This window comes from Peromyscus eremicus, chromosome 12 (assembly GCF_949786415.1).
Source record: "Peromyscus eremicus chromosome 12, PerEre_H2_v1, whole genome shotgun sequence".
Taxonomy (NCBI): Eukaryota; Metazoa; Chordata; class Mammalia; order Rodentia; family Cricetidae; genus Peromyscus; species Peromyscus eremicus.
Window position 1 is genome coordinate 19,042,936 of NC_081428.1, and position 144,179 is coordinate 19,187,114.

General features: G+C 41.9%; 3 protein-coding genes and 1 long non-coding RNA gene across 9 annotated transcripts; 2 read left to right on the forward strand and 2 right to left on the reverse strand.

The window, feature by feature from the left end:
- Positions 1–5,244: 5,244 nt before the first annotated feature.
- Btg3 (BTG anti-proliferation factor 3) lies at positions 5,245–24,587 on the forward strand. Of its 2 annotated transcripts, none has more exons than XM_059277825.1 (5): positions 5,245–5,268; positions 9,532–9,710; positions 14,202–14,339; positions 18,719–18,926; positions 23,908–24,587. In XM_059277825.1, the coding sequence occupies exons 2-5, from the start codon at positions 9,538–9,540 to the stop codon at positions 24,145–24,147; spliced, it is 759 nt and encodes a 252-aa protein (XP_059133808.1). In that variant the 5' UTR covers positions 5,245–5,268; positions 9,532–9,537; the 3' UTR covers positions 24,148–24,587. The 2 variants fall into 2 exon arrangements, with proteins under 2 accessions (XP_059133808.1, XP_059133807.1); XM_059277824.1 differs by lacking the exon at positions 5,245–5,268 and adding an exon at positions 6,107–6,131.
- A 100-nt stretch (positions 24,588–24,687) lies between these two features.
- On the reverse strand, positions 24,688–81,438 carry Cxadr (CXADR Ig-like cell adhesion molecule). 2 transcript variants are annotated; one of them, XM_059277823.1, is made up of 8 exons: positions 81,086–81,438; positions 53,382–53,548; positions 49,244–49,448; positions 44,926–45,081; positions 44,107–44,229; positions 43,477–43,615; positions 42,280–42,463; positions 24,688–25,217 (listed from the first exon to the last, which is right to left on the reverse strand). In XM_059277823.1, the coding sequence occupies exons 1-8, from the start codon at positions 81,126–81,128 to the stop codon at positions 25,176–25,178; spliced, it is 1,059 nt and encodes a 352-aa protein (XP_059133806.1). In that variant the 5' UTR covers positions 81,129–81,438; the 3' UTR covers positions 24,688–25,175. The 2 variants fall into 2 exon arrangements, with proteins under 2 accessions (XP_059133806.1, XP_059133805.1); XM_059277822.1 differs by lacking the exon at positions 24,688–25,217 and having other exon boundaries at positions 37,972–42,463; positions 81,086–81,436.
- A 13,730-nt stretch (positions 81,439–95,168) lies between these two features.
- On the reverse strand, positions 95,169–105,752 carry LOC131922727 (uncharacterized). Of its 3 annotated transcripts, none has more exons than XR_009382371.1 (4): positions 105,635–105,752; positions 98,754–98,808; positions 98,028–98,144; positions 95,169–95,307 (listed from the first exon to the last, which is right to left on the reverse strand). It is a non-coding gene; the product is annotated as an uncharacterized LOC131922727 (long non-coding RNA). The 3 variants fall into 3 exon arrangements; XR_009382370.1 differs by lacking the exon at positions 105,635–105,752 and adding an exon at positions 104,605–104,825; XR_009382369.1 differs by lacking the exon at positions 105,635–105,752 and adding an exon at positions 102,423–102,472.
- Positions 105,753–125,565: 19,813 nt separating this feature from the next.
- Positions 125,566–126,048, forward strand: LOC131922712 (transcription factor BTF3-like). Of its 2 annotated transcripts, XM_059277551.1 has the most exons (2): positions 125,572–125,626; positions 125,738–126,048. In XM_059277551.1, the coding sequence occupies exons 1-2, from the start codon at positions 125,572–125,574 to the stop codon at positions 126,046–126,048; spliced, it is 366 nt and encodes a 121-aa protein (XP_059133534.1). The 2 variants fall into 2 exon arrangements, with proteins under 2 accessions (XP_059133535.1, XP_059133534.1); XM_059277552.1 differs by having other exon boundaries at positions 125,566–126,048.
- Positions 126,049–144,179: the final 18,131 nt, after the last annotated feature.

Consider the following 144,179-nt stretch of genomic DNA (forward strand, 5'->3'; position numbering starts at 1 on the left):
CTCATGTGTGGGTCAAGACATGAATCCTCACCTTCCTATAACTGCTGCCATGCTAGACTCTCATCCCTCCGGAACTATAAGCCAAATAAACTCTTCCTTCTACAAGCTGCCTTGGTCATGGTGTTTTATCACAGCGACAGACAATTAACTAATATACCTACCTACCCTCACTTCCACAAAACTGCCTAAAAAGATCAAATTTAAATCATGGAAGGGATTTGTTTTCCTTGTGTATGTGTGTGACCGTGTAGTGGGGAGAGGCACGAATGTGTATGCATGTGCATGAGGAGACCAGGGGACAATTTTGGCTGTCAATCTCAGGTACCACGCACCTTGTTTTTTGAAACAGGGTCTCTCATTGTCCTGGAACTGGCCAAGAGGGGAGGCTGGCTGGCCAGTGAGCCCGGGAACTCGGCCTGCCTGGCTCCATAGCACTGGGATTACAACTGTACTATCACATGGGGCTTTTCTTTTCTTTTCTTTTTTCTCTTTTTTCTTTTCTTTTTTTTTTTAACCTAGCTTCTGGATACAGAACTTGGGTGTACCAACTGAACAGAGCACTTTACAGATGAGGTTTGCTTTTCTAATGAATGTGTGCTATATGTGACTCATTAAAAACTTAACGTTTTTAATCTTACTTATCATGGATCAGCATGTCTTTGAGGAAACATTATTAGTTAGCAATTGTTTTGGTAACTGATTTTATGCATCACTTTGCTGATATAGTACTCCATTTTTGTAACAGGAATCCTAATTGGTCTCTGTCGAATCCTCAGCCTTCAAAGGAGGAGAGAAGTCTTGTCTCTGCGAATTCTCACAATGAATAGCTCTAGTCCTTAGCCAAAAGTGGGCCCGAACTTCTGTCTCCTCCCGCCTTATATCACTTCTTTTCTCAACCTTCCTAGTGCTGGAATTAAAGGCATGTGATTCCCAAGTACTGGGATTGGTGGTGTGAGCCATCACCACCTGACTCTGTTTCTCTTTTAGATTGGATTAATTTCGTGTAGTCCAGAGTGGCCTTGAACTCACAGAGATCTACCTGCCTTTGCCTCCTGAGTGCTAGTATTAAAGGTGTGTGCCACCACTGCCTGGCCTCTATGGCTAACTCTGTGGCTGGCTCTGCCCTCTGATCTTCCGACAAGCCTTATTTGTTAGAGCATACACAAAATATCACCACCCTTTTTCTCAAACACTAGTCTAGATGTGATTTAACATTCTTAATCAGTTGCTTTAAGTAAAGGAAGTTGCCCTCAGTGATAGATCTGAGCCTCAATCAGTTGAAGGCCCAAAAAGCAAAAACTGAAGTTTCTCAAATAAGAAAGTTTGCCTTAAAGACCTTAACATAGAAATCCTAGATATAAGTTTAGGGCTCAAGTGATAATTTCAATTATTGATGCGTTTCTAGACTGATGGCCTTATAGATTTTGAATTCTCCATCTCCCATAACAGTACAAACCAATTCTTAAAACTCCCCCACCCTCGTGTGTGTGTGTGTGTGTGTGTGTGTGTGTGTGTGTGTGTGTGTATACATAGATATATACATTTAGGCGGTACTCACTAATAAAACTGAGCTTCTTTCATGAGTGGGAAAATAGGTGAGTGCTGACAGAGGAGGCTAACAGTAAAACAACCTCCTCTTCTGTCAAAAAGGGGAGACTCACATCAGGCACTTCCCAGACGAAGCTCTGCCTGAGTCCAGTGTATCTGGCCCACCTAGGCAGTACGCTTACCTAGTTCACATACTCTTCAATTTATTCATAAAGTATCTGAGAAATCTGATCCAAATATCTGCTTCTCAGAAAAGCAGTTATGTCTAGGACCTGGCTGAGACAGTCAAATGGGCTTAAACAGTGGATAAAACTCAAAAAAAGAGGTTGGTATGCCAAGTCTATTTCTTCATTCACCCTGTGACTGTGCGACTCATGGAAGTCAGCTTAGCTACATGATAAATGGAGAAAATAAGGATTATAATTTTCCTTTATGCTTGTATTTTTTTAAAAATTACCAGTTTATTAATATTTAGAAAATCCAAGAGCAAAGGAAGCAGATTTAGTTTAATTTAGGGAAATGGCTAAATCCTAGAAAATCTTGATGAGACGATGCTATAGTTTGGATGTTCAGCCTCCCCAGAAGTCCATGAACTAATGTCATGTCCTAGGTGGGACCTAGTGGGAAGACCTTGGGACTTTGCAGGCATGCCCCTAACTGTGATTGTGGGACCCTGGCTTCCTGGACATGAGGTGAGCAGTCTGCTGTACCACATGCTTGGGACGTTGCTATTTAGCACACTTTTCAGGGGGCTAGAGCAGTGGAGGCACCTGGTCTTGGACTAGCAGCTCTGAAACTTCGAGCCAAAATGAAGCTTTTCTCCTTGGAAGTTAATTTTCTTGGGTGTTTCATCACAATGATGGAACACTGGCTGCCACAAACATATTATTTTTAGACTTAAAAATTCTTAGATCCCCTTATTTAATCTCCAGTGATTCCCTAGGGCTATGTTGGTGCTACATAAGACTGCAGAACACTCTATTTTCAATATAAAAGAGATGGATGCATATTCAGATTCAAACTAAACACGCGGATTGAGGAGACTGCACCCGGAACAGATGTAACTCTTTTTGAAATGTAACTGTATTTTATGTCTAGGATGAGTGTGTTGCACTGTGTGTGTGCAATGCACTCACTATGTGTGTGCATTGCTCCTGGGCACCAAAGAGGGCATCTGAACCCTGGAACTGGAGTGACAGTGCTTGTGAGCTGTCACACATGTGTTAGGAATTGAACCCAGGGCCTGTGGAAGAGCAGTTATGTGCTCTTAACCTCTGGACCATCTCTCTCTCTAGCCTCAAGCCTGTTCTGATATCAGTGCAGGACTTCCCTGGGCTCAAAGAAACAACAGGTTGTTTTGTTTAAACAAAACATAACCAGAAGTTAAAGTACTACTGTTACTTAGTGAAAATGAGATTTTCAAAAGTTATTCACAGATGTGCTTAACTATGATTTCTTATTCAGAAATCACATACAATTTTCAAAAATCACACACAAACCAGAGGATGTGTGTATGATTATCTAGCCTCAGCTCTATCAGGGTGGTTCATTTGAAAAGAGAAACCACTTGCACTGAAGCATACGGTAGCAACTAAGAACCATTTTAGTGAACATTTTGTGTTGGCTGTGAAAGAGAAACATTAATATGTAATTGTTCACACCAGCCGTGTTTCCTTCTTAGTTCATGCAGCTATAACATAAAACCAAAGGCTGAGCGGGTTAAAAAACAGAAATTATTTTCTCACCGTTCTGGAGGGTGGGACATCAAGATCCCCGTGTCTGGTGAGGGTTCACTTCCTCGTTTGCTGTCTGTCCTCAGCGAGCGTCCTCTAGCAAAGAAGAAAAAGCAAGCATCTCTCCACTGTCCCTTCTCACAGGGCACACACACCATTCCTAGGAAGGCTATGCTCACAATCCAGTCACATCCTGAAGATCTCGCCTCCAAAATACCATCCTTACATTGCTGAGTTATTCTAAGTAACGGTTGGTGGTGGCAACACAAATATCCACTCCAGAGCATCCCCCTTACACACTTCCTGCGGAGGATGGTCTCATTTGACCGGAACAATTTTATTTAGACTATATATATATATATTGCTATCAGAGACCAGAGGTGTCTGATCCCCTGGAGCTGGAGTTACTGGTCCAAATGTGGGTGCTGGGAATCAAACTTGGATCCTCTGTAAGAGCAGCACGCGCTCTCATTGGCTGAGCCATCTTTCCAGCACTTCTATTTGTCGACTTTAGGAACTGGGAGTGGTTCTGAAGTACACAGACAGAGCTTAAAATTAAAATAAAAATTAAAAAAAAGAGGCAAGATTGTATGTCTCTGAATGCATGTCTATGCACGATGTACGTACCTGCTGCCTGAGGCGGTCAGGACAGGACATCACCTGGAACTGGAGTTACAGGGGGTTGTTAGCAGCCACGTGGGTGATGAGAATTCAACCCCAGTCTTCTGTAAGAACAGCCTGTGCCCTCAACCACGAAGCTATCTTGACACAGGCAAGTTTTGAAAAGCACAAAGGGAGCTACCATGTGGGCGAAAAGTGAGTGAGAGAAAACAGAAGTGTTTCAGACATGTTTAATACCACTGAACGTGCGAGGCTTCAAGTGTTTGCCTTTTGTTTGGGTTTAAACCAATATGGCACTTTTGTCTGAACCACGTGGGCAACAGATGAATAAAGTTTATACAGGGATTCTAGCCAGGCATGGTGGCAAAAGTCTTTAATCCCAGCACTCAGGAGGCAAAAGCAAGCAGATCTGTGAGTTTGAGGCCAGGCTGGTCTACAAAGCCAGATCCAGGGCTGTTATACTGTGGAGAGAGAGAGAGAGAGAGAGAGAGAGAGAGAGAGAGAGAGAGGGAGGTAGGGAGGGAGGGAGGGAGGGAGGGAGGGAGGGAGGGAGGATTACAGAGAACATTAATAACAAGAAAGATTTAGAAATTTCTTGACAATTAAAAATGTTTGTAACTACCCATTTTATGAAACTGTAGAGTTAAAGGCCTATATCAGTAAAATAACCTCAAGGTGATTACTAGTTTTCAATGAAAACACTCTTAGACCATCTCCTGGACTGGCCCAAGGACTACTTATAACAGCCCCCTCTTTCAACTGAGAAGTAGCCTAGGTTATACAACCGTTGTAATGCTTCTCATCAAATAAACACATATTACGCTAGTTTTATAACGGTTTGAGGGTTGTAGATTACTGGTAAAAATGATCATTTTTGAGTTGCACAAGGCTATAATCACCAACATCAATAATAAAAAGTTTAGCCATAGAATGAGGCTAACACATGTTACCAGGCCCTAGTTAAACACTCAGAAATCTGGTCAAGATAAAGCTTTAACAACTAGTTCTTAAATTTGCATTTTTTAGTCTTCTTTTAATGAGTATCTTGTGTTTTTCCGGGCCCCTTAGACTAATCAACTGCTTTCACAACAGAACGAACATCTTGTTGCCTGTTCAGCCTCAGGGATGGAAAGAAATTGTTCCCCTTTCTTATGTGTTTAGTCAAGGCTTAAGCTTTATTCCTGGGAAGTCCTTGAGTTAAAGTGCCTCAGAAATAGAAAGTCTGGCCACTCAAGGATCGCTTCGTCCATTGGGCCATCCCTGGGGCCGCCCCTTAAGTCCCTGCCCAGCAGAGAAAAAAAAACAAGAAAACAAAAAATCTCAACAGGAGGTTACCGTGCTCAGATGGAGCCAGCAAAGTGCTCAGGTAAGAGTTATCTTTCACAAGCTATCTCACGTACGGGGGAATGGGGAGGGAGCAGCCAGTGACTTCAGGGCCCGGAAGGACGGGGAGAGTCGGCGCCAAGCTGCCCTCGGTGCTTGCCCTCGAAGCCAGGTGGAGATCGGGATGGAACTTGCCCTCGGGCACCAGGGAGGCGGGTCGTACTAGGGGAGGGAGGACTCCCGTGAGGAGGAGGAGGAAGAGGAGGAGGAGGAGGAGGAGGGACTGCAGAGCCGAGAGGCTGCATCCCGCCGGCCCCATCGCGGGAGGGCGGGGGTGGCTCCTGCTGGAAGCGCCGCGGCCTCGTGCGAGCCTGGCCGTCGGAACCCAGGCCGGGAGCGCGCGCAGCCTCGGGCGGGCAGCGGGCACGCGCAGGGGGGGGCTGAGCGGCGCGGGAGGGGGCGTGTCCAGGCGAAGCCCCGCCCCCAGAGCGCTCGCGTATTGGTTCCGCGCGGCGCAGGGGCCCCGCCCATTCCCTCGCCCCTCCCTTCTTCCGGGCCCCGAGCCCCTCGGCGCGCCGCGTCGGGACCGCGCTCGCTCATTCGCTCGCTGGCTGCCTGGCTGGCTGGCTGGCTGGCTGGGCCGCGCGCTCTGTGGCCCGCCAGTCTGGTCGGCGCGCGCTCGGCGGCGGCGGCGGCGGCGGCCCGACGACACAGCCACAGCAGCGGCAGCGGCGGCGGCAGCAGCAGCAGCAGCAGCAGCAGCGCTCGCCGGACGACGAGACCCGCTCGTGGCTCGCCCTCGCGCTCGGGCTCCCCCGGGCCAGGGGACGCGGTCGCAGCCGGCGAGGGTGCAGCTCCCCACGCACCCCCCCCACCCACCCACCCACCCCCGGAGCGGCGGCGGCGGTGAGGAGAGCGGGCCCGGCCGAGGGAGACGCGGTGGCGGAGAGGAGAGCGCGGGCCTGGCATGGGAAGCGGAGGGGGCGGGAGGGGGCGTTGGGGGGAGAAGGACGCGGCGGGGCCCAGGGCATCGGGGCGGGGAGGTCGGGACGCGCGCCCGCCGCCACGTCGGAAGCGGAGCGGCCGAGGGGATGCGCGGCGGCGGCGGCGGCGGCGGCGGGTCCTGGAGGGGAGGGCGGGCGACGCCTCCCCTCGGGCGCGTGCCACGTCGCCTGCCGCCGCCTCCGGGGAGGCGACAGCGGGCGTCGGGCGGGCGGGTTGGCGGGCGGGCGATCGGCGGGCAGGGGCGAGCCGGCTTGCACAGGTTGGACGCGGCGCGCAGGCCGTCCCCTCCGGAGTGTGTGTGTGTGTGTGTGTGTGTGTGTGTGTGTGGATGTGTGTGTGGATGTGTGGGTGTGCAGGGGTGGGGTCCCCACCCGTGCCGGGTTGCGGGACCCCGTGCCGGCCGCATCTGGATCCCGCTGGCCACCACCGCCCCGCCGCCGACCACGCTTGCCGCCCCCTCCACCCTGGCAGCGTCCACCTGGAGAAGGGACTTGTTTCTAGAAATTGCGATTGGCTTTTTTTTTTTTTTTCCCGTTCCCGGGGAGGGGCGAGGTGGGGTAGGGTAGGGTAGGGTAGGGGTGGGGGTGGGGGGGAAACTACAAAGTTCTAAACTCCTAGAAGGCCGGGCTCGTGGAACAAAGTAGAACTTGAGGAGCAGCCGCCGCCGCGGTGACGACGTCCCGGGATGACGTCACCAAGCGGTGTTGAAAATGGGAGCTTGGGGTGGGGAGGGGGGGGGAGTGTGGGTGGCACTAGACGCTTCAGGTCTGATGGGTCCCTTCCGTGGTGCCCCCCCACCCCCACCACCCCGGCTTTAGACCTCCCTCTTTTTGCCTTTGGTGCTCCTGGAACACGGATGGGGGGGGGGGTTAATTTTCCAGTCATCATTCCTTCAAACCGAAAAATAAATAAGTCCGTATGACTCATCTTCTGTTACAAACCAAAAGCAACCACTAAGTGGTTCTTTCCTTCCTTTATTTATTTTATTTATTTATTTTTTTTTTTGATACGAAACGGAGCAAACAAAAGCAAATCCCCAAACTCTGTTATGTGGCACATACTGGCCGAATTGATGAATGAGAATGCTCTAGGAATCAGTCCATCTCTTTCCTGTAAGTCTTTCGTTTTGTTGGGGGAGTGGAGCTTCTGTCGTTCCACCAAGCAACTTTCTTGCCCAAAGTGTGTATTCAGTGCCGGTGGGTTTTCTGTTCCGTCATAGGTGCTACACATGAAGTATAAAAATGAAGCTTCGTAAAGTGGGACATGCCTCACGTTTTTCAGGAGAGGGGAGGTTGTACGGCAGTTGTAGTAGACTGAAGTTCTGTGTGCCCACACACTGTTCTGTGAGGATTCCATCCACCAGTCGGTGATAGCAGTAGGTGAATTTGGCGTTCTGAGAGTCCGAGAGGAAGGTTTGGGTATCTTATCTTCCCATGCAGGATCAGAGTGAGCGTGGCTGCCAGGACACAGCTCAGATAACTATATAGAATTTGTTTCACAGTGAGGTCCCTTGTTTGCATTTGCATTAGACAAGAAACTTAAAACAGCAGTTTGAGAAAAGAAAGCTGAAAGAACCAGGTGTTCCTGAGTTTTTGTCATTGTTTCTGATTTGTTCGAACTGACTGTTGTTAAGCTAGTTACCAGTTATAATCAATACAGTAGGGCCTGTCATTGGCGCCCAGAAAGATGACGTTACTTAGGAAATGCTGCATCTGAAGATCTCCAAGTTACTTTCATCTGCCAAATGAATGAGCTCATCTCAAAGCATATATGTATTCAAAACAACCCCAGAACAGCCTTTGTGGATTAATCAATGACAAATCAGATTTTCTATTTTAAGAGTCCTTGATGCAGCTCCAAAACGTGACTGATTATTTAATTTTTTGAGTGATCCTGAATTTATGTTCTGTTGACTATGTTTCAATATTCACTATTTTGTCTAAGCTTTTTAGGAAAATATATATGTTCCTGAAAGAGTATATACAAAAATACTCAGTGCAGGAAAAAAAAAAAAAAACTTTTAATGTGTAACAGCTTTATTGAAGTATAATTCATATATACAACTCATCCATTTGAAATAAACAAGTGCTCCTGGCATAGTCAGAGTTGTAAAGCCAGGACAGTACTCAGTTTTAGAATACTTTTAGCACAGCAGAAAATTAACCTTGGACCTACCAGAAGTTTTCCTCCTGGTCCTCCACGCCTGCTGCCTCTAGGCCACTCAGTCTGTTTACTCTCTGTGTAGACTTACCTGTTCTGGACATTAAAATGAGGGAAATCTCAATATGTAGTATTGTGTGCTGCTGCTTTGCCTTTTCATGGTGTGTGTGTATGGTTCTCCCATCTTGTGCCACATGTTAAGACTTCATCCCTTGTAATTGCCAGTTCCATTGTTCGTGTATACCATACTTTGTTCCTCATTTGGTGGGTATTTGGAATGTTTCTACTTTGTAGCTGGTATGACTAGTGCTGCCATGGACATATCTGTACATGTTTTTTGTGGGGGCATATGTTTTTGTTTTCTTGGGCTTCTAGCTGGTAGAATTACTGGAAATGTCATAGCTCTTTAACCTTTAGAGAGAACTACAAATCTTCTCCAAAATGAAGCTATAGTACTCAATTTTAATGATTTTTTTCTTTACTTTTTGTGTGTATGGGTGTTTTGCCTGCATGTATGTATGGCCACCATATGTGTGCCTGGTACCCTGGAAGGTTAAAAGCCCCCCCCCCCCCCCCCCCGAGTTACAGATCGTTATTAACTACCATGCAAATCCTCTGCAAGAGGAGCAAGTGATCTTAACTGTTGAGCCACATCTCCAGCCCTGAGTACTGGATTTTCAAATGTACTCTTCTGTTTTCTGTTTCAAATCATCTCACCGAATTTGTAATTTGAGTTAGAGTTTGACTTATTTAGTAAAACTGGTGTAGTATCTATTACAGTGATTCTTTTGGGGTGTTATTTGGTTTTATTTTAGTCATCAGAAGCAATATGATGTGTTCTTCACTGAACTACTGCTTAAAACTAAGTAGTAGGAATCCCAGTAGTATTTCCTAATAGGTCTCTGAGGATGATAAAACATTAGTGATTATTACTGGACATGTATACAAGGTAAAATTGAAAGGAGAGGGGAAAGCTGTAAGGGGACATATTGTACAGAACTTTATCTTCCTGTGCGTGCATGCGTGTGTGTGTGTGTGTGTGTGTGTGTGTGTGTGTGTGTGTGTGTGCGTGCGTGTAGTTTTTGTTGTTGCTGCTGTTCGGATTTGTGTTTTGTTTTTAAGAACACTTTGGTCTTTACAGGGAAAAATGAAGAACGAAATTGCTGCTGTCGTCTTCTTTTTCACGAGGCTGGTTCGAAAACATGACAAGTTGAAAAAAGAAGCCGTTGAGAGGTTTGCTGAGAAATTGACTCAAATACTTCAGGAGAAATATAAAAATCACTGGTATCCAGAAAAACCATCAAAAGGACAAGCCTACAGGTAAAGAGTTAGATTGGATGGTTGAAATTGGACTAAGTGAAGATCAATTTGTGTAATGGCTACAAGGCCAGAAGACTAAAGGTTTAGAACATTGTGCCTATTATGATTTTATCTGCAAAATACAAAACTCTGGGGTGTTGTGGTATTTTCTTGTTCATTTTAAAGTACAAAGGTTTGCTGATGGATCCTGTTGCTTAGTCTTGGGAGACCAGAGCTCTAGATTCGTCAGTTTGTTTCTTGTGACTACACTGGCTCCTGTCCAAGTACACTTTGTAGTTATCGTGGGTACTTAAGGTTTTTCACAAATCTAAAGGATTCCTAATCTCTTCTAAATGAGCATGATAATTAAGAGTTGAGGGAAATTAGTCACATTGTATCTAAAGGTAAAGTACATACTGTATGTTCTTTTGAAGAAGGCAGTGGTGGCACACCCCTTTAATCCTGGCACTCAGGAGGCAGAAGCAGGCAGATCTCTGAGTTTGAGGCTGACCTGGTCTACAGAGCAAGTTCAAGGACAGCCAGGGTTACACAGAGAAACCCTGTCTAGAAAAACCAAAAAGAAAAGAAAAAGGGAAAATAAGATAATTAGACAGAGCCAGACATAGTGGCACACGCCTCTAATCTTAGCACTCCAGAGGCAGAAGCTGGTGGGATTTCTGTGATTTCAAGGCTAGTCTGGTTTACATAGTCCCAGGACACCTAAGGCTATATCAAAAGACCCTGTCTCAATAAACAAACAGCAGAAGATAATTGGCATAACATCTTTTTGACCTTTCTGATGATCTCATTTATATTCTCTCCTTTGTGTCATAAGCCAGTTGAAGGTACCTCACCTGTGTACTTCAGGTGATAAATACTGGCTTGGGGATTTTAAATCAAGTCTTGAATGACACCAGGTTTTCGTGAGTTCGTGTCCACCATAGTCTCAGCACTAGGAAGGAAGACACTATCTACTTGGAACTGCCTTGTATTCTGATTGTAAGTTACATGTACAGCTAGAAGAGCAGCCTTTTCTTTAAGCTGTATAAGAAAAACATGCCCCGGCATGCTCACTTTGGTATAGACGTATCTACTGAGAAGCCAAATAAGTCATTTCCTAAAACTAGCTGTCATACCATAATGGAGATTGTGGACATGGCTCAGAATTTAAAGGGCAACACTGGTTAACTGGTGACAGACAGCTGCAGAAATACTCTTTTATTTGTTCACATTTGTCCCTACCGTTGGTCCCACAGACCAGTACTTAGGAGGTCGTCCATAGGAAGGTCTTCTTGGTTAGCACTTAAAGTACAGAGCTACTTGAGAGATAGATCCAAGACTGAAGTGACAGCTACAGTTCTTAGTGTTTGTTGTTTAGTACTGGCTTAAGGCCAGTTGGGGTGTGATAGTCTGATGACAGAATAAGCTGAGTTAGTTTCTGTACTGTTTCTTCATTTTTACCCAAGTTTCTTAGTAAATTGGTCAATATTATGAATACAAGTAGGCATGTAGCTAGTAAGTTAAAAATGTTTTTCTACATTTTATACAAATGAGATATTTGTAGAGGACAGTTTGGCAATATAAGACCTGTAAAAATACTTATATTCTGAACATTAATTCTCAGAATTTAATCTGGAAACATAATCAGAAATGCAGACAAATATAGATGAATACAAAAGTCTCTTACATATTTTAATTGCCAAAAAATTTAAAAGAACCATCAGCATTAAGTAAATAATATACTATTTTCATGTAACTTTTACAATCTTGCATATAAAGAACAGTTAATAGAAAAGTAGTCCCAGTGTATAGGGTAAAAAAAAGCATAAAAATATATAACGTACCTAAATTTGTTAAAACAAACTTTGCATTATATCTGACTTTAAAGCTTAGCTTCTTCATCACTCTCATGATTACGATATGTAAACATGAAGAGCTCCACCGTCTCAACTGCTTTGTACTTTGTGCATGGAACTTGAATAACCTGTGGAACATTAGAATCCGAAGGATGGGTCCATCTAATAAAAAAGATGAAGCAACATCTTATAGACCATAAAATAATTTTTTACTCTGAATTTGTTATTTTTAGTAGTACAATTAAGAAATGTTAAGGGGGAGTTGGGCGGTGATAACACACACCTTTAATCCCAGCATTTGGGAGGCAGAGGCAGGCAAATCTCTGAGTTAGAGGCCAGTCTGGTCTACAGATTGAGTTCTAGGACAGCCAGGGCTGTAACACAGGGAAACGCTTTCAATAAATAAATGAATGGAAAAGTTAGCCAGGTGGTGGTAGTGCACACCTTTAATCCTAGCACTCCAGAGGTGGAGGCAGGCGGATCTCTGAGTTTGAGGTCAGCCTGGTCTACGAGTGAGTTCCAGGACAGTCTTGAAAAACAAAAGAAAACAACAAAAAAAAAGAAATGATAGGGAACTGTGGTTGAGCTTTGAGAGAGGGTTTTTGTAGGCTGTAAATCATACACACTAGGCAAGCACACCATTTCTAAGCTATACATGAACTTTGGAGTTGTTAGCCGGAATTTGAAGTCTAGATTCACTGGTGTGTGATATTGGACAAGTTCCTCAACTACCTCCTTTTTTCCCTTACAAGGTTAAAATAATAGCTAGGTCATGAAATTACAAAACAAAAAACAGTTAATAGGAAGCTGTCTATTGCATAGTATGTGATCAAAAAGAATTACTGTATTCTAGAAATATGTATTATTAGTATGAGAACGTTTTTTAGTGAAGATTAAAATCAGCTAATGAAACAGCTTAACTTTAAAAACTAAATATCACAGCCTTTAATCCCAGTACTCAAGAGGCAGAGGCAGGTGGATCTTTTTGAGTTCAAGGCCAGCCTTGTCTACAAAGCAAGTCCAGGATAGCCAGGGCTACACAGAGAAACCCTGCCTCCAGGAAAAAAAAAAAAACAAAAACTGAGTATCACATTGGTACTATACCAGGAATTGAAACACTGGTTGAGTGGTCTTTTGTTAGTTACAGAATTTATCACTCTTATTATTGGGTGCTTGGAATTGAGCCCAGTAACATAGAAACTCAAGCAATTGCTGTACTACTGAGCTATATCCACTATATCCTAAAAGCAGATTATAATGGATGGTCATTGTCAGTTCACTTCTATGTCCATATTCCATATCTTCAGTTATGGTAGAGAAGTGAAACACTTTATCTAAGCTTTTACCCAGTAGATAAATTCTAAGAGGAGTACTAATGCCAGATTGTCTTGGTTGAGTCTTGATTGAAAGATTGAAAGCAATAAAATAAATTTCATATTTTCTCTCTTTTTTTTTTTTTTTCTTTTTTCTTTTTTTCTGCAGCTGAAAACTGAACCCAGGGCCTTGCACTTGCTAGGCAAGCGCTCTACTACTGAGCTAAATCCCTAAGCCCATATTTCATATTTTCTATTGTAGCTACTGTTTTTCCTCTTAAGCAGAATGCATGTTTTAAGGTACATTTTTGCATTCATGATACTATTTAGTCACTTGGCTAAAAACTTTATTATTTTTTTTTTAGTACAGTACAAGGGGGCAACAGGTTAGGCGATGAGGAGGGTGCTGCCTACACTGCTGGCTATATTTTCTACATTCCATTGGTGAGCGTGGCATTTCCTAGGTTAAAATGTAACAGGCTTTACTAATTTTCAATTTTCACCAACTTATTTTGGCAACTTAGATAAAAGAAAGTCCTGTGTAACACAAGTTCCATCAAATGAAGTAATAATGTTTTAGGATTATTAATAAGTATGTGATATGCATGGTTCTATTGTCCTTGAATAATTACGTTTGAGACAATTATAGATGAAGTAAAAGCTGTCTCCCTTAGGATTTCACGCTTTTTACCTGGGATATAAAATAGTAGCAATAAAACTTGTCACAAAAAAGTTCTAGTAATATTTAAGGCACTGGTTGGAGTGTTTTATTAGTTCCAGATTTTATCAGCTTAGTCTGCAAAACTCTGCAATGTCAGGGCTGGGGAGATAGCTCAGTTGGTTGAGTACTTACCTAACATGAAGCTTAGGGTTTGATCTCCCGCATTGTAATAAAGCGGGTGTGAGGGTTCATACCTCTAATCCCAGCATTTGAGAGGCAGAAGTGAGAGTATATCACAAGTTCCAATAACATTCAGCTCTATAGCAAGTTTGAGGTCAGCCTGGGATACATGAGACTCTTGTTTCTCCCACCCCTCCAAACTGTTAAGAGTTCTAAGTTCTAACCATTTTGGTCTCTGCTTATTTGATGTCTATGCACTGTTTAGTGGTCTCTGATAACTTAGGGGAAATGGTGCTTGCTCTGGGCTCACACAGGTACTTCCTTCTGTTTTCACCAGGCTGGGCAGCCTTCATAATGCCTCTCTTGCCTGAAGTTCACACTTAAGAATCTCCCAGGTTCTCCATCAGGGAATTTTGTTATCATTCACTTTCTCATATATTGATAGAGAAGACTTATGATGGGAATCAATTCTAGCTATTAATCTAATTCTGTTTTGTTGCAGATGCATTCGTGTCAATAAGTTTCAGAGAGTTGATCCAGATGTCCTGAAAGCCTGTGAGAAGAGCTGCATTTTGTACAGTGACCTGGGCTTGCCCAAAGAGCTCACACTCTGGGTGGATCCATGTGAGGTGTGCTGTCGGTGAGTCTCCATGTTTAGCAGCTGAACCAATTTTACCAAACTTCCTCCTGTGTGTCCTGTCTATGTCTCTACAGCCAGGAGCTGGCAGCCTGGCTTTCTCAAAAGAGCTTTATGAAGTTACCCTCTGAAGGTGGTGGTAAGGGGGTGGGATCTATTTTATACCATGAAGAACTCAGAACAAGGTTTTCCTGGAACCTTGCCAAGGATTTTACTAACACCAAGAGGTGCAGACCTTAGGCACCTGTCACTGTTTCACTCATGTGACTGGCACACCCCTTTCTTCAAGTTGGGAGAAGCTGATTCTAAATAAGTAGGACAGTGACCTGTAGTTGGTCTCCATCACTACCTTGTTTCTGTTTTCAGATGCTTTAGTAACATTCTAAAGATTGTATTCTCATAATAGAAATTACTTCTGCCATCTTAAACAACTGTAGAAGGCTGGTAGACGTGAAATCTACTTAAACTTTTAATAAAAAACATTATGTAAAGTAGGCACTTGTGAAGTTTTGAGAAGTTAAAGCAACATTCTTTAGGTAGTTCAAAGGTAATAAGAGAGAAGAAATTGTAAGCAAATTACAGCATAGTATTATTTGTGCCATATTAGAAACTTCACAAAATACAGTGTTAAGTGGCACAAAGACAAAAAGACTGCTGAGTGGGTGTTACTTGAGCTGCTATGTGAAGGGTGGATTGAGGGTAACTAGGTGGCAGGGTAGGGAAGCTGGTTTTCTCCAGGAAGAAGAAGCAGGATCAACTAGTAGCATGAACTCCCACAGTTTTGAAAGTACAATTCTGTTGGCCTCTCCATTGATTATAGTGAAGTTGCTTTTTTGATATGAATCTAGCTATATACTATAGAGATGGTCACAGCCTTTAACCTCATCTGTAATGAAGATAAGTAATACTAAAAAAATACAAGTGTATTCTAAGTTTTATCAGGAAAACCCCAGTGACTACTTGATATAAGGGTATTGCCTTGGAAAACTGGGGAGGTACAGGTTCATGAAAGCAGAGCTTTTTCAACATTGTTTTGTTTGTGGAAAAAGGAAGACTAAGTTTTGTCAAGTTTTGATCAGAGACAGTCAAGACAGCTTTAATTGTGGGACTGAGTAAGAACTCAGTGTTATTTGGGTGTTACTTTGGAGACTTTACCCACTGAAATCCTGCTAAAGACCCGAGTTTACACGAAATAAAGAACCATCACAGTGTCACTGAGATGGACAGCCAATCCCTCCTAATCTTGAGTCAGTACTGACAACTGCTTAAAGTTGTATCAGCAATAACCTTATCAGATTTATTCCAAGCCTGGCGGTGGTGCACACGCCTTTAATCTCAGCACTTGGGAGGCAGAGGCAGGCAGATCTCTGTGAGTTCAAAGTCAGCCTGGTCTTCAGAGCAAGTTCCAGGACAGACCCCAAAGCTACACAGAGAAACCCTGTCTCAAAAAAAAAAAAAAAATTTATTCCTAATATCAGATGTTACAAACTTTACAGTCTTTGATATGTGCAGGATCTTTGTGTGTGTATAACTGGCATAAACCCCATTGTTTGAACTCTCTCAATCGCTTGTGTTATTTTCTTCACTTTCTTTCCACAAAGACCTATACATTCTTAATGCTAGACATAGTTCTTACACAGGATACATTGTGTATGGACTTTGCCTGAATGTATGTCTATGCACTGTGTGCATGCTGGTGCCTAAGAGAACCAGAGTAGGACAATGGAACCTTGGAAATGGAGTCACTGATAGTTGTAAGGCTCTATATTGTTGCTGGGACTTGAACCCAGGTCCTCTGGAAGAGCAACAAGTGATCCTAGCTGCTGAGCCCTCTCTTCAGCCCTTACATTTCACTCTCTACTCTGCCCCCGTACCCCCCATATACTACTGGATATACTCTCCCATCCCCCACCACACACACAAGGTTTCTTTGTGTAGCTCTGGCTATCTTGGCTCTCCCTCTGTAGACCAGGCTGGCCTCAAACTCACAGAGGTCCGATTGCTGGGGTTAAAGGCAAAGGTATGTGCCACCATGCCCAGCTGGGTAGTTCATCCTTAATAATGCTAGATAATAAAAACCTACTCTTGTTTTATCATATTAGTTTATTTTCAGTACCTACTAATAGGTTTATACATGATCATGATTTTTCCCCAAACTGGCTACTGTGTAGAGCTGTTTTGTTCTTTGTCTTTTTCTTTCTGAGATAAGGCCACAGGTCAGTATCTATGCTTTGTAGATCAGGATGGTCTCAAACTCAGATCAACACGCCTCTGCCTCCACCGTGCTGGAATTAAAAGCATGAGCCACCATGCCCGGTATGTTGTTGCTTTTTTTAAACAGCTAATACAAATTAGCTTAACATTGTAGTGTATACACCCTGATAACAGAACCCTTCCAAAGAACATAACAATCTGATCTATGTGAGTTAATAGAGAACACTGAGATAAGGAAATGTGTTTTTGAACCCAAACTGGAAAGATAAACGTTCTGAAAATTAGAACTGTGCTGATGTAGTAGATATATAATTGAAATATATCTGTCTTCAAAAACAGTAACTTGGGGCTGAAGAAATAGTTAATAGCATGTACTACTTTTCTAGAGGACTCATTTGGTTCCTAGCACACATGTAAGGTAGCTCAGAACCAACTTAAGCCTCCAGAGGATGTGATGTTTCCAGCATTCAAGGGGACTAGCACTCGCTTTGAACATACACACAAACGTATACATAATTAAAATTAAAAATAAGAAATAACACATTGGTATACTTGAGGCCAAGGTGCTATAATAAAAATTGAGATGTATTTAGAGAGAGCATTCTTCCTTGTCATAGAGAATAACATAGAACTTAGTAGGTTATCACTTGGTGAAATATTTGAAGATACATAATAAATAATAGATTTTTTTTTCCTATGAAGAGAAGTCTAAGAATAGCTGGCATCTTTATCTGTTCAGTATTATTTTACAACTTTAATGTAATATCTACAATCTTTTTCTGTTAAGGAGCATTAGATAAGTATCGATTTGTTTCATAATAACTAAATTAGCCTTGATGTTTTAGCAATACATCGAGATGGAAAGTTTAAAAGTTGTCCATTACTAATTCTCATAAGGAGTTAACTGTATATTCTTAATGTTACAGTAATGTAGCCAGTAGTTTCATTTACTATGAAGCCCTCATTCCAAAATAACACAAAAACAAAGATGTGCAATTTAATTGGTTATTAAAGAGAGCTGAGTTAGTTAATACAACAGGTCCTTCAGTTATTATATGCATGCCTTTGTAGTAGATTTATGTTTCTACAAAGGCAGTAATTTATTCTCTGCCTTTCTGGTTTCCCTGAATTTTAACTCTACTAGTGGGGAAAAAAAATGAAGACGTGCTTCAATTTCACATTTTAAGTAAATGTGAAATTATATATACTACATGTATTCTGTGTTATGAGTAACTCACCCAAACTGCTAGGCATTTTAAATTCAGAATTGCTGGATTGAGCTGGAGAGATGGCCCAGAAATATCTCTGGCTTCCTCATCCTCATCGGAAACTAAGGCCCAAAGAGATTTGGTGGGTGCATTTGGTCACACTAGCTTCAAGGCTCATGATTTTTCTGTCTCTGCTTACAAAGTGCTAGGATCAGTGGCCTCTTAAAAAGGTTTTTAAAGGTGATCAGTTTTTCTATAAATCTAAATAACATAATATAATTCAAGCAAATCTCCTTTATTATCTTCATTTTCCCTTTAATTTTAGTAATTGTCAGAAATCTTTTGTCTGTATGTAAATTTAAAAAACACAGGCCCTAGCAGGGTGGTGGTGACATACATTTTTATTCCCAGCAATCAAATCTCAGCACTCAGGAGGTAGAGGCAGGCGGATCTCTGTGAGTTCAAGGCCAGTATAGTCTACAAAGTTGAGTTCCAGGACAGCCAGGATTGTTACACAGAGAAACCCTGTCTCGAAAAACAAAAAATAACACCTCCCCACCCACTCTCCAAAAACCCCACAGGCCCTGTCAAAGTAAATATAGGAAATTTCTAGTTGATTTTGGACAGTGGCCATTTAGAAATAGATTAGAAATAAATATTAATATATAGAAATTGTCATTGATACATACAAAACATAATAAAGAGATAGATCCCTTGTGATGTTTCAGACACTTTTTGTTTGATGTCAGTAGAGAATATAGCCACTTTTATTTATACTTGAATAGACGAGCTGTAAGAAAATTACAACCTACTTGTGCTTTGGATATTAAATGTGCACAGTCCAGTTCTGGGATGGTTCCTTTATTGCTGTGGAACAGTGGCATGACCAGACCTGTTTAATTATTTTTAAAAATGTTTCTTGCTTTTTATATGATTTGTAAGTTTTTTATGTATACCTAGGTATGGAGAGAAAAACAATGCATTCATCGTTGCCAGCTTTGAAAATGAGGATGAGAACAAGGATGAGATTTCCAAGAAAGTTAGCAGGGCTCTTGATAAGGTGACCTCTGATTATCATTCAGGATCCTCCTCTTCAGATGAAGAAACAAGCAAGGAAGTGGAAGTGAAACCGAGTTCAGTGACTGCAACACCAAGCCCCGTGTACCAGGTAACCATGGGACACTTCCTGTTACTGGACATTAGCAGGTTACAGCTACTCCAGCTAGCCATGCTATGCTTGCCAGGATTCTGTTGAGTATTCTGAATCTCAGCTCTTCCCTTTTATACACACACACACACACACACACACACACACACACACACACACACACACGAAGCTGCTTCTCTGAGAGGCAAATTGGCATTCTGAGTCAGTTTATCAAAAGTACTCCCCTCCTCAGGGGCTAGAGATATGGCTCAGAGGTTAAGAGCACTGGCAGCTCTTCCAGAGGTCATGAGTTCAATTCCCAGCAGCCACGTGGTGGCTCACAGCCATCTATAATGAGATCTGGTGCCCTCTTCTGGCTTGTAATACAGACAGAACACTGTATACATAATAAATAAATAAATCTTTAAAAAAAAAAAAAAGTGCTCCACTCCTCAGTAACTTAATAAGTATTCTTTTAAAGAAATATGCTGTCCTCCAAAAGAGAATTCATAATAAATATTCCTGATTATATTAAAAAGTCCTTTTATTTAAAAAAAAATCACCAGTAACTTTTTATAATATTTTAATATTTCATTTATATATTTAGGTTAATTGTCTTATTCCCATTTTCCATCATTAAAGATAAATTTTACTGAATTATATTTTGGTTAGTTTTTTATGTAAAAATGAAAAGAAAGTCATCCTTACTGCTCTACCAATGGAAGCATCATATAGCAAATGCATTTACATTACAGATTCATTTACTTTATATATTAAAAAATGTTAATTACTTTCTAGAATTTTGACTAGCAATAGTCTTTAACAAAAGGAAAACAAATATTTTCAGTCAGACATTTATATAGATGTTTTGAGGAACTTTATTCTCTATATGTACTTCTTTATATTTTTAGTATATTTTAAAATGTACCTTCATTTATTAGTCTAAATTAGATGTAACTTAACATGCCAAGTTTATGGTAAGAGCAGTGTTAGCATGATACAAAAACTTGTACCTAATAAGAGTCTTTTGAGTATGAAAAACTAAACTTTCAGCCGGGCGGTGGTGGGGCACGCCTTTAATCCCAGCACTCGGGAGGCAGAGGCAGGCGGATCTCTGTGAGTTCGAGGCCAGCCTGGACTACCAAGTGAGTTCCAGGAAAGGCGCAAAGCTACACAGAGAAACCCTGTCTCGAAAAACCAAAAAAAAAAAAAAAAAGAAAGAAAAACTAAACTTTCAAATTCATATGATATAATGAATATTTCCTGATTGAAATGTAATTTCTCCCTCTCTTGTTTAATTATTTTTTCTTGGATTGACAGGAAGGATAAAAAAGATTATCACATATTGGAAGTATATGTCTATACTTTAACACAGGCTTCCTTTCTACAAAACTTTTCTTTTAGGGGAAGGTTTCACTGTGTTATCTCTAAATGGGCTGGAACCAACTACATAGACCAGATTGGTCTAGACTCACCTGCCTCTCTGCCCGCTGGGTGCTAGGATTAAAGACATGTGCCACCACATTCAGCAAAACTCTTTTTAGAAAATAATTTATTAAAGCTATAAAAAAAAAAAAGAACTTCCAAATACAAACAGTAAAATATTTAACAGTGCCAGGAGGTGATGGCGCAGGCCTTTAATCCCAGCACTTGGGAGGCAGAGGCAGGTGGATCTCTGAGTTCGAGGCCAGCCTCATCTACAGAGCGAGATCCAGGACAGCCAAGGCTGTTACACAGAGAAACCCTGTCTTGAAAACAAACAACAGTATAAAATAACAGTAATTTCTTCCCTCTCCTCTGGTTCCCTCTCCCGTGCCCTTCCATGGGGTGCTCACCACCAGGTTTTGCTGTGGTTACTCTCCTTTGCTTTTGTTTTGTTTGTGGCTGTCTTTCAGATCATTTTTCAAATCATAAATATTTAGGGCATTTTTCTCTCAGGATGTTGCATTATATATTACAAATTACCTTTATTTATTTCCTGGAAATCATCCAAATGTGGTGATTTTATTTTTACTCAATCAAGCAAAAAATATAAGTCCCAAAGTAAACTGACTGCTGTTAATTAAGTCTTTGTGAGTAAATTGACCTTTAAGTTTAAAACCCAGTGACATTTATCTTTCCCTATTACAAAAGCCTATTAGAATAATAGGAAGATGTTAATAGATAATAATAGAAAGAAATTAAGGTATCTTACATGCTTTTTTTGGAAAATGTTTCTCTTTGGCATTCCACTCCTCAACAAAACATGTCACAGGAGAAACAATACTCCTGTCTAAGCCCTTGTGTAGAAGTTGATACAGTTCTACTTTAACCTCCTGACTATTTATCTTGACTCGGAGATGAGCAGGTTGTTTGGTAATTGGAGTAGTATTTTAAGGTATATTCTGGAAACAAGTCCTTAACATGTGGGTGTAATGAGATTTTGATTATTCATTTTCTAGTTGTTTTCTAAAGGGGGATTATCTAATAAAGACACTAACATTCATAGTTCCTGGCAGGGGAAGGTGTCTGTTCTATGGTGTTTCTAGAAATTACTCTTAAAGTCAGCTCTCAATCTTTCTCCAAAATGATCTATGGACTCAATTCAATCAAAATCCCAAAGTTATTAACACATTGATTCTAGATTTTTAAGAAAATAAAATTTGAGGGATGACATGAATATAAAACTATTCTATGTATCAAGATTACTAATAGTTTAAGGATATATCCTTGGAACAAAATAGAAATTCCAGAATAGGCTCACTTTTATACATATACCCCACTCACCACTCTCACACTAGAATGCCAGAGCAATTAGAGGGAGAGTCTTGAATGGGTTCTAAAACAAGGAGGGAAAAGGCCAAAAATAGAACTAAGTGCTGCCTTGTTGTTATTTGTTTTTTTACTCTTTTGGGGGGGCTGCCACCCAGCTCCCAAATAAATCACACATGGAAGCTTATGCTTAATTATGAATGCCCAGTCTTAGCTTAGCTTAGTTTCTAGCCAGCTTTTCTTAACTTATCCCATCTATCTTCTGCCTCTGGGCTTTTCCCATTCTCCTACTTCTGTAAATCTTACTCTTACTCTGTAGCTTGCTGTCTGGCTGGGTGGCTGGCCTCTGGAGTCCTCCTCTGGTTACTTCTTCCTCTCTTCACTCTTTGATCTCTCCTCCTCCTCCTCCTCCTCCTCCTCCTCCTCCCAAAAATTTTCTCCTATACTGTCTGCCAGCCACGCCTATCCTTTCTCCTGCCTTGTTATTGGCCAGTTCTTTACTAGACCATCAGGTGTTTAAGACAGGCACAGTAACACAGCTTCACAGAGTTAAACAAATGCCACGTAAATAAAAGTAACACACCTTAAAATAATATTCCCCAACACTGCCTAATAGTCATGCACCAAAAAATGGAGTTAAGATGATCATAGCTCTCTCAATATAAGAAAAGCTAAATTTTTAATGTGTTATATATGAAGAAATACGGAGAATTACCGTGAAAATGTCTTCCAAGAGTCACAAAAAGCATAAAAAAATTGATTTTTAGCAAAACTAAACATTTTTAGTAAGTAACCAGAAGAAAACAAATGATCAAATCACAGAAAGTATATTTTTTTTTTTTGGTTTTTCGAGACAGGGTTTCTCTGTGTAGCTTTGCGCCTCTCCTGGAACTCACTTAGTAGCCCAGGCTGGCCTCGAACTCACAGAGATCCGCCTGGCTCTGCCTCCCAAGTGCTGGGATTAAAGGCATGCGCCACCACCGCCCGGCTACAGAAAGTATATTCTTGTTACACACATGTGTTAAGGGCTTGTTTTCAGAATACAGTTTGAAAAACCCCTTCAAAAGAATTAATAGGCCTGTTGGAACAGCAGGAGGATCACAAATTCACAGCCAGCTTGGGCAGGTGAGAGCCTGTCTCAGATAAAAACTGGAAAAGAGAACTGGGGATATAGCAGTAGTACAGCAGTCACCTCCTATGCACAAGGCCTGAGGGTCTATCCTCGGCATTGCAACAATAATAGTAGCAGTAATAATAGCAATAAAAGAAAATCACCTAATTAAGAAATAAGTAGAAGTTATAAATACTGAGCAAAAATTGCATAAATGCCAGAAAGCACATGAAAATGTGTTGTATCTCATTTGTTCTCAATGAAACACAAATTAGAACACAATGAAAGCAGCTGGATCTGGATCTGGATCTCATAAGGCGTATAAACTGACATTTCTCCTTCTGCTCTACTAGTCAGCATTGTACTCCTTCCTAAGTACTACTAAGAAAGTGTGAAAACTGCAGGGGGGTTTAGATGTGCACAGAAGTACAAATACAGAATCTTTTCAGATATGCACAAAATTGGTTCATGCCATTTGCACCATCTGAATTAGATGCTCTACAGAATTTTAACTATTAAAGAGAACATCTCACGTTTAGAGGGACAGATTAGAATCAGAATCTGAAATTCATACGGTGTAATGTTCTAAGCAAAGAAGTAGAAAACTGCTGATGAGAATTTAAGCAATGTGAACTTGATGTCCCCTGACTTAGGAGTATGCTCTAAGATTCTTGGGCCCAAGTACTAATAAACAAGCTACAGCAGAATGATCTGAAAAGTGTTGTCAAAATACTTGGCCTCTGTCCCTAAGATTTCATTATTTTGTAGTAGACCTTGGACTGGGGCATGAAAATTTGTGCCTCAAAGTTCCATGAGTGACTCCTTGCTTATCTACTTAAAAAAAAAAAAAAAAAAAACCTATTGTGTTCTTAGAAGTTACCATTCATTCTGTGTTAGCATCTTTGATACTTGAAGATTTTTAATTTAGGTTTTTCTTCATTCAGAAAGTCATGTGACCTATTAATGAGGTGTGGTTTTTCTTTCTTCACATATTTAAACCTAACCAAAGGGATGTCCCTGAGAACTACTCCTAGGATAAGTGGTAGTTTGTGTTTAGTGAGCAGCCTGAAACTTAGTCATTACTGAAAACGTGGATTATTTTTTCCTTTGAATTTACTCGATGCTTTTTCTTTCCTACAGATTTCAGAACTGATATTCCCACCTCTTCCTATGTGGCACCCATTGCCCAGAAAAAAGCCAGGAATGTACCGAGGGAATGGCCATCAGTCTCACTACCCACCTCCTGTGCCATTTGGTTATCCCAACCCAGGAAGGAAGAATAAAGCCTACCGTCCGATTCCAGTGACCTGGGTACCTCCTCCTGGAATGCACTGTGACCGGAATCACTGGATTAATCCTCACATGTTAGCACCTCACTAGTTCCTTTTGATTGTGGTGATGTCATGTTGAAAGAAAGGAAGAATATACCTTAAGATATACTAAAAGTTCATACTGGTAGTGAAGTTAGATGGACCAAACCATCAAACTTATTTTTATAGAAAAGTTACTGAGAATAATCTTTCTTAAAAAAGTATATATATGCACTTTAGATACATTGAAATAGTTTGAGAAACTTTATTAAAGTTAGTCAAGTGCCTGAGTTTTTACTATTGGACTTAAGTATTTATATATTGTGCATTGACTCTGTTGGATACAAAAACACTGTAGGAGTGGGCGATGTGTTCTAGCACCTTTGAGCATTTACTTTATGGAGAGTATGTAAGTTATTTATATACAAGGAAATCTATTTTATGTCATTATTTAGAAGAATTGCGTGAAATCATGTAGTTGCAAATAAAAAGTAGTTTGAGGCATGACAATGTGTGGTTTTGTTCTGTACATAAGAAAAGGAAAAGGCAGAAGAGATATTTAGGAAAGAAATAATCTAAAATGTTTCTTTTAAAAAAACAATTTTTATTGAACATATGTTCCCCAAAGGCTACATATCAAAATATACATGTAAAAAAATTATATTTACTGGCAGTAGCTAGTTGAAAATATAAATATAATAAAATAACTTTCAACTATCAAAGTCAATATACATGGGACCTTTGTCACCAGGATTTGGGCCCATAATAATTTTATAGGACATCTGACTTACATGCCTTATACCATTAGAGAAAGCAGAAATGTTCTGGTAGCCATTCCTAGCCAATGTGTAAACTAGGTATGGTGGCAAGCACCTGTAATCCCATAATTTGAGAGGTTGAGGCAGAAGGAGCAGGATGTCAGGGCTTATTTAGCTACACATCAAATTTGATGCCAGCCTGGGCGAGATAAGACTTTATCTCAAAAACTAAACACAAGGGGGGGAATGTGTTGTGCTTTTTTCCAAAAAGCATTAGTCTTTACTAGAGTTCTAAAGTAAAAAGGTATGGTTCTGCAGATTCTTCAGTAGTCCTTCATATTTATACCACTGTAATCCCATCGGTCTGGTAAGTGTACTTGAACTACAGAGAAAAAAAGAAAGAAAAACCATCTATGAGTTTGGGTATTCTAAAGGTAAACTTAACAAAACTAAGATCAGTAATACTTTCCCCATCACTCTAACCTTTAAATTTTTACTCTGAAATTATTCAACATAACCAAGAGTGACCACAAACAACTTCCTAGTAACTGATTAAAAGGCTTTGACTATTCCAAACATTTCTGTTGTCAGGCCCCTTTATTTCATTTCATTGGCTCTAGCTGTCTTGGAACTCACTGTGTAGACTAGGCTTGCCTTAAATCTACATACCACCTGCCGCTGCTTCCTGCGTGTTGAGATTAAAGGTGTTTGCCACCATGCCCAGCTCTGTTGTCAACTTTTTAAATTACTATTTAAAATACGGAAAATAGAATGAAGTTAAAACCCAGTGGTGTGAAATAGGAAGTCGTTTTTAATACTGCAGTGTACTGTGTTTGCAACTTCATCCGGAACCATATTTTAGTCAGCAGAGATTCCTAGTTTTAATGTCATTGCGTTCTGACTTTTAAGCCATACCAATTTTAGCATGTTTCTGAAGCACAATATCAACTTTTCCCCTGAGTATTTTCCTGCTGGTAATTGGCATCACAAGGAAGATTAATTTTAAAACGAGGAAGCAAAAACAAAGTGTATTTTGAACTTGGGAGCCTTTCCCTGGCTTGTCTCCCAATTGCTGATCTCAAATGATCTACCCTAGTCCTGGGACTTCAGGCATGTATCACCATGCCCCACTGAAAAGTAAGCCTAACTGCTAAGGCCATTGTTGTGCTCTTGTGCGTACTGGAGGATTTATGGAGATAATGACAGATTTATGGGCAGTTACAAGGTTTGGAATAGTTTTGTAAGGAAAGACAGCATTTGTTCTGTTAGTTTGCTTATGTTACAGGTATATAAACTTGTCGGGAAATTTGAAGTATACAGCCACTCAGGAAAAGAAGCATTAATATTATCACTCACCAAGTTGAACCCTTTGCACGGTACTGCAAAATATAAATCTACAGTCAGCAAGATGGCTCAGTGGGTAAAGGCCCTTGCCACCAAGCCAGGTGACATGTCTCTAGGACCCACATGGTGGTAGGAGAGAGCCAACTCCAACAGGTCTTTTGACTTCACATGAATGCTGTGGCACTTGTGTGTGCATGTGCATACACAGAACACATAAATATGATAGAAGTGAATCCTTAACTAGCCCTGACAACTACATGATGACGCTTGGGGAAAGCCAATATTTAGGTTGATTTATTTATATTTTACGTGAATGGGTCTTTTGTCTGCAAGAATGTCTGTGCCTGTGCACCATGCCTGGGAAAACCACAAGAGGGCATCAAATCCTCTGAAACTGGAGTTAACAAATGGTTCTTAACCACCCTGTGTATGTTCTAGAAATCAAACTTGGGTTCTCTGCAAGAGCAGCAAGTGCTGTTAACCACTAAGCCATCTCCCCAGCCCTGGGACAGCTAATTGTTAATTCATCTGCATTTTAGATAGTTTTCTGTATATGAAAGACTATGACCTTTATTCCTACTCTACCTTGCTTTAGAGTTTAAGTTCATGTAATAGTAAAGCTTTCAACAGTAAAGCTTTTCCAGTCTGTAACTATTGAGAACAGATCACCACTCAGCAGTTGGCTCTTAAGTTCTGGTAGGCATGCGGTACTCCTTAGTGGAAACTAAGCCCAAGTCAATGTTTCCCTTCCAGGATTGGACTGAATGAAGACTGGCAGCAACTGCATCATTTCAGCTTCAAAGCCTTAGTAATTTCAAGCATGAGTTGCTTGTGAATGAATAATGATAATTGGTTTTAATTTTCCATTTTGTATTTGTAGGTATAACAGCAAAGCTCTAAATTTTAGAGGTTAAAGTTGGACATGGATGTGTGAAAAATATAAGTTCTTTGGTAAGTTCTATATCATTAATGAAGTGCTTATTTGTGTATACTTTTTACTATCAAAACATTTGACTACAGTACTTTTTGGGGGTGTTTTGTTTTCTTTTGTTTTTGGGACAAGTTTTCTCTGTGTAACCTTGGCTGTCATAAAGTTTGACCTGTAGAGCAGGCAGGCCTCGAACTCAGAGATCTGCCTGACTGCCTCCTGAGTGCTGGGATTAAAGGTGTGTGCCGCCGCCGCCGCCGCCGCCGCCGCCGCCGCCGCCGCCGCCGCCGCCACCACCGCCACCACCACCACCACTTGGCTGTGTACGTTATAATTTTAATCTAAGATGGAGCATTTATGTTGACTTCCAAGCTGTCAGCTTTGTGATCATTTGTTTAATCCTCATAATCATCTCACGATTTGTGCCATTTTTATTTCAGTTAAATAAGGACTCCGAGAAGTGAAAGATGTCCAGGATGACAGCAAGCTAATTAACTTAAGCCTCAACTTAAAAACAAACAGGACTTAAGGCTTGTGCTCCATGGTGCCTCAACACCACATACAGTTTGTTACCTACATAAAGTCTATGGACTCTTGGAACTTGTGAGGTCAGGTATTGGACCAAGATTTGACAGAGAAATCTTAGGCAGAGATTATGTTAAATGAAATTTAATACAAGACATTAGAATTTCTACATTAACCATGAAGTCTTAGTTCCTTGTTACAAACTGTTCAGTTGTATCTGAGGAGGGGAACTAAAAACGTGACAGCAGTTTTGTTTGAACTATAAATCAAACTTAAGTAGCAGTATGGCCAAAAGGACAAGAAAACTACTGGCCAGGGAGAAAGATCACACATAAGAGAAATAATAGCAGCAATGCCCAAGATGAGCAGTCTTTTGCCTTTTTCTTAATTATCATTTTTTTGGTTTTTTGAGACAGGGTTTCTCTGTGTAGCTTTGTGCCTTTCCTGGAATTCGCTTTGGAGACCAGGCTGGCCTCGAACTCACAGAGATCCACCTGCCTCTGCCTCCCGAGTGCTAGGATTAAAGGCGTGCGCCACCACCGCCCGGCAATTATCAATTTTTGGGTAACTTAATCTGGAACACAATGTTAACATTAGTTTTGCCAAATTTTTCCCATATATTCTCTGGAATTAGACTCTGGTTAGTGAAACATTTACATGGATGCTCTTGTGTAAAATGTGTATACTCTAAACACTGCAGAAATTGCTACCTACTTCCCAGTGTATAAGGCCATCTTCAATATAGGACCAAAATAAAAACATTTAATAGTTATCAAAAGCATGAGAACTTATAGCAGATGTCACTCTTCTTAGTGTAGTTTGATGTTTATTGCACGAAAACAATTTACACAAAAATCTTGTTTCTATCCTCAAAATGGAATAGCTACAGAAAGAACTTTCATAAAGTTATGAACTTAAGAATTTCGTAGGACTTGAAAATACTATTCTGATTTACACACATCAGTAGAGATCCTAACATGTAAACTAGTGAGATGTGTGCTGAAAAGCATCTCTGCTACATTAGCTGGCTCATGTAGCACTTCTGTAGTGCTGGGGCCAGTAAGTGTATCAGCTTCACTAGTAACTACGTTTGAAAGATTTACTTAGGCAGTCAGGATTAATAATCCCATTTATTGTGTAAACACTGTACAGTGTATCCATGCATTGGAATATCCCATAGTACCCTGCAAATAAACATGACTGTGATCAATCAGCTAAAAAATAACTATAATTTAAAAGGTAATATCCCTTGTTATTGAGAACATGTGGATAAGTAGAGATGTAAAGGAATATAACCTTTTGTAAGGCAGTTACAGTTTTGAACTGTAGATCTTTTCTCCTAGCAACTGTACTTTGAGAAATGTATCTACAAAAGTACTTAAATAGAGGGACTATCATCTATGTAAAAGTGTTTAGTGTTATGTATTTTTGGGTAACAAAAAAGCCAGCCACAGTCAATGAGCAATTAAGTAAAGTTTAAAACATGTATTCCAGGTAATATGGAAAATGCTTTGTGGCTACGGGAAGAAAGAGTAGATGAGTTTATAATGGCATAAAACATTAGAGGTGAGAACATGAAAATATCCTGTCTACAATGGTGTCTGTATTGTCTGAAAAAAAACAACAAAAAACACTGTTTTGACAGTCTATTCAGAGGAAGAAGAAAGAGGCTAAGTACAGACCATTTTATTTTTCTACTCTGCTTCTTATTTCTTTGGATTTTTCTGGTGAGCATTATTTCTCTAATTTTTTTTAATTAGCTTGCTTTTTTAATTTATTTTTAAGGGATAATGTAATATGATAATATGATAAAACAAAAACTAACACGGAGTTGGACAAGATAAAGAAAAGGAAAGAGACCGAAAGAAAGCACACGAGTCAGAGACCTACTCTTTGGCACACTCAGAAATCCCATAAAACATTGAACTGGAAGCCACAATTCCCTAATTCTTTAACTGGAGGGGTAAAAACAATTTGTTAAAACACTTAAAGTCCACTGGATTCATTTTTAGCTAATACTCGTAGAAATAGAGTATTTCTATTTCATTCAACAAAATTCTCTGTTGAAATGTACAGTAATGAAGGACTATAATCCATCCATGCTGTGCAGCAGCATGGAGCCAGTCAGAGAGTGATCCCAGTCTACTGAAGAGAAGACATGTCCACAGTGTTATGAGAGGGCTGGCTGAGAGTACTTACAAAAAGGTAATGAGAATAGACTGTGCCTTAGAGGGTTTTGTGTCCTTGGTTCTTGATACAGGGTCTGTGTGTACTGAGAATGACCTTGAACTCCCAATTCCCTTGCCTCTACCTACCCAGAGTGCTGGGATTATAAGCATGAGCCACCAGGCCTGGCTTAGAATTTGTTTATTATTAAATGAGATGACAGATATATGACACTGGTACCTGGCAAGTATTAATTAATACTCAGTATGTTTACATGAGGTATCTGGAAGGTGGAAAGTCAGTATAGAAGATAGGACTAAAGGAACCTGCTTATTAGCTGTCCAGAGTAGCACATACATGAAGTCTCAGCACTTGGGTGGCTGAGGCAGGAAAAGTGCAAGTTCAAGGCCAGCCTAGATGACATAGTTTGAAGCCAGCCTACACGATAAGACTAAGCTCTTATCTCAAAAAAAAGGAAAGTGAAAAATATAACTTAGCCTAGTAATCACGATTACTGCTACGGTAGTTCATGCGTATGTACACATATAATAAAGACTTTTACCTAACCTATTGGGAATTAAGTACTATAAGTACTTTCCATTCCATGGTAAACCTGTGTGTCCTAATACTGTCTACTTTACAGAAGAGAAAACTGAGTATTAAGCTGCCCAGGGTACTATAACTATAGAACTTTAAACTCAGACGTTTTAACTCTAGGACACATGCTTTTAAGAGCTGGGTGGTGGAAGTTTACACAGTCTTAAACTGTTAATAATGCTATGTGATTATATTTTTTATAGGAGACGAGGTATGTATTATTCTGAGATTTCAATGAAAAATAAAACACCTATAAAAGTTGTTGGCCACAAGAGGGCATCAGATACTCTTTTAGTGTCAAAGCTAAAAGTCGGATTCCAAGTAATGTCCCCTTGATATGAAAAGTTAGTGGTTATAACCTGAAGTAACACTTCCTATAGGGATGGAAAATTTTAGGTGTTCCATAGTTGTGTACAATATACATGCCTTTATTGTTGTTTTTATGTTTATCGAAGTAGTATCCATTCAATAAAATATATGCACAAAAGGAGGATAAATTGAAACCCCTCCATCCCTTTTGCAGATAGAGCCACTGCTGAAACTTTAGAGGATAGAGGGGGCGTTTTTCCTTCTAAATACATGTGTTTTAGTTTTCATACTCAAACTGCTATTATGTATGTTCAGTTGGTTGAATGAGTCTTTGTCATTAGACGTTAAGCTGCAGATCTCTTGGAAATGTCACATCAAGTATCTCAGTATGTACTTTACAGTGCTGGTGGTGATAGGGAGTATTCCCTTCAAGGTCCAGAATTAATCTCCTGACTGCCAGCTTTCACTATATTGTAAGGAAAGCAGTAAAGTTCAACAAAACAGTCAAATGTGGGTTGTTCGTGAAACCGAAAACATTGCTTTTACATATTATAGATCAACAACTAGACACAGCTTCCACAGAAATAAAATAGAGTGATCTGGGGGATTTGCCTAGCATGTATGAGGCCCTGGGTTTGAGCTCCTGCTTGGGGGGAGAGGGGGGCCTTTAAATTTTTTAACCAGCATGGTGGTCTATACCTGTAAACCCACCACTCAGGAAGCTGAGGCAAGAGGGTTGACCCAAGTTTGAAGCTAGCCTGGGCTATATAGTAGGTTCCAGGCCAACCTGGGTTACAAAATGAAGGCCTTTCTCAAACTTTTTTCTAAATTTTTTAGCTTTATCTAAAATGACTGAAACATGAAAAATAAATTAGTTTTGTCATCTGAAATATTAGTAAATGAAACCTAGTCCAGGTTTGTATGGTTAATTGTAACCTGATTCTGTCTGCTGTATATGCATAAGAAGCAGAGAGGTGCCTGACGAAGTGGTACATAACTAGTCTCAGAGACCAGGAGACAGAATTGGAGGTCAGCATGGGTTACACAGTGAGACCCTGCCTCCAAAACAACAAAAAGTTAATCTAGACAAAAACAAACACAAGTTTCTTACATTATTGTTACATTTTGATAGCTAAAATAATTCTTTGGCAAATAATTTTGATCATAGCACTTTTGATCATAGTGCTTGATATACTGAAAGACATTACTATTAAAATACAGGACATAGCAAGGGATTTGCTACATCCTGTAAATGCATTTAATATGTCAGTCATAGCTTAGCAACACAGTACATCATCCAGTATCAGTTTGTGGCCATGTGGCTGCCTAGTAGCTACAGCTTGCTATACCACTGCCCAGCATTGCCAGGAATACGATGCCCTATTTCACAGTCCAGGAAGACATTGAAATTAAAAGTGTGATTCTGCTGAATATACCAGCATACAGAAGGGGGAAAAATCCAAGTCAGGGACTACATATAACTTTTTTGTTTGGGGGATGTTGCTCAGAGATACAAAGCTTGCCTAACATGGTATTATGCATATTGAACAAGTATTCTGCCCTTGAATTACATGCATCCCTAGCCTCAGAGTCAGATTTTTCTTTTTTTCTATTATCACCATATTTAATGTAGCCTATGTGCACAACTTACCTAAAATATGGAAACAATTCATTCCAAACGTTTAGCTCTTGTCCAGCACACCCTTTACTGGGACCATCAAGACAAGACTGTAGAAGACCTATTGGTAACAGTGTTTGAAACCACCAACAGAAGGGACTGGCGAGGAAGGTGGCCTTCCTGGCTGCTGTTGCCAAGAGAAACTGGGAGAGATGCAAGAGAGCCGCCCATACTGCCCCACACTAACTTCACTTCCTGTCAGTTTCCCTCAATGCCAAGAAGCCAAGATTTCTAGACCAAGACTAGAACAAGAATCAAGAGACATACTTGGTTTCATAAGGCCTTGTGAAATCAAAACCTTTCTGGATCTTGCCTTTTTCATATGTATACAATGATGAATGAAATAACAGGACATTATAGAGTAATATTTCTGATACAGATTTAATTAAAATCCCAAACTTTTATCAGAGATTCTTCCCCAAACATGTTCCCTGCTTTGCCATTATGGGAGCAGTACTTCTAACTTCCAGATTTGCAAATCTTCAATAGTCAAATGTGAAGATATCAGGAGCCATCTGGGCTTGCAAAACAGTGTCCAGATGAATACAGGATGAGGCAGTACACACATCATGCACCCCGCACTACAAGCTTTCCTCCCTTAGAAGACTCTATACTGCTGTACAGCCAAGGTAAGACAGGAGGCTGACGGTGCAGCTTTAGTAAAACTTGTCTCTATTAGCAAGCTCTAGTTTGTGGGCCTAACGGATCCTCTTGTAGCACAGTTAAAATCCATTCTGTGTGAGGTGAGGTAGGTATGAGCAGCCCTGCGTTTCTGCTCCAGAACTCACTGCAGGATACTTCAGCATGGTCTAAAGAAGCCAAAAGGAATTCCATGAGTCAACTGAGATAGTACTATGGGCTCATAAGCCGTCGTCTTCAAGCAAACTGTAAAGGAGCCGTGTTTTTAGTTTGTCAATGTTTCAGCGATTAATCATTGAAACAGGCGGCCCTGGTGTTAGGGGCTGCGGGGTCAAATCGCTGGTGGCTTCGACATACTGATGTACTTCAAGGGTTGCTTTAGTACTGAAGTGCATGATTTACAGAAGTAATAGTGTGTGTTGGAGAAAACGTCAAACTACCGCCTCAAAACGATCTCTTAACATTTGATGTCATTCCTGTAACTGTCGTAGACATTTATAGTTTTTAACATTTTAAAGTCTGTTGGCATTCCTTTTTTTTTTTTTTTGTAAATTTTGAATTGCTATTTAACTTTTTTTCCCCCACTTAAGTATGGCATATTGCTTACCTATATAACATTGTAAGAAATTCCAGTCAAACTCAAACACATTGAAGTCTTATTAGCTACTACACAGTACATGCTAGCATTTTAATTGACAGGAAAAGACTTCATCTCCTCTTGGTTAACTTGAATTTTGATTTGTGTTATGTTGTTTCTCTGAATGGATAAATTGCTCTACTTTTCACATTAAAATCCTGGTGCAAGTTAGAAGATTCTCAACTTTACAGCAGTCTATAAGTTGCAGTTACTGGTTTGATTCCTCCCTTCTCCCAATGCTTCCTGGAAATGTTCTTACTGTTGACAGTTCTGGGACTGTGTGGTAGGGAAACTGTCCTACTTAACATTAAAAGAACACAGTGCCAGTGGCCAAAATGTATCTTGGAATAGTGTGTAACAGCTAACCTAATATGTCACCTAATCATTTTCTTTTCAAGGGCAAAATAATTCATTCTTTCACCTAGTTTGTGCTGATTCCATAAAACTGCTCAAGGTAGAAATTGCAGCAACTTGAGGAACCTAAAGATAAACTGAGAGACACTGTGGTGGAATACATACAGCAGTGGCTTACTACGAAGAAAATTGGGGCAGTTGTAAATTACCTACATCTAGACTACAGAGAATCTGTTCTCTCGCACATTTTGATGTAAAGGTGCATTCAGCTCTGAGAAGTGTGATATCTGTTTTTGTTTTTATTTTCTTTCCTATCGTTTGCATTGGCTGATAGCACTGGATCCTAAATACCGACTCGGTCATACACACACTCACACATACACACACACTCTCTATTTCCCTGCTTCCTATTAGACTGTAGGACCTACAGGGTTTGCTCCCTCATCTTCATTTAAGTGTGATCACCAACACACACATGCTCTTAAATCCCAACCTTTTATCTCCAATCCAGCATTCTCACACTCCAGATAAACTTAGGGGTTTCAACATTTCCAGTTCCCTATTCAAGTAAATTCCTTGCATTCAATGTGTTCAAAACACAATTCTATAACCTCACTTCCAACATTGACAAGTCAAGGCTTTAACTGTTACCTTTTCCCCTCTATATTGTCTGTCTTGGTTATATGCTGCCAACTTTTTGTCTATAATAGTATTGATTTTATGTTTTGGTCCAGGTATATAACTCAGCTACCAAGTTACCATTTTACCTAAATTAAAAAACAAACAAACACTCTTCATGTGCTTTATCCTTATAACAGAGCTGTCTCTCAACACATTCAAATGTTAGTCTTCGGTTTTCTGTCCCACTTCACTTTTCCACTCAGTTGCTCCAACCTAAAACCTAGTCCTTCCTCCCTTGTGACCAATCCTGGCACTGCTAACTTTTCAAGATAAACAGGATGTGCTTTAAAACACATAAATTAGTACCTGTGTATGTATAGAATATTCCTGGAAGGGAACAAACTGATCATACATTCCATTATATACTTAGGCTTTTCAGTTTGGTTCTTTGATAACCTATTCATAAACTAATAGAATTTAAAGTGCAGCTTTTTGACAAACTGGGAATAGAAACAAACACTGGTGAAGGTGTTTACACTTATCTCCTGCATACCACCTTTTCAAGTACTAAAAAATAAAAAGAAAACTATTCAGACCCAGTTATCCTTAACGTAAAAACTTTTAATTCTGCTTCCCTGAAAAAAAGTCATTCCATCTTATCAGCAAGATTCATAAAGACAAATTAATTTGCAGTTCATCTACTTTTCACTTGATGAGCACGTAAGTTTAAACAGCATTACCATTTCATATTTTTTTAAGATATTAGACTCTGGAGAAAGGAGGCAAGTGAGGTTATCACTTTTTGTTTATATTAAATTAAAGTCAGGTGGTGGTGTTGCACACCTTTTATCTGTGCACTCAGGAGGCAGAAGCAAGCAGATCTCTGATTTCAAGGCCAGCCTGGTCTACGGAGAGTTCCAGGACAGACAGGGCTACAAGGAGAAATCCTGTCTTAAAGCAAACACAAAAACAAAATCACTGTATATTAAACAGAAAATCCTCTAGGCAGATATTCTGGATCAATTTTGATGGTTTTGTTAGGGCCCTCCTTTGTAGTTTGCAATCATCACTATGAGTTGAACTGTCCCTACCACTCCAAATTCCTATGAGGAAACTTAACCCTTACAGTATGAGTTGGGAGCTGGTTGAAAACACACAACAGTTACTTCAGATGAAGTCTTTGGTAGGTGTAAATGCAGTATGATTGATGTCCCAGAATAAAAAGGACGATGGTGATGCATGCAAATACTCTCAGCATTTAGGAGGCAGGGGCAGGCGAATCTCAGTTTTAAGGCCAGCCTGGTCGACAGAGCTGGTTCCAGGACAGCCAGAGCTACACACTGAGAAATGCTGTCTTGAAAAACAAATGAAAAAAAAAAAAGGAAATATGGACAGAGACAGGTATTTACAGAGAAAGAATGTGAGGAGAATCAGGGAGCAAAGACCCATGGACAAGCCAAGGATGGATGCCTGGAACCATCCATCTCACAGCAGAGGGAGCCATCCCTGCCACCATGTTGACTGGCCCTTAAGTCTTACTTAGGCCTCATCATTTGTGGTAGTTTGTTCTGGAAGGAAGGCCTAGCAACAGGTACAAGTGCACACAGAGAAATCACTTGTAAATAACTACTTTCAGAAGACCAGTCATTTAAAGACTTGAAAGGCAACTGACACGGTACTATAATGTATTCTAAAAACTAAAGTCTAAGAAGTGTGTTTCAGGTATCTTAGCGGGTCTCCCTAGATTTTTATGCCAAAGTAATAGGATATCAAAACTAGCCAACATGCTACCTAGACTAGCAGTTATACCTCAGGTCTTCATTAGCTCTTTAAATCAACCAAGGAGAGGATTTCTTTGCTGTTCTCGTAAGACAGCACCTTTCTTTTCTATACAAATGCTTATCAATGTTAAAAAGGCATTGAAGTAATTTCACTTCCACTTCAGAAACACCAGCAAAATTAATTAAACCTGAGCTTAGTTTCTGGGCCTGACCTGATCTTTTGACTGACGTCATTATTGCATTTTGAAATTATATTCAGTTATGCCCTTAGATACTAGACCTTTTTTGTAATTTAGTAATAAGTTACTTTACATTCAGTGTTTAGTCAGTTTGGCTTTTACTCAATTAGCCAGGAATATCACATGATCTTTAGAATTATTAAGATTAAAATATGGTCTAAATTAAAGGCATTCAATTATGCACCATAGTTTCACTTGACATTTTATTTTATATGGACTTTGAAATTCTCAAATATCAAAGATGAATACAAAAATTTTCATCATGCCAATTCTCTTTAAAACCCGACATCTCATGAAGTAGGTAACTATCATCACTTTAAGGTTCCATGAAACTGTAGTTAAGTGAAGCAAACAGTAATCCTATGCTCTTCATGTTAGCTCCACTAGAAAATTTCACATTTAGTATAATCGCAAGTGGACCTGATTAGCCTTCTTCCTTAGGGAGTGCAGAGTCAACGACAATGTTTAAAGACACTTCACTGTAACAACTGAGGTGCAGGCAAGGGTACTTTTGACATCTGAGTAGGGGCCACTACTATTCTATAATGGGGATAGTTCCCAAAATGTTGACGGTGTTGAGGCTGAGAAAACTTAGCAAATAAACCAAACTATTCCTCAACATGTAATTTTACAGAAACTTCAATGCCCCATTGAAATCAACCTTTCAAGCCTGTAAAAATAGCTTTAAGCCATGAGATGATTGTTGCTGTGATCTGAATGTTTATGCTTTCCTGAAATTCTTACATTGAACTCTCACTGGTAATGTGATAGGAAGTGAGAGTTTGGAAAGTGACAGTGGTGGGGCTCCACCCTCTTGATTGGAATGAAAGTCCTTATGAAAGGCACGAATGAGCTCCTCTGCTCCATTCCACCTTGGGAAGACACAACAAAACAAGCCCTCCTCAGACTCTCCTGGTGCTATGGCTTGGGTTTCCCAGCCTCCAGATCTGTAAGCACAGTTTGTTTATAAATAGCTGATATAAGAGATCCTTTTAATGCAGCAGGAAGGGACCAAAACATGTCTGTGTTTAGCATGTATTTATACACACTTTTAATTCATCTGAAAAACATAGGTTTATTTCTACAATTATGGGATTCCAGAAGCTTCAACTTCAACATTGTATATTAGCAAACAAATACATATCTGGAGTGGCATATATGTATGGTCGATTAATATATGATGATAGCAATCTTTAGTCTTGTTCAAGGGATATGAGGGTGGAAGAGGCTTGATGAAGGAAAGCAGGAAGGAAAGCATACTGAAGCTTTAGTAGATTTCTGTGAAAGCAAAATAAAGCCACAACACAAGGCAGAAAACTACTTTCTTCATTTTATTTCAAAAGTACACAAGGTCACAAACTAAGAGCAAGTTTCTGTTTTTAAACAAAATTGTTCTTACAAACTTGAAAATCTGCATCACTGGATATGTAAGCCAGAAATTTGAAATACAAAATCTGAAAATGACACTACCCATACTCCACTTTGCAAATGTGGGGTGTCAGATTAGTATTCTTAGTACCACTGTATTTATTGCCAAAATTCACAATTAGGGACAAGAATAAGTCAATCAGTGAATTGGGGTCCTCTCAACACCTTTGCCATTAAACAAATGAGCAGAAACCACAGAGCTGGTCTTTGCCAGAGCCTTTGGTGTCTAGCTAACACCCAGCCCCGCTGATGGTATCTGGATTCTAAACTACAAACTCGGACATATATTTTGTAAGCTTGATCTTAGAGCTTAGGGTCAAATTCTGGAAGGTAAATGGTCAGCCTTCCAAAAGCAGAAATAACCACAATTCACCAATTTATGTATTATTATTATTCCCTTTCTGTAATATTTTCAAATGCAGTCTTGCTCAAATATGTATAATTTTAGTGTCAAAGTAGGCAAAGAAGAAATTCTATTGCAGAACATGTTGCCTTTATTGCTGGAATATCCAGAGGCAATTGAAATATTAAAACTTGCCCAGAACATTTATACTACGAAACACAAGGATGTTATAAAGATATATGTACATATATAATATACAATGTCACAAACCACTTAAAATTGTGCCAGCATTTTTCTACACACTACTCTGCAAGTGACACATTTAAAGCATTCAACACATAAAAAATGAACTTTTTTCTTTTCACACTGAAATAAGGCAGCTGAGAGCACTCTAAACACGGGTGAAACAAAATTTAGGGAAAAAACGAAAACCTATGACATTCACATAGCTTCAAATTTACATGCTGTGTACACAGAGCCAGTAGTTATTTAATAAGTCACACATTAAAGAATAGCCAACTCCATGCAGTGAGTTCTTTTTAATCAAAACGTTTACTTGCCTCTTCACTTAAATTCTAAATTCCCAGGGCTCAATCTGAAATTCATGTCTTAAAAGAATTCAGATTCAAACCTCAGTCTTAGCTTATTCGAGACAAAACACTGTACCACTGAGTTCAACCCCCAAGTGTTAGGTCTCTTGGTGTAGCTCAGGCTTGTTTTGAACTGGCTACTGGCCTCAAATCCAAGATCTTCCTGCACTTCTAGAGTTCTGGGATCAAAGATGTATATAATCACAGGCATTTCCATAATCTGTATGGCTCTTGCCCCCCAAACACACCCAGTCTGTGTTTCCATTCTAATAAATCCTTGGCAGATAACTCAAATTTAAGGAAAGGTTTATCTATATAACTAGTCAGGGAACTCAATACAAGACTGTGAGCAGCAGCAGCAGCAGCAGCAGCAGCAGTGAGGGCTTTCTAACAGGAAAATATCAGTCAGATTATCAATAACAATACTCATAAATTTCTGTATTGCAAGCACAGACTATGTAATCCAGTGTCATCTCTCCAGATTACCCCAGGTAACATTAAAATATGGTTCTAAGTCTCTCAACTATAAAGTGGAATCAAAAGAGGCTGCTGTGAAGACACAGTATGGCACTGGCTGTTACTGGTGCTCTAGTTAGAATGCATTAATAAAGTTATTGAACTGTTGACCACTACAAGTGTTAATTCTAGAACAAATACTTGCTCCCTGGTTCAGTTACAATCATCAGTGAGAATTGTTTGGGAAACCATTAGTGCTTGTCTGAGCTTTGGGTAAACTGAAACTTACAATGAGAATAGCTACATACCAAAGCCTAAAATTTAACTGTATCTCTAATTCTATATCCTATCGGTCTTTTTTTTTTTTTTCTTCCAGTTTTCAGTTGTTTTGTTTTTTAAACAAGCTTGTCTTTCAGATTATAGTTGCTACAGATCTGGACTGAAATACTTACTCGGATACTCTAGGTGTTGTTTGCCTTTAAATAAATACGAAGTATGAGGAAAGGAAAAGGTTACACACATCTACTTTCTATAGTAATTTCTACCTAGCATAATCTTCATTATGTAAAAAATCATTAAAATTTACATTCTAATTTACTCTTGTTATATCTTATAAAAATGCCAAACATCTGACAGTCAAACATGGCTATGGTTATAAATCAGAAACACAGTCAAAGAGTACAGGGCATGTGATTTTTTTTTTTTTTTAAATCTTTATAAACAATGGTATCACTCAAGTGACATCAAAAAAAGGGCAGAGGAGAAGAGGCAAGCTTGAGACTGTAAGGGTAGAGGAGTCACAGTGATGTGCTTTTGGAAACAGTACCTTCACCTCTAAGCACCTTCCAGGTAGGTGATAGTCAGCTCATAGGCACCAGAAAGTCATAGTAGAAATCAAATTACCCAAAAAGGCACAGATGAAAACATCAACACAAATATCAAAAGTAATTTTATGTGAGGTTTAAACCTACTTTACAAAATGCTTCCCAATACTGTAAAACTGTACACGAATCCATTACATGGACATTCATCTTAAATTCACCATTAAAATGTACACACAATACTCTGCCTAATTGTAAATGCATGCCAACATTAATTGATAATGTAGCATTTACCAGTGCAGCACCTGAAGAGATTAACAGAAAACGATTCCCTAGGGGAAAGGTTTTGGAGTTAATGACATCTTTTATTACAGACTGCATCTACTAGAAGAAAACTGCTAGCTCATTATATTCTACGCACACTCCCTCACAATCTTAAGGGAGATACAATAAATTCACTTTCTTCTACAAAAACTATACTTAATACATTTGGCAGATAGGAGTATTCCCTTTACTCCTTTTTAAATTTCTTTTAAGAGTAAGTCACTTTCAGAAAACTAAGACTCAAAGTTGATTTGTGAGAACTATAGAGAGGCAAGTTTGGCCACAGGACAGCAAGCACATTGCCCAAGTCTGGAATTCAGGGCTGGTGGAAGACATTTAACTTGCCTCAAGGAGATTTGTTCACTGAGTCTTGGGGAAAAATAACCTCCAGGAACTGTCCTCCCAATAGTAAGCCTAGCATACATATTCCTACAACATAAAATGTGCAGTCCAGCCTGCCACAAAACAAAATACAAATTTAAAAATCAATAAATTGAGAATTCTCATCTGTAACTGCCAGATAATAAGTTAACATTTTTGTTGTCCTTTTTTTCCTTTTTTCCTTGCGAAAACATCACCTAAAGTGGAAGGCCAGTGTTTAGTTGTAGATGGACAAATCCTAAATCCTCAGTCTGTCTAGTCAGAGTTTTGCAGACGTCCACAGGCCCTGAGGCACCAGACACACTCAAGGGTTTCATCTCCGTGTGTAGCAGAAGGAAATCCTTCTGCTGAATCTCCAATGTGCTGCTTTTCCATAGCACATAAAAGGTTACTACTTCCTGTTGCCTCTGCAGTCTATCAGTTAGATACTTACACTGTTCTACAGCCAGTATAGTACTACAGACTTGTAATCCCAGCATTCAGGAAGTTGAAGCAGAAGGATCATGATTTGAGGCCAGCCTAGGTTACATACTAAGACTCTATCTCAGAAGAAAACACAAAAAGAAAGAAATCATTTCATAATGTTTATGAATGACTGAGAAATGAAACTAGTCATTTCTAAAACACTGTAGTGTTACCTACTCTTAGAGATATCCCAAATATACTTAGAATTCTCAGAGAGATTATACAAACAAATTCAAACATTGTCATTTTTCCATGGATGTTTCTTACATTTAGGGGATACTATTGTTCATAACTAAATAAGACAGACAACCTAAAAATGATGTTAGAAACCACAAAGTACCATTTTCAGATGATTCAAGTATCAATTTGGTATATATATATATATATATATATATATATAAATTCACAAATTTCTTCACTTATGACATCATATTCAAAGTGCCATATCTTTTTTAATATCAGATGCCCATTGAAATTAACTTGTTAAGAAAACTCATCTTTTCCACATGGTCAATGCCATTACTATTAAGTCTTTACTGTTTCACTATAATCAAGAAATCTGTGGAGCATGTTTCTTAGTTTCTTATTAACGTCTTTGTGTGTGTGTGTGTGTGTGTGTGTGTGTGTGTGTGTGTGTGTGTGTATTGGGGCTGCTGTTAAAATTTAGACTAGAATATGTTTTGATATATAAAGAGAAGAAACGAACCATGGAAAACGGAAAAGGGAGATGTAGAGTTCTAGACTATAGACCCATCCTTGCTTTGTGCTGGAATCATCACAGGAACCGCTCCCATTCGACTAAGATTAGGGGCAGCTACCTTAGCGGGTGCCAGAGTTGGACTCTGAGGAGCACGTTCAAAGTCTTCACTGGGGACTTGGTTATACTGAGTCTTGGAATACCCTTCCATGTTGGAAGGGGACATGGATCCCAGGGAGGAGTGGTTGCTGCCAATGTAGCTCCTGGCAGTGGATGTCCGACTCTTCGGAGGCGGCACATCTTCCCTGCAAAACAAAGTCCCAACACATGGTAGTTTCTAAAAACCTACAATTATGTAAGCTAAACATCATGGGTAAGCACAAAAATTCAAACATTGAGCAAAGCAGGCCCTAACATCATTAATTATGTATGTACCTGTCCCAAATTATTATCTTGGTCAAAGCACAAAAATCAGTTAATGAACTATGGTTTTTGCACCAATGCATATGGTTTTGTCTGATGAGGGCAGAATCTCAAAGTTTCATATATTAGCATCAATGATTATATAGTTAGCCATAGCATTAATAGTTAATAAAGCACTAACACATAAATTTCTATCCCCAAAGGAAAGAATTCCTTTTACCTGGGAAAGTCCTCTAAGACTTTAGAAACCATATATTTCTGTTTTCAAAACCTAAGAATTCATAGTTAAGAATTTTCACCAAGCAATGAATAGACTATAAACCTGAATAACTTTGGGTGTATCTTAATAAAATAAGTGTTCCAATCTCCAACTTCCAGACTCAACAGCAATTTCCAGGTGGTTAATCTACTTACGTCATCTGTTATTTTTTTAAAGTATAATCCTAGTTAAAACCTACCAGTTTAGAATATTTAAGAAAACAAGCCATGTGTGGTAGTGTGTGCCTGTGACTCCACAATTAGGAGAGAGGAACACAAGGATTATGAGTTCAAGGTCAGTTTGGGCAACTTGGTGACACTGTCCCGAGAAGAAAAACAACTGCATTACCAGTTCCACAAACTACCACTGTCACTAATGACAACCAAGTATTTTCCCATGAAAGGCCAGGTGTTCCTGAGACAACCATTTTGCGTGATTCTCAAAATAGGCTAAGAAAATCTGAATAGCGGTTGGACGGATGCACTTGAACATGAATGCTTGGAAATGATTTGAGGGGAGGAACCAAAGTTTGTACTCAGTTTTCATACTATTCGCTCATTTGAGTAGTTTGAGAACTGCCATTTACAAACGTAATCATTTCTTCTATACCTGTCCAATCTATTTCCACTTAATTACCTGATATCGTGATGAACTTCCTTTTCATACTTCTCTTCTCTGCGTCTTCTATGACAGCAAAAGAGGATGGCCCCGATGAACACAAGAGCAAGCAGTGTTCCTATGATGGCTCCTGCGATCGTGCCGGCTCGATTTGAAGCTAGAAGACGTCAACCGAATTAGTAGGAGGAAGAAAACCCACAACACATGGCTTAGTACTGAAAGTATGGCACATATAGATAGACTCATTTCACTGCATATATTAACTTTTAAAAGACAGATCCGCAAGGCTTTTGTCTAGGAAGGAAAATGTGTAAAAAATATTTTTTTTTGAATGTTGGATCACCAGAATTTAAAAACGGATGAAATTTGAGTCAAAGCCATCTTGATAGGCACACGAAAGGGTTATGAGCTTCTCATTCTTTAATGGCTAAATAGTGTACCAAAGCTGATTTGACAACATTTAGCTACGAAAATGATGGTCTCATTGATAAAGTGTAGTGTCTTTTCCTCTGCGTGAAATAGAGGGGCCAGTAAACACCCACAGTGTTCTAATCCAAGTGAGCATCCTTGCCTTCAATACACCCTCGCTGACTAAACTGAACGAGGCAATGAGAGAGAGGAGCAAAGTGGATGAAAGAAGTCACTTACGAGGGACAACGTCCAGACGTAGCATACACTGGTCAGAGCCCACTCGGTTTTGGACTGTGCAACTGTATGTCCCAGAATACTCAGAACTGGCATTTTTCACAGATATAACAGGGGAAGTCATTTCTATAGAAGAAGTGGGGGGGGGGAGACAAATTTATTTTTACAGGATGTAGTACTTTCCGTTTTTAATAACGCTAATAAACCTTACAGAAGTCTGACAAAGCTGTTCAAAGACAGACAATGCTGGGCGCAAGCACACTGCCAGAGGCAGACCCACATCTCCAGATTCATGCAATGAGCCCTCGGGCCCTACAAGCAAGCTGACGGTTACCACAAGCCCTCAGCCACAGCCTCAGCTAAAGCAAGGTGGGTTGGTCCATCATTGTAGTGCAGTTCTGTTATCAGATGCATGATTACATTTAGCCAATGTGTAACTTTTTAGCTCATGTTACTTTACATAGGTTGTTTGGTTAAAACTTACACGGGTAAGTTACTGTAACATAGTAAGAATCCAGGCAGAACAGCCGTGACTCCACTTGGACACTTTTGCCACTAACTTGTGACCTTGAACATTTCTCCACATTAAAAAAAGATGTGCCAAAGTAACCAATTACGATATCCTAAAGGTGAAATCTTTCTAGAAACATTTCTTCTTTGAGGACACTTTGTTGTGATTATGAAATACTGAATAACTTTCATAGTGATTTGGATGTTCTACATACACCAGGGAATTTAAAATGTAACACACACATACAAACTCTCCTAGGTTTAAATCCAACAGGGGCCCACGGGTACCATTTTGTGCCGGGAGCAGTGTACCTGCTAACCACGGAGTAGGCATTTTCTGGGAGTCTGACAATTTTTGCCATTCATACCGCAGTGGAAGGGAACCTTCTTTTGGTTCACATTTTAGTTTGAAGTCATTTCCAATCTCTTCTGATCCATCCACGAAACATCTTGTACCTGAAGGCTTAACTGTACAAAAAGGAAACCAATTACAGCTTTATCTAAGAGAACAGAGTTTGATTTTCTAATGGATTCCTTAAGCACAAAGTACGATGCACAGCCACTGACTCCTTTACCAGCCACTGCGGGGCTCGGGATGGACAAGGGCACAGAGAATGGTATGTTGTCAACACCAGTTTACGCAGCTTTAGCAAACACAAACAGGTAATGAGCTCAGGCAAGCAGCCACTGCATAAAGTTTGGCGACATCTCAGATGCAGCTCAGCTCTGTGCACGGCCATTCCATAGGCGCATGTCAAAAAAAAGCAGGGAGATGAGGCTGGATGATGATGCTCCTGGAAGCTAGCCTCCACTCCTTACCTATTCTGTGTCCTTGAAATGCAGCCATCTGTGAGTACGTGCCAAGTCATATCTCTCTAGGTGTCGTGACTGGACAATCGGGGCACTTATTAATAACGCGGATAACTGGGACAATCCACTTTAGTGCAGCGCAGACCATTTAACATTAGGTATTTACATGAATTCAAATCCATTCAGACAGCAGAGTCATAAAAAGTAAATCGGAGGTTATCTTTCAGACCTCTGAGCAATAGTCTAGAGTGACAACTAATCTCATTACCTGCAACTTACCCCAACTCTGGCCTAACACCGTGGCATTGCACCGTTCTGCACCTCATTGAGGCATGGCATTTATGAAGTGAAATTAATATATGTTAGTCAAATGGGTCTAAACAAATGAAGTAAAATTAATATACATTAGTCAAATGGGTTTAACAAATGAAATAAAAATATATGTTAGTCAAATGAATTTAACAAATGTGTCTGTATAGTCATTGTTTAGTACTCTAGTAGGTAACTGGTTTTAAGGCTCTATAGGTATAAAAATAGGAGGATTTTCACCTGTTTTACATGAAATGACTTAGTTTTGCACATAACCTACTCCTGTTAAAGACTTTAAATTACCTATAGATTGCTTGAAATACTTATTACAATGTAAATGATACTTAGTTGTTATAATGATTATGACTGGAGAAAAATCATTAAAAGTCTGCACATTCCATGCACATAAATGTTTCCAATTATTTTTTGATTCATGGTTGGTTCAGTGTGAGGATGTGAAACCCAAGGATACAAAAGGCTGACTGTATACCCACTAAGTGGTACTCATGGCTGCAGACAGCCTTACTTCAAAATCTGGCCAGCTAGCTGGCTAGTTAGATTTCTATCATATAACATAGGTCTTCCTCCTGGAATCATGACTCTAATGAAGAATATTACATACTTTTTTGGTCTTTTACTCCATAAGGTTTTTTTTTTTTTTTTTAGAATAAACTATGTGTGTATGAGTAACTGTCTTCATTAAATGCATCAGTATAACACAACTGTGACTTCCCATTCAGCTACTGATGAACTCTATAGTTTGGGGACAGACGACTATAAAGCTTGCTTAGACAAGTTCATCAGGAACAAGTGTGCAGTCTATAGAATCAGAATGAACAGCCAAGGAAGTATGGAACACTACTATACAAGAAGCAAAAGCCTGTAAAGGATTTGGGAATATTCTCAAAAAAGCAGACACCAGCTCTTGGACAGCTATTTCTGAGAAAAGAATAGGAGAGTTGGAGACTAAACATGGAGTAGGTACTGTCAGGATGGAGGGCCCATTAATAATTAGTGTCCTGGTGAAGGGGGTAATGCAGGGTCGGTCTGGGAGCAATGCTGGCCAAACAGTAAGCCATTATTTTCATTTTGCTCTAAGGCCTTGGGAAAAACAATGTTTGCTTTGAAGTCTGTAGTTGGCTTGAACATCTATCTGTCTTCCCGGTCTGATAAATGCCAGAGCTGTTGATCCCCCCCAAGTCTAAGTTGATTCTCATGCTTTCAGTCATACATGAGTTTTCCTTGTTTCACTATTAGGAATAAAAGTGGGTACTGGGACACTCACACACACTAAATGTCAAGGGCCATTCCTGCTGCTACCACAAGTGTGCTTAGCCACAATGCCATCACTGCTGTTCCACCCACAGAAAGATGCCTGTCCAGTTGCTCTGAGAATAGCTACGCAAATCCCATTGCTTCCCAATGAACCTTTCCCAAATTTTGATAGCCAGCTGTCAATCACATTGTGAATAATATGAATAGCAGTATGAGACGCTCTACACTTTGTCTGAACTCAGTACTTCCAGGCTAGTGCTGAAAGAAGGTATATGCAGAGTTACACAGCACCTGCTGATCAGGATCTGAGTAAGAGTTCAGACCACTGCTTTAAAGACACTGTCGCCAGCTTATGCAACTTACAAACATAAAGGCCAGTCCATGTTTACATGACATAAACATAGCTAGCATTTCTAATGACACCACATTCCCTTCTCTGGAACCTTCTTCAGATTCACTTTCACATCACAGAAAACACTTTTAACTAGAGCCGTTTTAAGATGGAGTGTCTTTAAGATCAGGACCCCTTGGGTGCTAAATCAGTGAGGTGGCCAGCAACTAAGACAGCCTCAGCAGTTGCCATTGGGATGCAATCGACGGCCCCTGGTCCCTGTCTGCTCACACAGGCATCCCAGAGGCCCTGTCCGGAAACACTTACTCATCCTACCCTAAACTAAAACCAAGTCATAGAGTTTGACAAGAGGTAACTCTCTTATTTAATTATTCCCAAGATTATCTTAAGTAATCTTCATTTCCTACAAAAAGTGGATCTCCCTGAACATAAGACTTTGAGTCACAAGGCAGGGAAATTACTACTGTAACAGCTGTTTTTTACTTATGGAAGTCAGCACACATTGTGTGTACAGTCTACCACAAGGAAGTTTCAGAGATATATTTGAGTTACAGCCTTTCAGAGCCTCCAAAGTTGAAGAGATTAATTGTACACATTATTTCAGATTCTAAAGATGAATAAATAATCTCTGTAGTCTTTGGACCTCTGTAGCTTACCAAGAAGTTGACACATCTCTTTTGTAGCTAGCCAAAGGGAGTGATAAGGCATCCCAGCATCTATCTAATTCCCTCGCCTGAGGAATAGAAACAGTTATAGCAAGGAGGTAAATAACCCCTCAGTCCTTATTTCAACTCCTTCTACCACAGTACATCTCCTCCAATTGAAACATTCCAGTGATTTGGGGCTGGACAGATGGCTCAGTGGATACAAGTACTTATTAAAGCTCTTACAGAAGACCCAAGTTTGATTCCCAGCACCCACATCTGACAGTTCATAACTGCATATGACTCCAACTTTTATGTTTCTGGCCTGCATGGGCACAAGTACACACATATATACACCACACACACAGACATCTACAAACACATAACTTAAAATAAAACAAATCTTTAAAAATACAAATAAATAAATACTCTGAGGAATTAATCATTTATCCTTATGAAAGTAAAGGTTAAAACACAAATCATTTTAAAGCTGAATGAGGCCTTAGGCTTAATGATAATTAAATCTTTGTTTCAAACTGATGGGCTTACGCTAAAGGAAATGACAAGTTTGAATTAATTCTCAGGGAAATTTCTGAAGAGAAAAAGCAAAAAACAATAACAACAACAAAATTTACACCAGTTAAGGTTAACTCCTGGTTCATTCTGGTTCTGGTTTGTTTTCTGATGCTATAACAAAACACCTGAAGCTGAGGCTAGATCACTATTTTGAATGGAAATTTGTCCTAGAATTCTGGAGGTCCACGAACATGATGTCGACTGTATCTGCCTGGTTTCCAGTGAGGACGACCTCATGACTGAAGCAAAACTGGCATTTGACCCCTGCAACGAAGCTAATCAACTGTAACAACCTGCTTTCAGGGTAATGGATCTAGCAACACTGGAACTACATCAATCCCTTCAGGAGAATGGAGGCTTCTTGACCCAATTACCTAAAACATCCACCACTTCCTCAGCAAGCCTCAATGAGTTTTGGTCACAACACACTCAAATCATAGCTGAGTTCTCCTTGCATTACCTAAGACCCTTTCACTGACTTCCACAAGTAGGCGGGCCTCTTCCTTTCTCCGTTCAAAAAAAAATATCTGGACTAACTCTGTTTTCTGCTGTCCGGGGTTTCATGAGAAACCAGCTGCGTCTGCCATGAATGCTGATACTATACGCTGCAGCCACTTTCCCTGGAACCACGGAACCCCCTTGGACACAAGGAATGGTGACTTACCAAGAACTGTCAGCAGGACTTTCTTATTTGCCACCCCAGGAGCCTTCTTCACTTTGCACTGGTAGGTGCCAATATCCGACAACTGCAGATTCGTTACATTGATAGACGCGTCGCCAGACTGGACATCACTGCTCGTAAAGTGTACTCGTCCTTTCAGATCCGGATAGTAGTTATCATAAATTTTGTCTCCAGAATACAGAATAATCTAAAACAAAAGCAAGCGAAAACAAGGAGATTAAAAAAAAAAAAAAAAAAAAAAACTACCTCATTTCATAAAGGTCCGTATTTCCCAGTACAATCCCTTGTTCTTGTCGAAGGGCAAAGAGTAGTACCAAACTCAAACAAGAGGATCACAGCTGGGATGTGACTCGATGACTTTCTTATCTGAATTGTATGGGGAAAAATAACACAAGAAAACCTTTTTCCCCCAATGTTAATGTAAAATATGAAAACAGAAAAATGCTGTATTATGAAATGCCAGCTGTCTAACCATGCACAGGATGAGAAAGCAGAAGAATGGAATGGGGCTGAGTTGTGGCCTCATGCTCCACGTCACATGGGGAAATCAAGGTGGAATTTGATAACATAATATGCCCTATAGTAACTAGAAAAAACAAACAAAACCCACCCACAAACACAACCATAATCCACACAAACTTCCTGTCTGAGACGTTCATTATGTACAGTACAACTGAAAAATGTCTCCCAAGGATATCTTTCTTCTGAGCTTTTCTGTTTGACGCTTCTAACACGTCCCCCCGCCCCCCCCCAGCCTGAGTCCACAGAAACACGTTTGTGTGTATGTTAACTGCCCATCCACCAGGTCACACTCAAGATCAGTTTGCTGAGTAAACACACAGAGCAGCTGGAGGAGCCAGCACTGGTCTGGACACACTGGCCATTACCTTATTCCTGTCTTGCCACCCCCACTCGTCAGCATCCATCAACACTCATGTGTCCACAGACATGACACGCTGGCTTCCTGACTATTAAACTCCTCACTCAGGTTGGGAAAAGCTACAGTACGAGTTCAAACAATCTACTTCAAAAGCACGTTTTGACACATGCATCTCACTCTTCATTTTTGAAGCACCGAACAGATGTGTCCCCACTGTGAGTGACTTTGTAAACCAGCTTAGTGCTTTCCTATGACAACTGGCTAAGCGATGGGACACCTAGCATTTACCAGACGATTCTCCATGTCTTCACTGATTTCTTGCTATGTTGTAAGGATGGTGCGATTGTTCCCTTGTAACACTTGCACTAAGAAAGTCCTGGCTCTTATCACACCAATTGATGCAACCTAGCCAAGCAATAAGCCGGACTGTTTTCACTGGGCACAGTTTGTGACTGATGTTCCTATGTTACTTCCAAGCTGACAAAATACTTATGCATGCAGTATGTCGTTAAACTCTTCTAAGAGGTGGTTAGGACATATGTCCCTGGCAGACACACGGGTTTACAGAACATGGGAAAGCACAGGTGTGAGAACTGCACAAGTCTGGGCTCAAATCCCAACTACTAGCTGTATGACATTGGACTTGCCCCTTCTTGTCTCCAAGCCTGTTTCCTCACTTTCATAAGCATAACCATGAGCACCCTAGAGTCATTTTAAAGCTTAAATAAGTCTATGTAGTCATGTGCTGCATACAGATGTTTCTGTCAACCCCGGGGTGTGCATGTACAATAATGGGTCCACAAGACTACTTCAGAGTCATCTTATGTCTGTGCAGGTACATTCTCTGCTGTTCAAATGATTGTCAAAGTCATACGATGATATTCTCAGAAGACATCCTTCATGTTGAAACACGCATGGCTGCCTAACTAAAACACAACGACACTGACCAGGATGTGGCAGGCACATAGTAAAGTGTCTCATGGGGATAAGACTAGACATTTCTCCAGCCCGGTCTTCCAACTCCATGTCCTTAGGTACCATCTGCTCGATGAACTCTATTCAAGCGGGAGTTCAGCTAACGTACGCTATAGCTAAAACACTATGGAAGCATTTCCATACCTGTCAGCTTCCTTTTCATCTGATTTGACTGTGCGTTAAATCTAAGGCCAGGTTTTTAACCCAGAAATGACCACTCCAGACCAAGGGCCCGGTGTCATGCTTGTCTCACAATTGTGTGCTTTGTCCTTAGCTTGCAAGATTTGGGACCCTCCTTCCATGAACAGACAGGCTATAAGCTCGGGGCACACTGTGCCTGCTGGTCTCTACAGACACCTGGTCACAGACTTCAGGGTCTCAAGTAACTCAGAAGGACCGAAGACTCATGCTCTCCTGTGTTAACGACAGGCTCAGAATCCTGAGCAGGACGAGGGAAGAGAGTGCCGGACCTCCATTAGAAACGTGTGTTCAGAGTGCAGACATGTTCATGGGGAGAGAAGCAGGGAAGTAAGAGTGGAGAAGGCCACAGGGTAACCAGGATGATGAGAGTAAATGAGACAACTCTGTCGTTGGTTTTTTGTTTTTGTTGTTTTGGGTTTTTTTGTTTTGTTTTTCTTTTTTTGCTTAGGAAACAGATAGTTCTGGTTACAGAATCAGGGCAGAAGTAAATCCACAGCCATGTCACTGACAACTACGGAAGCTTCCTCTTTATCTCCTCCATAAATGTGTGGATTTTATCAAAAATACTCATTTCTGGACTGCACTAATTTAATCATGAAATGGAAGAGTTTCGTTTTCAGTTATAAAATGAGTCCTTCTTTCTATGTGGACAATACGTAAGATTGTAAGTTTTTTGAAGGGGCCACATTATGTAATGCAGGCTGTCTTCCACCTCAGCCTCCTGTGTGGGGGAAACGACAGGTGTGGGCCACCACGCTCATCCCTTACAAACGCTTGTATCACCACACCCCTGTGAAATCCTGAACTTACCTTCTTACCTCTGGTCTAATATTTTTCAAATGAAATATGTCAAATGAAGTTAATATATAGCATTCTAAATAAAGTGACTACTAAGCGCGTAAGTAAATACGTTACAGGGGTTTTTGCTCTCGTGTGCCATACCTACCCCTTATGATCATTTTGTGTGCTAAGAAAAGGGCTCTAGGGCAAGGAACCTATCACCAAGAATGAGAACCCGAGTTCAACTCCTAGAATCCACATGGTGGAAGGAAAGAATAGCTTCCCAAAGCTGCCTCTAACCTCCACAGGCTCACCACCATGGCAGCGTTCACATGTGCAGGGCCGCACAAATAAATAAAAGGGTAAGACAACAGGAGAAGATTTCATTCCCTTCTTAAGTAATTCATCGTACGGGCTATTTAACTTGAGGAAATATGGCAGATAGGCTCTAGCAATAATACTGTACACTTTTCTTACAGTATACTGTATCTTACATCTTCTTTAACAAAACTGATTTACCCACTGTCCCTCTCACTGTGTACACTCCTGTCTGCCTGCTCCCGACACCCTCTATCCCCTGCTCTGGCCCCTCAAACGTATACCCAAGCTTTCAGAAGTTTCCATTGGTCCTTGCTTGAAGTAGCCTTTCATGTACTTCATTCATTACATGGGCAGTAGCTCCTGTGTGTGTCAACACACAGCCTGATTGTGTTCCTCATTTCCACCACACCTGAGCAGATGGGGGCTTTCTCCTCTCCCTCTACACCCAGTCTGTGTGAAGATACACCTGCACCCGCACTGACGTGTGCGGTGACCAGCACTGATCACACTCACCGCCTGCACCCGCACTGACGTGTGCGGTGACCAGCACCGATCACACTCACCGCCTGCACCCGCACTGACGTGTGCGGTGACCAGCACCGATCACGCTCACCGCCTGCACCCGCACTGACGTGTGCAGTGACCAGCATTGATCACACTCACCACCTGCACCCGCACTGACGTGTGCAGTGACCAGCATTGATCACACTCACCACCTGCACCTGCACTGACGTGTGCGGTGTCCAGCACTGATCACACTTACCGCCTGCACCCTCACTGACGTGTGCGGTGACCAGCACCAATCACACTCACCGCCTGCACCCGCACTGACGTGTGCAGTGACCAGCACCGATCACACTCACCGCCTGCACCCGCACTGACGTGTGCAGTGACCAGCACCGATCACACTCACCACCTGCACCCGCACTGACGTGTGCAGTGACCAGCACCGATCACACTCACCACTTGATCCACCTTCTGGTTATCAGAGGGGGATAGCAGCCACTCGATGTCCAGGGGTCCATCGTCTCCGGGACTCAGTGTAAACTTGCATGGTAGATAAGCAGTTTCCCCTTTCGCTTTCTCGATACTCTGTTCAGGAGTGGTGATGCTCAAACCTCTGGTGACATCTGCAGAAAGAAACACAGACGTGGGACTAAGCTGCTGCTACTGTCCTGGCACATGACCCTGTGGCCATTCATGGGAGCAGAGTAATGTGGGAGACAGACAAAGGGAAAGAGAGAGAGAAACTGGGCAGTGGTGGTGCACGGCTTTAATCCCAGCACTTGGGAGGCAGAGGCAGGCAGATCTCTGTGAGTTCGAGGCCAGCCTGATCTACAGAGTGAGTTCCAGGACAGTCAGGACCAATACACAGAGAAACCCTGTCTTGAAAAAACAAAAGAAGCATAACAAATAAATAAATAAATGAAAAGCTAATATTGGTGTTCAGATCAAGATCCAAGGTATAAATAGTCTGGTCATTAGCTTTATTTATAACAAATTCAATTATACATGAATCATCCAATAAAAATCTTTTAAAGTCATCTATAATATAAAAGTCTCCACAGAACTACTTGTCATACCTACCAGTTTCTCTGTGATGCCTTTTGTTATTCTGAAACACGGTCGCATTCATTAAGCCAACCTGGACTGGAACTCACTTTGAACTCTAGACAATCCTCTCACCTCAGTGTCCTAAGTGTCCTATTTTACAGGCATGAACCACCATTCCCAGCTCTAATGGATTTTCTAAGCATGGACTCAAACATCTCATTGCTCAGGATACTAAGTTTCACCATTTGAGGCTAAGAAGCAGCTTTACCACTTGGATGTTCAGTGTTGGATGGATTCTGAATAGTACCCAGGGCCTGCCTCTCTCTCTCCCCATCCTCTCTGTTCACCCTCCCCATCCCTTCATCTTGCACCTATCATTAACACACTGAGCAAAATTAGGAGGCAATCCCAAGACCCCATTCTCCACAGTGACTATTTAATGATGTTTCTCCAATAATGTATGGCATTATCCTTTCTATTAGGTGAGGATTAATCTTAATACACTATCAGAAACAATATAACGTTGGTAAAGTTGAAGCTCCAAGGGCAGGAACTAAAAGTCACCATCCTAAGCTTTCGACAGTAGTATTTAAGGGCATTGCTCACACTGAAGAAAGAATGGGTGCAAATCCTTTGCATTCCTCTCTTAAATCACACCAGTGACAAGAACGCACTGGGTAAGACCCAGGGCCAGGCCTCCAGATTCCTTGCTAAATCCCTTCTCGCCTTCTTGAGCACTCTTACCATTGCGCAAACAATCCGCATGGGAAATAACTGAGGTGTGTGACCAGCAGCTGTGACTGCCCAAGATGCAATCACAGCAGACCACCCACAACCCCTGTCTAGACCAGCTTCTACGGCGCCCTGAGTGAGCTCAGAGCTTCCTTTCTCATCCTAGCCTACCGTGACCCACACCCAAGGGACCGTGGACACACAACTTCTGTGTTACATCTCTAAAGCTGGGGTTGGTTTTTCACCGAGCTAAACCTACTGACTGAGACCAAGCAACAGCTTAGCATCGTCCTTAAAGCATGCTGGCCTTCAGTTTGTTTCATGCCTATACATGTATTTAAATTCAATACGGTTTGACACTGATGTGTGGCATCTCCAGAGTCCCTGCTGAAGAGATATTGGAACTCTGGGATCCTTTTTTAATGTCTGATAAGTTTAGTCCTATGCCTACCTCATTTTCAAAAACTGCATTCTACTACCTCTCCACCCTCCAGTGAGGAGGTGTCTGTTCTTCCTTCTTGGAATACTCACGGTAGTCACCTGTTTATATCCATCACATTTCCTCAGTGCTCATGTGCTTTTTTTTTTCTTGCCAATGCTACCCTGCACAGGACCTTTGAAGGTAGAATTCCTGATTTACCATTACATGATTAGCTTCCTTAGGGGCAAGGAACTTCTAAGTAACTCTGTCTCTTAAAATAGCACCTTATTAATTGCTCGAAAGAAGTTGAGATGGAATTACATTCTGATCAATTTCAGAGATGTCAGGGAAATCTGAAAACCTGCCAGAAGGAATTCCTCCATTTCAAGGGGTCTGCCTTGTATTGCCCTTTGCTGGTGGACAAGGCGCATAGGCTATATGCAGATACTACCTCATTTTACATGCGCACCAAGTGAGTACCTGCACGTGGGTCCCTCAGATACCAGGAGATGCTATTCTGCTTAAGCTATTTTAAGCAGTTTCATAAATGACTTTCAGTATTTCCCTTTTGGAATGGGTTTGCTCCTCAATGTGTTGTACTAAAAATGAACTGAAATCTCACGATCCTCACAAAAGAGTTCTTGAGTCTCCTAGCAACACTGAGAGCCGTCTCTGAAGAGGCATCCTTTTTCTTCAAGTGCTGAAGTATGCAACAGTCAAAATTGCATAAAACAAAAGACAGATTATACTTGGTCTCATGTAGGAACTCTGTAAGCTGCTAATATTTCAGTAAGCTAAGTGATAAATTAACTCACAAATTACTCACAGGTTCAGAGTTTGAAAACTAAACCAAATATCAAACCTTATAATTTTATTTAAATTGCTTTTCAGGATTTAATGAAATCAATGGCATAAAAATTCAAGCTCCAAGTCCTTGCAGAGGCCAGTAAGGAGTCCTCAGAACTGGAGTATATAAATAAACAGAGTGATGCCCATCCCACATGGACACTAATTGGAATAACATCTTCCAGCCCTTCTGCTTGCTTTTCTTATCTCCAATTTCTAAATCCTTGGGTCTTTGAAGACTCTCTGTTGCCCAGTCTAACTGAACATCAAAGCGATGTGATGTCATCAAAGAGTATTTTTCAGCCCTTGATGTCGCCTCCTCCTAAGCCCTTAGGAGGTCCGATTCTACAAAGAACGGCACCAGGAGAGCAATGGACGGAGCTGGTGCTCCAAGGGGAGGCAGTGTTCTGAGTGGATGACACATTGTCCCAGCGGACATTAACCTGTCAGCATGGGCGAGCTGCAGTGAGCTCTGCCTTTCAATCATGCAAAGGCAGAAAATGCTGAGGAGATTTAAGGTTGTCTTTGTTTTTTAAGAGAAATAAAGATAAGACTTTTAAATTATGTTGAGTAAGGAAGCTCTTAGAGAAAAATGCGGTTTTTTTGTTTTTTTGGGTTTTTTGTTTTGTTTTGTTTTGTTTTAAAAAAAAGTGGGCAAGCTCTTTACTATAAATATTTGAAGTTGGGAGTCATCACTTTCCAAAACCACAGAAGCAAAAGCTTCAAATAGGAAAATTAAAATGAGAAAGAGTATATTATGTGGTGCCACGAAATCTATGTGGTGTCACAAAATCTCAGGGAACATGAGTTACAGAGGGAAAACGGTGGCTTTCTACTAGAGTATTCTGTAATGCACCACCTTAACCAAATAATCAAAGTCAGTTTCACTAAACCAGAGTGGAAAGCGTGTGCCTGCCTCCTGACTCAAAATATAGCTGCCCGTGACATAATGCATACCAAGTTAAAAATGTACAAGCTAACCATGGAGACAGAAAAACCTGCAAAGTATATTTGCAAGGCCCGGCATGGTGCTCACCTTGAATCCCAGTATTTGGGAGGCAAACTCTGTGAGTTTGAGGCCAGCCTGGTCTACATAGAAGTTCCAGGCCACCAAGGCTACATAGTGAGACTTTATCTCGCAAACCAAAACAAAATAAAAAGTATATTTAGAAAAGAAGTCAACGGAAAAGGTGATGCTCTGTTTGATTACAGCCATATGACTTTCTACAAAAGGAACAATTTAACCCAGTAAAAGAGATGATTAGCGAGGAGGGAGGGATGGAGGGGCGCAGGGGTTTCTTGGAACCACCAAGCTCTTCTTCCTGATGTTGCAATGGTAGAGACACATCATTTGCCCACAGCTGTATGATAAACAGAACCGTAGACTTGGGGTAACGGAAATATGTCACAGGTTCATCCGTCTAACATACGCGGCCAGGAGGTGGTGGCACACACCTTAATCCCAGCTCTAGGGAGACAGAGCCAGACAGATCTCCGTGAGTTTGAGCCATCCTGGTCTGCAAAGTGAGTTCCAGTACAGTCAAGGCTGCTACAGAGAAACCCTGTGTGTGTGTTTGGAGGGGAGGGGAGTGTAACATAGGCATCCTTTAGTCAGGGAATGCTGAAACAGCGAAGACCATGCTGTGTAAAATAAGGCCAAGGTTGCAGTAGGAGAGCTGGCCCCATCCTTCACAGGGAAGCTGACCCTGTCCCATTGCCAGGGGCAAAGTAGTGGCTTGGGTGCAGGAGAGCTGTCCCTGACCCTTGCCTGAGGGGGGCTGTTCCAGTGAAGGCCCAGACTGACCAACTCAACTAACACCCAGGCCCACATCCAGGGTTTTGAGTTAGCAGTCCCCAACATCTGCCACATCAATGACCTGCTAGAGCTCGTGAAGTGACCGATCCTACAGAATGATAAGTCACAGGATCTCCACGACTTGGGCAGGATATCTGAGAGGAGTTTCAGTGAGGGTCCAGTATTTGATGGTGTACCAGAAGCCATAGGCCTCGAACCAGACCAATAACACACTGCAATGAACATTTCCAAGTAAAGCTGTTTGGGCAAAAAGGTATACTGTGTGACACTCGGCAGCTCCCAATGCCACAACAACAGTTGAATATGTGATGGAAAGGAGGGCAAGGAGAATCGAACTGATATGTAGATATACACACACATACACATTTATATCTACACATATATTTTTTTTAATTTTTTTATTTTATTTTGTGGGAGAGGCTACAAGGGTTTAGGGCAGACGTGGAAGGACTGGGAAATGAGTGGTATTGGGGTGCATGCTGTGAGATTCCCAAAGAATCAATTAATAAAAATTACGTTTAAAAAAAAAAGCCCAAGGTATAAGGGAATTCCTTGTACTTCATATTCAATTTTGCTTTGTATTTCCAACAGTTCTTAAAATGTAATCTATTTTTGAAATGTACATTTGTAATTAAAGAACTACAGAAATATAAATTAAAGCAATGTGACATTGTATTCCACATACAACACGGGCGGTGTTTAAAAAACAACTGCCACGCATAAAGGTTCACACCTAGAATCCCCGCATTTGGAAGCTCAAAGAGTTTGAGGCTAGCCTAGGCTTCATACCAAGTTCAGGGAGAGCCTGAGCTACGCAGGGAGATTCAGTCTCAAAACCCAAGAGCCGAAATTGTAGCTCAATGGTAGGGCAATGGCGGTGCTCATCATGCGCAAAGCTCTGTGTTTGATTCCCAGCACCACAAAAAACAAAACCCAAAAGGTTTTTAATAAAAGCCAAGACTAATATGTACATGTAACCAACCGTCTTGTTACATAAGAAACACAGAGCCAATGCAAAGACAAAAGCCAAGAGATCAGAGCTAAAAGTCTTACCCGCCTGCTGCAGCTAGCCTCTTCAGCCAAGAGACCTCCTCTCCGAATGAGACCTACTTCCTGTCTGTTTGTCTTTATCTTCCTGTCTGTTTGTCTTTGTCTTTCTGTTCTGCCTTCTCATTGGTTGTAAAACCAACCACATGACTGCCTCGTCACTGCCTATCTGTATTGACCTCCAGGTCTTCTATGGTTGGTATTGAGATTAAAGGCGTGTGTCTCCAATGCTGGCTGTATCCTTGAACACACAGAGATCTACCTAGTTCTGCCTACCAAGTGCTGGGATTAAAGGCGTGCACCACCAACACCCAGCTTTTGCTATGGCTCTAATAGCTCTGACCCCCAGGCAACTTTATTTATTAACATACAATTAAAATCACATTTCAGTACAAATAAAATACCACCATACTAATAAAACATTAAAAACTGTGAGACAGTGAAAGTGAAGTACTACCTCCTATCTTGGAAACAACAAGAGACCTGGGAAACGGGTTTGCACATTTTTTAGGAACTGTGGCTAAACTCCTATAGTGAAGATTTCAGTGTGCAAGGACATGATTGACCAAGGACGTTATTCCCTGGAGTTCTACAAAGCAAGAAAACATCTGAAAGCAATCGCATTGCTCAAAAAAACGAGCAGGAAAGTTGGGTAATAAACCCAAGATCATCTACCAAGATAAGGATCTACAGCAAATACACCAGGTGGAAGCAGTCTCCTCCAACAAAAAAAGAAACCTAACCAGATTTGGTTTGAGGTGGTAAAATTGGATCTCACTTACATTAATAAAAGTATAGCTAAATATTGTCCTTTGGAGGGGGCGGGAGGGGGGAGAACAAGGGAATCCGTGGCAGACATGTAAAATTAAATTAAATTATTAAAAAATATATATATTGTCCTTTGGATTCCATTTCATTTACCTAATCATTTAGTCAAATCAGATCATTCAAAAAGAACATGGCTTTAAGTACACAATGTATAAAAACAGAACACTCATACTAAACACTTGGAGAACGAGACTATTGAATGCTCCCACAATTTGAGTGTAAACGTGCTGTTTTGTGACATGGAAATACAGCCTTTAAGGCAAGGATTTGAGCTGAGCACTGGAGGAAGAGTCACCTTGATTCTCCATCTTGTGCAGGCAGAGAAGAGAAGATCCCTGCCTCCAAGCCAGAGAGAGGCCCCTCAGTATAAACCAAAATGGCTGCCTCCCTGGCCCCAGCTCTCTCAGCTGCAGATCTGTGAGAAAACAAGTTTCTTCACTTAAGCCATCCTCTTTGGTATCCTGTTATAGCATCCGGGAGGAACGAATACGGGCTGAGTGCCGCAGAAAGATCCATGGAACACGTGAGCTGTTTATTACAACAAAAACTCCCAAGTCTGATCTAAACATACTGAGAACTCACAAACCAAACCAATGCATCATTAGGACCATCTAAGATGGTCCCTCCAGATAAGCAGGAGATAATTTATGTCCGCAAAGGTATAGAGGAACTTGATTAATTTTATTAAATTATACTTTATTAATTTCCTGTAAGTCAGGCATCATTCAGAGGCTGTGAATTATTTGATTCGTCCCTTATAAATCCCGCAGAATAGACACTACAGGCAATGACACCACATGTTTCTCACAGGAAATCGGGTTGATACCAAATAACACTGTCACTTTATTAACGCTAACAGATAATGCAGAGGGCCACAACAGAAGGCAATAGGAGCCCTGGTAGAAGGAAAAATGATGAAATAAAGCCCAAGAATTCAGGAACAGGAAACAAAAATACTGCTTAAGATACCTTTGTACCTACAACAGTTTAAAATGAGTAAGGTACAAGTCATCAGTGGTTTTAAAGATGGGCTAGACAACCATTTCTGATGCGACTCACCCCTGCAGGTACATCCTCTACCAAGCACTTACACTCTAGGATTCTTCCTCGGCTCCCCTCTTTATTCGGTCACTTCTTCCAAAGACCATCTCTTATACCCATATATGGACTGAACTAGGAGGTGTCTGCTCAGATTGAACCAGGTGTACTCTGGTTCAATGAGAATACCACCATGAGCATTTATCACACTGTCTCAGGCCGGGGCCTTGCCACTCTCTACCCTCAGTGACCATTTCACTTCTGACTTTTAAAGCCATGGGCCACGAAAATCATTGACCATCACTGGTCTTTCAGCACAGCAGATTTCCAGACGAGCAGACAGAAGTCAGCAGCGAATGACATTGTGTGTCACTGAGGAGACACAAGGAATGTGTGGAAGTGTATGTGTCTTCTGCTTTTGCCTATAGCGCCAAGTAAAGTCTGACCACTGGTGGCTCATGTGGAGATTTAAAAGATCAAGTCGTGTAGAATTTGAGCAGTGGCACATCGGGTCTCTTCTTTATCTGGGTGCAAAGAGGGGCTATCAGTTGAAATCCACAACTACATAACGTATTCTGCAGTCTAATCAATCAAGAAAGCACTTGGTGCAGCAGAATAAAAGAGCAACCGGCCAATTTTGGATGTCTAGAGATAAGCAGATCACAAATCTGAGGTACTGAGAGCAGGAGGAGGAGGAGAAAGAGAGCTCACTGGTACAAAGTATGCTTGAATTAGAGAAGGGGAACGGAGGGTCCACTACAGAGGAAAGGTGGTACATTTCAAAACGAGGGGGACAAGTAACAAGATAAGTGCAATTGGAAGGGGGTGCGAATGAGTCCACTCTCTACTAAAAATGGAAGACTGCAGTGAAACTTCCTGGTCTAGGGTCCCCAGAAGGAATACACAGTCAAACTCCCTGATCTGCTGTCCCTAGAAAAATAACCCAGAAGATACAACGGGTGGACTGAGGTGCAGAACACACCATGTTAGTTCACTTTCCTACCTCTTACGAGAGTGCATCTAACCTGTCACCTCCTCCCTCAAGCATTCCCGGTCCCCATAGGCAATGAGTGTCAACTGCTTTCTCCTCCTCTTAAACAATTCCTTCGTTCTAGGTAATTGTTCGTCCTTCCCTGAAGCACATATTTTCACATACTTACCCGTACCCCGGAGCCACATCACCAGAGGATACGTCCTAAAATCTCCCTCAATCATCTCTGGACATAGCAAGTACATAAAGCTGCTAAACTGGCAGTGGGAAGGGGGATTTGAACCGAGGCAGGTGAAATAAAGCGAGGCTATTTGAAAGAGGGATCGGGATGAAAGTGGGGACCCTCAGACCTTCCTGGAAAAGCAGGAGGCTGCAGACCTGGGAAGACCGTGAGGACATGGAGAAATGACCAGTACAAGCAAGCCGGGTCATATGCTTAGACACAGACAGAACACTTGTTATTTTAAGGAAATGTTAGCAAACCTGGGAAGAAATGAACATGTATTTACTTTACATACAACTATTTAACACGAGAGGTGTTGAGAAAACTTTTATGGCAAGTTATTCTGGAAGAGATGAAGAAAAGTTGCTTGTTTTTGAGGTGTCCCCAGGAAATGAAGCAAAAGGAAAGTAAGCACTCAGGCAGGGCCTCACTCCAAAATCTAGTCATTCTCAAAATAGTAGCACAAGAGCAAAACATCGGGGTTTTGACGGTTGTTGTTTTTCGTCTCATATCACCTGGGCTGGCCTTGAACTCACACACACAGCCTAGAGTGACTTTATGATCTTACACTCCAGAGACTCCCGCCTCCACCTCCTAAGAACTGGAACTACAGGCGTGCCCCATCACACCCCATTTATGCTTTGCTGGGGATTGAACCCAGGGCATTGCACATGCTAGATAAACATTCTACCAACTCTACACTCCCAGCCCTTGCTCTGGACTTTCACAATTCCCTTTGTAGTCCATGCTGGTCATGGACTCAGGGAAATCTCGCAAAATTGAAATTTTGTTTAAAAAATAAATAAATGTTTCTTAGCTTTCAAACATCTCCCATGTTTATTTAGTTTCTTGGGAAGAGGCGTTAAAATGACTCTAATGTCAACTGTTATAAAGAATTCACTTAGGAGCCTGCTTTTAGAGAAATGTCAACCATGTCCTGAAGGTTACTGCTTTGTATTTTTGTTTTTTTTAAATTTATTTATTTTAACTTTATTTTATGAACATTGATGTAAAGGTGTCAGATCTCCTGGAACTGGAGTTACAGACAGTTGTGAGCTGCCCTGTGGGTGCTGGGAATTGAACCCTGGACCTCTGGAAGAACAGCCAGTGCTCTTAACCGCTGAGCCATCTCTCCAGCCCCCCCCCTTTTTTTTTTTTTTGAGACAGGATTTCTTTGTATAACAGCCCTGGTTGTCCTGGAACTCACTGGTAGATCATACTGACCTTGAACTCACAGAAATCCACCTGCCACTGCCTCCCTAAATAAATAAATAAATAAATAAATAAATAAATAAATAAATAAAGGGGTGTGCCACTCCCGGCATGGAGTTAGGTCATACCATCATCCATACAGTTAAAAAAAACACAATAAAAGAGAAGAAACAGCAGCCCAATCAACTGGAGACAAACCCTTCCTCTGCACCCCTCCTCGCCATGGCCACCTTGCCAAAACAAAAGGCCGACGGGGCTGATAAAAGAGACGAGGTCAAACTAAGGGACCTGCCACCCCAAAAGACCTGAAGGGTTGTCTGCTGCACCAACCAGAGCCCAAGCGTCAGGAGGCCCCTGCCTTGATGGGAGAGAAGACGCCTGAAGAAGCTGATGGGAGTCAATGATACAGAACGTGGAGATGCCAAAACGGACCAGCCACAGAAAGCCGCCAGTGCCGCAGCGCCTTGTGAAATGCATGCATTTATAACCGTGTGCATCCTAATAGTATTTATAACCGTGTGCATCCTATGGAAATACTATTTTTTAATCAAGTTTTGTAACAATCACCAACTCTGTTTTACTTTTTTTTTTTTTTCTGGCAGCACACAGACACCATTCCTTGTTCTTCGGGGGTAACATATGTTACTAACAGAATGTCTCCCGTGCCAGACAATTTGATAACGTTCTTAGCTCCCAGGCCTCGGAAGCTGGCTCACCTAGCCACCTTGGCACAGAATGCCTCTTCCAGTGTGGGAGAACTCAAAGAGTGGTTTTATGTCCTCCTTTCTTCCTCCACCATCAACACAGCCTTAACTCCCTTAAAATCAGAAACCTGCTAGGGCCTGAACTGGGTTTGCGCAATGTCAGGCAATCTGCGCTCGCCCTGCAGTGATCCCGCTGAGATATCCCTCAGCAAGGCGGCAGTCCCCTTTTCTAGAAGAACGTGGATCTTCAGATTGATAACTCTGGCATTTTCATTTAACTTCCCGAAAGTCGGGGTCTGTTTTCGAAAACTATTGCACAATGTGCTTATGTGAAAGGTCAGCCATCACCCGAAACTTCCCTTTTAGAGCATCCTGTGAAGACTTCGCTGGATTTTACAGTGACTTCAAAGACAACAAGAAGGAAATTAAACCAACCAGCAACCCACATATTAAAGTGACTAATAAGGACAAGCAGAATGTTGTAGTTTAGTCCCAATACTGCGGAGTTGCCGCTGGTGGAAGATCACAGAGAAGTCAGGCCCGTGCCAAAACAAAGCTGTGATCTATGCTCTTGGGATCGATTCCTTCCTGTTTCACCAACCTGTGCCAACCGTCTTGCCAGGAAGTTCCTCTGGGATTAGTAATGCTTAGAAAGTCACCTGACTGACCCGGCTTTTCTACCAGAGAAGAATGGAAGGGGGGTGGGGGCTGGGCTGGGCTGGGCTGGGTGCAGTGGCACACACACACACACGCAGTCCTGGTACACACATGCAATCCCTGAACTTCAGAGGCCGAGACTCGAACATCAGGAGTTTGAGGTCAGCCTGGGCCATACCAGGAATTTCAGGTCACACCAAGCTGAACAGAGACCTGTCCTGAGGAAGAGGAGGGAGGGAAGGAGATGAGGTAGATTGGCAGGGGAGTGGTTAAATTTGCTAATATAATTACTTCAATTAGTCCTTTATATGTTGCTGTGGGGAAGAAGAAATCACTCATAGGGAAGTAGAAATTATGAGGGTGGGGGTTGCTATATTTTAGTTGTTCAATTATCACTTCTATCTGCTGAGATAAGAAAGTTAATAGACAAATTAGCAACAATAAGAACTAGCACCAGGGTACTTTGGCATTTTATAAACAGCAGGGGTTGACACCCCACACCAAGGAGAATCGAATATCCGGTACCCAGGAAGTACGGTGGGATGGAAACAACCATCTTTTGCAAGGGAAGGTGACTTTTCCAGACAGGGTCTCACTGTGTAGCTCAAATTGACCTCGAACTTGAGACCCTCCTACCTTAGACCCTGGGTGCCAAGACTGTAGCTGTACACCACAATACCCAGCTCGAAACTGTCATCTTAATAAACAGGAAGAGGACTCGTTAAATGCTTTGCACTTTTCAAAATGCTCAATAGCAGAGGTTCTCAACCTGGGGGTCAAGCGACCCTTTCACAGGGGTTGCCTAAGACCATCTGCATATCAGATATTTGCATTACAATTCATAACAGTAGCAAAATTACAGTTATGAAGTAGCAGTAAAAATAATGTTATAATTGGGGATCACCGCAACATGAGGAACTGTATTATCAAAGCACTGTATGTAGCATTAGGAAGGTTGAGAACCACTAATCTAGAGGTGAACTCTGAATTCTCACTAACAACTCCATGACAGAGATATTCATGGTATCTCCATGTGACAAAGCATCGGAGGCATTGAGACGTAGCTTAACTTCTAATGCAGCAAAATACAAATCAATGTGGTTACCTACATCTCAGCCACAGTGAACCCATATGGAGGAGAAGACAGAACAGGGCTCCTCTGCTGCAATCAACTTTCAGGGAGACAGTGAAAGTGGTTCCATCTCCCAAATCACTAGAAAATGCCAAGTCCACCATCAGAAACCCTCCTGATCTGCAAGGTGGGGGAGGGGTAGAAATATGCACGAACCCTCTTCCACACTAAGCTTCTTTTTTAACCGATACTTTATTTTTAATTGTGTGCATGCATACACGTGAGTGAGTGATTTGAGTGTGTGGGGGGTTTGTACATGTGAATGAATGATGTGAGTATGAGTTTGTGTACCTGACTGCAGTACCCACAAAGGCCAGAAGAGGGTATCGCATGCCCTGGAGGTGGGGTTACAGGTAGTCATGAGCCACACAGACATGGATACTGGGACCTGAACTTGAGTCCTCTGAAACAGCAGTGCCCATTTTTAACTGCTGAGCCATCTCCCCAACCCCTACACTAAACTTCCAAGTAGTACTTCAGGCAGAGTACAGTGGTTCAGAGTCCAAGTGGATTGTTCTTTTTAGTAGAGAAATAAATAGAGGACTGGAAATACTGTTGTCAAATTTGGTATACACACACACATACATACACACACACACAAACACACACACACACACACACACACACACACACACACACACACAGCTTTGTCTGCGTCACTTTGGACAAGCTGCCTCTCTGGGCCTCAGGGCATAAAGGCGCTGAACTAAAGTATCTATTTCAGAATTAAATGTGCTCTAAGTGTAGTCCATCAATCGACCAAAAAGACACCTGCCATCGTCCCTTTCTACCTCCTGCCATCAGCATGACAACAGCTTAGCAGCTCAGACTCTACAACAACCTGAATCACGGAAGCAACTTACCCAATGAACAGTTAGAGCTGCAAGGTCAGATGTGAGTTCAAACTCAAAGTTAGCTTATAAAATTGTCCGTAAGCAATTTATAGCCTCATGGTGACTAGATGTTTTCACATTTAACATGAAAATAAATAATAATAATGCCATGTAGGCACAGTGGTATTTTCCTAGATCCCAGCACTCAGGAGGCTGAGCCAGGAGGATCACCATATATCTGAGACTAGCCTAGTCTATATTTGTGCGTTCAAGGCCAACCTGGGCTGTGCAGTGAGACCTGTGTTGGAAAATGGACAAATAAATTGTAATAATGCCTACATCACTATAGGATCAAATAAAATAATGCACACAAGACTAGACCAACTCTGAAGAGTTGGCTCAGTGGTTAAGAACACATATTGTTGTGGAATATTAGTTGAAGATGTATTACATGTGTTTATGCTGTAGACATTTGTTCAATGATGCAAAGATGTGTTGCATTCTTTTATGTTGTATTTGTTTAACTCTGTGAAGCTGTGTGACTTTGCCTGTTTGAAAAACCTGATTGGTCTAATAAAGGGCTGAATGGCCAATAGCTAGGCAGGAGAGAGAACTAGGCAGGGCTGGCATGCAGAGAGAATAAATAGAAGGAGAAATCTGGGAAGGGAAGATGGAGGAATGAGAACAGGAGGAGGAGAGAACATCAGGGGCCAGCCACCCAGCTACATAGCAAGCCACAGAGTAGGAAGTGAAGAAAGGTATATAGAATAGAGGAAGATAAAAGCCCAGAGGCAAAAGATAGACGGGATAATTTTTTTTTTTTTTTTTTTTTTTTTTTTTTTTTTTTTTTTGGCTTTTCGAGACAGGGTTTCTCTGTGTAGCTTTGCGCCTTTCCTGAGACTCACTTGGTAGCCCAGGCTGGCCTCGAACTCACAGAGATCCGCCTGGCTCTGCCTCCCGAGTGCTGGGATTAAAGGCGTGCGCCACCACCACCCGGCGTAGACGGGATAATTTAAGAAAAGCTGGCTAGAAACAAGCCAAGCTAAGGCCGGGTATTCATAAGTAGGAATAAGTCTCCCTGTGATTTGTTTGGGAGCTGGGTGGTGCGCCCCCTAAAAAGTAAAGAATGAAAACAACCAACAACACACAGCCATATCTTACGATGTTGTTCCAGAGGCCCAGAGTTCCATTCCCAGCATATTTGTCAGGCAGCTTAGAACTGCCTGGGACTTTACCTCCAGGTATCCAATGCTTCCAAACTCTCAGGCACATACACTCACACACAGACACATAGTTAGAAAAAATATTCAAAGGATAAGCTCCAACACAAACCGGTGTTCTCTCCTCAATAAACAGAGGGCAGTAGACAATACGCTGTCATCTTAAAAGCCTGTCTCAGGTGGGAATTATAGCTTAGTTAGCAACGGACTTGTCTAGCAGGCAGGAAACCCTGGGTTAGATCTCCACCATGCCATAAACTGGACACGGTGGTGCATGCCTATAATATATGTCTTAGTCAGGGTTTCTATTGCTGCAATGAAACACCATGACCAAAAAGCAACTTGGGGAGGAAAGATTCTACTTGGCTTTCGCTTCCACAGCACTATTCATCACTGAAGGGAGTCAGGACAGGAACTCAAACAGGGAAGGGACCTGGAGGCAGGAAATGAGCAGAGGCCATGGAAGAGTGCTGCTTACTGGCTTGTTCCACATGGCTTGCTCAGTCTGTCTTCTTGTACAACACAGGACCACTAGCCTAGGGATGGCCCCACTCACAATGGGCTGAGCCCTCCCCCATCAATCACTAATTAAGAAAATGCCTTACAGCCATATCTTACACAGGCATTCTCTCAATGCTCCCTCCTTTCAGATAACTCTAAATTGTGTGTCAAGTTGACATAATATTAGCCAGCACAATATATAACAAATGAATGGACCAAACCCATCCCTCCTATTAGGATACAGACCCCTCTGGGTCTTATACATAACACTTAGTACTAGGGTTTTCCAAACAGAAAGAACTCAACATTTATTAGGAAAAGGAACAACACTAAAATGTATCCACTAGTTTTGATGATCACTAGGTCCACTCCAGCTTAGCTCTGTGGATGTAGACTGGGATACATCTGAGGAGAATGACTAGAGGGTCCAAGGAGAAATCTAAGTGACTACTATTTTGAGGAACATGGCCTCCAAGAAGAGGACAAAAACAGTAGACAGATTGAGATCCTGTCCAAGTAAAGGTTGCTTGAAATGAGAAATGTCCAACATGCTTGTCAGTCAATAGGGAAGACAGGAAAATAGAGTAAAAAGGGAAACATGCCGTAGCACGCTCAGACTTAAGGATGAAAACCTCAGAGAAACAAAACCCTGGAAACACAGGGTAAGACACCCGAAAGACTGGAAATTTACGCAGTACGATTACAGCTAAGTTTACAACGGGGTACAAGAAATTAAAGAAGAAAATGTCTCCCCCCCCCCCCGCCCCCGAACGGTGGCTTCATTTCTATCCCCCGAAGCCCACCGCAACACCTCAGCAAAAAATACACATTCGTTCCTTCAAACCTCTGCAGGAATTGAGATTGCTTGTAACAAATATTTAATAGAGAATTTAGAATCCGGGAATACGGAAAACGCAAAGAACCATGGGAAGAAAGGCAGGCAAGGAGCACGCAGATATAAGCGGGGCTGAACTGGATTGAGACCCTCCCTCTCCCAATCCCTCACAAAGACCCTCTCTTGAAAGGCTGCATTGATGTTTCGACTCTGACCACTGACTGTAGCCCTTTCTTATCTAAGCAGTACACTGTCTTCCCTTTGGTCCCCACTACACAGCTGCTAATTTCAAACGAGTCTGACAAAACAAATGCAATGCATTATGGGTAAAAGTAGAATGGTTGCCATGGTGAATATTTTTTTTATCACCTTCATGAAATGCTATGTATATCACTCCATTTTAGGAAATCTCCTTGCCTCCTTGCTCATAAAAATCTTAGCCCACTTCTCTTCCGTTTTCATTAACATAAGCCTAGAAAGAAGCTACTTGGCAAAAGCAGTAAGAAAACATTGGAATGAAATAAGAAACTTAACAAATGGACATACCAAAATCAGTACATAGTGTTTCTTTTGCCTTATTAAAAAAAAATAGTAAATTGGTACAGAAAAGGTCACTTACATTCTGTGATACACATGTCTAAATTGCTATTGTTTTAGCTGCTTTAATCATGGTATAAATGCCTTCCCAATGTCCCAAAGTGAATTCAAACTCCTCCTCTTCCATAACGAGGGTCACTGCATCCTGCTTATTTGGCACTTCTCCACAAATGCATTTCTTTTCCTCCATGGGCAAGTTTAAGGCAGTAATTTGTGTGCACACATTTTATTTTTTCTGTCTTCCATGTAAAATGTGTAATGTTCATAACCATCAAATAAGGGTTGCTGACATATTTTTGTATGCATGTAACAATTGCTCTGACGATTAAAAGAAACTGAATAAGAAACAAGAGACTTTATTTAGCTCACTGCCAACAGAAAATACTATGTGACATGCATAATTATATGAAAGGTAAAACCACAAGAACAATCCAAAGCCATACTCCGTTAATTTTGATGACACACTGCTTTGTGCATTTTCAAAGCAGGTGTTCATCCTAGGGCTGACTATAGAAGTATCACTTTGCATTCTAGATCTATGCTGGCCAGTATGGTAACTGCCAGCTACTTCTGGACAAGTGCCTAATGCAAGCTGAAATGAGCTATAAATAGAGACACTAAGCAAATTTCAAAGACTACATGGAACATAAATATTTACTATCTCAATTAACATGTTTAATTAATCATATATGAAATGTGTTTTATATAAACCAGATTAAAAGTTATTCTCAATTAACTTCCTCTTTTCTTTTTAGATATGGCTGAAAGAAAATTTCTAATAGCATATGTAATATGCATTCCCATTTCCATTGCACAGCACTGTCTGAAATCATGGCCACAGTGAATTGGATGCAAGCTTTGATTCCAATAATTTTAAATGATAGATGTCCTTCTTATCCCAAAGCTATTAAGAGAATAGATTCAAATAAAATTGTTTTTCAAAAACAAGGAACCCTGAGTGGTGGCCCATTCCTGCAGGCACAGAATTCCAGAAGCTGTGATTGGCTGGTTGCAGGAATGTCAACTCCAACCTGGTCTACACACTGAGACCACATAAAAGAAACAGAACAGAACCAGGGTATATTCACTTCTCTATCCCAGACTCAATGGTTTTTATTTTGTTTTGTTTGTTTTCTGTTTTCTGTTTTTTTTTCAAGACAAGATTTCTCTGTGTAACAGCCAACTCACTCTGTAGACCAGGCTGGCCTTAAACAGAGATCCACCTGCTTCTGCCTCTGAGTGCTGGGATTAAAGGCGGGCGCCACCACCGCCCAGCTCTAGATTGGTTTGAACTGATCACGTTTGCAGTGAACAAGTAGAGTCTCCTCAGTTCTTACTGCAACACTACTCCGGCACAAAACAAGGTGAAAGTTTATGTCTAGCCTACTTGAAAACATGGGGACTTCCTGGTTTTCAAATTCAAAACATTCTTTACTGAAAGTCTGAAGACACTGGTGACATTCTTCACTCTAAGGACTTGGCAAAGATAGGACTCATGGCATTTGGCTCCCAGCTTCTGGGTATCCCTTAGCAGTCCTTGACAGAGGGTCATCTGTGATTCAAGGCATCTATCTGTTCTTCAGGAAACCTGGAAAGCACACTTGTGTCTTCAGAAGGTGCAACAGTATCCACGTGTCTCTTTCCTTCTGGTAGTCTAAACATCTTTCACGACAGGGAAATGGACTTGTTTCCAAAGACATCTGTATTTCCTCATTATGTACATGTTAGTTCACTTAACTGTGCCAAACCTTTTTCTCAAACACTGAAGAACAGACACTGGAACCCTGACACTGATAACAATAAAACCCCCAAACAGACCGCCATGGTTAAAGAACACACACTGAACCCGGACACTGATAACAATAAGCCCCCCAAAACAGACCACCATGGTTTCCCTTCCTTCCGTCCTACAAGGGAGCGGGAAGCAGTCTTCTCCAAGCACCCTCTCAATTATAACCAACTGCAAACACAGCTTGACTCCAGTCCAGCGCTTCCGGGATTGCGCTCTAACCTAGCTAACCCCTTATTCCAAATCAAAATGGCTGAGGTGAAAAGAGGAAGGTTCCAGAAACAAGCCGGAAAGCATCAGAGATACACTGTTCCCTTCTTGGCCTCCTCCATAGTTACCTCCTCCGCCTTCATCATCTGCTTGTTACTCAATGGAAAACCAGTTTAACTTTGCCCTCCATTAGCCAGGAGTCAGTATGGGCTAGGAAAAGTAAATCTGCAGAAAACAGGAGTAACAGAGTCCCGAAGAACCATGAAGCTGGTTCCAGCTTCCTGAAGAAATCGTATCACTGTGCCAAGGGGAGCACCCACACTCCTCAGTTCCTCCATCTGTAATTGCAACCCAATTTAGAAATTACGTAGAAAAGAAAGAGAAGTTGGAAAGCTTCCTCCTGTTTTTTCTCCAGTCTCTAGGAGATGATCTAACTCCAGAGACACCGTGGTAGATTTCTATGATCCCATCACTCCGGAGAGGTGAGGCCTAACAAAACCCTGTGAATAAGGAAATAGAAAACATCTTTCGTACATGTGTATACATGTGTGTATGGGTACACATGTGTATGCAGATATATATGTATGTGGGGGTCAAAGGACAATCAGGCACCATCCACCTTGGCTTTTTTGAGACAGTCTCTTGGCCTGGGAGCCCACCATGTAGGCTAGGCCAGTCAAGAAGCGGCCAATATTCCTGTCCTAGCCTCCTTAGTGCTGTGATTCTAAGTCCACGCCACTACATCGGCTGTTTATGAGTTCTGGGGACTCAACTCAGGTCCTCATGCTCGCATGTCAAGCACTTTTACTGACTGTGTTCTCGTTTTCCCTCTCTCTCTCTCTCTCTCTCTCTCTCTCTCTCTCTCTCTCTCTCCAGCTTCAAGAAGAAAATCCAAATATAAAAACCAATCTAACCATCATTTTAGAGCCGTGGTTCTCAACCTTCCTAGTGCTGTGACCCTTTAATATAGTTCCTCGTGTTGTGATGAACCCCAACCATAAAATCATTTCATTGCTACTTCATAACTGTAATTTTGCTATGATTATGAACAGTAACGTACATATCTGATAATGCAGGGTGTCTGATATGCAACCCCAAAGGGGTCCAGACCCACAGGTTGAGAACCACTGTTTTAGACTATTGGATTTCTTTTCCTAAGGAGTGGGTATAAGTTAGACGAAAACCAAGAAGCCACGGAAGGTTCTAAGTTCGTTCTGGTTAGCTGCTACCTGTTTGCTGGTTATTATTTCAGCATTCACATCCATGACTTTCTGACCAGTGAACAAACACAGTCAATAGCCCCAGCTTAAGTCTTTCCTTTATTTACTCATGAAAAGATAAGTTCTCACCTGATAATGGCTTGTGTGTGGACTGGGGAAACGTGGCAGCCAGTGGAGGAAAAGAACAGACTAGAAACAGAATCCAAAAGTTTGGGCTGCAGTAGAAACTGACTCCTTCCATTCCTGACCACCCAGGCAGAGCTGACCCAGAGCTGGCCAGGTGGGAGACCCGGCCCGGCCTCCCTCAGCTCTTCCACCCACCACCTCTGACCTTCAAACACTCTTTCTACTCTAGGTCCTTCCCAAGTGTCTTGCAGACCTTCCCGCACATAGCCAGTGAATGTGCACAGTTCCAATGTCAACTGGTGAGGGCCTAAACAGTACCTTATCTCGTGAAAGAATCAGTCTGGCGAGAAAAAAAAACAGTCACAATAAGGTGTGCCTGGTGTTAAAGGGATCGGCCTGGAGCACAGGGGAAAGTTCACCTAAGCAAGGCCAGCTGTGAAGGTATTTCACCAAGTTTAAGAGATACTCTGTGGTTAGGACCTAAACAGCTCAGGGCTGGAGGGATGTGAGCAGATGAGAGCACGGAGTCAAATCCCCACACTTCCGCCGGAGATTTCTGGTGACCGAAAAGGAATTGAATGTCAGGAGGAATAGTGCTCGGGGAAGTGTGAAGTCTGGTGAGTGAGTGGTGTGATAGGATGGGTAAAGGCCGTGAGAGACGAGAAATAGACCAGAGGCTGTCAGCATAGGCATGCGAGCCGAGACCACACAACCCGGGAAACCTGCATGTACGGCCCAAGCGGGAAACCGAGGACAGCCCGTCAAGATTAGCAAGACAGGAAAGAGACTGATTATCAGGGTGGAAAGTAAGCAACAGCCCAAGAGGGGAAGACTGTTTAACAGGGTTTACTTTTAATTTTCTATGTATGGCTATTTTTGCATATATAGGAACCACGAGCACGCAGTGCCATGGAGGCGAGAACAGGGTGGTAGATCCTAGAGTTACAGATGATTGTGAGCCACCACATAAATGCTGGGAATTGAACCTGGGTCCTCTAGAAGAGCTGCCACTGAGGCCGGGCGGTGGTGGCGCACGCCTTTAATCTCAGCACTCGGGAGGCAGAGACAGGTGGATCTCTATGAGTTCGAAGCCAGCCTGGTCTACAGAGCGAGTTCCAGGACAGGCTCCAAAGCTACAGAGAAACCCTGTCCATAAAAAAAAAAAAAAAAAAAAAAAAACAGCCACTGCTCTTAACCACTGAGCCCTCTCTCTCCAGCCCCAATAAGCTGCAAGGTTTAAGAGGCAAGGTGTGATGTGGCCACAGCAGTAACTTTGGTGTATACAACAACTGCAGCTTCACAGAAGCATGTGACATGAAAAGAGGCGACAGAGTCAGTAATGGCAGGCAGCTGCTGCAAAAAATTTGGTTAAGACAGGAAAAGAAGAGTGAGGAAGGGTCTAGAAAAACGGGGTTGAAAGCATACAGAGGCGTAAGCTCATCACTGATAAGGTCCAGAAGTAAGAGATGAGACAGGAGTGTGTCATCCCCAAGCAACCAAAGGGCTCAGGAGTTCATCTGCAGGAGGAACAATATTCAAATAACGAGGTTTTTGAGATGTTTCGATCTGGAGAGAGAAAAGGCCAGATCTGCGGGCTTCTCTCTGTTTTGGAATTAGGGCTAAAGGGGGCAATGTGCACAGTCCAGTTTCTATTCTCCACTAACGGGACACCCAGGCGACCTATTAAAATCCAACTTTTCTCTCACCACTACAGACGCTGTCCTTGTGGCATCCAGTGACCCCAATTTCACAACCGTTGGCCTGGGCAATGGGACTGGCCTCATTTCTCCATCCATCTCTAGGACAACCTCACCGACTAGCCCACCCTCCCCTGTCCTTATCACGCCTTGATGCTTCCATGTTCTCATCTTGGGCTGCTTATTATGGGATGACATTTCTGCCACCTCCTGTTTCACCTTACCTTTTTATTTGCAGTTAAGTGTCTCTCATTAGCGATCCTCGATTCAGGTTTGCTGATCCTTGCCTCTCCTGGGATTAGTCCTTTGTAAAAATCTCCCTACTGGTTTTTTTTTTGTTTGTTTCTTTATTTGTTTGTTTGTTACTTCCTGTCTTTTTAAGATCCCTAGTCAAGGGCTGGAGAGATGGCTCCACAGGTATGAGCACTTGCTCTTGAGGAGGACCTAGGTTCTGGAAACAGAACCCACACAGTGCCACACAATAAGTAACTACAGTTCCAGGGTACCTGGCACTCTCTTTTGTCTACCCCAGATACCAGGTATGGAAGGGGCACACACACATAATTTACAGGCAAAATACTTATACACATAAAGTAAAAACAATGAAGTTTTTTAAAAAACAAACAAGTTGCCCGCCCGGCAGTGCCCAGTGGTGGTGGCACACGCCTTTAATCCCAGCACTTGGGAGGCAGAGGCAGGCGGATCTCTGAGTTTGAGGCCAGCCTGGTCTACAAAGCAAGTTCCAGCACAACCAAGGATGTTATACAAAGAAACTCTGTCTCAAAAAAGCACACACACACACACACACACACACACACTTACACTTTTCTTTATTCTCCCCCTAGACTGTGATACCACCACAAAAATCAAGCCAGAAATTGCCCTGCTTCTCTCCCAGTTCTGCCTTTCGTACAAGGCATCAGACAGAAGGTTTCACTACCACATCTCCCCAAAAAAGCTTGCCAGACCCAAGGGGAAGCTCAACATGGCTGCGCAGCATGTCTGCAGGGGACATTCATGCTCGGATCAAGCCAGACGTCCTGCTAGCGCTGGCAGTACTACCTGCCTCCAGAAGGACTGCATTGTTACCATTCGAGAACTTTCACAACTCCACCAGCCTCTCAGGATCATGCGTGTGCAGGGCGGACTTGACCAACCTATAATTTTCTGCCAAGCTCTCAAAACAGCCTTTATATCTCTGTCCACTAAACATGGTCAGCAGTGACATCATATGGTACTTGTTAACAAAAAAAAAAAAAAAAAAAAAAACCTCAGGCCCCACCCTCGGCCATCTTAATGACTCATGTACAATAAAGGTTTCAACAGTATTTGCTACATATTTTATATCCGCTGGACTTCTCAACCCCCAAGACACGCCATATATCCTTCATTGCAAATCCCCACATCTTTGTTGATACCTTGTACAATTTGCAATATCATACACTATTGTAGAAGCACCTAGCACTGAGCACAGTATATAGTAAGCCATATATACTTGAATGAATAGACCCTTTGATCTATTAATTAATGGAAAGTTTACTTAGCAACTTGGAAAAATCTAAGGTATGCAAATGAAAACTGACTGTCATGTCAGTGGTAACTCAAGTGGGTGCGGTGGCTTATGTCTGTAATCCCAGCACTTGGGGGAGGGGGGGCGCTGAGACAGAAAGATTGCCGTGAGTTCAAAGCCAGCCTGGGCTACAGAGTACATTTCAGGTTAACCTGCTCTAGCAACAGAAAGAGACTTCAGAAAGAATGAAAGAAAAATCGAGATGGGAGTCGGGGGCAAGAAAAAGAAAGGGAAGTAGAAATGGGGCGAAGGAAAGAAGAGGGAAATAGTAATCCAGAATCCAAAGGGAGTTGAGTTGGAATGCATCCTCATGTTGTATCAACCAGCTGAAGGTTACAGTGACAGATATGAGGTCGCCCGCATTTAGGACACCATGTGGAAAGCTGACGCAGAAAGCAGCGGAGGACAAGTCAGGTGGCTGGGAAGAACCCAAACGAGGTTTTGGGGATTTCAAAGACACAAACACAGCAGAGGCTAGACCAGAACAGTGAGATGGCAGTGTGGAGGCTCACTCCTGGAATCCCATAATCCCAGCTTTCAGGAAGTTGAGGCAAGAGGATACTGCCAAGCAGCCTGCCTACCTAATAGTCCAGGTTACCTAAGGAGAGAGAGCCAGGGATCAGTGGGAGGAGGAGGAGAGCGCACAAGAGGGAGGAGGGAGCATGGAAGGGAGGAGCACGCCAGTGTGCCCTGGAATGACTCTATCAAGCCATGTAATAGACAATTACCTCATACTTATTTTTTTGTGGTAAGAACAGTTAAAATCTACTCAGCAATTTTCAAGACTATGTGATTAACTATGGTCAGCATGCTCAAATACATCTCCTAAACTTATTCCTCTGATCCACTGGACATAACACATCCTTTGACATCTTCCCAACCTCTTCCTCAGCACACCTATTCTGCACACACGAAACAACTGAGGTGTACCTGACTATGGCTGAGCCCACCATCAAATGCCTAGCAAGTGACTGGAAATCGGGGTGTTTTAAGTTTTACTCACACTGGTACAGTGAAAACCAGCAGTACCCCCGTTACTGAACAAACTTTCTGAAATGCTGGCACTAAGGGCAAGCCAGTCAAGTTTCCATCACAGATGAGGAGGGACTCGGGGAGGCCTCCTCACCCATAGCTGAGGACGCTTTGGCAGCTCAAGGCCACCGGAGTAGAGAGTCGGTTATTTTCAGGGAATTGACCTTGGTAGGTTGTCAATGTTCCAGTGCATGGTTCTCCATCCCTGCACATGGACATGCTCCAGCGCATGGTTCTCAATCCCTGCACATGGACATACTCCAGTGCATGGCTCTCCATCCCTGCACATGTGGACATGCTCCAATGCATGGTTCTCCATCCCTGCACATGGACATGCTCCAATGCATGGTTCTCAATCCCTGCACATGTGGACATGCTCCAGTGCATGGCTCACACCCATGCACATATGGCCAGCATGGAGTGGACTCACTGAACTGTAAAAGGACATGAAATTGGGAGGACATGGCGGGGGAAGGGAGACATCTGAAAAGATTAGAAGGAGGTTGATAAGGCCAAATGCATCATATACATGTGTACGAAACCCTCAAAGAATTAGCTGTTTCAGGTTTGGGTGGTTTTGTTTGTTTTGTTTATTGTTTCGTTTTGTTTTTGTTCTCTCTATATATCCCAGGCTGTCCTTGAACTCACAGAGATCCACCTGCCTCTGCCTCCAGACTGCTGGGATTAAAGGTTTGTGCCATTACACCCAGCTGAGGTTTTTTTAAAGACAAGAAATGCTGGTGCCAGCTGGACTTCATAGTTCACATCTGTAATCTCACTACGTGGGAAGTGGAGCAGAAGAATCAGGAATTCAAAGCCCATCCCTGGTTAGGGGCCAGCCTGGGCTACATGAAACACTCTCCGAAAACAAAACTACTTCAGGTACATGAGGTACATTCAGGCACAATATTTTCCTCCAACAGTGTCCTAAGCCCGGAAAAACACTGGACTCCTTACAGTGACTCAAAAGCACTCAACCAAAACCATGAAATTAAAAGGCTAGTCATAAAAGCCTTCAACATCTGACCCATGGTCAGACCGACAGCAGGTTCCTCCTAAGTGACGGGTGACCTGTGTTGGAACTGAGGATATCAATTAGAGGTCATCAAAGAGAAAACAGGCCATTTCAAAGGTATAATCTCCCAGTGACAGCAGAATGAAGCACACAACTGTGACTGTTGCACAGTAATTTACACAACCACTCCATGCCTCAGTTTCTCTACCATACAATAGAAACGACTATAATACATACCCTCCGGTGTTGCTTGAGAAATTAAAGGAATGTGTATACAGCCCGAGAGTCAGGCGTGGGGCCGTTCTCCTGTAAATCTACCAAGTAGGAAGTAGAGGCTGAGGCAGGGCTGCCGCTAAATTTGCTGTCTACACGTGTGAGTTCCAGGCAAGCCTTGGACCCTTAAAAGACAGTAGCCATTAGAAAAGTAGCACTTGTGGCTGTGGATGTATGTAGCTCAGTTGGTAGAGTGCTGGAAGCCCTAAGTACCTAATCCTTGCACTGAAAAAAGGCAGGAAAATCAAGCGTTCAAAGTTATCCTTGAACACAATTAAGTTGGAGGCTAGATTTGGTTGCTGGGGGGGGGGGGGGAGTGGGGGGGGGGGGGGGCATGCTTACTAACTGTTTAATCCAGAGTTTAATCTTACTACTACAGCTCCAGCTCCACTACTGCTCCTAATCATATGACTTGGGACTACATAGGCAATAAATAGACCTGCAGAGTCCCATCAGCATCCAGGTCAACACAAAACTCTTTAAAACTTGCAAAGGCCAGGCAGGGCTGGACTGGAGAGATGGGTCAGGGGTTAGGAGCACTGATTGCTTGATCTTCTAGAGGACCTGGGTTCAATTCCCAGCACCCACATGGCAGCTCACATCTGTCTGTAACTCCAGTTCCAGGGCTTCTGACACCCTCACACAGGCATACATGCAGGCAAAACACCAACGAACATTAAATAAAAATCAATTATTTAAAAAAAAAAAAAAAACTTGGGAAGGCAAAATCTATAGCACTGCAGTATCCAATAAGTGAAGCTTATTTTGCAAATATGAGTCCCTTGTGTTAGCAATGATCTAGACTTCTCACCACTGTATCTAAGAGCCAATACTCAGAGCCATGAATCAATTAGTTTCTGAGGTGTTTGGGATTTCGGTTTTGGGGGGGTATTTTGGGGAGGGGCTCGGCTGGGGAACTCCTGAGTTCTTAAGCAGAAAAACTGGAGTGAAAATAGATGTCCTGTTCAGATGAAAACATCTGTCCTTTAATGATTACGTCCACTACACCCTAACACCCACTGTATGAACTGAATGGCTAAGCATACTAAAATAGCCTTAGTAGGAAGAGTGACTACAAAAGAGGTATTTCAGAAGGAAAAAAAAAAATACCCCATTCCTTTACCAAATAAAAGTAAAACTAAAAAAAAGGAAGGTGGTGAGTCTCCTACAGTTTCTGCTTTGGATGTGGTCTCAACTGTATGTCCTCCAGGAAACACAACCTCACGTACTCAACCCGAGTTCGTCTTACAAAACAAAGGTGGGACACACTAAGTAGACTGGTTCAATGACCCTTCATGTTTTCCAGGAGATTTACTTTGGAAATTTCAGCCAAGCCTAAAAGATCGGTATCAAAAAAGGTGGAGGTGGAGCAACAGCTTCAGATCCACAGATTAGACGTGTTAATAGAACGTTGATCCCATGAGTAATGTTCACAGCTGCGGCATCCAACAATGGAATTAACATTTCAACAGGAAGCAGAGAGCCATCCCAGTAGACAGAGCTGCCACCGACCCAACCTCCTCCCCAGCTCCGGAGACCCTCACCAAAATCATCCTTGGTGACCACACTGTGTGTGCCTGCCTCCTAGAGTTGAACGTGTGAATCTTTTCTATGATCCATTTGGTTTTAAAATTCTGCCAAATGCTTAGTATATATATATTCAATGAGATCAACTAGTTAAAACACACTTAGGGGAAGCAATTTCTAAACGTCAAAATGTTTGTGCGTCCTGGGGTCCAGGCATTTTTCTAAATGCCTTTTTCTCGTCTCCCGGAAAGAGGTTCGGCAGCTGATAGATGTAATAGGCGATTCCTAACGCCACACAACTCACCACCTGAACGTCGTCTTTAAAAAAAAAAAAAAAAAATGAATCAACTCATTACAAACCCGAGGTAACTCCTCCCCAACACCCAACACCGGTTTCACACGGTCGGCTTCCTAATACCCGGTCTAGGGGTTGCTCGGTCGAGCTAGCCTCTTCTTTGAGACCAAAATCCACCCGGCTAGCGCAGCTTGGGTGCTCCGTTCCTAGAGGTAGCCAGGACGATTGACACCGAACGGCTCAGTCTTCTCTCAATAATGGCGTTTGTAATTCAGCCTCCCCGCCTGGACTACCCGATACCTAAAAAAACTCGCGCAGCCGGGAGCTTGGAAATCGGGGAATGCTGGCGGACCCAACACCCGGGGCCGAGGCGGGAAACAAAACAAGGGCGGATAAAGCAAAGTGGGTCCCCCAGGGTAAGCTGCCCTGGAGGCGCGCCCCGCACGCCGCTCCAGGAGCCACCGCCACCGCTGCGGTGCGATCTGGTCCGGGCTCCGCTGCCGCCCAGACGCCCCACGCCCCTCGCGCGGCTCCCCGGTCAGATGCACTCTCCCGGGTGGCGCGCGTGGCCGGCCCCAGATCACCCCACCGGTGCATGGGTGCCCACCCGCCACCACCGCAGCAGCGCCCCAAATTGAGCCGCCCCCTCCCCCCACGCCCCATTGTTCCCGGGAGGCCGCGGGCTGCAAGCGCCAAGGACCGGGGACAGAGGGATGCCCCACTCACCCGCAACCCCGCACAGGAGCACGAAGCACAGTAGGAGCGCCATGGAGGCGGCCCGCTCGTAGCTTGCAGGTGAACGCTCTTAGCCGGGGACCTTGGTATTCCAGAGCCCGGTACACTCCCGACTAGCTCCCGGCGGTGGCAGCAGCGAAGGCACCTCTGCGCCCCGCCCCAGCTCGGCAGGTGAACGCGTCACTTCCGGCAGCAGTCCGGAGCCCCTTGGGCTAGAGCCCACAGTGTTGGCGCCCTGGCGTTACCATGGAAACCGGGCGCAGTGCGCGTCCCCCTCTAGGGAACCTTCCAGTGCCAGCAGTCTTGCGCCCTACACCTGCTCGCACTGGGAGCCACCTCCAGCTCCCCCCGCGCAGCCTTCTTGCCTTGGTTAAGTCGCTGCTTTGTGAACTGGGAACCAGCCTGCCAGTCTCACCGCTGTAACTGCAGTCACGCCCTCCCCCGGGGCCGGCTCCAGGCCAGAACTGCTCCCTCTGCTTAGACACCGAGCTAGGCTCCTACCCTCCACCCGCCAGCAGCCGCTGGATTCCAGGGTCAGGAGTGCGGGCCTCCCGCCACCCGGTGTGCCCTTGAGCAATCCGACAGCTCCGCGAATCTGTCGCCTCCTTTTTGAATGCATAGATAGGTTGTTGCAGAAGGGCTCGGGAGAGGCTTTTCTTCCCTTCCTGTATACACTGGAACCATAAAATGCGGCTCCAGATTGAACAAATACTTTGGGCTTTTCTCCTCCTTGCGTTTATGAGTCAACTCAGCCCTGAAATTAGCCCATAAGAACAAGAGGGCTTTAAGTGTGGGGCTGGCTGGGAATGGCTAAATACATTAGGTAGGGTGAACGAACGGGAGTGGCCCTTTGGGAATTTGGGATTTGAAGAGTCTGCAATCCTGCCCCGTGGCTCTCCCGTGCTGTTGTCCTCAGGCTTGTCCTTGCTGCTTGCTCCTGGTTGCTCTTCCCAGATAATGGTTATTTTTAACTGTAGAGATGTGGAATTTCACAAGAGCTCCATATCAGGAGATAGAAAATAGAAGCAACCAGTTCAATGGCTAAGAGCTGGGGGTCTGGGTGCAAAAGTCATGCCTGGAAAAAAAAAAAAATGCTTGGCACCCCGCAGAGCACATAGGAAGGGCTCATCCAGTAGCAGCTAATAAAGGAATATTGGGAATGGCTTATTGTTTATTGAACCAAAAAGAAAAACAGGCTGGTGCGATGGTTTGAATGAGAATAGTCCCCATAGGCTCATATGTTGAAATTCTTAGTCACCAGGGAATAGCACTATTGGCAAGAATTAGAAGGATTAGGAGCGGCAGGCCTTTTGGAGTAGGTGTGGCTTTGTTGGCGGAAGTGTGCCGTTGGGGGCTGGCTTTGAGGTTTCAAAAAGCCTGTGCTAGATATTCATAGTCTCCCTCTCTCTGCTCCCTCTCCTTATAAATCAGGCTGTCACTCTCTGCTACTTCAGCATCAAACCTGCCTGCGGCCATGCTCCCTGCTGTGATGATAATGAGCTAAACCTCTGAAACCGTAGGCAAGCCCCCAACTAAATACTTTCTTTTCTCTGTGATAACTTGGTCATAGAACAATAATTAAGATAGAAATATAACCAGACATAAGTCTAGAAAAGCTCCTACAGGAGGGGGAAAAGTGTGGTCCAGGAGGAGGTACGCTACCCGGCTAAAACGCTTCAGAAGTGTGCTAATTCATTCAAGCAGAAGTCTGGGGAATACTTGTGGGAATGGTTTTTAAGGGTGTAAGGTAATGGTGGAAGGAATTTAAAACTGGATCAGGCTGAGTTTGTTGATGTGGGCCCTCTGAATGGGGGTGCTAGGTTTAATGTGGAAGCATGCACCGTTCACAAAGGTGTCAAAAGTCTGAACAGTTGGCTGAAGCATTTGTCAAAAGATGGAGATGCCTAATATCCCTTGGCTTCCTGTTGCCGAAGGGAGTCTAAGGCTCCGGGAAGTTACAATACTAGAGTGAGTACACTGCGTAAAGCCTAATCCTCCACCATGGGAAGGTCCAGAAGATATGCCTTTCGGTAATCCTGTAAGATGCAACATTGTGAGAGAGCCACCAGCACATTTGAAGAGCTGTGTTGTTGTGTTTTTCCCTGTGCCAGACCTTAGGGTTGAGACACTGCTGCTCAGTTGGATGAATTAAATGCTGTCGGTTTAATTGGGCCCCCCCAAAAGAGCAGGGGCCAGGTGGCAGCACCCACTCTCCAAAGGCAAGGTGATTGTAGTTATCATCATGGGAAGCAGAGACAAAGCAACGTCTAAAAATGACCTGACCTGTACTGGTCAGCACAGGCAAAGTGAATTCTGTGGTGGCCTGACTCATATGGACCTTTGATACTGGCTAATCAATCATGGTGTTTCCAGGCATGGAACAGATAAGAAGCCTACTGGAAATTTGGGATCGTGGCAAAACGGAATATAACCCAGTGAACCAATTTCCAGACTTGAGCCAGTTTGCAGACCCAGAACCCCTTGCGTGAAGGGATGGTCAGGTTCCCCTTAGGAAGGACCTTGATAAATTTTTTTTTTTTTTTTTTTTTTGGTTTTTCGAGACAGGGTTTCTCTGTGTAGCTTTGCACCTCTCCTGGAACTCACTTGGTAGCCCAGGCTGGCCTCGAACTCACAGAGATCCGCCTGGCTCTGCCTCCCGAGTGCTGGGATTAAAGGCATGCGCCACCACCGCCCGGCAACCTTGATAAAATTTTACTGATAGCCTTCCTGTAGTCCTTCTCCAGAAGGACCTACGGGCTTTTACAAGGATAACTGTACACTGGGGAAAAAAACAATCAGACTTTCTGGGGTCTTTTGGATACTGGTTCTGAACTGGTGTCAACTCCAAGATAATCAAAAACCAACCAACCAAACAAACAAACAAACAAAAAAACCCACTATGGCCTTCCACTTAAAGTAAGGGCTTGGGAAGGTCAGGTGACTAATGGAGTTTTAGCTGAATCATAGTAGGTCCAGTGGGGTCCTCAAACTCATCCGGCAGTTATTCCTCCAGCCCCAGAATATATAATTGGGATAAATATACTTAGCTGTCAGAATTCCAGCAAAGCTTCCCTGCCCAGTGGAGTGAGGGCTGTTATGGTTGGAAAAGGTAAATGGAAACCCTTAGAGTTGCCTCTGCCAGGGAAGATAGTGAATCAAAAACAGCATCACATCCCTGGAGAAATGGCAATTAGTGTCACCATCAAGGACTTTTGCAAGATGCAGGGATAATGGTTCCCATCACATCTCCTTTTAACATTCCTATCTGGCCAGTCCAGAAGACAGTGGATTGGCTGAATGGTCAGGGACATGGAAAGAGCATTATTGGGAACTTGTTGAGAAAAACATCTAGGTAAGAATTATGAAGACAGATTCCCTCCAAATGGATGAAAGATGTGAAGATACTTGTGTCCCATGTTAAAGGCTCATCAAAAGGTGACTTCAGCTGAGGGGGAGTTCAATAATCAAGTAGATAGAATGACCCATTCTGTGGACAGTCAGCCTCTTCCCAGCCATTCCTATCATTGACCAATGGACACATGAACAATCTGGTCATGGTGGCAGAGATGGGAGTTATGCATGGGTTCAACAGCATGGACTTCCACTCACCAAGGCTGACCTTGCTACAGCTGCTGCTGAGTGTCAGATCTGCCACCAGCAGAGACAAACACTGAGTGCCAGATATGGTACCATTCCCTGGGGTGACCAGCCAGCAACCTGGGGGCAGGTTGACTACATTGGGCCACTTCCTCCATGGAAAGGATAACATTTTGTTCTTATTGGAGTAGGCACTTATGCTGGTTATTTGCCTTTCCTGCACGTAACAGTTCTGCCAAAGCCACCATCCATGGACTTACAGAATGCCTTATTCTCTGATCATAGAATCCACTCATCTTACCTTGTTCCCTACCATCCTGAAGCAGCTAGCGTGAGAGAAAGATGAAGTGGCCTTTTGAAGATACAGTTACAACCCCATTAGGCGATAGCAATCTGTAGGGCTGGGTCAGGGTTCGCCAGAAGGCAATATATGCTTTGAATCACTGTCCAAACCATGTATGGTATGGTTTTGCCCATAACCAAGATCTGTGGGTCCAGGAATCAAGAGGTAGAAAATGGAATAGTTCCACCCTAGTGACCCACTAGGAAAATTTCTGCTTCGTCTTTCAATGACCTTAAGTTCTGCTGGCCTGGAAGTTTTGGCTCCGGAGTGGAGAGTGCTCCTGCCAGGAGCCACAACAAACATTCCATTGAACTAGAAGTCCAGTGTTCCCTCTGGCCACTTTGGGCTTCTGATGCCCATAAGGCAGTAGTCTAAGAAAGGAGTAACAGTGTTCGGAGGGGTGATTGATCCAGATTACCAAGGGGAAATTGGATTACTTCTCTACAATGGAGGTGAAAAAGATTATGTCTGGAGTGCAGGAGATGCTTTAGGATGTCTCTTTGTGCTACCATGTCCTGTGATTAAACTCAAGGGAAACTACAATAACCTAATCCAGGCAGGATGACAAAGGGCACAAACCCTGTCAGGAATGAAGGGATAAGTCACTCCTCCAGGAAAAGTGCCAGGGAGGAAATACAGAATGGGTAGTAGAGGAAAACAGTTATAAATACCAGCTAAGGCCGTGTAATCAGTTGTAGAAACAAGGATTATAGTTGACATGAGTGTTTTGTCATATTTTGTTAATATGTTTGTACAGATATTTGTGTTTTCTTTCCATGATTTACTCATCATGTAATATGACTTCAATTAAGAGATATTAGTGGTTATCATATTTAAGTTTGAGATGCTAAAAGAACATCTCTCAAGGCACATTGCCACATATCCTAAGTTTATAATGCATTTGCAATTGTATATGCGATAGTCATATCATGTTAGTTGTAATTGTGACATGGTTATTGTTTACATTTGGAAATTAAGCATGACATGAGAAAATACAATTGTGTGTTAAGTTGACCAGGTGTAGACTTGTGATAGCTATTCTTGGTTGTTAGCTTGACTATATCTGGAATTAACTAAAATCCAAATGACTGGACACATATATGAGAGATGTTTCTCTTTTTGTTTTATTTAAGAAATTTTTTATTCATTTTACATACCAACCACAGATCCCCCTCTCATCCCTTCTCCCATCCCCCCCCCCAGCCTCCCCCACCCATCCCCTTCTCCAAAAGGGTAAGACCTCCTATGAGGAGTCAGCAAAGCCTGGTACAATCAGTTGAGGCAGGACCAAGCCTCTCCACCCTGCATCAAGGCTGAGCAAGGTATCCCACCATAGGTAATAGGCTCCAATAGCCAGGTCACGCACCAGGAATAGATCCAGATCCCACTGCCAGGGGGCCCTTCAAACAGACCAAGCTACACAACTGTCTCCCTTATGCAGAGGGCCTAGTTCAGTCCCATGCAGGCTCCACAGCTGTCGATCTATAGTTTGTGCGTTCCCATGAGCTTACTTCAGTTCTCTCTGTAGATTTCCCCCATCATGATCTTGATGCCCCTTACTCATAGAATCCCTCTTCCCTCTCTTCCACTGGACTCCCGGAGCTTGACCTGGTGCTTGGCTGTGCATCACTGCATCTGCTTCCATCAGTTCCTGGATGAAGGCTCTAATCTGATTACTGGGGAAGGCTAGTTCAGGCACCCTCTCCACTATTGTTAGTAGTCTAAGCTGGGGTCAAGGGATGTTTTTCTTAATTAAATCATTTTAAGTGGTGTAGGTGGAAGTTTCTGTCCCACCAGCAACTCCTAATACCCGGCAGCCACTTCCCAAATAATTGACTCAGAGGCTTAATATTAATTATAAAAGCTCGGCCAGTAGCTCAGGCTTATTACTAACTAGCTCTTACACTTAAATTAACCCATAATTTTTATCTATGTTTAGCCACATGGCTTGGTATCTTTTCTCAGTACCGCATTCTCGTCTTGTGTCCTCTGCGTCTGGCTGGTGACTCCTGACTCTGCCCTTCCTCTTTTAGTTTGGTCACCCTGCCTATATTTCCTGCCTGGCTACTGGCCAATCAGCATTTTATTAAACCAATTCAAGTGACAAATCTTTACTGTATACAAGAGGATTATTCCACAGCAAAGTGGGAAGACCCACTTTAAAAAAAAAAAAAGATATAATAAGATAAAAGAAAAAACAATCACATCAAAGTTGGACAAGGCAAAGCATCAGAAGGAAAAGAGCCCAAGAGAAGGCATAAGATCAGAGACCCGTTTGTTTACACACTGAAAGCTGTACACACAAACTGAAATCTATAATAAATATACAGAGGACCAAAGGCAGACCTGTGCATTATGCTTCAGTCTCTGTGAGTTCATATCAGCCTTGCTCAGTTTATTTAAAAGGCCTTGTTCTCCTGGTATCCTCCATCCCCTCTGATTCTTACACTCTTTCCTCCTCCTCTTCTGTGTGGTTCCCTGAGCTCTGATGGGAGGGATTTGATGGAGACACCCCATTTAGAGCTGTCTGTTCTAAAGAGGAAGACCCACTTCTAATCCTGATCTTTGAGGAGGAAAGATATACCTTTAATCTAGATCTTTTGAAATGGATCTGAGTGACACCTTATGCTGGAAGCCTAAACAAAGGACACTCTCTCTTTGCCTGCTTGCCCTCACTTTCACTGCCAAGTCCATTGGCATTAGAGCCTACTTCTTAGGGATTCCGGCATATACTTTTGTAAAATTTTATTTATTTTTATTTAATGTGCATTAGTGTTTTGTCATGGGTGTTGGATCCCCTGAAACTGGAGTTACAGACAGTGGGGAGCTGCCATGTGGGTGCTGGGAATTGAACCTGGGTACTCTGGAAGAGCAGTCAGTGCTCCTAACAGCTAAGCCATCTCTCCAGCCCCCCAGCATATACTTAAGACCAGATGACACATTCGGCCTCATGGACTGAATAACTACTCGATTCTTGGATCTTCTGTTGGTAGATAGCCATTGTTGGACTAGCTGGATCACAGCCTATAAGCTATTCTAATTAATCTGTGTGTCTGTGTGTGTGTGTGTGTGTGTGTGTGTGTGTGTGTGTTTGTGTGTGTGTGTGTGTGTGTGTGTGTGTGTGTGTGTATTCATTCCATATGTTCTGTTCCTATAGAGAACCCTGATTAATATAGCAGGGAAAGTATACTAGTTATCAGGAAGACCAAAATTGCCCCACAGCAGTTCAATCCAGTGCAAGCCAACTACCTGTTAAAATTATGTGGAAAACTTTTTAAAAACATGTACCAAAGCTAAAGGAGTGGTTTGCTCACCACTGTAGTCCCAAACTCAAGAGGCTAGAGCAAGCAGGGTTGCTGCAAATTGAAAGCTAACCTGGGCTACATAGTAAGTACCCCTTCAGATAGGGATACCCAGAAATACCATGTCTCAAAAACAAATTATCATGTCCAAAGGTGTGGTGGTTTGAATAAAAATGTCCCCCATAGGCTCATCAGGAGTGGCACTTATAGGAAGTGTGGCCTTGTTGGAGGAAGTATGTCAATAGGGGGTGGGCTTTGAGGTTTCAGAAGCTCAATCCAGGCGTAGTGGCTCACTATCTCTTCCTGCTTTCTGTGGATCCAGATGTAGAACTCTTAGCTACCTCTCCAGCACCACGTCTACCTGCGTGCCACTATGCTTTTCACCATAACCATAATAGACTAAACCTCTGACCTGTAAGCTAGCCTCAATTAAATGTTGTCCTTTATACCAGTTGCCATGGTTATGGTGTCTCTTCACAGCAATAAAACCCTAAGACAAAAGGGTACTCCATTTCTCCTCAAAAGGGCAGGCCCACTCACTTGGTCCAAAATTGAGTCTAGGCTCAGCTCAAGCTGAACTATAAAAGGGTTTCTGGCAGTTAGACAAAAGCCAGCATTCCTCAGGAACTTGTGAACTGGCTTCCAGCCCACTAAAAGCAATCATTTTCCATGCCCCTGACAGAAGAGACATGTACCTGTGTACCTATGAGCATATCAAAGCCCATGCTGGCTTCCAGGCTCCTTCAGCCGCTATTCACACTTACTTGTTATAATCTCAAAGCCCACATTGGCATCTTGGTCCTTCTCTCCTCCTCCTCTATCCTAAACTCCCAGGCGGCTTCAATTCCCAGGCTTGCTCCTAGCTACTCATCCACTTTATAACCCTCATGATTTTTCCACACCCCCCACTGCCCCAGTCCTGGCCAAGTCCAGTCTGCTGCTGCTTCTCTCTGGACTCTTCCAGATGCCTCTGGATGTTCTCTCTCTCTTATCCACAATAAAAACCTTCCTCCCAAGGGGAGTGGCCAATGAGGTGGCTTCTTTACTGCACTCTCACTTACAATAACAAACACACAAAACGGAAGGAGGGAGGGAGGGAGGTGGCTTAGGCGATGCCTTGAGCAACATAACTCCATGCTGTGTGAAACAGTGACTTTCAAGCTGTGCCTTCCCCATGGGGATACCTTTTACAAAGCAGTTGATTCTGAGTGCAAATGCAGAAGCTAAATAATCTCACATCTTGTTGGTCCATGTAGACAGCGTCACTGTCTAGCACTAAGAATGAGACACAGACGGATAAATAACTTAGGCATGCAAGTCAAAACTACCTGCAAAATTCTCAAAGAAAACTAGGAACACTTGGGAATGTGGCAGTATTAAAATCGTGATGTAAAAAACCAAGCCCAAGAACATATTAAACACGCAAGACCCACTAACGGTGCAATACCTCTACTTGACCCCATAAGAACAAGGACAACAAATGAAGATGGTGACAATCTCACTGACCCACCTGGATGTGTGTCAAGCAATCGACAAGTACAGAACTCTTGGTCTCACCTCAGCATGGTCCCACTGCTTGATGTGGCTGTGCTGGCTAGTTTTATGTCAACTTGACATAATGTTCAAGTCTTCAAGGAGTCAGGAACCTCAACTGAGAAAAACGCCTCCATAAGCGGGGCTGCAGACAAGCCTGTGTGGCATTTCTCCAATTAGTGATTGATGAGGAAGGGCCCAGTCCACTGTGGATGGGCCATCCCTGGCCTGGTGGTCTGTGGGAAAGCAGGTTGAGCAAACCAGGGGGAGCAAGCCAGTAAGCAGCATTCTTCCATGACCTCTGCCTCAGTTCCTGCCTCCAGGGTCCTCCTGTTTGAGGTCCTGTTCTGACTTCCTTCAGTGATGAACAGTGATTTGGATACCTAAACCAAATAAATCCTTTCCTCCCCAAGTTGCTTTGTTCATAGTGTTTTCGCACAGCAACAGTAACTCTAACTAGGACAGTTCCCCAGGGAAATCCCAAGCATCTGGAGTAAGTCCTGCACTTCATTTGAGTAGTCCTGAGCCTATGAAGCCCAGCTGAGCTTTGTGATTGGTTTCTGCATGCTGCAGCTCTCTGCCTCTGCCTCCAGTAGTTCTCATTGAACGCTGGGCCTCCTTTACCCTTTTTTAATCATTATGTAATGGTGTGATGTGGTGTGATTTGGTGTGTGTGTGTGTGTGTGTGTGTGTGTAGAGCAATGTATGCTATAAGAGTTAAATGTTAGTAATAAACTTTGGGTTAAAACAACCTGTGGTTGCTCACAGCTAGCAAGAGAATTCAGTACTAAATTGCAGTCAACAAAATTGATGTAACTTGTAAACTTAATAAATTCTGACATTGTGGAGATACAAATGTGCCCATTTATGTTCCAGATGTGGTTTATTCACAGTGTGTGTGTATGGGGGGAGGAGGGAGGGAGAGAGAGAGAGAGAGAGAGAGAGGGAGGGAGGGAGGGAGGGAGGGGGGAGGGGAGGGGAAGGGAGAGGGGAGGGGAAGGGAGAGGGGAGGGGAAGGGAGAGGGGAGGGGAGGGGAGGGGAGGGGAGGGGAGGGGAAGGGAGGGGAGGGGAGGGGAGGGGAGTTGAGTTGAGTTCCATAACAGTTTTCTCGAGACTAAAACATTCCATCCTGAAGGAATTTAACTAAGGTAAACAACTGAAAATAGCTCAGGAAGTCTCTGAAACTGACCAGATTCACTAGGCCCCTCCCTGCCAGAGTAAACAATAAAAGCTCAGAGTCCTCCTCAGACGGAAGAAAGCTGAGCTACAAAGAGGTCTCTCTGAAGAGCCAAGCTGCCAAGAAGGCTCAACCAAGCTGAGCTGCAGCCTCTCAGGGGAGCAAGCTGCAGACTCTGAGACCAGACCAGCTGCCTTGAAGAAGCAGAAACCCGCCAAAGCTGCCTGGAAGGTGTTTAGAACAACTGAGTAACCAGGGAAGGACATGCAACCTGCTGAACTGCCTGCAGCCTGTGCAGTGCGCTCCAGGTTCCCAGCTTTGTGAGCTGTCACGCACTCTGAGGTGGGCGTTGGCGATGTCTTTGAGTCGTTTCTGCTACTATAAGTAACCAGCCCATATTCCTATAGGTAGCTCTAATAAAAACCCATTGGTTTAGCAAACTGCATTTTGGTGGTATTTGTACTTTGATCTGTTGTCAGTTCTCGATCTGGAGTGAGTAGATTTGTGTGTTGCATCTCCTCAGGAAATATTTTGTCTCTCCAAAGCCAACAATAATTCTGATTAAACCTGATTTGAATAGAACCCTAGCTTACCTAAAAAGAGTCCAAGTGTAGAGTTGAGACAGTGTGAATAACACCTACAGACTACCTATTAACTGAGGAAACAGGACTTCCACAACATAGTTGCAGATATATAGTACTCGAATTTGAAATTTTCACTCACTTTTATTTTATGAAATTAAGCCACTGAGAGTAATATTGAGGTTGGCTGGATCCATTTCACAGCTGTGGGAACCTTTCTTCATATTGACCTTTATGGTAGTTGAGGTGGCTAATTTTATATCAACTTGACACAGGCTGGAGTCATCTGAGAGAAGGGAACTCCAATTGAGAAAATGCCTCCATAAGATTGGGCTGTAGGCAAGCCTGTAGGCATTTTTTTATTTAGTAACTGATGGTGGAGGGCCCAGCCCATTGTGGGTGGTGCCATCACTGGACTGGTGGTCCTGGGTTCTACAAGAAAGTAGGCCGAGCAAGCCATGGGGAGCAAGCCAATAAGCAGCACTCCTCCATGGCCTCTTTGTCAGCTCCTGCCTCCAGGTTCCTGCTGCATTTGAGTTCCTGTCCTTTATTCCTTCAGTGATGAATGGTGATTTGAAAGCTTAAGCCAAATAAACCCTTTTCTCCCCCAGCTACTTTGGTCCTTGTGGTTCGTCATACCAACTCTGACCCTAACTAAGCAAGTAGCACATATTTGTGACAGTGTTGTTGTCTTGCTCATCTCCTGCTGTGGAAATCAAACCCCCTTTTTGTCTCTTACTGGAGAAGAACTTAGAATTTAATTAATTTAATTCAAAGGGATACTCATTTATTTGACTCTTTCCTGGCACTTTTTTCTTATAGTCCTTATGTTTTAACTATTGGGATGGGTATTTGCATACCTATTAATTATGTCTCTTGCTCTGAATATTTCTAGAAATTAAGAAAGGCACATTGTTCATCTCTAGCCTCTATCTCCGCTGAGTACATGGTAGGTTCTCTAGTATTTAAATGGATTTAAACCTTTTCTATGTCATGTTAAATCATTTACATATTGAAACAAATCATTGCACTTTGATACATCTTTGAGAATGTACGCTTTAAATTTTATTTATTTACTTTATAGGTATGGGTGTTGTTGCCCACATGTATACCTCACCACATGTAAGCCAATACCAGCAGCCAGTCTCCACTCCCCTGAGACTGGAGTTACTAAAAGTTGTGAGCCTCAGTGTGGCTGCTGGAAACAAAGTAGGTCCACTGGACAATCAGCCAGTGCTCTTAACTGCTGAGCCATCTTGCCAGTGCCTAGAATTTTTTTAATGTAAATTTTACCCATGTGGAGGTTCAGGTGTATAATCCCAGCACAAAGGAGGTGGAGGCAGATGAATCAAGAGTTCAAGGTCATCCTCAGCTACATAGCAAGTTCAAAGCCACCCTTGTACTGACTACATGAGAGCCTGTCTCAAACAAACCTAAAATCTCTCAAAATAAATTTTATGAAGTCAATGTTGTATGCTTCTTGATATTATAGAATACAAATTTTGAGGGCATTTTTTACAATTATAGCCTATATATTATTAAGCAAGGAGCAGTTTATCTTATTTATGGAATTATTTTTCTTCAAAAAGTTTTATGAAATCACTTTTAGACTCTGGATTGTGACTACGTTTTCACATACATAGTAAATAAGATTTTGCAGGAAAGCGAAACCTGCTAATGACACCTTAAACTGCCTTTCTGCCTGTCTGCCTGGAAATTATGCCTCCTGGAAACTGTAGTGTAATAATCTCATTAATTCTGGAATGTGCAATTTACTCATTGTCTGGCATACTCAAACCAAACAAGCAAATAATGCCCAGCCATTATATGGGTTCCTCTTTCGTCGAACGCAGCTCTGTATTGTGTAGCCTCTAAACCTGTAGAAAGATGATAGAGGCCCATAGAGAAGGTAGCAATTAGACAGACATAAATCACTCTGTGGTTAATAAACCATCTATCCTTCCACGAATTTCTCAGTGTAATGATGCGTCAGCACACCCATGGGTGATTAAAACTGTACAACCAAGTTTCACTTATGCTCAGGAGTTAACGAATTTCCATCTTTTTCCTTTCAGATCTGAGGACCTAAAGAGACACATTCTACCACACATGACTGCTGACTCCCATGTTTTCTGGAAAATGCTGATATTGCTCTTAAGAAATCAAGGTTTGTCACTAGTGTGTTGTATTTACATTACCAGCACATTGGTTTGATACATAAATAACATATAAAGGCTGCCTATTTAAGTCCTAAGCAACATATATATATATATAGAAGTATGTATATTAACATATATTGTACATATATTATACATAAACCATTTTAGTACTGGTAATTCTGAGCATTTCGTAAGTTCCTAATAAAAATGGATGCACAAATACAGGATTTATAGAGACCAAAACTCAGGACTTATTGATAGGATTTTGAAATCACCTTAGCCAGGAAGAATCTGTTTCTTTCAATTGCTTCCCTTTCTTTCTTCAGATCTCCAGTATTTCACACTATTGTTTTCTTCCTCCAGTTTCTGGTGCTTCATAGTTTTCAGCTCAAAGGGAAAACAGAGTGATGGGGCAAAGCTACATACTGAAGTCACGTAGCTCGGCATGGCACCACACCTCTGTAATAACATCAGCATTCGGGAAGCTAAGCAAGGTGCATTGTCAACACCAGCAAGTCAGTCTCAGGCCAGTCCGAGATACTCAGGGAAAAAGGGAAGTTTGGGGGAGGACCCTACAATAATTACTCTTATGATTTATGCCTGAAATAGTCACTTTAAGTATTGAATGGTTGGTCTCTGATAGGTGGTGTAAACTTTAGGAGGGGGGACACCCACAAGAAGAAACAGGTCAGTGGAGGAGTGCCTGTGAGGGACGGACATGGTTCCCAGCGTCTCTCTGCTCCCTCTCCATCATGAGGTTAGTGGCTTCTGTGTCGCGGTCCCATAGCTGTGATGTCCTACCCCACCACAGCCCTAGAAGCACACATAGTCAAACACTATGAACTGAAATATCTGAACCCATAAGTTAGAAATACATCTCCCACTTTTAAGTTGTTCATGTCAGCATTCTGTTAAAAGCCGACAGACCAATCTTCAGTCTCCAGTGTAAATACACTGGGGCCCGAGCTCTGGAAATAATGGTGAGAAATAGACTGGGTAGATCATATTTTGTATCTGTATATGAATTTTTATTGAATCCCCCTTTACTCAGTACACCATCCATCCTAACACTTGGCTTGATGTCTCTTAACCCACAGACCCTCCTTCCTCTCACCTGTCCTGCTGAGGATAGAATCCTGCATGCTAAAGGTGCTCTGTACCTTTTCTATAATTCAGTCCCATTGGCTGTAATTTTAATGTTTTTAGGAGTAGAGATAAATGCATATATTCTGTCCTCTACCTTCTTTCACAAGTCTGTCATCAACTCAAGGGAAATATTCCCAAGAATTTGTACAAACTCAAAATAACACGAACATCTTTATAATTCTGCCAAATAATAATAATAATAATAATAATAATAATAATAATAATAACAACCACCTTAGGTTATTTAATTTTGTAATGTAATCAACTTTTTTTCTGTTCACCTTATAAAGGATACATGGCTGTGTGTTAGGTTTGTCAATGTGTCTCTGTTTACTGTTTCTTCTTGCATCTCAAATCACTTCTAAGATCAGATTCTGTAATATCGAGATCAGTTTCCTTTGTTAGGGATTATGTCCTTCACAAACTCCTGCACTAAAGATCTCTTTCAAGTCAACATTGTTTAAATTGGTCTAAAGTGTGTGTTATGTCTGACTGCTGGGAAAACTTCCACCATAAAATTCTTACTGAATGCTGCTTTTCCTACAAGGCCTCGAATTTTATCCTATTAACTAAATGTATAGTACATTTTCCCTGTGTAGTCCCATGAACTTTGGGGAGGGACAACTAGCCCATATCAAAATTGTAGCATGGGTTTTCATTTAAGTTGTATTTTTCTTTATAGATGTAGATATTGAATTCTTGTTTCACATTTACATTGGTTGCTTCTTATTTTCTACTTGCATGTTACCAATTAGGTATTCTGTCTCTTTAAACATAGAAAAGAAAGATATATTTAAACATAGTAAATATGTCTATAAACAGCAAACACCCACATACACACATATATAATGCATTCGCACATTATCTGAAATAATTGTGTGGCCAAATCAATGCCTTTGTGCATCTCACTTTTGTGTATGTGTTTGTGCAGATGATTCTTGCTTTTTTTCATGTACTTTATGCTTTTTAGTATTTTTAACTCATTTGGGGAACTTAGTATTACTTAAAGGGTTTAAGTATTTTTTTTCCTTTATCATTCAATGACAGTAAATATGCACAACACAGATTTTACTGTCACAAGTATACAATTCAGTGCCGTGAGAATGAACACTTGGTAAATGGAAATTCTGTACCTACTAAACAGACAATGCCACCTCTTCCCTACTTCAGCCCCGCTGTCCATCATTCTCCTTCTTTTTAAACACATCCTCTCCCCCCTTCGTAGCCTTTTGTTTTTAACCTATTTGGTCAACTAGTGCTGCCCACAAAACATGCTGTGAGACAAACACTGGAGCAGAGTCATCCACCCCGAAGAAAAGGGGCTACCCCCTCCCCCAAGAGCCATTAACTACCAGTAGCTCTCATCTAAGGGTGGGGCCACATGGTTTCCTCCCCAGACCCCCAAAGGTGTATTTTAGCTCCCTCTTTAATAAGTGACACAGTTCACCACCACGGGGAGAGGCAGGGAGCACGAGGCAGCTGGTCACATTGTATTGACAGTCAGGAGGCAGAGAGAGGTGACGCTGGTGCTCAGCTCACGCTCTTCTTTTATCCGCTCTGGGACCCAAGCCCACAGTGTGGTGCTGTCCACGGTCAAGGTGGGTCTTCCTTTCCTGCTCAGTCAGATTTGGTGGAAACACCATCATAGGTATGCCCCGAAGTGTGATTCTATGGTAAATCTAAATTCCATTAAGTTGATAATGAAGATTAACAACTAACAGGGAATTGACAGCTAGAATCTATAGAAAGCTCAAAAATTAAGCAACACACAGACATGCACGCACGCACGTGCGCACACACACATACACACACACACACACACACACACACACCAGTTGAGCATGGTACGTATACCTCAGACACTCCTTGAGGAATTCAAATGGCCAGCATAAAACAATCTTAATGATATTTTTGTGGAGTTCTTATTTCATTTTGCTTTGTTTTGGCTTTTTTTTGTGTGTGTGGTCTTATTGGGGCTTTTTTGTTTTGATTTTAATTTTTGTGGGGTTTTCTTCAGAGTTTTTTTGTTTATGTCTGTGTATGTGTTTTGTTTATTTTTATGTGTGTTTGTTTGCTTTGAAAGGGAGAAAGAGAATATAAAGTTAGATAGGTAGGGAGGTATATATATTAGTTAGTTTTATGTTGCCTTGACATGAGCTGGAGTCATCAGAAAGGAGGAAGCCTCAACTGAGATAATGCCTCTATAAGATTGGGCTGTAGGCAAGACTGTAGGATGTTTTCTTAATTAGTGATTTATTGGGGAGGTCCCATCCTGCTGTGGGATGTTCTGTATGGCAAATGTGTTGCTGATTAGTCAATAAATAAAACACTGATTGGCCATTGGCTAGGCAGGAAGTGTAGGTGGGACAAGGAGGAGAATAAATCTGGGAAGTGGAAGGCTGAGTCAGAGAGACACTGCCAGTCGCCACAATGACAAACAGCATGTGAAGATGCCGGTAAGCCACGAGCCATGTGGCAAGGTACAGATTAATGGAAATGGATTAATTTAAGCTGTAAGAACAGTTAGCAAGAAGCCTGCCATGGCCATACAGTTTGTAACCAATATAAGTCTCTGTGTTTACTTGGTCGGGTCTGAGAGGCTGTGGGACTGGCAGGTGAGAGAGATTTGTCCTGACTGTGAGCCAGGCAGGAAAACTCTAGCTACACCATCCCATTGTGGGTGGTGCTGTCCCTGGGTTCTATAAGAAAGCAGGTTGAGCAAGCCACGAGGAGCAAGCCAGTAAGCAGCACTCCTCCATGACCTCTTTGTCAGCTCCTGCCTCTAGGTTCCTGCCCTGCTTGAGTTCCAGGACTGACTTCCTTTGATAATGATTTGTGATGTGGAAGTGTAAGCTGAATAAACCCTTTCCTCCCCAAATTCCTTTGGTCATGGTGTTCTATCACAGCAATAGTAACCCTAACTGAGACAGAAGGTGGAGGGGATCTGGGAGTAAGTGAAGGGAGGGGAAAACATGATCAAAATATATTGTATGAAAAACATTTTTTTCAATTAAAAAAGGGTGAATAAATAGTTGAAAAAATATTAGACATCTTTAGCCTTTTAAATGCAATTTAAAACTCCTTGAGATTTTACCTGACAGCATCAGGATGACTAACAATGACATGTGCTGGTAATGATCACGTTCATGATAGCCAAGCTCTCTGTCTCTAGCTACTTACTCAGCCCACATGAGCATTTCCATTTTCTTGTCTAGGAGAAAAGGAATTGGATCGTCAACTTTATAAAGAAGACTGAAAGAATTGCAGTGTAGTGGCCAGTGTGTGACGTGTACACTCCTAGGGCATTTTTGAGACTAGATGATTTCATGTTTGCCTGGCGCTTTGAGCATACTAGATCAAAGATGGTTTGCTTATTCAGCATTAAACATATTTAATTTATACCTGCCTATAAAGTTAACCATTATTGTAGTATACACATCCTCATCTACATTTTACTGGTTTCTTTTTGGCTGTAGACAGCCATCTGTCTGATAGATAATAACAATGCTTCCCATTTATAGACAGTAAAGCATCTTTCATCCAAGGAGTTAAAAGAACTCAACAATTATGACTCATTGTCCTTTGCATTATCTGGACGAAAATGGAGGTGGTGCTAAGTACTGGCTAGGCACGTCAGGAGTCAGAGAAGTTCCCTGTCTTTGGTTATGCAGCAGCCAAAAGCACACCTTCCCTCTCTTCAAAGGTCTCCAGTGGTTTCAGCTGCGTTTATGATAGAGGTAATAATTCTTACAAGTGTGGTGCTCCCTCCCTCTCCAAGCTCCGTCGACCATCACAACCGCGGCCACTGTGGGTACTTAACCTTCTGGGTGCTGGTGATGTCATCACCTGTCACATTGTGGATCCATTGTTTCCTCCTAAAGGGACAAAGACAAGTGTCCTGGTTAATTCGGATTTCACCATTCGAGTTTTAGAGCATAGCTAATGAAGTACAGATTGTGCTAAAGAATCCAGAGTTCAGCCGGGTGGTGGTGGCACAAGCCTTTAATCCCAGCACTCGGGAGGCAGAGCCAGGCAGATCTCTGTGAGTTCAAGGCCAGCCTGGGCTACCAAGTGAGTTCCAGGAAAGGCGCAAAGCTACACAGAGAAACCCTGTCTCAAAAAACCAAAAAAAAAAAAAAACAAAAAACAACAACAACAAAAAAGAATCCAGAGTTCAGTGGGATAAATTAGCATCGTGCGAAGTGTTTGAGGAGCTTCCGGTAGGGCACATCGCCACAGCTGCAGTTCACACCTGGATATACGAATATTTAATTGTTTGTTTAGTATCTGTTGATATCTATCTCCCCCAACGGTAGGATCCGTGAGTCTAGGGAATATGTCTGATTTCTCTTACTGCTATAGCCTCAGTGTCTGTTTAGTGCTTGGCTCTAAATATGGGCTCAAAACAGAATATTAAGAGAATCCGTTTGGAATTTTAGCAAAGTCGTCTTTGGAAATTTAAGTCTACACCTTGAAACTCCAACTTAAAACTATAATCGAAATGCAATTATTCTAATTTATTATTCTGATATATTTGAATAGGACAACATTATAGCATTGGATAGAAAAGCATGTAACGTTATATGCTTTAACAATGTATTTTAAACAATTTAAAATCTAGTAAAATAAAATGAGACAAATTAGGAAAGTAATAAACAGAGGAGCTTGGAAACCCAACTGAATCCACAGTCTGTCTGTAGTCACTCAGCCCCCGGGGAGAAGGGACTCATGGTAGATTTTTCTGGGGCACCTAAGAGATGGAGCTGTCTGCTCTCTGGGCTTACTGAAGAAACGTGCAGAGTTGCTGTCAATGAAGCCTCAGGTGTACCCAAGTGTGACAGAGGACAAGAATCCCTTTGCCTCTTAAGTCAGTCTTTTTGGTTTAGTACAAAGGACCATCCAATGCGCACTGCTGCTTCTTTCCTTTAGAACAGGGGCGCCTCTCGTAACTCTCTCCGCGTTTTGGAAAGAGCATCCCAGAGAGCGCCAGGGCGGTAACTGGAGAGAGAGGCAAGGAGCCAAAGAACAGAGTTCAATGAAGAAATTATTGCCAAGGTTCCAGTAAAAGCTGGTGCCATTGTGGCAGAGAATGGAGCTTGGGGAGGTATTTTGGAGGAGGCACTAGAAAAATTTGAGCCCTGCTGAATGAAGACAACGGGGTGTGTGGGGCGGGGGGGGGGGGGGGGGAGACAGGAAACAATGGGAGCTGTCTCAGGTTTCTAGGTTTGGGCAACTTGTGGATAAAGATGTTGTTAGCTGAAGAGGGAGGGGCAAGAAGAGCCGGTTTCGTGGAGTGCAAATGTTAGGTTTTCAGTGCCTGGGGGACATCCAAGTGCAGATACCAGAAGAGCCAGACTGGCTGGAGATCCAGGCTTGGGAACCTAGATTGCACGCCTTTGAGGAATTACTTTGTATTTCGTGTTGGTGGTAAAGGTGGTAAATCTCAACATATCCCATGGCAACCATGCAGCAAATGTGGTCACCTTCCCCTGGAAACCCACAAACACCATTTAGCCTATATTTTTCCTGATAGAATATAATACGGTGCCATTTATCAGACTGTTTCTTTTCTCTGGGGATTTGCATAAACTAGGCCAACTCCAATAAAGCATCTTTTCTTGCTCCAACACAGAACTGGTAGCAAACAGGCTGCTTGCTTCTCTTCTTAGTAACAACAGAGCAGACCCTGTCCTGTGAAACTAGCACCGTTTGTGGTTTTAGAAAGAACTGCCTGACTGCATTTTCAGCTCAAAGGGCGTAGGGAAGATGAACAAGTATTTCATGTAGGAAAGCGATGGAGCATGGACAGATGCTGTTGGTGATAGGGTGGAAGGTTGAGTGACGGGACCGTGATGAGAAATGAAAGAGTGATTAGTAAGACTGATGAATGAGCAGGATGGGAAAGCATAGGAACCACACAACCCAGGCAGTTCTGGAGACCTTAGTAGTGAGTTTGGGACGATGTCAGCCATGCATTATGCTAATCAACAACAAAGAGGAGAGAGGAGGTGAAGTGGAGGGACACCCAGAGCACTGAGGTTACTCAGAAAGAAATCTCTTCTTAAGACATTAGGGGATTCTCTGGCTATCATGGCCATCCATAAGAATGCTTGTTTAATTTAGGGTTGGTAATAATAATAATAACAATTCATAAAACAAGCTCTGAAGAACTAGGTACCATATAAACTTCTGGCAAAGTCTTTCTGTAGAATTGATCTTGCATTGCTTATTCTGAAGCCCTTAAATCCAGGGGTACTGGTGCATATATATGGCCACTGCTATTTAGGACACTGAAGCAGGAGGATGGTTGTATTCAGAGGTTCAAGGCAAACCTTAGCAACTCAGAGAAACTCCCATGGGGGGAAAAAAGCATTAGAAAGACGTAGACATCTCTTATCAGTACAAGACACTTCAGTGACTGTCCAGCATGGCCTCGCCTTTGTTAATATTATTGCTTAGAAAAACAAACTGGTTGCTTTTGTTCTTTGTGGTTTCTACTTTCTCTGTTTTCCTAGTGTAAATGGACATTTCCTATTGTTTGCTTTTTGGTGACTCCTCTTCCCTTCCTTCCTCCCAGATTTCTCCTTCTATTTATCCTCTCTGCCAGTCCCACCTATATCTCTTTCCTGCCTCACTATTGGTCATTCAGCTCTTTATTAGACCATCAGGTGTTTATCACAGCTTCACAGAGTTAAACAAATGCAATATAAACAAAAGTAACACCCCTTCAATTAATATTCTACAGCAATTTCCTGTCCTGACTGCCAGGTCCCAAAGAACTGACTAAGAGGCTGAATATGAATTATAAATGCTCAGCCAATAGCTCAGGCTTGTTACTAGCTAACTCTTGCATTTAAATTAACCCATACTTCTAGTTATGCTTTGCCTCGTGACTCATGGCTGGTTACCTCATTTTCTACACATCCTGCTTGCCCAGCAGCTGGCCAGCATCTCCCCCCACTCTCCTGACTCCACCGTTTTCCCACCCATCATTCTCTCTGTGTCAGACTGTCTCACCCAATCTCTCCTTGCCCTGCTCTAGGCCAATCAATTTTTTATTAACAATCTCTTCTTGCCCTGCTCTAGGCCAATCATTTTTTTATTAACAATCCCTTCTTGCCCTGCTTTAGGCCAATCTATTTTTTTTATTAACAATGAGCATAATCCACAGCACCCTAGAAATGAGGAAGCAATGTACAGACTGTCACTGAAGAGAGATTAATACTATTCTGTTGGGTCAGTGAATCAAACTTCAAATTTGACTGGAGGTATTGGGTGATGGGTGGGGGAATAGTAATTTAAAAACAAGGACAACTTTAAAGTAGAAACTCTTAAAAAATGAGGATGTACATTTAACATACTTAATTGTGTTAACTGAAGGTGTTTAGGAGGTTGTAGTTTATAGCATTTTTGTGTTTATTCAAGTAGAAATTAAACATTCTGACTTGGGTACTTGGCAATGCATTCCAGGCATATTTTGAAGTCTTACCATGATAACCATTTTCCAGAGCATGTCCTGTAGATGTGTTAAGCCACCTCTTTAAAAAAAAAAAAAAACTACTTAGTATAATATTACGTGTTTTTTATTTGCTTGATTAAGGGCAGAAATGGACCTTGGGCAAATAGTACTGGCATATTCCACATTGCTCTCAACACATAGCTGATGGTCCAGACATTCTTCTTGTATAGATGCTCTATCATGCAGTAAAATGGCTTAATGGACAGGATGAAAGTCAAATTGACAAATATTGGCAACCCTAATAGAAACTCAGATGATAACTCTAAATGGGTAATTAGGTTTTGCCCACAGAACTGCAAAAACCATCTGTCAAATAACATGCATCCAGGTTCCAGAGCCCGGCTCCTTTAACAGTTACCAGTGCTCCTATTAGTATCTTAAGAAAAATGAGATCATGGAGGTGAGAAAGAAGGAAGACTGTCCAAACAAAACCAACCAGGCAACAAAAACAAGTAGGTCAGGGTCTTCAATAAAACAAGAGCAGTTAAAGATTTAATCGCCTATGGTAGATTACAGGTTAGCTTACTTTTCATCATTCATTCATTTTTTTCTCCAATGCGCAGGCAACTGAGCATCTCTATGTAACTGTGCTGAGCACAAAAGGCTAAATTATCAGGATGAGTAACGTAATTCTCTATAAGCTACCACCACCTCTACTGTTCTATGGATGGTGGAGAGTTGGAATATAAAGTAGGGTCTGCTTTACCCTCCAAGAAGGCGCCAAAGAAACACAAAGATGGATCCGTCCAAAGACAGATATATAACCGGGCCCATTTGGCAGACATTCTGATTTAAATATTGGGTGGTTTGAGTATAGATGAGCCAACTAATAACAAGAATGGATTATCTATAATAGAACCAATGGAATAGTGATGTGACTTCAGCTGAGTTCTCCCAGAAACTGACCCTCGGGTCCAGACAGGTAAGTTAGAAGGTGATCTCAGGAAATACAAGGAGGGAAAAGGGGGAGTGAAATTGCCATGGAAAATTACCCAGTAGATGACATGTTAGTAAGCAGGTTGACTGTGTGGTTGGTCCCACTAGGAGACACCAGAATACTGTAGAATCGGCTTGGAGTTGTCCGATCTCAGGGCTGAGGAGTCGGGATATTAGTTGGCTAACGCTTTTCTGTCACTGATTGAAGGCTGTTCTCACCTGCCCTGAGGAGACCAATACTCCTGCAGTTGGAGAAGGCCCTCAAGCAGCCAGCCAGTAATTCTTACCGTGGGAAAAAAAGAATAATAAATAGTGAATGGATAGGAACCAGGTGTCTATCACTCCTGCTTTGCTATTCTTTAAGGACTTTTTGTTTTGTTTTGTTTTGGTGGTTATCAGTCGCTTGTAGAATTTGGTTAAAGTTGTGTATTTTCTCATTACAAAAAATAATTAAGTATATATGTGCTTGATTTGCATTCAATTTACTGGGACTTGTATGTGAAATACCAAAGAGTTACTACCTTTGGGAATGTATACATACATTTTTACCTCATCCCCGTGTGTTGCCAGATGAATACAGGGTGGTTGGGGCCAGCTAGGAAGTTATCAATCTTGGTTGGGCTTCCAGGAGAAAGTATCATGAGATGTGAATGGCAGCATCTTATTGTTATATGGAGCCACCATGGTCTTGATGGAGGGAAGGACAGTAGTCTTTATAAGACTCAGATGCAGGAAGGAGAGAAAGCCGAGGGTGGCAGATAGTGTTCTTAAGGTCTTGAAGGAGTTAGGAATCGGGAAAGAAGATGGGTTTTCACAGAATCATAGCAAGTACTCCTCAAACTGCTTTTCGTTGCTTGGGGAAAGTCAAGCAAGGAACAGCTTAGGGTTTCCAAAGTGACCACAAAGCTAATGGGTAAACTGATCACAGCAAGTGTAATTAGTTACTCCTTCCTGACCTAACCTGACCAAAAAAAAACCCCAAAAACCCGGAAAACTCATGGCAGTAAACGCAGTAACTGTTTCCAATCTCAGACACCAACCCTGAGTTTTTAAAATGGCTGCCATTAAACATCTGCAATGGGATGTGGTTAGTCACTTCTTAGTTGGCTGGTCCGAGGTGGTTGGAGCATGGTTTTCAAGCCTGAGGTTCATATCCTGCGCAGAGACTAGTTCTCACCACCTCCTTCATAAGAGCCTTAGCAAACGCTTGAGGTACCTGCTCCTCTGCTCTCCCTGCTGGGTGATACTTACTTCACTTCCAGTTTGTTAAAAGCTCTTGATTCCTTTTCTCTGGTCTCTGTGTCATTCTTTGGGAAGGTCTTCTAGGGGAGGCATCCCCAAACTTAGGCCCCTCATCTGAGGACAAAGGTGATTTTCCAGTTCTCTCTCCACAAAACAGTGTAACCAAGACACCATTGTAAAAATGGGGAATGGAGGGTGGGCAGGAGGGAGAGAGTCCTAGAGGTAAGATTATCTTTCTTAAATTAGGTGAAGTAAAAACTTCAATTTGATGCTAGTAAAACCACCTAATATTCCTGCAAGAACAGCAGGATAATCTATTTCACTTTATATTTAGTTTCTTAAGTAGGTAATAGGATCCTATGACTCCAACTTCAGTAGATATAAAATGATATGACAGTTGGTTCTTTCCCCGTAATTCTTGTCAGACATCTAGACTTCTTTCTGCTATCAGTTTCTCACATGGTTGTATGGATGACTGCAAGGAGAGGGTTTGAAACAGTATCCACAATTGCTACTATGTTACCGAGACATTGAAAAATGGTGCTGCGGTCACAAAAAAAAAAAAAAAAAAAAAAAAAAAAGTTCCAGGAAAGGCGCAAAGCTACACAGAGAAACCCTGTCTCGAAAAACCACAAAAAAAAAAAAAAAAAAAAAAAAAAAAAAAAAAGAAAAATGGTGCTGCGGCTCACGCAGCTGGAGCACGAAATCTGGCGAGTGACGCCGAGGTTAAACAGCACTCTAGACACCCAGTTTCAGTTCGTCAGGGAAGCAGCTCTCTTTATTCATACCACATGGGTTTATATACCCCTCCAACAGCAGGAGTCAAGGAATGGTTACTCTGTAACCATTACCGGAGGCAAGCCGGACACTGTTTTCCAAACAGGAAAAACCACAGGGGAACTGATCCCCAGCACCCTCCGGAACCCAACGGCACATTTTTCACACAAACAACTTAACTGGGACAGGACACAAAAGGGCATTTAAGATTAAGGCAGCAAACTTACTGCTGCCGACAAATGGAACATAAAATGAGTAAACGCCGTTCACCACTCCTGCCCCTGGAGTGAGGTTTACCGGATTTCTGGGGTAGCACAGCCTGTGTCGGACATGACTGGCAGATGCTCTTCCTTTGTGCTGGTGGATGTATCCACTGCATATCTCCTGTGTCTGGATTGTGACGTAGAGAACCCAGTGATCTACTTACAGAGTTTTCAGTTGAAAGTTACACAGGCAGGCCAGCTAGGCAGCAGTCAGTCTTCATTACTAGCTAGACTCTCTCTTCAACAAGTTTGAGACAGGGCAGATACCATAAAACAAGGCTTAAAGATGCGAGAATGCTCGTTTTGTTTTCTAAGCAGACTTGCTGTACCAAAGAAGAATTTTGATGGTAAAGTGTGTGATCTATATGGTTCTCATATGATACCTGAGTTACCAGATGGGAAATACAAACTGTGATTTGTGGGCCAAAGTTATAATTTTGGACATGGGGTGTATGAGTATTTCAGAACATTGAACTAGAAAATGATAGGTATTATTCCTCCTTTTTGATTTGTTTAAATAAGAAAATAAACTATGGCAAAGAAAAAAAAAACAAGAATAAATAGGAAAATTTTCCATATTCCAGTTTTTGGTAAACTGGCAGTGTTTGTGGATCCTCTTCAACTGCTTTTAACAAGCCCAATTTCCTCCAAGTCTTAACACCAATTCCTTAAAGCTGGCCTGATGTCCAAGGTGTTTTAGCCTTTGGTTTAGAATATAAGTAGTGTGTGTGAGTGGCAAATTTGATCTCTACTAGCCCTTAGTCATTTGAAGAGAGATGTGCACACAGGAATGACAGGTGATAGTGTGCCCATGTGGTAGTTCAGGTCCTTCAAGGAGTTGATGTCATGGAAACAGAATCTAAGTATTCATCAACTGACAAATGATATGGGACATATACACAACAACTTATTCCACTATGAAAACGAATGAAATGCCATCATTTGTGGCAATGGGGATGTATCTAGAGATCATTAATTATGTTAAGTGAAATAAGCCAGGCATTGCAAGACAAAAACATTATGATCTCGCTCATAAGTGGCATCTGGAAAAATTAATCTCATAGACACAGAGCAAGTGGATTGTTAGCAGAGGCCAGGGAGGGAGGGAGGGAGGGAGAGAGAGAGAGAGAGAGAGAGAGAGAGAGCGAGCCAGCCAGCAGTATTGATCAGTGGGTCACTGTTAAGTTGCAGTGAGAAAGGGCAAAGGTCTGGTTTCTTGTTGCAGGATAAAGTGACTGTAGAGAACAATAACGTACTGTACTTTTCCAAAAGCCAAAAGAACATATTTAGAAAGTTTTCACTACAAGTAAGTCATTAGTTTGTTGATACAGATATGAACAGAAATGTAATACACAGCATACATCTATGAAAAGATTACATGCCACCCCATGACCATGTACAATTTTATGTCTTTATGTGCCAGTTAAAATATATTTTATTAAAAAGTAAAATAAAAAAATAGAAAAGAGAACTTGCTATTAACTCAAAACATAAGCAAAGTGCTTTCTTGGGGGAAATGCTCATGAGGGAGAAAGGAGAGGGAGCAGAGCAAGCTGAGAGCAAGGAGGAGAAAGGGGCAAGCTTTCCACTGCAGTGCAGGGGCTGAGCAGTTAGCTCAGCAGTAGAGTGCTTGCCTAGCAAGCGGAAGTCCCTGGGTCAAGTCCTCAGCTTCCAGGATGAGAACAAAATTATGAAAAACACCCCCCCCCCCAAAAAAAACAAAGCATCTAGGCTTCAGTGCAGACAGGAGGGCCCCAGGATTCCTGGCATACCTAGATATTGGAAAGAAAGGAGGAATTCAGAGAGTTATCCAAGAGCTCTTGGTTACCAGGGTGACAAGTGGTCCTTTTAATAGTGATGGATCATAAGAGGTTTATTTGAGTTAGCGTTCTTTTCACTGTGACCAAAGACCTGGCAGAGAATTCATTTTGGATCATGAATCCACTGGGTTCAAGGATTTATTTCGGAGCTTGGATTCAGAGGGTTCAGTCCATGGCCTGGTGCTGTGCACTTGAGTGGAACATCATAGTGGTAGGGGTGTGTGGTAGAATGTGTTGTTCTTTACTTCTTGGTGAAAAGGAGATAGAGTCATAAGGTCATGGTCTCTGTGACCTACTCCCTCCACCAAAGCCACACTTCCTACCTTTCACTATGGTGGTATTTTATTTGTACTGAAATGTGGTTTTAATTGTATGTTAATAAATAAAGTTGCCCGGGGGTCAGAGCTAATAGCAAGCCATAGCAGAGCTGGGTGTTCATGGCGCATGCCTTTAATCCCAGCACTTGGTAGGCAGAGCTAGGTAGATCTCTGTGTGTTCAAGGATACAGCCAGCATTGGAGACACATGCTCCAATGTGTGTCTGGAAGTCTCTACAGACAGGCAGTGACGAGGCAGTCATGGGGTTGGTTTTACAACCAATGAGAAGGCAGAACAGAAAGTCTATATAAAGACAAACAGACAGAAAGTAGCTCTCTTTTTCGGAGAGGTCTCTTGGTTTAAGAGGCTAGCTGCAGCAGGCGGGTAAGGCTCTTAGCTCTGATCTCTTGGCTTTCTTCTTTGCATTGGTTCTGTGTTTCTTATTTAATAAGACGGTTGGTTACACTTCCCAGTAATCCCTTCATACTCAGAATCATCAGAGGATTAATCGAATCACCCAGTCAGAGCCATTATCCCAAACGTACTCAGGGGTATGCTTTGCTAATCCTCTGGGTACTTTCAATCCCATCAAGTTGACGATCAGAATTAACCTTTACAAGATACCATTGATTACTGGGACCTCAGTATTCCCAGAGGGGGAGGTGGTCACTGCAGTGATGACAGGGGATGTCTGTGATTGGCCAGGTTGTGATAATTGTGGCCCTCAGCTAGAAGACCATGAGGAACATCAAAAACAATACTATACTGATTCATGAATAATGATTGGAATTACTTCCTGTTTACTACTTTGAAAAATACTGCTGAGTCCAGCTTCTGTGATTAATAACTTCAGTTCCAGAGTTGATTATCTACTACAAGAGGAGTAGAGGGGCAAATAATAGTTGACGTCTAAGGATTTGGTGATGCCAATATAACATGCAGTCTACATGCTTCTAAGACAGCAGGAGCTGGTGGAGAGATACATGGATATATAGAAATCACAGCGCTCCATAGATGTTCCTTTACCATTGTTAACATGGCTACATTTGCCCCTCAAATTTTGTTTAGGTAATGTGGGGAAAACAGCTTCCCTGCCTTCATTTTTATGCTTCTAGTACAGACCCTGCAGATTTGAGCAGTTACCGTTAATTGGTTGGCTTTTCAAGTCTTTCTAAATTGGTTGGATAAAGTACCTGATTGGTGTATTTAGTTTAGTGTGCCCTCCTCTGTGTGGCTTTAAATCACCATGGGCTATTTTTTCCTGTTCTCATTAATAAACCAGAGAATCTGAGACATAGGGAAGATTTATTATCAATTTTTCTGTCTTTGTGACAAAATGTCTTAAAAAGCAATTTAAAGGGTTAAAGATTTATGTTGGTTCACAGTTACAGGGGTTTTTGCTGGCTTCCTTGCTATGGACCTGTGGTGAGAGAGAGCATGATAACAAAGAAAGACATAGAGGGGGCCCAGGACAAGATATAGAACTCAAGAAAATATACCCCAAGACGCACTTTTGCCTGTGAGACCCTACTCTGAAAGCTTTCCAGTATCTCCAAAAATGCCAAGAGATTTTGAATTCACTAATGTAGTAATCCATTGATCAGGTCAGACCCCACATGATTCAATCAGTTCTCAATGACTGGATTCACCAACTGGAAATCAACACATTACCTTTAGGGGGAACACTCACATCCACACCATGACACAAGCAATCAGATCTTGTTATTCACATGGCAAATGGTGCTGAGATTGGAGATGGGAAACTAAGAACCTGTTCAGAGATACATGCTTTTGCTAAAATTCGTTGGCAGTTTGAAAAACTATTTTGTTAGTACATTTTATAACAGCATGCATACAGGAATTAAAGAGTTAAAAAAGCAAAGTAATACCGGGTGGTGGTGGCTCACTCCTTTAATTCCAGCACTGAGAGGCAGAGGCAGAAAGATCTCTGTGAGTTCGAGGCCAGCCTGGGCTACAGAGTGAGTTCCAGGAAAGGCTCCAAATCTACATAGAGAAACCTTGCCTCAAACAAAAACAAAAACAAGCAAAGTAATAGCAATCAGAAGGTGGCTAGCACTGAAGTTCAGTGGTAGCATGTTTACTATTGATTCACAGGACTGCAAAAATATTACAAATAATAATCAAAAGAATGTATAGGGCCAGGGATACAGCTCAGATGTTAAAATGCTACTCTGGGTTCAGTCCCCAGCACGTCATAAAATGGCATGGTGACTCATAGCTATAATCCCAGCAATCAGGAAATGTTGGCAGGAGGGTCAGAAGAGAGTCAACCCTTTCAGCTCACCTGGAAACATCTGCACTTTCGAATCTACCTCAAAGTTTATTTTAAACATTTTTTTTACATTTGCTTTATTTATTTTGTGTATGTGTGTGGGTGTATGTTTCCCCCAGGGATTGTGTAGAAGTCAGAGGACAATTTATGGAATCAGCTCTTCTACCATATGAGTTCTGGGGTTCAATCAGGGCTCGTAGGCTTGGTGGCAAGTGCCTTTACCCACTGAGCCATCTGACTGGACCTTACTTCACAGTTTAGAGGGCTTGATGCCAACAGAGCTAATAATAGCCATGTCTGGACAATTACTCTGGATATAGACACTGAACACTGGAACTCTACTCAATGGCTTCTCATAGTGCTGTTTACAGAACTGCACAAAAAGAAGCCATCCCTGTGCTTCACACAGATGAAAAACCATCACGAAAAACTGCAGTAAAAGACAGGGTACCTTTGTCTTTGTAATGTGTAGGCTGGCACAGAATGGCCTGTGACTTTAAATGCTCCTGTCCTCCCCCTGGGGCTAACATTCAGAGCTTGGGAAATAGCTCTCAAGATCGATGTCCTGGAAACAAAAAGGTACTGTGACCAAATGTGAAGATCTGAGGGCACGCTGCTGCCAGTAGCAGAAAATGCCCGGCCTTGATTGTGGGGCAGGGATGCCCAGGTCGGAGACAGGCCAGGTGATCTAACCCTTCCCCGCATGTAGCATGAATACAGGGAATTCTTCACTGATGAAAGTGCTGCCTTTCAATGATTTTAACGTAATTTTTAAAAAGGCAATTATTTCGTTTTTGAAGCAGGGTCTCACTATGTAGTCCTGGCTGGCCTGGAACTTGCTATGAGAACATGCTGGTCTTGAACTCATGGAGATCTGCTTATCTTGGCCTTTGCCTCTGCCTCTGTTTCCCAAGTCCTGAGATTAAAGGATCAAGCTACTGGCCAAAAAATATTTATTTGTTTGTTTGTTTTGTGTGTGTGTTGCATGCGCTTGCATGCACCTGTGCCATGGTACTACTATGGAGGCCAGGGAACAGCTTCTGAGAGTTATTTCTCTCTTTCCACCATGTGGGTCCCAGAGAAGGAACTTAGTTCTTCAGGCTTAGAGGCTTGTGCCATTACTGGCCCTTCTTGTTGTTTTTTGTTTTTAACATTTGCTAACGGAAGTGGAGAGAGAGCGTGGAGAATAGTTTCTCTCCTTCTTCCCTGTGAGTTCTGGGCTCTTTACTGACTTAGAGGGGCTTTCTTTTCTAGTTACTGGCCCCTCCACTTTCCTGTGTGTCTTCCCATTCTCAGTCCTGAGTAACTCTGTCGGCATTCAAGAACCCGTGGAGCCCAGCACGGCGGCACAAGCCCGCAGTCCCACCTGAACAGAAGGGTGATGTGCGAGGGTCACTTGAGCCCAAAAGTTTGAGACTGGCTTGAACAGCCTAGCAAAAACAGAAGGCGTCATATGCTCTCTGCATGTGTGTATACATGTATACATACGTTAAATAAGTGCCATGCACGTTTGAATAATAGCTAGTACTCACAGGTGTGCGTGCTTACATCTGGCTGTACTGAAATGAGATGACTTTCTCATGTTGGCAGCTAGATGAACATTAAGTGCTAGAATTATGCTTGTTTCAGGAGCCAATCAACAATGGTTAAATTGTTAAGAAGTTCAAATTCAGCATTTAGGAAAAGTTTTCTGGAGTGGGGAAATTGTTCAGCCCCTAAGTGCTTACCAGTGAGCTTGAGCTTGAGCTGAGCGTGATCCCAGACCCCACAGAAAAAGACAACCTTAGCATTCCAGCCCTGGGGAGGGGGAGACAAGTGGGATTTGGGGAATTGCCGTCCAGCTTAGCCTAGACTATAAGCCTAAGGCCTAGTGAAAGATCCTGCCTCAAAAAAAGTTGAGAGCAGTTTTGACACCCAGAGTTGACCTCTGACCTTCTAATGCACCCCACTCCCCACACATATACACAAACACATAACTGATAAATAAATAAATTTCATTTTAAGTTGTGATTTTATCCTCATTTGTATTTTGCCTTTTAATTTAAAAAAGCTTTGAATAATTTAAAACAAAAATAAGAATTTAAAATTTCTTTTATCTCTACTTTAAGAAAAGTGGTCATCAAATTTTATAGGCTTTCATCGTCAAATTTGTTTATGTTAAATTCGATTATACTTTGTTTAATTCCTGAGATTTTTACTGACACTATAAGATAAATTACAAGAAAAATCTTCATTGTGACAACTGTTAGTTACTGTTTTGTCACTGTGAGGAAACACCATGACCAAAGTAACTTATGGAAGAAAGCATTTAGTTGGGGGCTTGTTAGAGTTTCAGAGGGTGAGTCTATGGCCATTATGACTAAGATTGTGGACACATGCAGACATGGCATTGGAGTAGTAGTTAAGAGCTTACAGATCATCTGCAAGATGGAGAGAGAGAGAGACAGAGACTGAGACTTGGACTTGGCATGGGTTTTTTCAGCCTCAAAGACCACCACCAGTGATACAACCAGGTCACAACTCCCAATCCTTCCCAAACAGTTCCACTAACTGGGAATCAAGTATTCAAATGTATGAGCCTATGGGGATCTTCCAATGTTCTCATTCAAACCACCACAACAACATTGGGGCTTTGCCACAGTGAGGATGTGACAATGGCTTGATACACATAATGTCATTTGCAATGGATGAAGTCTCTATGTTATTAATGATCTAAAGACCAGTGAGAGTAGAAGTGTGGCCGAGTGGTCCAAGGTGCTAAACAAGAATGAGGATACCCCATTATTTATCCTTCTTGCTTCCTTTTTTTCTTCTTTGCAAAAGGGGAAGTGTCACAAGGTAGTGATGTGATTGTCTGTGTAATTTTAAACCATCCTGGCTTTGCCTTCATTAATAAGTTCTTTCATATCAATGCATTCTAAGAGTTTGGTTTGCCAAAAATATCCTGTCCATTCTCCTCTTTCCAAAGTGAATATCATAGCAAAGGTTGGAAAGGAAGTGGACTGGACCAAATCCAAATAACAGCTTCAGGAGGCATATGTGGGGCATGAACAACAGGAAGTGGCTTCTCTAATGCACAGGTCATTTTGTGCTATGTCATTTTCCTTCACTCTGTTTAGACCCATCATAATCCACAGCTCCATAAATCTGTCCACAACACTCCTGACAAGAGAGTGGTTTACAAGGGATTCGTGGGAAATAGGTAAGGTATATGCAGAGGCTAATAAATAACTCAGGCAGCCATTGTGTAGCTAGCCGACCCCGACCTCTGTTTTTGTGTTGGCACTGCGGACGTAATGCATGTTTTTTCCCTTTAACACTTTACACAGAACTTCACTGTTAATCTTCATTTTAGAGAAAAACCAAAGTTAGTGCTTTCGGCGTTCTCTCTAATTGTTTCAACTCACTTGTTGTTATGCAAACAATAAACGCATATGTAAAAGTGAACTAGATCAGATTGATCATGGGAAATATTTCTTACTCACCCAGGAGGATTTGGAAAGACTGTCTGGATTTCCCATGGATCAAATGATTAGATCCAGGGAAGCATCACGCTGTGGCACCTTTTCCCCAGAGGCTTACCCAAGCCCTGCGTTTCTTAGGGGAAACGTACATAGAATCGAAGAAAGTACAAAATTAAAGTGATTTTATGATAGCTGCTATCATAAAAATACAGCTCAGTAGCAATCTCCCCAGCTCCAGTACTGCTCTTTCTTAATCTGTTTTATTTCACTTACTATGACTTCTAGTTACATTCATTTCCTGCAAATCTAACCATTTCATTTTTATATATGACTGCATAAAATTGCATTGTATGTACTACATGTCTTTATCCATTTGTCATTTGATGAACAAGTAGACTGGATCCATTTCCTATCCACCATGTCAGTTGTATCAGTATACTGGCTTAGAGTCCCTTAGTGCCCAGAGTGGGATACCTGGGTCATATGGTTGTTCCCTATATCCTGATTTAAGTTTTTTTTTTTTTTTTTTTGAAACACCTCCATACCGGTTTCCATACTGGCTGTACCAGTTCACATTCCTATCAGCAGTGAATAATAAAACTTCCCTTGTTTAATTTCTAATGAGATCTTTGCAGCTTAGCTGAAATAAATTAAAACCCTTCTACAAAATAATTTAGGGACTTAGCGCTCCTACAGCATTCTTAACTTTGTTATTTACATTATTATTATTAATGCATTGTCTGGCCTTTAAGGCTTGTTTCCTTCTCTGCGTTAAAATTTACAAAGCCAAAAATAAATAGTAAGTAAATAAAATTTACATAGCAACTTAGGGCCCTCTTTCCAACTGAAAAGAGTCAATTTTTATAACCAAACCTCCTTTTAAAAATCGATGTATGTTTTATTTGGCTGGTTTCCTTAACACGTTCAGTAGTCTCGTTAAGGAACCTTGCAGTGCCTAACATTTTTCACCTAAGAAAATATCTGTATTTATTTTTTAATAGCATCTCATCTGACTGTATTATTCCTGGGTCACAATATATGTTATTTTTGGATCATATTCTATTTCTCTTTTGGACGACTGTTTTATTTATCTATGGGGTGAAACAAATTACTGGAAATATCACCCACTTAATCCAACAAGCCTTTATTGTTCTACATAGTTCCTAAGAATCAGGAATCTGGGAGTGACTCGGCTTCACAATCTTGCCAAGGTCGTCCTTTATGTTGGATTCCAGCTGCAGGACAGGGCTGTAGTCATCCCGAAGTTTACAGGGCCACAGGATGTCTGTCCTCCAGGATGCTCACTTATGTGTGGGACTGTGAGCACAAGTCTAAGTTTCTTCTCTCGTTGGCCTGGCATGGCCACCGGCTTACCCCCAGGGAATGATCCAAAGGTGTATCACTGGGGTTCAAAAGCCTACACCAGGCCCAGTCTCTGGCTTTCTGGTGAGGATGACACCTGCATCCTGATCCTCCTGCTTCAACCTTTAGGGTATCTAGAAATATAGTGGTTTGCCACCAGGACTGGCTTCTAATTACATTAATTTTTTTTTATCATTTTCTTTCTGTTTTAATTATGATTATTTCTGTCTTGGTTACCATTTGCTGTCAAGAGACACCAAGATCAAGGCAGTTTACTAAAAGTATTTGTGCTAGCTAGATTTATGTCAACATCACACAAACTACAGTCATCTGAGAGGAGGAAACCTCCCTTGAGAAAATGCCTCCGGAAGATCAGGCTATTGGCAAGCCTGCAGAGTGACAGAAGAGGACCCAGCCCATTGAGGGTGGGGCCATCCCTGGGATAGTGGTCCTGAATTCTATAAGAAAGCAGGCTGAGCAAGCTGTGTAGAGCAAGCCAGTAAGCAGCTCCCCATCCACAGCCTCTGCATCAGCTCCCGACTCCAGGTTCCTGCCCTCACTGCTCTTGATGATGAACTGTTACATGGAACTGTGAGTGAAGTAAACTCATTCCTCCCCAAGTTGCTTTAGTCATGGTGTTTCATCACAGCAATAGGAACCCTGATGAAGACAGCATTTAATTAGGGGCTTGCTTACAGTTTCAGAGGGTGGGTCTGCGACCATTATGTCCAGGAGCATGTGGCAGGCAGGCAGGGTGCTGGAGCAGTACCTAAGCATTTTTATCCCAATCCACAAGTTGGAGGCAGAGAAAGCCAGAGACTGGGCCTGGCCTGGCCTTTTGAACCCCAATGGGACAGCTCCTCCAACAAGATCATACTTTCCAGTACTTCCCAAAACAGTCCCACCAAGTAGGGACTAGGGAGCAAACATCCAAATACATGAGTCTATGAGGTCGTTCAAACCACCATACCCTCTTTCAGTAAGACAGAGCTTTCTCGTTTTGTTTTGGTTTTGTTTTTGTTTTCAAGACAGGGTCTCTCTCTGTAACAGCCCTGGCTGTCCTGGAACTAGATTTGTAGGCCAGGCTAGCCTCACAGAGATCTGCCTGCCTCTGCCTCTTGAATGCTGGAGTTAAAAGCACGTGCCGCCACTGCCTGGCCAATGACACAGCTTTTTAAAGCTGCTTTTAGATTTCCTTTTCTTTCTCCTCTCTCTCTCTCTCTCTCTCTTTCTCTCTCTCTCTCTCTCTCTCTCTCTCTCTCTCTCTCTCTCTCTCTCTCTCTCCCTCTCTCCCCCCCTGTGTGTGTGTGTGTGTGTGTGTCTCCTCTTTGTGTGTGTGTGTGTGTGTGTGTGTGCGCGCGCGTGCGTGCGCGCATCCCCACGTGTCCATATGCATATGCATGTGTACCATATGTGGTCAGAGGGCAACCTTTGGGCGTTGGTTCTCTCCTTCCACTGTATGGGTTACAGAGGTCAAACTCAGGTCATCAGGCTTGGTGGCAAGTACCTTTACTCACCGAACCATCTTACCAGCTTAGAAAAGACTTGGGTTTTGTTTTGTTTTTATTTTGTTTGTTTGTTTGTTTGAGCCAGGGTTTCTCTGTCTAACAACCCTGGCTGTCTTGGAACTCACTCACAGAGATCCACCTGCCTCTGTCTCTCAGTGCTGGGATTAAAGGCATGTGTCACCATGCCTGGCTAAGATTTTTTTTTTAACAAGTGTTTATTATGTCCTTGTCTTCTGCCTCAATCTCATTATCCTCCTGCTTCTGTTTCCTATGTGCTGGGATTATAGGTATTCGCCACTATGTTCTATTTCGTTTTGTATAAGTCATAGCCCTTATATAATCTAGCAAGATTTTGTCAGAAAAACCAAATTGAGAAAGTGCACAATATCAATAAGTAATTCTTTCTCTGTTTAAATTCTCCCAGGTCTGAAACAACACAAATAAGTATTTTCTTTGCCAGGAATGGTATCACACACCTGCAATCTCAACAATAAGGAGGCACAGGTGGAAGTATTTGTTCAAATCCATTCTTGGATCCATACTAAATTCAGGGCCACCATGGGTTGCATGAGACCTGATCCCCCCAAAAAAAATTTAAATAAATAAATAAAAAGAAGTAGTTTTATTTCCTTTATCCTGTGAATATGATCAAGGACACATGCACGTGTACACACACACACACACACACACACACACACACACATCTGCATACACAACTTTCACTGCAGTAAGCATCTTTGTTCACATACTTATATTGTATAATGTACATGTGTTAGTAGACTAAATCCCTAGGAAGAAAAATACATGAACTTCTAAAGATGTGTTGGCAATGACATTTCCATTGTAGAATATTATTTTATTGAGGCAAAGATATGTTACATTTGTTTATGCTGCAGAATATTACTTTAACTATGTGAAGATGTGTTACTTTTGTTTATATTACATGTGTTTAATTATGAAAAGATGTGTTGCATTTGTTTCACCTTGCCGGCCTAAGGCATCTGATTGGTCTAATAAAGAGCTGACCGGCCAATAGCTGAGCAGAGAAAGGATAGGTGGGGCTGCCAGGCAGAGAGAATAAAGAGAAGGAGAAATCTAGGCTCGAAAAGGCGAAGAGAAGGAAGAGGAGAGAAGGAGGAGGAGAGAACAAGAGACACATCAGAGGCAAGAAACAAGGCAGATGCCAGCCAGCCAGCCAGCCATAGAGAAGCAGTGAAAGTAAGATATACAGAAGTCAGAGAGGTAATAAGCCCAATGCAAAAGGGAGATAAATAGAAATGTGAGAGAGACCAGCTCCTTCTTTACCCCCCACCAGGATACTCTTGAGCAGGGAAGAACGAGAAGTATGTAGACAGAAATATACAGGAGAGAGACAGTTAGAAACACAGGATAACTCAGAAGAGCCTGGGTCAAAGGAATGCCAAGGGGTGGAGCAAAAGACCTCCCCCCAGCACAGCCAAGTGCAGACCATCCCAAACACCTGGTGACCATGCATGTGGTCAAGCCATCCCCTAATGCAGCCCTGCTGTGTAAAGCAAGCTCAGCTCTCACTAGGAAGCTTTTATGGGCTTTCACAGAAACAGGTTAAATTATAAGAACTAGCCAGAAAAGTGCCTAAGCTAGGATGAGCATTCAAAACTAGTAATAAGTCTCTGTGTAATTTGGGAGCTGGTTGGTGTCCTAAAAGAAAAAGCATTTCAGGCACTGTTTTGAAAGATGTGCTTTTCTTTGCCTATGCTTTTGAGACTGAGAAACTTAGATTTTAGTTGTTTGACACTTTTGAGGCCCTCTTTAACAATGTGCAAAATTCCCTGTAAATTAAAGGGTTTGTTTCTTTCTTTCTTTTTCTGAGACAGTCTTACTGTGTAACCCAGGCTATCTTTAGACATATAGTTCTCCTTCTGCCGACTAAGTGTTTAGATTAGTTTCTGATGGCATGTCCAGTTCTCTGATTCATTTTAATTGATACTTGAAAGCAAAGACTATTATTTTATCAGAATTATGTAATTAATAAAGTGGGTAAATGTCCTAAACACTTAGATACTGAAGTCCTGTTTGGTTCAAGTGTGTGGGTCTCTGCTGAAGACTTTTTCAAGTATTGCAATATCTGCCCTTCATTTTTTTTTCTGTGTTATTATAAGTTATAAAGATAGGGGCCAACAACTATAGATTAAAATCTGGAAAAGTAACTTATTGCATAAACTGCTCAGAGTATCTTCTACTCTGTCCTTCTTGCCAACGATACTAAGATCACTAATTGCTTAGTTCATAAGCACTTATCCAATAAATGTTCACCAGGAAATTAGCATGTATTATTCATCCAATTATGACCACAGCTTTCTGAGATAAGGGCTATTAAAATTCTTATTTGATCTGTATGTGAGACTGTGTCAGGAGTAATATTCCTAGAGAAAGATGAGGTTGGAATTTGAACCACTTCATCTGACTTCATAGATCAGTTGAAGAACATTGCCCTCCACATCAGACACTGTTTGTGGAACATCACAGCTGCATGCTCAGGAGGAATGTTTTCAATCAACACTGACTGCATGGTTATTACTTTGCATATTGGAAGTGACCAATCGTATCTGATAATAACTACAGTGAGAATTATTTTCAGTCTTTCCCAGAATGACTTTGAAGGAAAACAAAACAAAACAACAAAATAAGAAACAAATGAGAAGAATAGAGTTCCCAGTGAGTAGAAGGAACAGGTGTGTGGAAGTGCAGATGTATAGTTTTGTGCATAGTTATATCTTGGACCTGTGTGATGGTTAGTGTTAACTGGATCTGGAATCACTTAGGAAACAGGCCTCACAGGCAGGTTGTGGGAGGTTATCTAGGTTTGATATGATTGTTGTTGGAAGATCCATCCTAATTGTGGGCAGAGCCATCCCCTAGGCAAGAGATCCATGATATATAGAACAGAGAAAGCAAGCTGAACAGCAGCATGTATTCGTTGTTCTACTTTCTGATTGTGGGTGTGATAGCCCCAGCATTTTCAGCCCCCGCTGCCCAATTCCCTGCCATGATTGGTTATATTCTTGAACTGTGAGCCTTCTCCCCTTAAGTTGCTTTGGTTAGAGTATTTTTTTTATCACAGCCACAGGAAACAAAACCGAGACTATGCGGCTTCTCTAGTGTAAATATGTACACACGCACAGTTCTGGATACACACGAAACCCAAGGCACTGACATTTTACATGACCTTGAGGGCGTGGACACTCAGCAGTGGCTCAGAGAGGACCTTGGAAAACCTGTACCTACCAGTTAGATAAATAGCTCTCTATTTGCTCTTTTCACTGCTCCGTTCAGACTCCTTTGAAACTCACCAGTCTTCATCCCAGGTTGTGCCCCAAAGCTTCACACCATGCTGAGAAACTCCTGGTGTAGGGCTGTTAGCTAAAAACTGATAGGAGACCATTGTTTAGATCTAAACTATACTTTTTATTTATAAAACCACCTTCCTGGGGCTGGGGAGATTGCTCAGCTGCTAAAGTGCTCACCTTGACAGTGTGAAGACCCAAGTTTAATTCCCAGGACCCACATAGAGAGCTGGGCTATTGACCCCAACCAGTATAGAAGCACCAAGTGCTTCTTTTTATGGATGATTCTGTTCCCAAACTTTGCCAGCTTTGTGTTTACCTGCCCCTTGATCCAAACCAAGGAATACTTTTCTTTCCTAAATTTTCATTATAAAAATGCTTCTGTCTACCCTTGTTGCTGGTACTTGTGGAAAACACCCCAGATCGCCTATTGCTATAACATGGCTTTCATACAGGAAGTCTCTCCTTCTCAGTCCCGGTCCATTGGCCAGGTATTGACCTGCCCATCTGTAATAGAAACTCTATTTTCTTGACCAGCAGTTTTCCTTGAATGGGTCTTTATTGCTACAGTAACACAACCATTCCTACCTATTCACCTACCATCCATGTCATCTTCCCAAGGTGGAATCTGAGAGACTAGGAGTTAGATTGACTCCTTGGTAGACAGACAGCTAGGGAGGGGGCCATGGCTAGGTAACAAAGGTAGCAAATTTCCAAGATGTCCGACTGCTTCCTTCCTCTTCTAACTTGAGACAAACGCCTGACTGCTTAAAACAAAGGCCTTGTTGGCTTTTGTCTCCCACCATCAGAGCCTTGCTGGTGGACTGGCACTACAAGTTCGAGGTGGAATTAGGGTATGTTGCACAGCAATTCTGGGCCCATCAACCATTCTGTCTTTCTTCAAATGGACCAACCCTAAATACGGGGAGGAAAACTCTCAGAAACATTAAAATCCCCAAGCCCTGGAGAAGAGACAGGGTCTTCCACTTTCCAGGTCCCCCCTCTACTTTGCAGAGGGATCTTTTTCTCTGTATGCCGGCTGTGTGTGTGTGTGTGTGTGTGTGTGTGTGTGTGTGTGTGTGTGTGTGTGTATTTCCTCACCCCCAACAAACATCCCTCGTCCACTGCTGATTCTCTCTGCTAGCGTTTGGGATTTCTCTGTTGCTCCCTGTTGGGCTTCAGAATTATCCTGCCTTTTGATTCTTTAGCTTGCAGAGAAAACAAACCCTATGGAGACCCCTAGACTGTATCACACCCGTTTGGAAAGTCCTCTGTTGTCCTTCCGCCAGCTGTTGGTAACTCCCAGTCTGTTTTCTAAATGGAGATATTTTGCAGTCATCTTTCTGATAGGAGGTATTTTTAATGAGAAAGGAAACGGATGCTGTTCCTATCACTGGCATCAAGTGGTGCCTTTCTGTTTCAAGTTCCTTAGAATATCCTGCCTGGGCCCGGGTTCCTACTGCAACCCACGGAGTTCTGTTGCTTTAAGTCATCGGTTCAAGACTTGCTAACTGGCTTTAAACCTTGCTCAGCTTCTCTCTGCTGTCCAGTCTCAGGGTTCAATCCCAAGCCTCCCGCTGTTCTACCTCCTCTTGTCTGCCAGTGCCAGCTCAGTTTCCACCCTACATGGAATTTACTACTGGAAACCCCACCCTCTTTCTTCCAGCCCCACTGACCCAGTACACACACTTACGCTTGGTACTTATCTCCCTTGGAAGATCGTGAATTAGGTAACGTTAAAGGTATTTGTGCTCTATCTTGCTACTCTGTGCTGAAGAAAACACAAATATTGTTTGTAATGTAATAAGTTAGGTAAGATCCTTTGTAAAAACAAAAACAAACAAACAAACCAAGACAGCCACAACAGAATAAAGGTATGGTTGGTATTTCTCGTATCATGATATGTATGCTGCAAACGCATTGACTTTGAAAGTTCAGCCAGTGGTTAGCGAAGGGTTAATCACAAGTGTAAGCAGATTGGGAGTTTGGAAACATAGGAATGTAGCAGAGATTATCTGTAAGTCAGTACAAAGATTTCATATCCTGCCCCTAATCCTGAAAACATTGGAGACCTCCTCGGGGCCTCTGGACTTGGCTACTCTGTCTTCACCTAAAGTGGTTTTGACTTTCACTCCAGTGCGGCTGGCTGCAGCACTCTCGAAGGCCAGAGCTTGCTATTTGATAGGACTCTTTGCATTTCAAAGCTAATCAGTATTGAATAATAGGCTGGTAAAAGAAGAGTAAGAGGGTTATTGTGTGGGTTTTATTATTGTGTAAACTTGGGAAGACAAGCTGAGCGGGCTCTGGGAGCTGCACTCAAATTCCAGCAGATAAGAAAGTGGCTTATGTAAAAGGCCTTTTAATGAGTGAGTTACTCATTACTTCCCCCGCAGTGAGAGCCTGGCACGGATCACGTGACTGCTGGGCTTCATAAGGAAGTAAAAACAAAGTGAAGAGAAAACTATTACTCATACTCCACTCTTAAGTAAAAGCACTCCTTAAATCTGTAGCTTTTACTCTCTTGTAGCTTTTGAGTTAATAAATGATTGTGTTTCATTTTTCCAGCTCGGACTGAACAATTATAACTCTAGTTCACTTGCACCTCACAAGTTCGAATCAGCAAGGAAAAAAGGGAAAATATTGACGGTGGCTCTCACCCTAGAGTTGATTCCATTAGTTTGGGGTGTGTCCTCACAAACAATATTTTCTGTTAGTTCCCACTTGGTGTGCTCAGGTTGCTTGGGACCTCTAGATGGCTCAGTGGTAAAGACGCTTGCCTACAAGCCTGAGGATTGGAGATCCTGGGACTCAAACGGACTCACCCGTGGAGAGAACTGACTCCAGCAAATTGTCCTCTGACTTCCACACACCCCCCATGCTGTGACCAACACGCATACACGATATTTTTCCTCACAAAAAGACCTCTAAAAAGACCTGATCAATGTTCCTGTTGTCTGCAGTAAGGTCTCACTGTGAGGGGCAGGCTTGATTAGAACTTTGTATATAGTCCAAGCCGACTCCTGTATTTCCCTCTCAAGTGCATTCATCACCACTCCTGGCTGTTGTAGAATATTATTTTAAGAGGTGTTACATTTGTTTATGCTGTAGAACATTTCTTTAATGATGCAAAGATGTGTTGCATTCTTTTATGTTGCATTTGTTTAACTCTGTGAAGCTGTGTTACTGTGCCTGTCTAAAACACCTGATGGTCTAATAAAGAGCTGAACAGCCAATAGCAAAGCAGGAGAAAAGATAGGCGGGGCTGACAGGCGGAGAAGATAAATACAGGAGAAATCTGGGAAGCAAGAAGAAGAAGGAGGGTGCAAGGGGCCAGCTACCCAGCTACACAGCCAGCAGTGGAATAAGAAAGAAAGATATACAGAAGTAAGAAAAAGGTAAAAGCCCAAGGGCAAAAGGTAGATGGGATAAATTTAAAGTTAAGAAAAGCTGGCAAGAAACAAGCCAAGCTAAGGCTGGGCATTTATAAGAAATAATAAGTCTGTGTATAATTATTTGGGAGCTGGATGGCAGGCCCCCAAAAGAGAAAAAGACAAAAAACAAAACAAAACAAAAAACAGACAACATTTTGGCATTCCAACATGGGACTAGAGTAAAAGAAAATCCACCTGGCATGTCCTAAAGTTTAACTGAACACAGCTGTTGGTTAAAAAAGGAAATAGATCATATATAAAAATCTGTTGACTTAATGTAGATGTCAATATAATCTATATGCATAAAATGCACCACTATTAAAATATGAATAGTAAAAAAATATTTTCTACATATCTAAGCATGCTTTTGGCATATCTTGGAAACCACTGTTCCACAGAGAATATCAGTTCCTTGGCATGGAATGCAAGTTTCTGTTCTGGCACAATCTCTCTCTCTTGCTGTTATATTTCCCTGCTGGTTTTAGATTGTCAATGCTGTGTGTGTGTGTGTGTGTGTGTGTGTGTGTGTGTGCGCGCGCGCATGCTTGACAATGCATGTGTGTGAGTAGGCCAGAGGATAACTCTGGGTGTTGTTCATTGCCTGATTTATTTTGGGAATTAAGATCTCTCTCTGGACTGGAACTTGTCAAGTAGCCTGGACTGGCCAGCCAGTGATCAGGGGATCTGTCTTTTCCCACCTTTCCAACACCAGGATTACAAGATTGTGCAACTAAACACATTTTTTTTTAAAAAAATAGAATCTATACGTTAGTAGAATTGAAGTCTTCATGCTTACAAGAACACTATTGACTGAGTTGACTTGCTTCAGCCCTGCTGCTGTTTGTTCAACATGTATGTCTCTATTAGCCAGTTTGCTGTTACTAAAGTGAAATACTTGACGCGTGGTATATATGAAGTAAAGAGAAGTTTAGTTAGCTCACAGTTACAGAAGTTCAAGTTCAACATGGGTGATCCTGTCCCTGGATAGGTGAATACACTGTGTGACAATGGTTGGGCACCAGATAGAAGGAACAGTCACGTCTCAAGCCATGGGTAGAAAGAGAGATTGTGTCCTACAATCTCTGGGGCACTTAACAGGAACTAGAGCTGGTTAAGCTTTTAGGTTTTTGAGCAGCAGTTCAGCTGAAATCCATTTGGATGAGGACTCAGAGGCTTCCAGTCTGAGGAAACAGGGTCAGCTGAGGAATTGGTGAGGCGAAGAAGTTGTGGCTTGTTCTGCTTCTCTGATCTCCCAGCATTCACCCCAATACCTGGCTTCAGGTTTGATTTTATTAATAAGACCTTTTAAGATTCGTGCTACACCTATTAGCATCACCATGGGGACTGATACCTTAACATACAGGCCTTTGGGGAAAAACTCCCCACATCTAAACCATAACAAAGCACCACCCCTCTATGTTGCTATTACCTCTTTGTTTTTGTTGTTTAATCGGTGCTGTATTCCCAACTGTCTTAAGTCCATATTCTGAGATGGGGATTGGGTAAGACAGCTTCTACATAACCCCAACTTTGGGCTTTCACTGTATCTTCCCCTCCATCCATTAAGGAGTCATCAAATGGGGGCAATTCTTGGGTAAGGCACCATCACCTCCAGTGGCCAGCGATTGTGGGAATAAATGCTTGAATGTCAAGTGGGACCTGGGATGCTCACCACTGCTTGTGGCGATTAACCAGCTCACTCAAAGGTGTCATTGTTCATCATACTAGTTCTTACTTTCTTTTTTCCAAGCTTCTACATTTCGCTTACATGATTTAAGTATAAAAATAAGAATAGTTAGGACAGTGTAGTCATTTTTCTACATTTTACCCAATTTAAAATTCAATTCTTTATTTTGAAGTGATTTGTTCCAAATTAAATTAAAAATTCTTTTTTTCTCCAGCATTGGGAAAATATAATATCAGATTAATAGGTTGTTTTCTTAGCAACTATATTGAGGTGTGATTCCTGCAGAAACAGATTTTAAATAAACTTGCTGCTTCTTAGCACTCAGTCTCATTATGCTGAAAGGTTACTATGCACTTCATTTTGGGGCACGAATACATGAATACCACCCTACCTAGCTGGCCTGGAACTTGGTGTGTAGACTTAGCTGGCCTTGACCTCATAAAAATCTGTCCACTTCTGCCTCCTGAGTGCTGAGATGAAAGGTTTATACCACTATGCCCAGTCTATGAGGTTTTTTTTTTTTTTTTTTTTTTTTTTTTGTAAGAATTAATTGCATGATCAAAAAATACATACAGGCCATCTTGCGTCCCTGCGTGTGTGCACCTTATCTCAGCTGGTCTGGCTGAGACCCCCTGAGTGCGAACCCTAGTCCCCCACTTGGCCTCATTTCCACTCTGACAAGAAGAAACAACCATGAACCAGGAGAAACTGGCCAAACTCCAGCCACAAGTGCGCATCGGTGGGAAAGGCACTGCTGGCAGAAAGAAGAAGGTGGTTCACAGAACAGCCACAGCAGATGACAAAACACTGCAGTTCTCCTTAAAGAAGTTAGGAGTGAACACTATCTCTGGTATTGAAGAGGTGAACATGTTTACAAACCAAGGAACCATGGTCCATTTTAACAACCCTGAAGTTCAGGCGTCTCTGGCAGCAAACACCTTCACCTTTACAGGGCACGCTGAGACAAAGCAGCTGACAGAAATGCTTCCCAGCATCCTAAACCAGCTCGGGGCGGACAGTCTGACTAGTCTAAGGAGACTGGCTGAAGCTCTGCCCCAACAATCTGTGGATGGAAAAGCGCCACTTGTTACTGGAGAGGATGATGATGATGATGAAGTCCCAGATCTGGTGGGGAATTTTGATGAGGCGTCTAAGAACAAGGCACACTAAACTGAGGCGACTTCTGAAGACAGTGGCGCCTGCAGAAGTTACAGGAGCTGCTATTTTATATCATGACTGCTTTTTAAAATTCTTTTGTTTATGGATCTGATAAAACCTAGATCACTAATATTTTTAAGCCTGAGCCCCTTGGAGACTGCAGCTCTTTCAGTTTTTGCTTAAACACAGTTCATTCTTCGCAGCAAATTAGGCTGAAGAAGCCTGGGAATAAAGTTTGGAAAAGGGTTAATTAAATTCTTTGCCTAGTTAAAAAAAAATACATACAACACCAATAATATAGGAAATAGTAAATGCTTCATTTTGTTTCACTGGATAGAAAGAAAGAAGGAAAGGAAGGAAGGAAGGAAGGAAGGAAGGAAAGAAAGAAAGAAAGAAAGAAAGAAAGAAAGAAAGAAAGAAAGAAAGAAAGAAAGAAAGAGGTGAAATGAGATCCTTGCTCTGAAGGAACTGAAACGTATTTAACTGATAGAACACTAAATAATGAAAAAATTCAAATCACCACATTTTGTTTGTTTGCTTGTTTGGTGTGTGTGTGTGTGTGTGTGTGTGTGTGTGTATGTGTGTATGCGTGTGCGCGGGTGCGCATGTGCCCATACACAGGAATAGGTATGTAGTATTTGTGGAGCTCATCAGACTTTTGTTCCACAGATAACATGCCCATCTTTTGGAGACAGGGTATTTCAGTGGCTTGAACCTTATCTAGTAGGTTAGGTTGGCCAGTTAGCCCCAGGCATCACCCCGTCTCTGCCTCCCCAGTGCTGGGATTACAAGCATGTGCTACCAACACCTGACTGAAAAAAATGTCTATATGTGTGTATAATATAGATGTATACATATATATAATTTAAATAAATGCTGAGTGTATACATTTCACAGCTAGAGAAGAAAAGGGAAGGATCCCCGCTGGTGGCCAAGCTTGAGAGAAGAACCAGATGATGGAACAGAAGACAGGTGGAAGGTCAGTGAGGCTGATGTGAGGAAGTGAAACTCCTCTTACAGGAACAGGGGTCAAGAAGGCAAGCAGGAGATGACAGCAGATGTCAGGTTCAAGGGAGAGCCGTTCAAACCTCAGAGAGGACAAGTCAGGTTGCATCATGCAGAAAACGGAGCATGCAGGAGCCCTTAAGGAAGTGTGACTCTGAGTATGTCACCTCCCAAGACTCAAGTTTGAATTCCTCAACCAGTCCTCCTCTTGCAAAAATGACCAACTCCTTCTCCCTTAGTCTCCCTGTTTTCTCATTCCTCCGACATGCACAAATGGCTGCTAGTTTCCAAGTTAGAACTGATCTTCCCATGTTCTCAAGGAACTCCATTTAACCCATGGTCGTAACATCAGTTAATTTGTCTCTTGATTATATTCTTTGTGTTCTTTGTTATTCTCAGGTTGTATGCTTATAGAGAGTGGACAGAGCTTTGCCTCCACCCGCTGTCTGGACTCAGGGATAGAGTAGTATCCGTGAGGGTTACTTAAAGTAGTTATTTCTCAGGGTGAGATACTGAGGATTCTGAATGTCGTTCCCTCCCAGAAACTGACAATACACATTATAATAGGTACAACATAAAACGCTGCTTAATAGCTAGTAGAAGGCAGGTTTACATACATTTCTCTGCTTGAAGAATCCTTCTTACTTGAACTGCAGCATATTTTTGATCCAACAGGTGGAAATAATTCTGTCACATCCTAGAAATGTTTGTCAAGGTGTAAGTTTGCGGCAAGTGACTTACTAGGAAAAAAAATTGTATTAAAAGGAAAGTATATCTTTTTAGAAATGATAATATGTAGACATCTTGGGAAGAAACTTTTCTAGCTCTCCTGCTTTAGGTATATTAAAGAAAAAATTCTATTATTGCTTGATTTAAAACAAGGAATGATCAGAATGCTCAAACTTGACTGTTTCGTATTGCAAAGCTAATACTGTCTGCTTCAGTTGAGTCATGTGCAGAGTTGGACTTTGGCACTTTGGTTGATAAATGCTATCAACGTTTACAAGACCGAAACTTTGTACGAGGCACTTTTTTTTTTATTGCTTAGGTCATAGTAGGTTTTGAATCTCTACCTGTTCTGTGCTTACACCAGCTTTACATGGGGGGTGAGGGGTGAGGAAGTCTCTGGACACCAAGAATACTACTCAGTGAAGGCCAAGAAAAATATAAGCCTGGGCTATTCATCAATGAATGAATGATAGGTATGAATGAGTAACAAATACACCATAGTCTTGTTTTGAGAACTATTTCTTAATCACTCCTGGAAGGCCAGGAATAGAAGACTATGTCATACGTGACTTTCTAGCTCCTTTGGTAAATAAACAACTTCGGGGATTCCCTGTACCTCTTCCCTTAGCAAATAAGCCCAGGTAGTATTGTACTGAGAATGGAGTTCTCCCCAGCTGGGGAGCATGATGTCCTTGTTTGCTACAGAAGGTATTCATTCAGCTGGGGAGTGCTGCTCAGTGGTAGAGGGCTTGCCTACTGTGTATAAAACCCTAGATTCGGCACCCTCCCACACACGTAAATAAATGGTAAACATAAATAAATAAATTCATTCGAAACAACGGGACTTCTTCAATTGAAGAAGGGAATAAATGAATGAAAGGGCCAAGGCAGAAAAATTTGACAAAAGGTAGTTTTGAAATTGGGAGCTTCTTGTGATATTAGTCTGAAAATTGTGACCTAGGAAGAAGCATGATCGTACAATAGGAGCCAACCCAGTGACTTAAGATGTGCTCTCCCAGACAAACCAGTTAAGGGCAGACAATTCTATAACAGATAGAATGGCTAGCTTGCTGTGCTTCGGGGCAGGGGTACCCGTGGCAGATTGAGGAAGAATATCAAGTTAGAATATTCTCTTCTTGTTTGCTTTTTTGAGACAGGGTTTCTTTGTGTATCTTTGCTGTCCTGGAACTCACTCTGTAGACCAGGCTGGCCTAAAACTCACAAAGATCTGCCTGCCTCTGCCTCCCAAGTGCTGGGATTAAAGGCATGCGCCACCACACCCAGCTTAGAATATTATTTCTGGTTGACAACAATTAATATATTTCAAAATGTGGAATAGGTCAGAGCAATTCTTAACCTGTAGGTTGCAACCATCAGAAAACACATATTTCCAATGGTCTTAGAAACCCCACAACTGTAAATTTATTTTCGTTGCTGCTTTATAACTGTAATTTTGCTACTGAGCTGTGTCTCAGTTCCTAAAACCATTGGAAATATGTGTTTTCTGAGGGTTGTGACCCACAGGTTGAGGACCTCTGGAAAAGGAGAACTCTGAATGTTTCTAACACAAAGAAATAATAGAGGGATAGATATACAAATTCACCCTGCTTCGAACATTATACATTGTATGTATTGAAATGTTGCATGGTACTTCACAAACTTGCACAATTCATCTGTGTTGATTAAAAGTATTTTTTTTTTTTTTTGGAAAGAAAGTCATTTCTGAATATTGGTGCCCTCCTCTGTCACATGCAATTCTCTGCTTTCCTAATCCCAGGCACAGGAGCTGTCCTATGGTTTGTGTAAAAAGTGCTAGTCCATCATATTAGCTGTTTTAATACATGTGAGAGCTGTTTTGTAAGGGTTTGCTTGCCAGCAGCTGGGGCTGAGGAGGTCCACGGCTTCCAGCCAGATTCCGGAGTGATGCAGGAATGAGGACTAGACAGCAGCGTGCTCGGGCTTTCAGACTGGAACAGACAGGATGAAGATGTAAGCCCCGTCCTGGTTTGAGTAGTAATTTAGCATAGGTATTGATTTAGGAAGATCTAAAAGGTATACAATTAATGCCAAGGCAAATGAGGGGGTCTCTCGAAGTGAGCGGATGATGACAGGACTGCACTTACTTCCTTATCATTACATATTTGTAATACCCAGCTGCTAAAATGGTAGCTAAAAAGAAAATGTCCTGGTGTAATTTTTACAGCAGTAGATCTCTTCCCATGGCTGAGTTTCTAACCATATTCCAGAAACTTGAGTTTCTGAGCAAAAGAATTTCATGTGAAGCTGCAAAGCAGGGTGAGGTTAATTCTTCAGTTTATGGGTCAGAGAGTACTGGAGCTGGAGAACTGTTTATTTCTTTGCCGATTCGTGGTATTTATTTATGTATTTGGCGCCTGGTCCCATGGATTCAGACAGGTGGTTTCTTCAGGATAATACAGATGTAAAATCCCCCTGACCTTCCAGCTCCCATTTAGAACTCAAAACTAAGAAAGATCCCTCCAATCTCTGTACAGGAATTGATGTCATGAGATTCTGGCAATGAGCCAGTCTATGAATCAGAGACACTTAGGCCCTCACCATTTATTTAATTTAAGACACAATTACAATAAACTTGGTTATCAGGGTTTATCTAGCCCCTAGGAGGCCAGAGGAGCCCAGAGCTATATACACATTTACTTGGCATTAACAGTTCCACAAGAGGTTTTCATGTACATTATTCATTGCTTAGAGCAGTGATTGCACGAAGAAGTGACCACCAGTTACCTGACAGTCCCAGGAAGACAGAAAAATTGTAAATCTTGGGCACATAAACCACAAGAGCACTCTGGAAGATAGCCACGGTGAGAGGGACCGAGAAGCATAGGTCTCAGTTCCTACAGTGATTCACTTTGATTTTTGCATGGACTTACCATCATGACGACAGACAGTTACATGTGTGCATGTGTATTTCTCTGTGCAGAGGTTTCAACTGGATCTAAACTAGAACCAGAGCCCTGAGACCTGCGTTTGCGAGGCACATGCTTCGGTAATACAATACGAGGCTGGCAAGATGGGTCAGTAGGTTAAAGTACTTGCTGCTAAGCCTGGTGCGTGAGTTTAACCCCCAGGGCCCGCATGGTGGAGGGGGAAAAGCTCCCTGAAGTTGTCATCTGACTCCCCCCCCATGTCATGGCAGCCCCCCCTCAAACATCACATTTAAGATAAAGAAATGTTAAAATGTTTTTACAAATATGATAAAATGCAGTGATGGAATATTTCTTTAAAAAACCTTAACTAATTTGTGTGTGTGTTGGGGGGGGTGTTTATGTGTCTGCAGGTGCATATATGTGCATGTGCACACACGTTGTGTGAAGGTCAGAGGACACACTCGGGTGTCATTCTCATGGACATCATCTATCTACTTCTAGACAGGGTCTCTTATTGGCCTGGAACTCACCATTAGGCTAGAGACTGGCCACTGAGCTCCAGAGATCCTCCTGTCTCATTTGCCTAATTCTAGAATTACAGGTGTTTGCCACCACATCTGGCACTTTTATGTAGGTTCTAGAATCAAACTTGGTCCTTATGCATATGCATAGCAAACACGTGATAGACTGAGCTACGTTCCTACTCATGACCTCTGTCAACTTCTGATTTCCAACTGTGAAAATTTGCATGAAAACTGTTTATATGTCATTCGTAAATTTCATGCCGTTAGGTTTCTGTCATAATTATACTATCTGACAAAAGAAACTGAAGGAATTGAGGTTTTATTTGGGGGTCACAGTTTGAAGGTACGGTCCACCATGGCAGGAAGGGCACAGAGGAAGGAACATGAAGCAGCTGGTCACATTTAGTCCATAGACAGAATGAGGAGGAGAAGAGGAGACAGAAGGAGGGAGGAGGTGAAGGGGGGGTGGGGACAAAGGCTCAGCTTAGCTCATGCTCTCTTCTTCAGTCTAGGACCCTCTGGAATGGTGTCAACTACATTTAGACTCATGGTTATTCCCACTGCAATGAACCCAATCTTCAAACTCCCTCATGGACATGCCCAAGGTTTATTTCCATGCTGATTCTAAATCCTATCAAACTGATAATCAGTATTAGCCATCACAATGTCCTTCATCCAAAATACCAAAAATATCCATGAAGAAACTGGGATTAATTCTTTCTTAGATTAGTTGTGTTTGTCTCATGAAGGAGCTATAGACCTGCATACTGGAAGTCATTTGAAAATAAGGGTTAAAACCTACATGTGATGTATATAACTTCTTTATTGCTAACAGTCTTGCTATACATTGCATGTTTATCTCCTACCCCTCAAATTTCACATTTCTGCATTGAAATACACACCCCTCTGCCCAGGTACATTGCTAACTGGGAGGTGGGACATTGGAGGGTGATTAGGACATGAAAACAGAGTCCCTGTGAAGACATCAGTGCTTCATAAGGCTCAGAGAAGTATAATGTTGTTGTATGTTGTGTGGCTATCCCCTTTGAACCGAAGCATCCCTTTGTGGAGAGAATGCAGCGTCTCAGGAAGCTAAGGAGGCTTAGGAGACTCAGAAAGCTCAGAGATCCCAAGGCTCGGTAGGCTCTTACCTGAGGTTGTAAATGCAGCAAACAGTTGCTAAGCAAGAGGACTCATCAGCAGAGATGCCTGTGAGTTAGTCAGGGATGTCTAGGGATGCAGCTTTAGTGAGTCATCATCCATGTACAGTGGGCCTTCCAGTGATGCAGCTGCCTTGGTACCCATGCTCCATAACCCCAGGAAACTCACTAGTTCACTAAGCTTGCCTTGGGTGGAGGCATTTCTTTGGTTTGCCATTAGTGTCTGTCTGGGAGGTCAGAGGAACATTTGCAGGAGTCCTGTATCTTTACACAATGTGGATTGAATTCAGGTCCTCAGGCTTGGCCATAGGCGCACTTGCCTGCTGGGCTGTTTTGCTAGTCCAAAAATACCTTACTTTTTGAGTCTTATTTTCCTGCTTAAGATATCTAAATATCAGTGTTAATGCTAGTTTAGAGCACAGGGTAAGAAGTAAGAGCACTTCTGGCTTCACTATTGTCTCTGGACTATGGACATATTTGATTTCATTTTAAAATATTTTTGTTGGTGGCATGGGGATAGGGTGGGGTGGGAGGGTGGGGGGTGGGGTTGGGGTGGCAGGTTAAGTGCAGGGCCCCAGGCATGCTAAGCATGTGCTCTACAGAAGTGCTACCTGCAGCCTCACAGACACATTTTAAACGAGTTTTCTTGTGTATGTGTGCATAAAAACAGGAAAATGAGAAAACTACTTCAACATTAATCTGAGTTGCAAAATGGCATTGTTTGTTACATGATCATGCTCCCAAACTGAGATGTAGTTGCTATGTGTGCAAAGGCTAATCAATATTCTAAAAGGTTGGGAAATAATGTTAAGTGATTATTAGATGAAACTAAATTGCAAATAATAATGCAAAACCTTTTCTTTCCTCCATGAAACGGTACACATAATTCCCCACTTCAGACGGTTTAACTTATAGTTCTCAACTTGACTGTGGGTCACAAGAGATATACAGCTAGCAGAAATCATACTTTGAACTCTGAGTTCTGGTCTTTGCCCAGGCTAGCCAGATGCAGGATACTTCTCTCATGCTATGATGGATAGGCACAGGGAGCCGCATGATCAAAAGAAACAATGTTTGCTAAGTCAGGGGTAGTGAACACATTTACATTTCCCACATATTATGAATTACTCAGGATGAAACTCCCACTGTACGTAGAGGATTATTTGGTTTTCCTTCCGTATTTCTCTCTCTCTCTCTTTTAAACTCTTCGAAGTTAAAACCTGCCTGGGAATAGATTTGGCATGAAGAAAAGAAGATGTGAAAATTTAAACTCTTACTGAGAAGCAGAATAACATATTTCCCCCTCCCCCTTGTTCTGTCTGCCAAACAGTCATTGACTCTAAGGTGACCTTCCTCATTGTCATCCCCACTTTCATTTTGGAAACGTCCTAAATTTACAAAATAAATCTTTGAGAAAAACCTGACCTTTTGCACCAATGTAATTTTGTTCTCGGTACCTTTGGACCTAGGAGCTCTTTTTCATAAACAGTTCCTCGGGAGAAAGAAAGGCTTGGAGCGGTGTGAAGTACAAGCGTGGAAGACTCACACAGAGAGGAAGGGAAAAGTCGGTATGGCTGACAGAAACTCCAGCTCTCCTGATGCAGAAATGCCCTCGGGTGTAGATACCCAGTCAGCTCCACGCACGTTTATTCGGCCTTGCTATTTCCTCTTCCGATGCCTCCATTGCTTCCTGCCTTGTGTACAGTGGATACTTCTTTCCTGTCACGTTTCTTCCCTTTACACCCACACGAACTGCCTCCACACACAGCTTTTGCTTGCTTTACCTTTTCACTTCAGCTACTCTGTTCCTCTGGCCATCTGAGTAAAGCACTTTTCCCAAGGCTCTGGATGTCCCTGTCATCACCCTGTCTGTTGTCAATCAAAACAGATCATCTGGTATCGTTGGGTTTATCAGATGACCTCACCTTGTAGACACAATTTGTTCTTAGTCGAGTGTAGCTGACAGGAAGATAACGCTACTGCCTGTTGAGTGGTTCTTCATGGCCATTCAGGGGACTTTCTCGCTCATGGTTAACTCATTGGCCAATGAGGCAGGGAAGCTGGGGTAACTGTTCTTATCTGAGTGCATGATGGAAGCATCTGAGGAACTGTAGAAAACTATTTGGTTCAAATAGAGAGTTAAATGAGATGCCCTTCATGTAGGGTGTTTTAATTGAGAATAATCCCATGTCTGAAAGGGAACGCAAATACCCAAAGGAACGGGGTGGAGGCTGGAGGAGGGATAGCCGGGAAGACATGGCGTCCTCAGAGACCTGCAAGTTCAATATGGGGTGCCAAAGATGGAGAGGTCAGATGGGGACATACATTGGGAAGGCCCCCATTTAAACTTTGCTCATTGAATTTTCTTTCTCCCTAGAGATGAACGCTATTGCTTAACTTCTGTTCTTTTATAAGGACCTTATTAATCAACTGTTTTCAGGAATTTATACTACAGGAAGACGTTAACTTGCAGCATCCTTAGAACAAATTCCTAGTCTGATGGAACTTTTGTCTACTTGAAACAGTTTCAAGAATTCCTTTATTTATTTATTTATTTATTTATTTATTTATTTATTTATTTATTTATTTATTTATTATTTTGGTTTTTCGAGACAGGGTTTCTCGGTGTAGTTTTGGTGCCTGTCCTGGATCTTACTCTGTAGATCAAGCTGGCCTAGAACTCACAGAGATCTGCCTCCCGATTGCTGAGATTAAAGGTGTGTGCCACCACTGCCCGACTTCAGTTTCAAGAGTTCTTATTCAACAAACAAGAGCATTTGTTGATTTTGCAGAGGACCTGGGTTTGGTTCCTCCATTCCAGAGGATCTGATACCTTCTTCTGCCCTCCTCTGGTACTAGGCACACACATGGTACCTATACACACTTGTAGGCAAAGCACTCATCCACACAAAATTATAAGATTAAAAGACAACTAAAAATAAAAAAAAACTTATTCATATTTTTGAACCCAATATCACCGTGCTAGAGTTTGACTTTTATTTCTTGGAGGGCTCTGGATTGAACCGAGGGCCTTGCTGATGTTAGTCAAATGACTTAGAGCTACATCTCCTGCCTTTAAACTTGAATTATCTCCAATTACGATTTCTTGTTTTCTATTTTAGTTATTATTTGGCTAATTCATTTTTCTTCATAGATGTCTTATAAATAGAACAACTTGTACACGCATGCACACACACACACACACACACACTTTTCAGCCTGTAGTGAGTGACTGTCAATCATGGTGCATGATGGTATCTACCTTTTCCATATCTCTGTAATTCTCTTTGTCTTTTTCTCCTCCTCTTCTTCCTTCTCCTTCTATTCTTCTGCTGCTGTTAGAAAAAAGTAAGTATGAAATATTCTATCATTCATTAGACTCATACTGATTTTTAGCTCCCCTATAATTTATAGGAAAATTATAAAATAGTATAAAAATAACTTACTTTATTTTTAATTTTTAATCAAAGCATTTCAAACTATTTTGTGTTATTTTCTATTTTAAAAATTTTGACTTCCTAGACGATAGTAATATAAGGAACTATGAGGACAAAGAAGATATACTCACCAATAAAATGTTAAAAACAACATAAAGGGGATTGCCTTGCTAATGATTATAACTTGTTAAAATGTTCACTCGTGTTAAGTGCCAGATATGGTGGCATATGGTGGCTTACCCTTGTAATCCTGACTCTTTAGAGCTAAAGCAGAATTGTGGGTTTGTACCCAGCTATAGACAGAGTCTGTCTAAAAAAATAACAGTTCAGTAAATAGATGCATATAACACGGAAGTTAGTGTCTTATAGACTAGTCTGATGAAATTAATGGTGCATATGTATGTCTAAGCATGTTTTGTTTTTCTGAGACAGGATTTCTTTTGTCTAGCCCTGGCTGTCCTGGAACTCGCACTGTAGACCAGGCTGTCCTCGAACTCACAGAGATCTACCTGCCTCTCCATCTCAGTGCTGGGATTAAAGGCATGGGCCACCACTGCCCAGCAACAATCTAGAGCTCTTGATAAGGGATTTAACATAGAATGATGTGCTCTGACCAGAGAAAAGTTGACATGTCATTCAGAGTCTTGCCAGACTGCCAGAGCTGACATGATTTTCTGAAAGGTGTACTCAAGACGTTAATAAGATTGCCGAAAACAGGGAGGAGAATTTCCGGTAGCTGGATGGCCCTTTGTTTGGCTGAAGATCCAGGCTCCTCTGAGTTAATGAGATGGAGAGAAGAGTTGTGTTGTTTCCAAATTCTCCCCCATGCCAGCACCAGATAGAGCTGAGTGAATGAGAACAGACATGTCTATGAGGGATTTTCCTGAGGTATGTTTTGTAAAACCTGCTTTCCACCTTTACTGTGGAAACCCTTGCGATGTTTATGTTCTCATCAAGGTTTTGCGCAAGAACATTCTGGAAAGCATCAAAGATAGACTGAGTTCCCGTATCCTGGTAGTCACAGACAAGGGACAAACAAACCCAAAGCCAGCTGTGTGCCTGTGTTCACCTCTACTCCTTCACACTAAGGCACATTTGAAATGTGTGTTATCTTGGGAAAAAATCCTTGCTTACTTTTGACCAAAGTTCTTGTGACCTACATGAAGGAGAGGTGTCCCAATTCCAGTCTAGGCAAATCTAAAAGGAAAGGGCAAAGACAATTCAAGAACACAAACTAGCAAGGATAAAGGGAATAGCCAACGGTATTAGCAATGTAACAGGCATGAAGGGGAGCAAGATATTTACAAATGGCGAACTCTCAGCCTGAAAACGGCACCTTTCCTCTATTTGTAAATCTCCAGATGATGGCAAAAGCATGAGAAAAACACTCTTATTATGTGATAGTAGAGAGTAAACATGTAGTACTAGAAGAGGCAAGGCAGAGTCTTATTTATTTAAAAATCAAAATAAGTATTGTCATTGCCCCCCAAAAAAATCACAATTTGAGAGTTTAAAAAAACTAATCAGGTATTTGTATAACAAATGTATCAGGAAGAGTATTTATTGTAGAATGGCTGAGGATGACAAAAGGCTGGAACAAGCTCAGAGTCAAACGTGAGGCAGAGGTTAAATGGTTGTGTAACCACATTAAAGACCAGGGTGCATTGCCTGTAATGCTATGATAGGTACTTGTTTCCTGAGATGGACAGGTTCTTAGGGTTTGTTAAGTTTTAAAAATACAACCTATTTAACAACATGTATTTCTGACACTGTTTTCCTACGATTTCTCTGTATATTTGCATCAGAGGCACAGAGCACATGAATCACATAGGCCTGTTTCTTACTAGTAATTTTGGATTCGTTACATATATGTGTGTATACAATTCTGGTTCTCCCTTTTCCCCAGGGTCATAGGCCACTGGTCTACTGGCCCACTGGTCCACTGGTCCATGAGGGCGAAGGGAACAGAAGCAGAGAGCAGGGTTCAGATGGCCATGAGCATGATGGAATGAACTTCCAGGAGTCGCTTCAGAGAGACAGCTTATTTCATTGTTCCAGGGGTAAGGTATATAAGGGTTCTTAGGGTTGAGCCGGAAGGGCTGATTGGTCACAACACAGCCCCTAATTATCATACGGGTGGGAAGGAAGATGAAGTCTTATGTGCCAAGTTATACAGCATTTGCAGGGAGCTCAGTGCAGGGTCATCCTCCAAGTAAGATCAGGCATCTGAGCGAAGAGACACTCTCCAATTAAGGTTAGACAGAGAAGAGGAAGCCCTGCCGGGAAAGGGAGTCCTCCATTTTGCACCGAGCTCCGAGAGCTATGGTGGACGTGGTGGGCTGCAACGTTAGTAGCAGGGCTCTCCAACATCTCACCCTGCTCTATTTTATAATGGAGAGGTATCATGATAGGCTTCGGGAGCCTTATAACCTGTATCAGAGGGCTCGAGGGTCTGATAGTGGACCACAACCGGGTTGGTGGTAATTCCAGCAGTGGTGGTAGACTACTGTGTAAGGCAGGGAGCAAGCATCAAAATAAAACGCAGCATAATTGGGGGCTAACAAGGAGTAGGAGCCAAGAAGACAAGGGGTTATTGAACCAACTTAATTGTTCTATGGGTTGGAATCTCAAGAACAGGTAGGTCTTTAACAAGTTTTTTGAGGGTTTTAACATTGGTCTCAACATTTGATTCATTTACATACAAACAACATTCTTCTCCCAATACTATGCCAAGTCCCCCATGTTCAGCAGTTATTCAATCTAGGAAACCTCTAGTTTGTAGTACAACTCCCGCTAGGAAGGTTATCTGTCGTTGAAGAGACTCAAGGCTGTTTGTGGCTATGGCTAGTGGCCAGGCAAGTTCCTCAAGTTCATAGAGGTGGACCTGCGGGATAGTCATTACAGGGGTGTAAAAACCTGTAAAGGAGGGGTTAATGCAAGGGTTAATGGTTCCTTGACACCAGAGAAACGCAGGGGAGCTAGCACAGATTGTTTTAGTGACAGTGATGTTGGAAAAGCACCCGGGATGGGATTTAGATGAGAGCCCCACAAGGCAGAGGGGGAGAAAGGAGTCAAAAAGTAAGGTCAGGGGGAGGTCATGGTGTAAAGAGCAACAGAAACAACTATTTGGGAAGATTTAAATTTTATTCTGTTGGAAATGTGCTATACCATTAAAAACCAATTTTACTGTTTTTCTTGGGACATTTTTTCTGAGGATAATTCGTCCTTCTTCTTCCTATGTTGTTTGTTTTTGTTCTTTTGGGAGGCCTACCACCCAGCTTCCAAATAAATCACACTTGAAGGCTTATTATTACTTATGAATGCCTGGCCTTAGCTTGGCTTGTTTCTTGGCAGATTTTTTTAACTTTAGTCCATCCACTTTTGCCTTTGGGCTTTTACCTTTATCTATTTCTGTCTACCTTTCATCATTTCTTACTTTGTGGCTTGCTATGTAGCTGGGTGGCTATGTAGCTGCGTGGGTGGGTGGCTGGGTAGCTGGCCCTTGAAGTCCTCATTTCCTTGTTCTCTTGTTCCTTTTTTCTTTTTCTCCCAGATTTCTCCTTCTATTTATTCTATATGCCTGCCAGCCCCTCCTATCTTTTCTTCTGCCTCACTATTGGCCATTCAGCTTTTTATTAGACCAATCAGGTGTTTTAGACAGGCAAAGTAACACAGCTTCACAGAGTTAAACAAATGCAACATAAAAGAATGCAACACATCTTTGCATCATTAAAAAATGTTCTACAGCATAAATAAATGTAACACATCTTAAAATAATATTCCACTTTTCCCTCTTTTGTCTAAATAAAAAAAAGGTTTTAACTTTAACACAGTAAAACTATACACAACAAAAACAATTAAGTAAGAATTACATTTACATTATTCAGTCCATTTGTAGTTAGCATATTCAGAGAAAACAATGCATTATCTATCCTATCATAGTGAATCCAAAATTTTACACCTAATTTACTTTCTGTCATAACTAAGGAAAACTACAACTATAACTACCTAGTCTTTAACTCCATCAAAACTCCAGAAGGATGTAATATTACCTAACAGAGACATCTTTCTGCCTTGACAGTCACCCAAAGTTCCTCTTAAATGTTGAGGCATTCATCTTCGGTCTAGAGGTCCAGAATATCTGGCAAACTCTTCTGTGAAGCAGGAATTTTGAAGGACTGTCCTGCCTTGTTTTGGCAAAGTTCAACAGTCTTTCCTGTGGGTCCCGCATGTCCAGTCTGCACAGCACATTGTCAGCAGTCAAAGGCAAGAGCAGTTTCTTTGCCCAGTGGCTAACCTTGCCACAATGAAAGCAAACTTTTCAATGCCCATCATCTTCTCTGAAATAAATTGTTGCTGCTGGGAGCAAATGCGTCTCATTGTCATGAAAAACTTTATAAGTTAACAAAACCTTTTTAAATGCCATGTTCTGTAGGTCTTTGATGTATCTGAAGACCATCTATCTAAAATATATCTCTATATGATCTTTAAAACATACTTAACATATCTAAAAATTTGATTGTTATAGACGACTAACCACTGACTTGTGTTTCTTGATTATTTTAAATAGTTCATTTAGCTTTCAAAAGCTAGAATTTTACGTTACATTTGTAAATGAACTACATAGATAAGTACCTTAAACAAGAGTACAAATGTATATATAATATGTTGTAATAAAAATAACTTTAAATTTGTGTCAATATACAAAAATGCTTTAAACAAGAGTAGAAAAATATATACAGTTTGATATAACAAAAATGACCTTAAATTTGTATCAATATACAAAAGTCCATACCAATACAAAATATTTGAGATTAATAGTTGTTTTTTAGTTTAAAGTAGATTAAATAATCTATCCTTTTATCTTATCATTCATAGATTTCCCCTAAATGATAACAAATATTTATAACCCACCAAATAACCAAAAGCTTCTCTGCTGTGGGATGGTCTTTCTGAACGCTGTGAATATGTGTTGTTACTATTGGTTAATAAAGAAGCTGTTTTGGCCTATGGTAAGGCAGAATAAAGAGCCAGGTGGGAAATCCAAGAGAGATACAGGGAAAGAGGGCAGAGTCAGGCAGACATGATTCAGCTGCCGAAGGAGGAACAAGATGCCAGCAGACTAGTAATACCGTGTGACCACATGGCAATATATAGATTAATAGAAATGGGTTAATTTAAGATGAAAGAGCTAGCTAGCAAGAAGCTTGAGCCATAGACCAAACAGTTTGTATTTAATATTAAGTAATGTTTACAAGTAATGATTATTTACAAGTGGCAGGCAGGACACAGAAAAGCTTCCAGCTACACCTCCCACACCCCTCTTGGGAATGCGGATGTTTTGTTCTCTAAACTGCTTCCTGCTGTCTATGGATGAAGTATGTTAGGGTCCCAGAGAGAAAATTTAAGATAATGGCCAAGTCCTGGGAAGACCAGCTATAATCGTTGTTGATAGTTATCACCTGTCAAGATTCAGGAGATCCTCCTTGATCAGACCTGATCCATATTAACCTGGAATGAATCTACAGCCTCTTATTTCCTGTGGAAACAAAACTCCAAAGCATTTTTTATTTCTGTTTGACAAATATATTTTTTTACTTCTTTTTTAAAGTTAAGGCATTCCTAAAGTATCTAGCAGTCCAGTTCACAACATGTCTCTCAACAGCTATTATTTGCTTTTCAACATTTAAAAAATTCAAAATCAACACAATACTACATAGGATTCAGACTCCCTGTGTATTTCTCATCTTACATGGCTTTTTTATTCCTTCTTTTTGCTGTCTCTTTAAAGACTTTACCATTTCTAAACTATTTGTTTCTTTCTATAACCATCCATTCTCCTTTTTCTTTCTTTCTTTCTTAAGCCTACACACATTGTAAAACACACTGGAACCTGTTTAGAGGGTTTTTTGTTTGTTTGTTTGTTTTTTTAATCTGGACCTCTTTTATTGCATATCATTTAGCCTTTTTTGACCAAATGAGCCTTTAAACTGCTAAGTGGCATGGACCCCTGCCAGTGGCTTTGGTGAATTTTTCCTGATCCTGTTTTTGTAAAGCTATAGGGGAAAAAAAAGCTGCCTTTTAAATCAATCACTATAATAGACCATCCGATAATAAGGCAAGGGAATTCCAGGCTGTAAAGAGCCCGTTGGCCAAGTCACCTTATTTATGGCTCTTAAATCTGTTAACATTCCCCATTTTCCAGATTTCTCTTTAATGACAAATATAGGACTGTTCCAAGGACTGGTCAGTTCTTCAATATGTTGAACATTTAGCTGCTTCTGTACCAGGTGTTCTAGCGCCTGTAATTTTTCTGATGTCAAAGCATTGTCCCATCCACACAGGTTTGTCAGTTAACCATTTTAAAGGTATGGCTGTTGGTACCTTTGAAAGGCCAACAGCTGTTGTGCCTTGTTTGTGTACAACTTGAACAGTCTGTAACCCTCCTTGATAAAACCTTTTACTATTTCTCTCAGAAACATTCCTTATCTTATAATTTGTTTCTGAGATTGGGGGAATGTTAATCTGTGCTCTCCATTGCTACAACAAATCACACCCCCATAAATTCATTGCTATGTTAGCCACATATGGTTTTAATTTTCCTATCTGTCCTTCTGACCCTATACAATTGACCCATTCTGCACTTTGTTTTATCTGAGATAAAGTTCCAATCCCTAGAAGCTGAACATTTACCTCTGGAAGAGGCCGACCTGGATGCCAAGATTTTGGTGAAATTATTGTTACATCTGCACCTTTGTCTACTAAACCCTGAATTTCGATGCCATTTATTTGTATTTTTTATCTTTGGTCTTTGATTAGTCATAGAAGTTTGCCAAAATACTTGGTTTATTGTTTCTCCTGAAAATTTTGTTTCATCTACTGAAGCTGTTCTGGCATCCAGACCATTATGGTTTTTAACAACAATCATTACATCTTTTAATTGCTCTGTGGAAAGGTTTCCCCAATGCTGTCAGGGAATGATTGAACCAAATTTGATATTGTGGAGGCTCCACAGAGCATTTTCCAATGGCAAAGGATTACCTTTCCTGTCTCTTTTTGATCTGCACTCATTAGTCCAATGCCAGCCTTTATAACACCTTCTTCATATTTCAGAAGGCCAGGGCCTTCTGTTTGGATAATTTATAGAAGACATATTGTTTCTAGGAGCACCTTGCCTATAGTCCCTTTTCAGATGACCTTGTACCTACCACAATTAAAACATCTAACATTTTGATTTTTCTTGATATTTTTAGAAAGCAATGCCCCTCCTATCCAAGTATCATCAGAAGTGCAGGGTCCAATATCAACCGTATTTCAGATCCATTCTTCTGTGGGTGCTTATCTTGCCTTTAAAGGCCTAATCACCTTTTTGCATTCTGAATTAGCATTTTCAAAAGCCAAAGATTCAATTAACATTTGTCTAACCTCTGGATCTGATATCATATCTATTTACAGCTGATGTCAATCTTTGTAAGAAATCAGTGAAGGCTTCTTTTGAACCTTGTATAATTTTAGTAAACAACTCTTTCCTGATTCTTCAACCCTGTCCCAAGTATTCAAAGCTGCTACATGGTATAAAACCAAGGTATGATCATCAAATATAGACTGTCTTTGCAAATCAGCAAATCAGATCCTCACCGAGATTTTAGTCTTGGGAAATCTCATGACCTCTAGCCCTACCTCATTGTTCCATTACCCTAGCTTTCTCTGTCCACCATGTTCTCCATTGTAACAGAACCAGCTTCCAATATTGCTATAACTAAATCCTTCCAGTCTTGTGAGACAATTCTGTTCCTAGTTGATCATGAATTTAACGTCTGTTTTACAGAAGGTGAATGCATACCATATGAAAGGACTGCTTCCTTAAATCTTCTCAAATATAACATTTCCACATGATTCCAATTAACTTCTGCATAGCCTTGGGTGTGCCTATCATCTGCTGGTCATTCTTGTATGGTTCGTTCTTGAATGGTAACTGGATATATTAAGGTTGGTGTTCTAATAACCTTAGGCCACTCCTCTTCAGTTCTATAATGCAATGATGCAGTAGGTTCTACTCTAAATCCCTTCATTTGTGACTATTTTTCTTCTTTTCTTTTTTTTTAAGATTTATTTATTTATTTATGTACACAGAAGAGGGTATCAGATCTCATTACAGATGGTTGTGAGCCACCACGTGGGTGCTGGGAATTGAACTCAGGACCTCTGGAGGAACAGTTAGTGCTCTTAACCTCTGAGCCATCTCTCTAGCCCTATTTTTCTTCTTTTCAATAGTAGGTCTTTCTCAGGCGTATATCTTATCAGGTAGTAAGCCTCCCTAAAGCTTGTATCTTAACAATCAAATTATCATATTTGGCACAGTTATCAAACCACTTTTTTAAG

Excerpts from the sequence above, each read along its gene's own strand:
- Btg3 (XM_059277825.1), top strand. The coding sequence starts at position 9,538 with ATGAAGAACGAAATTGCTGCTGTCGTCTTCTTTTTCACGAGGCTGGTT. Across the intron at positions 9,711-14,201 it reads TCAAAAGGACAAGCCTACAG|ATGCATTCGTGTCAATAAGT; the intron begins GTAAAGAGTTAG and ends GTTTTGTTGCAG. Across the intron at positions 18,927-23,907 it reads CACCAAGCCCCGTGTACCAG|ATTTCAGAACTGATATTCCC; the intron begins GTAACCATGGGA and ends TCTTTCCTACAG.
- Cxadr (XM_059277822.1), bottom strand. The coding sequence starts at position 81,128 with ATGGCGCTCCTACTGTGCTTCGTGCTCCTGTGCGGGGTTGCGG. Across the intron at positions 49,449-53,381 it reads ACCAGAAGGTGGATCAAGTG|ATTATTCTGTATTCTGGAGA; the intron begins GTGAGTGTGATC and ends CTTTTGTTTTAG. Across the intron at positions 45,082-49,243 it reads AGTCCTGCTGACAGTTCTTG|TTAAGCCTTCAGGTACAAGA; the intron begins GTAAGTCACCAT and ends CTTTTTGTACAG.
- LOC131922712 (XM_059277552.1), top strand. The coding sequence starts at position 125,572 with ATGAACCAGGAGAAACTGGCCAAACTCCAGCCACAAGTGCGCATCGGT.